Source organism: Zootoca vivipara, chromosome Z1 (genome assembly GCF_965207765.1).
Source record: "Zootoca vivipara chromosome Z1, rZooViv2.hap1.1, whole genome shotgun sequence".
Lineage (NCBI taxonomy): Eukaryota > Metazoa > Chordata > Lepidosauria > Squamata > Lacertidae > Zootoca > Zootoca vivipara.
This window is the reverse complement of record NC_142583.1, coordinates 347,272-491,450: the sequence shown is the minus strand read 5'-3', so window position 1 is coordinate 491,450 and position 144,179 is coordinate 347,272. Positions and strand designations below refer to the sequence as shown.

General features: G+C 47.7%; 1 protein-coding gene across 2 annotated transcripts; it reads left to right on the top strand.

Moving 5' to 3' along the window:
* The first annotated feature begins 32,831 nt into the window (after nucleotides 1-32,831).
* LINGO1 (leucine rich repeat and Ig domain containing 1) lies at nucleotides 32,832-108,453 on the top strand. 2 transcript variants are annotated; one of them, XM_035112587.3, is made up of 2 exons: nucleotides 32,832-33,982; nucleotides 106,163-108,453. In XM_035112587.3, the coding sequence occupies exons 1-2, from the start codon at nucleotides 33,977-33,979 to the stop codon at nucleotides 108,017-108,019; spliced, it is 1,863 nt and encodes a 620-aa protein (XP_034968478.1). In that variant the 5' UTR covers nucleotides 32,832-33,976; the 3' UTR covers nucleotides 108,020-108,453. The 2 variants fall into 2 exon arrangements, with proteins under 2 accessions (XP_034968478.1, XP_088513338.1); XM_088657212.1 differs by lacking the exon at nucleotides 32,832-33,982 and adding an exon at nucleotides 81,009-83,735.
* Nucleotides 108,454-144,179: the final 35,726 nt, after the last annotated feature.

Below are 144,179 nucleotides of genomic sequence, written 5' to 3'. Positions count from 1 at the left end.
ACTGTCCCCCAGACCTTGTAGGGGGCTGGATTATATTGGGGGGGGGGTGAACGAATTCCTATGCCCCACAAATAACCAAGAGATGCATTTTAAATAAAAGCACACATTCTACTCATGTAAAAACACACTGATTATTGTCTCCTTCTTTGGAGGTCTTTAAGCAGAGGCTTGACAGGCATATGTCAAGAATGCTTTGATGGTGTTTCCTGCTTGGCAGGGGCTTGGACTGGATGGCCCTTGTGGTCTCTTCCAACTCTATGATTCTATGATTCCTGGACAGTCTGCGGGCCGAATTTAGAAGGCGATTGGGCTGCATCTGGCCCCCGGGCCTTAGTTTGCCTACCCATGACTTAGTCTATGCAAGGCAGCAGCAGACTGTCTTGCTGTGAACACAGCCTCCCTCTCAGTGAGAAAGGATGCCCCACTAAGAAGCTAGAGCACCCGCCTCTGCTACCTCCCGCCTTCTTCTTCCCCAGTGCATAGTTAAACTATGGAACTCCCTGCCACAGGAGGTAGTGATGGCCACCAACCTAGACAGCTTTGAAAGAGCAGTAGACAGATTCATGGAAGAGGGGGCTCTCGATGGCTACTAGCCATGATGATTCTTGTCTGCATTCACAGTTGATGGGAGTGATGCTTCTGATTACCAGTTGCTGTGAGGGCTGCTCTTGTGCTTGAATCCTGCTTGCTGGTTTGCCACAGGCATCTGGTTGGCCATGGGGAGAACAGGAGGCTGGACCAGATGAGCCACTGGCCGGATCCAGAAAGGCTCTTCTTATGTTCTTAAAACTGACTTTTCAGCGGAAAGACTAGGATTCTTCTACCTGCCCTCTAGTGAGGTGATTTATAAGAAGGTACCGTACATTTATTGATAAGTCATACAATGTGCCATCTGAAGAACTCTGTTTAATCCACTAATAGTTTTAGGAGTAACCCAGCCAAACAAACCCAACCAGAGTGGTGCATGCTCTGGTTATCTCCCGCTTGGATTACTGCAATGCGCTCTACGTGGGGCTACTTTTGAAGGTGACCCGGAAATTGCAATGAATCCAAAATGCGGCAGCTAGACTGGTGACCGGGAGTGGCCACCGGGACCACATAACACCGGTCCTGAGAGACCTACTCCCTCAAATATTATGTGCTTTGCTAACATCTTTCCTTGCATTACCCCCACCCAAACTGGATTAGACAGAAGTCGTTGAGTCCTGCCTCTCTGCCCAAGCAAAGTTCACAGTCACCCCACTTCCCATCGGCCAAACCACTCCAAGGGAGGAATACTTGGTTGCAACAGGTCAGAAGTTCAATTAGAAAATAGCCGAGCTGAAATTGGCTGGTTGGTAAAGGACGCATCCCTACACCAGTTGCGTGGGCTCCTGGGTAGAACCCGGAGTCGGAGGGCCAGGTTGCCATGCCATGTTGCCACGTGCAGCTGCCCTTACCTTGCTCACAACCAACCTGCATCTTCTCCTTCCACTTTCTTGGGTGCTTCCTCCATTTCCTCCTCACAATGACCTTGCAAAGTAGGCCTGGCACAAAGGCACAAGGAATGCTGATGATGAGCTTCCTTTTCCCCAGACTTCCTTTGTGATAGGAGACTCAAGATGACATCGTGCTCAGAGTTTCCCTGTCCCCTTCCACTTGTGATGGGCAGAAAATGCCCAAATGTGATGACCTCACATCTTGGACTTGAAATTATCACAGAGGTTTGCTGTGGCATCATCATGCTGGCTACTTGATCCCTGCTTGGCTGGAACAGGAGTTGAGCAGAAGAAAAGAGGGTGAAAAGACCAGGAAAGAGACTTCCAGGAAACAGCTGTGAGTGCCAGAGCTCCTTCTGCAATACCAAAGGTGTTCGCCCATGAAATTTGCCCCAAGTCTCCCTTCCATAGCCAGCTAATTCATTTCATTCGCTTGGGAAAGGGGAACTTTTTATATTGCTAACAGCATCGAATGGGCTGTCAAGAAAATGCAGCCAGATTTGAGGGTTGTTGGGTTTTTTTTTTTTTTGTCAAAACCTCATTTGTTTATTTTATATGGATTTTTAAATTTCATTTCTGCTCAGCTGATGGAGCCAAGGTGTTTAGACTAGACCTGTGCCATTCCAGCTTTTAAGTAACCGACGGGGGCTTTGACGGATAGTGCAATTTCCTGGGGAAAATTCTCTGTCTTTTAAAGTGCTCTTTTCCTTTTTTTTAAAAAAAAAAAGACTGGATGTTGCAGCTGTCATACTTTTTCATCTTAATAGTCATAACATGGTGGGCTTTTCACCACCTCTCTTTCTCTGCTCTGATCAAGGCACCTGCACTCTGATTTAACTCTAAACATCCTTGGGGGGGGGGGGGAGTTGGGTGTTTTTTGAAAAAATTAAACTAGAAGGAGCAGCCAGCTGGTTAGATACTCACAAAGTCCTCTCAAGGCAGCCCTGTCTGAGTTGAGGGAGCCACAAGGTTGGTGTCCCACCTGAGCCAGGAAAGGTGATCAGAAGGTCTGCAAGTTGAATGAGGAAAACAATTCTCGACTGTAGCTTGAAGAGTTCTGATTCTGGCTCCTGACCCTCCTGATCCCATAACCCCCTCTGATTGGCTATGTTGTGCTATGGCTTCATCAGGCTGGCATGATCTGGGTGACTTGCCAGTGGTGATGACACAGCAGCGCATGACTTTCCTTCCCAGGAAAGCCAGGTGAGGAGAGAGAGACAATAAGAAGAGCCTGCTGGATCAGGCCAATGGCTCATCCAGTTCCCTCAGTGGCAAGCAAGATGCCCGTGGGAAACCGGCATGCAGGAATCAAGCCAAAAGAGGGCTCTCCCCATTGGCTATCAGCCTCCTAACAACCTTGTGAGGTAGACTAGGCTGAGAGCAGGTGGTTGGGCCAAGGTCACCCAGAGTACTTTGCAGCTAAGTGAGAATGCCTCACCACTCCTTGTCCAACCTCTTAACTGGGACTTTGCACCAATTGCTGATTGGCTACTGCAGAGCCCGCCTAAAAACCGGAGCACATGGTCTGGGCTGGTGTCCAGCCATCTGCTGATGATTCGTACCCCAAGAGCCTCTTTGCCACTGGACCAAACCCTCCTCTTCTTCATGGGAACTGTTATAGATGCAGAAGTGAACCTCCTTGCTTGCTCCCCAGACAAGAGTGATGATCAGAGACTTTTGGCCTCACCAGTGGGAGCCAGGAGGAGAAAGAGGAGTGGCCGGGGGAGCTGTGACTCATCATGGCAAAGAGGCAGGCCCTCTGACGGAGGGGGGGGCAAGGGCATCTTGCCAAAGGGCCGGGCGAAATCCAGAGCCATTGCTGCTCAAGAGCCCCATCTTTTTAAACAAAAGCACTGCCTTTGTGGTCTCCCCACAAAGAATTCTGGGGATTGCAGCTTCCAGGCGCAGGAATTAATCAGGAAATCTGCTCACAGGGCTACAATTCCCACAATGACTTAAGCACCAACCCGTCTCCCCCCCCCCAGTGTCCTCCAGGAGCTGTAGCTCTGTGAGAGGAAGAGGGGTCTCCTAGTAGCTCTTCATTTACAAACTACCATTCCCAGGATTCTTTGGGGGAAGCATGATGGTTTAAGTAGTATAATAGTTGGGGGGGGGGGTTTTCAGTGCATACTGGGAATGTAGCCACACTTTGGAAGCAGGTGCAGCTGGAGGGGGGGGGGCACTCAGGATTTGCAGCAGAAAGTGGTTCACGTGGCTTCTGATTGCCCTCCCAGCCTGTTTTCCAAAGATTTGCCCCCACCCGCTTGCCAGCCCTTGCAGCTGTTTCTCCTCTTCCTTCTCCGTATCTCAACAGGTTTGCTGCTCTCCTGTGTGATCAGCATGGGTTTTTTGGGGGGGGGGGTGTCTCTGGCTTCCAGATCCAAACGAGGCCTGCAATTCTGGCTCCCAGCCCAGCCCGCTTTTCTCTGCTCTGCCCAGGCTTTTTACTACGTAAATCCCTTCTGAATTAAATCTACCAAGGCACTGGAGACTTTTTAGAAGGAACACCGCTTCCCGGGGGCGATCCCAGCCAATCTTTGGTATCTTCATCTCTCTTCCTCCTTGGCAGAATTGTTGGGCTTCCTTCCCCCTTTCCCATTAGTTACCTCAACCACTGAAGCTTCACTGGTTCCACATAAAAGGGCCTCTTCCCTTGGGCAGCTTTTTGCCTTTCTAAAAGCAGCATTATCTGAAACACACACACACACACACACACACACCCTTCTATTTCCAATGTTCATGCTGTACGTGCCATCTACATTTGCACCCTCCATGTGTATGCACACTCTCCCCACCCCCAAAGGAACCCTCCAAAACAGTCTAATTCAACGTGAGCATGCTCAGCATCCCAAAAATCCTGACTGGCTGTTGGGAAAGGGGGAAACTGAAAAGCAGGTGGCAGGGGGAGTGGAACAGAGGAACTGCAAAAGGAGGACTAGGACACGGAGTTCTCAGAAAGCCAGAGAGAGAGAGCTGTCCCTTTGTCTGGACAGGCCTTTCCCTGCTCCATACTGTGAAGCAGCACTGAGCAGGCAGATCATGAGTGGGCCTCATGCCTAGTGGACTTCGGAGGCATTTAGACGGGGTCCTGGGGGGGGGAGGGCAAAGGAGATGCTGGTGGGCAAACGGCAAGCATCTCTTTGGTGACCTTGGCTCCACATCAGATGTAATTTTATACACCTGGCTCATGTCTTTGCTCACCTGCCTTTTATTTTAAAATTAAAAAAGTACTTTAACCTTTCTTCCTCGGGGATCAGTTGCCATGCATGGTGAAAACAAAACAAATCAGGAGAACTTAAAAAGATAAGAAGAGTCCTGCTGGATCAGGCCAATGGCTCATGTAGTCCAGCCTCCTGTTCTCACAATGACCAGCCAGCAGCCGGAGGGAAGCCTGCAAACTGGACATAGCTGCCAAGTTATCCCTTTTTTAAAGGGATTTTCCCTTATGCTGAATAGGCTTCCTCGCGAGAAAAGGGAAAACTTGGCAGCTATGAAACTGGACCTGAGCAAAAGAGCAGCCCTCTGCCCACTTGTCATTCCCAGGAACTTATATCCAAACACACCACCTCTGACAGTGGAGACACAGCAGAACCATCCTGACTAGCAGCCACATACAGCTGAATTCGCCAGGAATTTGCCTGACCCCCTTTGGAAGTCTTCCAAGTTGGCAACCATCACAGTCTCCTTTGAAAGTTCCATAGTCCAGCCATACGCTGCATGACAACATTGTTGGGCATCTGAGCCAACTGAGTTTGCGCAGCGACTGGGGCGATGGAATAAAAACTTGCCTGCAATATCTTTGCTTACTCTTTATTTTTGAATATATAATAAATCAACAGCTGCAAAACACCCCTTCTCACTACCATTCCTCAACAGTTCACACTACACCACTTGATCAACTTACATACAGTTTTCAAATAATCAATTACCCTATCACATTGCTGCATTCGGTGCAGCAGGTAAACTCCCCCTGCTAATTAGTTAAATTGTAAAGATACCTCAGATGTGCTGAATTGTCAAGAGTTCACAGATGTGCAGCCATGCAGGTTATAATTACAAACACACACCTCTGAGTAGCACCATTGACCACATCAATATTAAGACAATCCAACAAAAATAACTCCTTGTTTTATCTGTCCTGAATCTTCCAACATTCAGTTTTGCCAGACATGGATTGTACTTTGCAAGGGATGGCTGGAGGGGGACACATCCAGCCCCCCACCCCACCCTGCTCCTTGCTGCTTTGCTTGGAGACAGCAAGGAGGTAAGCATGCTGCACTGAAAGGGGAGGAGAAAGCATTTCACTTTGGCACATGGTGTTTGCTTGGAGAAGAGTAATGAACAGGGTGGTCATTAAGCAATTCTAATTGGGCAATAACATTCTCATTTCTTCTAACCCTAACCCATAAAAGGCTGGGAAAGAATCAAGGAACAAAACCACCACCCAGAGGCGGCTGCCTTCGTTAAACCTATGTTCATTAGCACCAAATTTGTGCTACCTCATTAAGGTTGTGTGATGGAAGGAGTTGATTATCAATTGCTTCTGTCCGCACTTACTTCCCCCGAAGGCTCCGAGAGTCTCCATTCATCAGAGAGTACCAGGTTTTTTCCATGCAGAAGGTTCAACTGAAGGTACCATTGGGATAATGGATCATGACGGCCCTTAAAGTTCAAAATGACTTAAGTCCCTCAAGGATACTTGAGGGACTGCCTCCTCCCATTCCTGCAACCTAAGATCTGGTGGATCTTCTCTCGATATCCCCAATTATGGTGGTGGCTCAGTTGATGTTGGCCACAGCCAAGCCATACACTGAAAGCACTAGGATGCTACTTTAAACAATCATGGCTTCCCCCAAACAATTATGGGAGATGTCGTTTGTTAAGGGGGCTGAAAGGTGTTAGGTGACCCCTACTCCCCCAACCAGCCACAATTCCCAGATTATTAAATCAATCCATCTTCACAGGTAACTTTGGCCTAAGGTTCCCCATTCCTGAATGACTGGGTCACTTTCTCTCTAGCCCTAGCAGAAGGGCAGATTTCAACAGACTCTTGCTTCTTCATCTTGCTGTGTTTCTTATGCTGGGAGAATCTGCCTCTTTTGAAATTCTCCCTCCTGTGTCAGTATGCCAGACATGGCAATCCTAGACATATCTATCCCGCCTTTCTCTTTATTTATGTACCCTTTGGGTGATTTTTCTTAAGGTGTTTGTTGGTGCTAATATTCTCCAGTGATTCTTTAATGGGCTGTGAAATTTGAGATGCTTCATTAATCACAATTTAATCAAGGATTCTTTAGCATTTGTATGGACCTGCCCACCCATTTACAGATATGAGAGAGCAGCTTTAAAAAGTCACCAGAGATTGAATCAGGCATGTTTGCATAGAGTCCTCTAGATACGAGCAAATCCCTCCCTGTAGCACGGGATTTAAGGGCATGGGGAAATAGTTAGACAGTCGTGTCTAAACTAAAGGTGAGGAACCTCCACCCTGTGGACCAGTTTGGCTCATGAGGTCATTTCCTGCAAATATCACAATGCCATTCTACAGATCTGGGGGGCAGCTTCATTTGGGGTACTGTGGGCAGCTCTGATCCCCTTATCTGGAAAAGTGTATTCTAGAGGTAGAAAGGTTTCAGAAAAGGGCAACCAAAATGACCCAGTGGCAGTTGCTGGGAGCCACGGGAGCGGAGAGGGCTGCTCTTGTGCTCGGGTCCTGCTTGTGGGTTTCCCATTGGGGCATCTGGTTGGCCCCTGTGAGAAGAGGATGCTGAAATAGATGGACCATTGGCCTCACCCAGCAGGCTCTTCTGAGGTTCCTCTGCTTCCCCACAAACCACACCTGATCTCATAGATGCACCTGTCAAGGAACTATCTGAAGCCTTAAAGCAGGTGTGAGGGTTGTTGAACTAGAACTCCTACAAGCCCTAGCAGGCATGGAAGGTGAGAGTTGTAGTTTATATACCTTTAGAGAGCTACCTGAAAGTGTTCCTGACTGTTCCTTGGCAAGAGAGGCTTTCGATCAGACAGCCTGCCATGGCTGGCCACATTATGGAGTCCCCCCTCCATAGCAGGACTTTACCCCTGTCTCTCCCCTCATGATGGGGGAAATTCCTGCAGCCTTGCTCAGATTTGGGGCTTGGAATTGCATTTTAAAAACTGTCTAGAAAGGATTGTTTTCCCCAAGCCCATTTTGGACCATGTCACACCCCCAGTTATGTGAGGATATGATTTGACTCCTCCCCCAAGACCTCTCAGCCTGCCTACCTGGGAGGGGGTGGGGTAGCAAGAAGCCGGGAAGGAGACATTTAGATTCTTCCCCCTTCTAGGGATGTGAAGCCTCGGGCCTGCGGGAAGGGCGGGTGCAGACACACCCACCCCAGCCCACCCTGTCTGGCCCTCAGAGTGCTCCCTAGACCACCTCCCTCACCAGCCCAGCATCCCACTCTCCTTGAGTATCTCTGCCTGGCTGGACGGTGTCCTGGAGCTCTGAAATTGCCTGTATGTCAAAATGACCCCACAGACACGTCCCCACCCCCAACAGAAGTTGCCCTGAAGGGGGTGAGGCCTTCAGTCGGGAGAAGGCTCTTCACCCCTCTTCTGCATCTTGGATTAAAAATCTGTACAGGAGAAGAGATTTTCCTCTTTGAGGGGAGCTTTGCAAACTGTCTAGATTTTGCATCCTCAGCCAATTCAGATTTTGACAATGTCACTGTTCCCACTTGTTGGCCGCCTAAGCTGTAACTGCTGTGGTAGAAGGGATGCAACTCCTCTGCACACCAGCATGTGGGATGAGGCGCCCAACTTGGTATGTGCAAAGAGCCTTGCATGGACGGCTCAGTGAGGGATATTTACATTGCTGCTGAATTATTTCAGCAAACACAAGAGGACAAATGATTGCGGTCTGTCCACGGAGGGTTCAGCAGAACGGGCCAAAATGCTAGTGATTCAGTTTGTCCTCTTTGGTTTACTCAAATAATTCAAAGGAAGTACAAACACTGCTGTGGTGACAGCTTTATTTCCAGCAGCTTGGCATCAGGGGGCTTGTGCAGAGACACATTTGCACTTACAGACAAAACGACACGGCATCCTTCAGCATTGCCTGCACAGACTCCTCCCTTCCTGCCCTATCCTACCATAGGACTCTCCATAGCCAACAGAGGCTAGAAAGAGAGCAGCGGCAATTACATGGTGGTTTTAAAGCACAGAGCCAAAGACAGGTCGCTAGTCCTCATGGTATGTTTTCAAATAGAAATCTAAAAAGCGCTGCCAGTTTCTCCTGAATGGAAAAGTGAGGATCAGCATTGCTTCTGTCCCCACTTCATTGGTGTCCAGGGGTTGGGGTTGGGGTTGGGGGAGGCAGGAAGACTCCAGCAAGTCCTACCTAGACACTGATGTGGAGTTTACCAAATGCTGGCTATGCTGTTCAAGGTGCAACTGAATAGCAGGGAGGGTGTGGAGCAAAGTGGTTGAATGATGTTTGCTGTTTTGCATGATGTGATTTTAGCACTGACATTTTGTTTGCTTTCTTTTCTGGTTTATTCGGGTGTGTAGGTTGAAAAGATAAACATAAATTGCAGAAATAAATCTTATGTTTCAGCACATACAGCAACATTGGTTTACACACCTCCAAAAAAGAAATGGAGGGGAAGAAGTGGCCCTGAGGAGCCTTGCCTTTCTGTCTTATCCTGATGTGCATACAGATGTATAGGAGACACACACCATAGAACAGGGGTGGCCAACTTCCAAGAGACAGTGATCTACTCACAGAGTTAAAAATTGGCAGTGATCTACCCCCTTTTGCGGGGTTCAGGTCAAAGTTGAGCTTTTTTAGGAAGGAAAGACCTGTTTTGGGGGTTCACGTAAAAGTTGTTGAGCTTCTTTAGGAAGGAGGAAAGCGACATTGAGCTTTTTTTTTTAGGAAGGAAAGCCCTGTTTTTGGTGGTTCAGGTCATTTAAAGGGTACAGGGCAAAGGTGTTGAGTTTTTTTAGGGGAGCCAAAGTTTTTTAGCTTCTTTGGGGGGGGGAGCCACTGATCTACCAGTGATCTACCACAGACGTCCAGTGATCTACCGGTAGATCACGATCTACCTGTTGGACATGCCTGCCATAGAAGATAGAAGGGCTCTGGATATGTATGTCTTGGTGTGTGTGTGTGTGTGTGTGTGTGTGTGTGAGAGAGAGAGAGAGAGAGAGAGAGAGAGAGAGAGAGAGAGGGAGAGGGAGAGGGAGAGGGAGAGAGAGAGAGGAGCTTTTCCTGATAACTCTAAAGCAGTGGTTCCCACCCCACCCTCTGCGCTGGACCTTCAGGTATACCGGACCGAGGTTACACTAAAATAACACAGAGATGTATTTCTTTTCTCCCTTTATGAAGGGGCTTCTCCCCCCTTTTCTTTTCTTTTCTTTCTTTTCTTTTCTTTTCTTTTCTTTCTTTTCTTTTCTTTTTCTTTTTTTGCACATAATTACACTAGCTCTTTGTGTTTCCCTCTCTTCCTGCTTCTAATCCTTTTTTGGAAATGTGCCAGTCACTTGCCACAGTGGCAAGCATTCTGGCTAGTTGCAAGGGAGTGAACGGTGGCAGGCTTTAGAGGTGAGGGCAGCGGTGGAGGGCAAACTGGGGTGTCCTCAGGGAAGGTGTGCTGTGCAGGGTCCAGCAGCAGTGCCCAGGTGGAAATTGACTCGCCCCCCCCAAAAAAAAATGTCTTGGGAAATCTGGATGTATGGCAGCCCATGGCAGCAGTGCCAATTTTCCAGGAAAAGTAGCTCAAAAATGGCAATTTTGGCCAAAAACAAACAAACCAAGAACAACAACTCAACACCTTTGCCTCCTTGAAAGCTGAACAACTTTTCTGTCTCAATTTTCACAAGGCAAGGGAGCTGGTCACTTTCTTCTGCAGCTCCTGGTAGTGGGAAGTGTCCATTGCATCTCCAGTGCCCTGGGGGAATTCCTTGAAAGTGGACCAGAACAAGTTTCTCTCCATGTCCAGGAATGCAGAACGATGGGTCTGGTTGACAGGCATCGGATGCACATCTTTTAAAATGTCATCAGATGTCATCAGAGGAACAGAAGAGCCCTTCTGGATCAGACCAAGGGAGAGACCAGGGAGACGGAGCCTTTCAGGAAGAAAACACCCAGACATCTTAGTTGACCCATGGGAAGTGTACAAGCAGGACCTGAGTCCACCTGTCCAGCTAAGGATGCCTTTCTCAATTTGTTTTTTCCTAAACTACACCATTTTGCAATCATCTTGTGAGTGCAGAGTTTTGAGAAGTGTGAAATCTGAAGGAAAACACACGTTCCAATCCAGGCCCTTGTCTCAAAGGTGCAGATCAGGTTCGTTTGTATCAGTACATGCAAAGATCAAATTGCTCCAGAATTCCTCATAGCCATGAGTGGATGTTGACATTTTCTCTCCTGCTGCACTTGCCGGGAGTGGGCAGTAGATCTATGTGTTAGGAATTTTATCTGCATAGAATTTTTTCCCTTGGCCATGATCCAGTGGAAAGGTGGGTGGGTTTGCCTTTAATTCCATAAGCTGGTGTCTGAAAATAATGACTCACACCCAGTAGAAGCCTCTCTCCATATTGGAGATGTCGCTGGAATAATTAGTTGAAGAGGGAGTAACGGAGGTGTGAGATGAGCAATATTTGGGGGAGCAAGGAATTAGTTAGGCATTCTTTGAACGAGGCACAGAAAATGTTGGTGGGAAGCAGAATGAGGCTGTTTGTGTTGCAAATGCCACATTGAGGAGAGATGGCAAGTTCATTCCAGCCAAGCAGCCTTCGGAGATAGTCACACAACGACCCAAAACAAAATGTTATCTGCTTACTTACATGTAAGCACCAAAGGTAAAACAGAGGTGACATTTTGATTCATGCAATGGCCTTAATTTACCTCTTGCTTCCAAGATATTCCACTTCTCTGGCAGGTGAAAGATGGAGCTAGCCTGGGACTAAGGTAGGGATGGGGGAGATCAGTTCACATTTAGAGGCAAAGTGACCTAATTGACACTTCCCTAAACTATGAGAACAGAATCACAGCCGTCCTTCGAAATTTGCACCTGTCTGAATTCTGCAACGCAGTTCTTCCGCAGTTCTTCGGCCACTCAATGTATACAAAAATGCATTGACTGAGGCAAAGTGTTCATAATGATGCATATATATTGAGGAATGCAACATCCAATAATGCATTAAATTTGGGGGAATTGCTTTGCAGAAATGGGTGTATTAGGGCAACATTGCCTACAAAAATGTGTATATTAGGGGAAATTCACACTAAATTTTATTTAATTCTATTTTTTTATTAATCAAATTGTGGAGAAGTGAACTGAAGACTAGAGAAATGAAAAACAGAAAGTATCCAAAGGTTTTCGTATTTTAAATGTTTTTTTCGTGGGAATTTCTCCCAATTTACACATTTTTGTAAATTGTAAAGTAAAATGTCCCCAAATGGAATGTATTGCTGGATGTTATTTTCACATCCCCTGCCCTCCCCAGCACTACCTATGTTAAGTTGTGTTGAGACTTTTTCCTTTTAGAATAACAGAATTGCAGATTGGAAGGGACCCACAAGGGTCATCTAGTCCAACCCCCTGCAATGCAGGAGCCACAGCTAAGGGATCCCTGGCAGATTAAGGAAAGTCCACCACCTTGTGTGAAGCAACTGACAAACACCACCACCACCACAACAACAACAACAGCGTACTCTTAAAGTCCTGAGAGTTGCAGTCAGCAGCACCTCCAGGTGTAGCATGGTTTCCCTGGTATTTCCAGTGGTGTTTGTGTCCCTCTTTCTCCTGTCTGTCTCTCTCTGCCTGTTAAAAGGGAATGTGTGAAGATGTGAAAGAAGAAAGAATAACGGGAATAATTAAAAGCCTCTCTGTTTCCTGTCAGCTTAGCCCCTTTCAAAGCACAGCAGGACTTGGGTGTGATGGAGAAGCTCTTTAAACCCAGGAAAGCAAAGCCAGAGCTCTCCAAATGAGAGCCTAAATCAGCCCCCACAGGGGTAAAAATATTTGAAACCTTTATACCAATGCATTTACGAAGTTGGGTGTCCATATGGATGCAGAAAGCTGCCACAAACCAAGTCGGCCCATTCCACAGGTTTGCTCACACCGATTATTTGCAGTGACGTTCCAGGGTTTCATAGCAAAGTTGTTCCCAGCTCTGCTTGGAGAAGTCAGGGGTTGAACCCGGGCTCTTTCTGCCTGCCATGCAAGCGCTCTTCTACCCACTGAGCTGTGGCCCCCTCCCACTGTTCCAAAAGGGAGAGAGACAGGGCCAGGGAGAAGCCACAACGGAAGAATTGGTGGTTGTCTATATGGACTAACCTGCTAGCTGCCTCCGGAACTAATGTGTGGATTGGAATTCAATTACCTACCAGCTTTCACACTTTTCCAAATGCAAAATGTTCTGACAAACAGTTCTTGGCTCAAAAAAGAAAATTTATTTTTTAAAAAATTAAAAAGGGAAATCAAAGGGAAAGCATGTGTATCTTGAGAGAAATTGCATTTATAAATGTTGTTTTGATTTTTAAAATGTATTCAAATACATATGGACATGTGCATTTTTCTGCGCATATATTTAAATACAACAGCCACAAATCAACCTGCAGAAAGGATGGAATTGGTTCTCGAGAAATAGGGGGTTGCTTCCAGGGTTAGTCCTTCTCAGAGGAGACCCATTAATATTAATTGACAAGACTGCTTGCAGCATCCCTCAGAAAAGACAGGATGTTTGGTTTATTTGTTGCATTTTAGCCTCACGGCAACCCTGTGAGGTTGGGCTTGGACTAGAGGCTATGCCTGGCCAATGAACCTGAAGGGAGGATTTGAACTTGGTGCTCGGTGCTTCTTCTCCAGCACAGTCAGGCCCTACTGCTGCCCTCCCAGGGCAGATTCGACTGCTGCATAGTTACGTCTTCTCCCCAAAAATCCTGGAACTGCAGTTCCCAAATACAGAGCTGCAATCCCCAGCATCCCTAACAAATTGCAGCTGCCAGGATTCTTTGGGGAAAGCCATGTGCTTCAAATGTAAGGTATGAATACTCCCAAGGCTCATCTAGTCCAGCCCCCTGCAATGCAGGAATTGCAACTAAAGCATCCTTGACATATGGACGTCCAAGGAAGGAGAGTCCACCACCTCCCAAGAGAGACTGTCAAGCAGCTCTTACTGTGAGAAAGTTCTTCCTGAAGTTTCACCGGAATCTCCTTTCTTGTCATTTGAATCCTTGCCTAAGATGTCTAAGACCTTGCTGTTGTTTGGGACGTGAAGCCACGAGGGTAATTTCAGCCTCTAGCCCAGAAGTGTGTTTGACACATCAAAGACAGCAAGAGAATGGCAGGGATGCCATCCCAGGTGCCTGTTCTGAGGTTCACACAAAGGCGCAGAGCTTTCAAGAGCTACTGCTGCAGGACTGGTGACACAGTGAGATGGTTCTTCGTTAATCAAGGGAGATTAAAACTTGATTAGTGGAAAGAGCATCAGTGGCCAAACAGCCCCTCCTCATGTCTACCTGAAGTGGGCTGGAAGTGGAAGGAGGGAAATAAGAAATCCCAGGCTTGTAGGCTGACATTTAAGACGAATAAATTATTTCAGGCTCCAGTTTTATGAAGCTGGGGGGATCTTCTTCTTCTTCTCTATTTGTAAACAATAGAAGAAAAAAGAAATTGGCTGCACAACTTCACATCCATTGAACTGCCTGTTATAGTTACTGGAATGTAATTATTCTCCTTCATGGATCACTGCCCTTGTCATGGCGAAGGGGCTTGAATAACTCAGAGAAGCTATGAGCTATGCCGTGCAGGGCCACCCAAGATGGACAGGTCATAGTGGAGAGTTTTGACTAAACGTGATCCACCTGGAGAAGGAACTGGCAAGCCACTCCAGTATCCCTGCCAAGAAAACTCCATGGACAAAGACAACAGGCATATAAAAGTTATGATGCTGGAAGATGAGCCCCTCAGGTCAGAAGGCGTTCAACATGCTACCAGAGGCGTAGCAAGCCCAGGTGGTACCCGGTGCAAAAAAAAAGCCACACATCCCCCACACGGCTCTGGCTCTGGTGAAATACACAGTGGAAGTGAGGGACAGGTTTAAGGATTTAGATTTGGTGGACAGAGTGCCTGAAGAACTATGGGTGGAGGCTGATAACATTATACAGGAGGCAGCAACGAAAACCATCCCAAGGAAAAGGAAATCTAAGAAAGCAAAGTGGCTCTCCAACGAGGCCTTACAAATAGCGGGGGAGAGAAGGCAAGCAAAATGTGAGGGAGATAGTGAAAGATAAGGAAATTGAATGCAGACTTCCAAAAAATAGCAAGGAGAGACAAGAGGGTCTTCTTAAATGAGCAATGCAAAGGAATAGAGGAAAACAACAGAATGAGAAAAACCAGAGATCTGTTCAAGAAAATGGGAGATATGAAAGGAACATTTTGTACAAAGATTACCATAATAAAGGACAAAAGTGGTAAGGAACTAACAGAAGCAGAAGATATCAAGAAGAGGTGGCAAGAATACACAGAGGAATTATACCAGAAAGATATGGAGGTCTTGTACACCCCAGGTAGTGTGGTTGCTGACCTTGAGCCAGACATCCTGGAGAGTGAAGTCAAATGGGCCTTAGAAAGCATTACTAATAACAAGGCCAGTGGAAGTGATGATATTCCAGCTGAACTACTTAAAATTTTAAAAGATGATGCTGTTAAGGTGCAACACCCAATATGCCAGCAAGTTTGGAAAACTCAGCAGTGGCCAGAGGATTGGAGAAGATCAGTCTACAGGCACACCCCAATCCCCAAGAAGGGCAGTGCCAAAGAATGCTCCAACTACTGCACAACTGCACTCATTTCACACGCTAGCAAGGTTATGCTTAAAATTCTACAAGGCAGGCTTAAGTAGTATGTGGACCGAGAACTCCCAGAAGTGCAAGCTGGATTTCAAAGGGGCAGAGGAACGAGAGACCAAATTGCAAACATGTGCTGGATTATAGAGAAAGCTAGAGAGTTCCAGAGAAACATCTACTTCTGCTTCATTGACTACGCAAAAGCATTTGACTGCGTCAACCACAGCAAACTATGGCAAGTTCTTAAAGAAATGGGAGTGCCTGATCACCTCATCTGTCTCCTGAGAAATCTCTATGTGGGACAAGAAGCTACAGTTAGAACTGGATACGGAAAAACTGATTGGTTCAAAATTGGGAAAGGAGAATGCAGAATTCAGCATGTGAAAGGCTGGACTGGATGAATCCCAAGCCAGAATTAAGATTGCTGGAAGAAATATCAACAACCTGAGATATGCTGATGACACAACCTTGATGGCAGAAAGTGAGGAGGAATTAAAGAACCTTTTAATGAGGGTGAAAGAGGAGAGCGCAAAATTTGGTCTGAAGCTCAACATAAAAAAAAAACTAAGATCATGGCCACTGGTCCCATCACCTCCTGGCAAATCGAAGGGGAAGAAATGGAGGCAGTGAGATATTTTATTTTCTTGGGTTCCATGATCACTGCAGATGGTGACAGCAGTCATGAAATTAAAAGACGCCTGCTTCTTGGGAGAAAAGCAATGACAAACCTAGACAGCATCTTAAAAAGCAGAGACATCACCTTGCCAACAAAGGTCCATATAGTTAAAGCTATGGTTTTCCCAGAAGTGATGTCTGGAAGTGAGAGCTGGACCATAAAGAAGGCTGATCACCAAAGAATTGATGCTTTTGAATTATGGTGTTGGAGGAGACCCTTGAGCAGGCATCCCCAAACTTTGGCCCTCCAGATGTTTTGGACTACAATTCCCATCATCCCTGACCACTGGTCCTCTTAGCTAGGGATCATGGGAGTTGTAGGCCTAAACATCTGGAGGGCCACAGTTTGGGGATGGCTGCTCTTGAGAGTCCCATGGACTGCAAGAAGATCAAACCTATCCATTCTGAAGGAAATCAGCCCTAAGTGCTCACCGGAATGACAGATCCTGAAGCTGAGGCTCCAAGACTTTGGCCACCTCATGAGAAGAGAAGACTCCCTGGAAAAGACCCTGATGCATGGGCGTACCCAGGATCAAAACTAGGGGGGGGCAGGCAAGCCACGCCCCCCACCCCAGCCACCCGATTGGCTGGCTGGCGATGACATGGCCAGGATCCTCCCAGGAGGCGTGGTCAATGTCCACGCCCCCCGGAGGGGAGGGGGCGGTCACGCGGTTCTCCGCAACTCCTCCCCGCCGGCCTCTGCTCTTTTTACCCTGGAAAAAAACACCAGCGCTGATGGTAGGCTGGTGTGTGCGCTGTCTCTCTCTCTTTCCCTCATGCCCTCTTCCTCTTCTTCCCCTCACTTGCTTCTGCAGCTTTACAGGTCTTGCCGCAGACGCAGCTTTCCAGCCTTTTCCAGGCACCCGGGGGCAACTCCCACCGCTGCCTTCTACTGGGGTCTGTCTGCCTTCCACTGGGGTCTTACGCTGTGCTCGCTGTGGCAAGATTGTGTACCCGACCGAGAAGGACAAAAGCGCATGCCACGAGCTTTTTTTCCCTTCCTTTTTAGCTTCTGGGGGGGGGCAGCTGCCCCCCTGCCCCCTGGGTACGCCCATGCCCTGATGCTGGGAAAGATTGAGGGCACAAGGAGAAGGGGACGACAAAGGATGAGATGGTTGGACAGTGTTCTCGAAGCTACCCCCTCATTGCTTGGGCTGCACAGGAAATTCTGGCTCACAAATATTCTGCCCAGTCCTGCTGCTAAATGCACAGTTCAGCCACCTGGCTGAGAGCTGCTCACACTCACCAGGTTTCCTGCTGCACTGCCTTGGCTCACTTTTTGAACAGAAGCAGCTTCTGTTGATGCTCAGGAGAGACACAGGTGCCCTCAATGTGCACCTCTCCAGTTCAGCTCCTTCCAGGGCCTTTCCCCCCAGTCCATCTGAGCTCCACATCACCCCTGTGACATCTCACACCAGCAGCTCAGCAACCAGAGCCCCTGCTGCACCAGCAACCTCAGCATAATCCAAATGAGGCACCCTCGATGGGAGCAATACTACAAAGGAGGCTGCGGAGGCGCAGATCATATTTCCTTCCATTTAGGCAAAGCTCCCTGCCCTGCTGGCATCTCATGGGAAGGGCTGACTGCTGTTAGGACAGCCATGTCTAACAGAGCTGGAACCTAGCAACAATATCGATTTAGGGCTCTTTATCTTCTCCAATTGCACACCTGTGGAACTTCAGGACTCGGTGCAGAGTTCTGAGCACCTGAGCTTTCAGCTTAAGAATGGGTCCTCCTGGTGCTGGTGATTGGTATTTCCTTGTGTCCCTGGTGTGGGCAACGGCGTCTATGCTAATGTCCATGGTGGGATTAATGTGAGGCAAACAGAGAATGTGTACAACCCTCGCCTAGTGGTGCAATGTTTCCAAAGCCAAGCAAGGTCTAGTCTGGTTTCAAACTGGATGGGGGACCACATGTTGAGCTGCCTGCATTGTAGGGGGTTGGACGAGACGACCTTCAGGATCCCTTCCAACTCTATAATTCTAGGGTGAGATAATTTGGCTATTTATTTCATATCCTGCCCATCAATGCAGTTGAGTAATGTTGGAGAATACAGACTCAATGGAGGGATTTAATATAATTACAGTAGAAGGAAGGCTGCAGCTCAGCAGTATGCAGGTTCAATCCCCAGCATCTCCTGGTTCATCTGGGAAAGAAGAAAGACTCCCTGTCTGAAACCCTGGAGAGCAGCTGACCATCAAGGTGGAGAAGGAGCTGGAGCAGGGGTCCCCAAACTACGACCCGGGGGCCGGATGTGAACCAATCACCTTCTAAATCCGGCCCACGGACGGTCCAGGAATCAGCATGTTTTCACATGAGTAGAATGTGTCCTTTTATTTAAAATGCATCCCCGGGTTATTTGTGGGGCATAGGAATTCACTCATATTTTTTTCCAAAATATAGTCCGGCCCCCCACAAGGTCTGAGGGACAGTGGACCGGCCCCCTGCTGAAAAGGTTTCCTGACCCCTGAGCTGGACCAATGGGCTTTACTTGCTATAAGGCAGCTTCCTACGGTATGTTCCTATATTACCAGTCTCAATGTGTGTGGATGAAGCACCTCGTTTACACTGTCAATTTGTGCACATTACAGAACACCATTTGGGATTGTGCCAGTTGGTTGGGCAATGTATAAAGTGACCAGTGTGCTCTGTTGGCTTGCATATGCTTGGCGCTGTTTCAGATTTGTGAAGGGAGAGGGGAAATAACTTCCAATCCCCAATGTTTCATTCCCCTGCATGGAGAGTTGCAATAATCAGAGTTCTTGCCCCTGAGTTAAAGAGCCCTTTTCTGCTGTTGCTCATCTCTCTTTCTGAGGCTGCTGGAATGAGTCACAACCAGCTGGGACCTAGGACTACTATTATGAGATTTCAGATGTCTAGCTGGCTGGTGTGAAAATATCTTGTGTGTTGAAGTCACTCTTGTCAGATTTCTCTACTCATCAGGGGTGTCCTGAGCTATATGCCTAACCAATTCCAGTTTTCATGTGGAAGTGCCCTGACAGCAATTCTTTTGGACTACAGCTCCCATTATCCAGGCACCAGAGGTGGATTCAGGGCAGGACCATCAGTTCCACCATAGTGGGCGCAGAGTCTTGGGGTGCTGCAGGGCATCACCTCTATGACGTAGTGAACTGATCAGAATGAAAGGCAAGAGACAGGGGCACTGAATTTTGGCCTCCCACAGGGTGCTGCTGAAATTTGAAAGACCAATGTCCACCCCTGTTGGTACCCGGGTACCAGGTTGGGGAAAGCCACTCCGTTTGCCTGAAAACATGCCAGCACATCTGCAGAAGGCAGCCAAGTCTGGTCATTCTCAACTGGCTTCAGTGGTCTCTTTGGATCAGGAGTGGCTAACCTAGGATTAAGGTTAACCAGAGGAGGAGGAGGAGGAGAGGGCTCTCGATGGCTGCTGGTCTTAATGGATATGCTCTGCCCTCCACAGCTGGAGGCAATAATGGTTCCAAATGCCACTTTCTGGAAAGCACAGGATAGAAGAGGACTCTTGTTAACAACATATGCCTTGCTTGCTGGTTTCCACAGGCCTCTGGGAGAGCAGGATGCTGGACTTGGTGGGCTATTGGCCTGATCCAGCAGGATCTTCCCATGCTGTTATGTTCTCCCAAGTCCCAGTTGCAACACTCTAACCACTACACATTTCCATAGTGCACTCACATCAGATACATTACCATGTAACATTTATTGCTCTGTTTCCTTCAACATCTGGCATGCCAGCATTGCTACTCTTGGGGGGGGGGACTCTCTCTCTCATTTGGCTGAGAGGTCCCAGGATGCTTGCTCCAGAGCCCTGCCCTAACTGTCCCCCAGGACTGCCTCGTTCCCTCCACCCTTATCCTACAGATTCTTCTGGCCTTATGCCTGTCTCTCACTTCATCTTCCACCCACCATCACCACCATTAAGGTTCGTCCATCCTTTCTTGGCCTAATCCTCCTTCCTGCCTTCAACCCTCACACTGCTTTCTTGAGCAGGAAAAGGGTTAAAGATTCTGCAGAGTCCATTTAGGCAAGCTGACACATGATTTGCATTAGGTTCTTTGCATAAGATCAAGGGCAGAAGTTCCTCCATAGGATAAGTGGACTTTTGGTCTGAGTTCCAAACATGAACTGCCTTCCATTTTGGGCTTGGTGGGGCCAGCAGACAAAGGTCCTTTGTGACAACCACCACAAAGTCTAATGAGATTCTGCTTTACAGCCTATAATGATCTCTGGCAGGCAAGTAGCCTGATAAGCAGCTACAACTCTCAATCAGTTTTATGTAAGTTTATTTACAAGAAAAAACACACCCAGGGCACGACCCTCTCACCTGCTCTCATTAACAGTAGTTGCTCAGTCTGACTCATTGTCCCTCCCCCAACAGGAAGAACGCCCCAATCCTGCCTGCCTTCTCCTTCCCTTCTGTTGTTCTCTGAGCTTCTCCAGTCTCCTCATACGGGGACTGAACAGCTGGCCTGCCTCCTCCCCACTCCCCGAAGACGCAGCCTCAGACTCTGGCTTATCTGAAGGTTGCCTGGCAATGCTTGGGCCAACTTCCAACTCTTCCTCTCCTTAGGAGCTAACAGCTTCTTCCCTGGGAAGGAGGGGGGCCAGGCTGTCCTCTCTAAACTCTGACAAACAGGTCTCAGCTACAGAATTCAATTTCTTGCTCGCTTAGTTCAATTTCTGAGGCCAACTCTGGGGGGCCAAGTTCCTAGAATCATAGAATCATAAAGTTGGAAGAGACCACAAGGGCCATCCAGTCCAACCCCCTGCCAAGCAGGAAGCACCATCAAAGCATTCTTGACATATGCCTGTCAAGCCTCTGCTTAAAGACCTCCAAAGAAGGAGACTCCACCACACTCCTTGGTAGCAAATTCCACTGCCGAACAGCTCTTACTGTCAGGAAGTTCTTCCTAATGTTTAGGTGGAATCTTCTTTCTTGAAGTTTGAATCCATTGCTCTGTGTCCGCTTCTCTGGAGCAGCAGAAAACAACCTTTCTCCCTCCTCTATATGACATCCTTTTATATATTTGAACATGGCTATCATATCACCCCTTAACCTTCTCTTCTCCAGGCTAAACATACCCAGCTCCCTAAGCCGTTCCTCATAAGGCATCGTTTCCAGGCCTTTGACCATTTTGGTTGCCCTCTTCTGGACACGTTCCAGCTTGTCTGTATCCTTCTTGAACTGTGGTGCCCAGAACTGGACACAGTACTCCAGGTGAGGTCTGACCAGAGCAGAATACAGTGGTACTATTACTTCCCTAGACTATTACTCCCTAGATCTAGATGCTATACTCCTATTGATGCAGCCCATAGGACAAAGCCCAATTTGATACCTGTTCAAACTGAAGCCCTGTTGGATTCAATGTGGCTCAGGTTAAGTATGCATAAGAATGCAGCCCTAGACACTTTGCAGAAGAACACAGGGGAGCTGTCTTCAACTGGTTCGCATCACTGTTGCATCCTTAGTCAATATTGTCCAGCCTACACTGGCAGCAGCAGCTCTCCAGAATTTCAGAGCAGCTGCCCCAGACCTACCTGGAGAAGTTGAGGATTGAACCTGGGTCCTTCTGCATGCCAAGCATGTGCTTGACCACTGAACTATGCTCCTTCCCTGCAGCTGAGCACCCAAATCTGCCACACCTATGTACAACCAAGCAGCTAGAGTGCTTCTCCTTCTGAAACAGTGCCCTATACAATTGCCAAGGGTTGTCTGTTGGTGAGATTTGCTTTAGGCTTAAAAAAAAAACCAAAGAAGAAAGAAAGAAAACTTTCCATTGGTTTTGGAGACAGCAGGACTGCGCAGGTGCATCAATCTGGCATCTTGTCTTTGATCTTTTTTATCACCGGGTGCAAAAATCTGTTCAGCTGAAGTGATAGTAAATGTCACTTAAAGGAAAGGAATCAACCCTGTGATCTTGGAAACGTCCTAGAATAGCAATTTTCTTCCCCTGTTTTGGAATTCTATTTTTTCTCTTTCATGTGGTCCTCCATCAGTACTGTATAAAAGGAAATTTTACCTAACCATGTCCCCCTCCCCATCTGCAACACTTCCCTGCCCACCTCATTTCCCTGGCCCCCTTCACGCAAGCCCCTTTTCTCCCTCCCACTCTCTCCAATATGTTTCCAAATGACAAATACACACAGATGCTTTGGCATCTTGCTGTCCTTTCCCCCCTCTCCCCCCCCCGCAAAACGCCCACTTCCCTTCATTATACTTACCGAGACACCGTCACCTCCCCCCCCCCCGCCTCCTCTGAAGTGTTGCTGTTACTATTAATGATTTTAAAGTGCCAAGGATATGTCTGGAGAAACAGCGAGAGAACATGGATGGTGGCCTGGCCCACTGAGGAGCTGAGGACACCAGAGGCCCAGGAAGCAGAGCTTCCTGCTTCCGGTAAGTGAGCTGCTGAGCCGAGCTCCATTGCATTTCATGGGCAGAAGCAAGCAATGACTTGAGGGTTTTTAAAAAGCAACAACCAAAAATGGTATAAATACCCCACAAGCAAATAATTGCTGTTCTCAGGTTGCCTAAGGTCATAGAGCGGGTTACGACATTAAAATACAACATTAAAACACAATATCAAAAACAGTTGAAAACAACTTTCAGTTACGGAAGTAAGGTGCATCTTAAAAATACACATTTCAAGTGTCAAATGGGTTTATTTATTAAAATATTGAGATGCTGCCTGTTCTGTAAGCATCTCAAAACAATGCACTTTAAATATCAGGCCCTAAAGCACTCCTGCATGGGCAAAGGGTGCATTTGCATGCATGGGGGTTTTTCTCCCCCCAACAACACCCCAAACAGGAGAGGAGTGGGGGGAGGGCAAGCCCACTAAGCTCTTATTGCTTTGCTTTTCCTATCTGCAAAAGGCGCCCTGGAGCGGCTGGAGGATCAGACTAGGGCTTGTGAGATCTGGGTTCTAATCCCTCCTCAGCTATAAAGCCTCTTAGGAACCAGAGCCCTATTGGGGTTTCACCGTCATGAATGGTAAATGCGAGTCCAAAGGGGGTGCAGAGAAGGAGCAGCTGGGGCAGAAGACAGCGAGGGAGGGCCACCCATCTCATTCTCACCTCCTCTTCCTTCCTGCTGAATTGTACAACGTTGGTTTTAATGAATGTATGAGGCAGTCTTGGTGGTTCCCCCACCACCACCACATTTTTTTTTGTAAAGTCTCTTTGAGTTCCCTGCAGCAAAATAGTGTCTAATAAATTTAACAAATAATAATGGTAGAATTGTACAGTTGGAAGGGAACCCAAGGGTCATTTGGTCCAACCCCTTGCAATGCACAAATTTCAGCTAGATTCATGATACGCGGCAATCAAACCTCTGCTTAAAAATCTCCAGTGAATGAGAAAATGCCATCTTCCAAGGGAGTCCATTGTACTGTCAAACAGCTCTTTCCATCAGAAAGTTATTCCTGATGTTGAGTCGGAATCTCCTTTCTTGTAACTTGAAGCCATGGGTTCGAGTCCTGCCCTCCAGTGTAGGAGAAAACAAGCTTGTTCCCTCTACCATGTGACATCCCTTGAGATATTTGAAGATGGCTCTCATATCTCCTCCCAGTCTTCTGTTACAGGCTAGACATACCCATCTTCTTCAACCGTTCCTCACAAGACTCAGTTTCCTTGGTCACCTTCCTCTGCATGCCTTCCAACTTGTCCATATCCTTCTTAAACTGTGGTGCCTATATAAATAAAATATTGGGGGAGGGCCCAGGTAAGTCCTGCCCTGCATAATAGATCACATGATATGGCATGTACACCATTTGAATGGCAATGTCCATCAACTTGGGGGGGGTCCAGCCCCCTCAAATATTTTATTGGTAGGGTCGAAGGGACTTCAGCCCCTAGGAGTTGGCTCCTGTGTCCCTAACCATTGGTCATCCTGGGTGGGCCTGATGGTAGTTAAGAGTCCAGGAGGAGGAGGAGGAAGACGACAGACCCTGCCCCCGACTGCCCTGTAAGCTGCCAAACACGTATTTGGAATCATGAAGGTTAGATACTTGATCTTTGAGAGATCAATAAATAAATGGAAAACCACTTCATAGATTGCATTGCGAAAAGCAAGACAAAAGACTGGGAGTGCATGAGCGCCGGCTGTGTGTTCGTAAACAGGGTTCACAGAGAGACTAGCAGGGAAATCAGTGAGTCTGCAGCTCTCAAGGTAGGTGCCACTGGCTCAGCTATGGAAATGGGGATGTGTCCCCTCCCAATTTAAGGAGTCCCATGGAGATGTTGTTTAGAGGAGGTAGTCCAATGGGAGGAGAAAGGGGAGCTGGGTGGGTGACCTCTTTGTAACTGCAGTGCTACATTGGGACACTGAAGCAATTTCATTAGTAAGGCTTTTGAAACTTCAGAGTCCGAGAAGGAGTGCTAGGGCACCCACTGAGATTAAGGCAAACTGCAGAGGAGTTAGAAAAGAAGGCAAACTGGTTAGGAGAATGGATCTGTGCAAAGTTATTATTAATGATACAGCTATATGGAACCTCCAGATTTAGAGGCAGTCTGCTTCTGAACTAAAATAAAAAAAATTCCTTCAGTAGCACCTTAAAGACCAACTAAGTTTTTATTTTGGTATAAGCTTATTTTGGTATAAGCTTATTTTGGTATAAGTGTGCAGGCACACGAAAGCTTATACCAAAATAAAAACTTAGTTGGTCTTTAAGGTGCTACTGAAGGAATTTTTTTATTTTACTTCGACCCAGACCAACACGGCTACCTACCTGTAACCTGCTTCTGAACTGTAGCTGCTGGGAGCCAACAAGAGGGGGGGCTGGTGCAATCATGTCCTGGTTGTGGTCTTCCTGGAAGTGTCCAGTTGGCCACTGTGAGGAACAGGACAGACTCTTGGCGGGATCCAGCAGCATGCTTCTTATGTGCTGGGCCTGATATGAGAGATGGATCTCCAAAATCTGGTTCGTGTTTATGTGTGTGATTTTACTGCTGTACCAAAAATGCCCAGAAGGCTCTACACACAGGACAAGAAAAAGGTGAGGCGGAGACTTTGCCATGGGCACCCATTTCAATCTCTCCTGTCCATTGAGCAACAGCCACGCGCCCCTTGCCTTCCACTTTTCTCAGGCACATCTACCCAACATAGCTGTTTCTGCAAGGTGCTGCCAATGCTCTTCTCCTCCAACCTGTCCTCAGGACGGGACAGGTGGGCATGCAGCTCCAAGGTGAAACAATGCTATTGGGAGTCTTCAAGGAAGGCCCATTCCTGCTTTCTCATCCCTGGATGATTCTCCTGTGATGTCAGCCCAGACATCAAGGGCTCTGATGCATGGGAAGCTGGAAGCCGGATGTCAACCATGTGCATGGAGAAGGAGGAGCTGAAATTCCCTGCTTCCCCTTCACAACATGCCCGCGCGCACACGGATAAATTCGTGCCTAAATGAAGTGCCTGGAAGGCACTTCAGCATTCTGGTTCCCCGCCCCCAAGGCCCTGGGATAGTTTTCCCTTGTCTCTCCATCGGGTACGCAGGCTGAGAACCTACCTGTCTACAGACTGTCTCACCAGAGTGGTATATGCTCTGGTTATCTCCCGCTTGGACTACTGCCATGCGTTCTACGTAGGGCTACCTTTGAAGGTGACATGGAAACTACAACTAATTCAGAATGCAGCAACTAGACTGGTGGCTGGGTGTCAGGAATGTGGCCCCCCAGGGAGCAGCAAAAGGGTCAGCCTCGGACATTGAGCAAGGAGCTGACTCTTCAGCTAAGAGCTGTCTGTCTGAGTTTAGACAGCTGTCTGTCCCTCCTTCCCAAGCAAGACACTGTTAGCTTTCAGGGAGAAGGAGAGTTGGAAGGCAGCCACAGTGAAGCCGGCCTGCCAGCAGATAAGCGAGAGACAGGGACAGTGTCCACTGAGAGGGGGAAGGCCCGCTTTTCAGTCCCCGTACCAGGAGATTGGAGAGGCTCAGAGAATTGCAGAAGGGGAGGAGGAGAAAGGCACAGTTCTGGTGTCCTTCCTGTTGGGGGAGGGATTCTGAGTCAGACTGAGCAACTCCTTTGCCAAGAGAGGGTGGGAAGTTTTGCTGTGGATGTTTCTTTGTTAATAAACATACGTGAAGCTGACGGAGACTCATTACTGCTTATCGGACTGGAAACCCAGCTAGATGGGCAGGGTAAAAAGGTAAAGGACCCCTGACCGTTAGGTCCAGTCGTGACCGACTCTGAGGTTGTGGCGCTCATCTCGCATTATTGGCTGAGGGAGCTGGCGTACAGCTTCTGGGTCATGTGGCCAGCATGACAAAGCTGCTTCTGGCGAACCAGAGCAGCGCACAGAAACGCTGTTTACCTTCCCACCGGAGCAGTACCTATTTATCTACTTGCACTTTAAAATAAAAAAATTCCTTCAGTAGCACCTTAAAGACCAACTAAGTTTTTATTTTGGTATGAGCTTTCGTGTCCATGCACACTTCTTCAGATACAGTGAAGTTGGTCTTTAAGGTGCTACTGAAGGAATTTTTTTATTTTACTTCGATCCAGACCAACACGGCTACCTACCTGTAACCAGTACTTGCACTTTGACGTGCTTTCAAACTGCTAGGTTGGCAGGAGAGATGGGCAGGGTATAAATAAAATTGTTATTGTTATTGTTATTGTTATTATAACACGGGTCACTACAATTTATGTTTATAAGTCACTTTTGTGAGTAAAGCAACAGAATTGATGGTGATGATGCTAAATAAGCCTGGTGCTGTCCAGATGAAGTAGGTCTCCCCCAGCCAGCAGGGGCAGCAGTCAGGGATGATGCAGGTTGTGACCCTACATCACCTGAAGGTGCCATGCTGACTTTCCTCCCACTATGGGATCCAGGAACAAGAACTAGAAAGAAGACTCTCTGAACTCGGCTTTTGAGCCTATTTCAGTGTATCTGACGAAGTGTGCATGCACACGAAAGCTCATACCAAAATAAAAACTTAGTTGGTCTTTAAGGTGCTACTGAAGGAATTTTTTCATTTTACTTCGGCTTTTGAGCAGGGATGGAAGCTTTGTTCCATTTACTCAGACCATGGGTCAGGTAAAGGAGGGCAGGGGGATTTGTGATCCTCCAGATCTGTCATCCTCCTGCTGGCTGGAATGGAGTGGCACTGGTGTCTAAGAACACCTGGAGGACCACAATTTCCTCACCCCTGAACTAAAACTTCAGGTTGTAGAGGAGGATTTGTAGAGGTATTGTAGTATATTAAGATTCAGATATATGGGTAAAATAAGAATTGAATGTTGTTATAAAATTAAATAAAATAAGAATTGAATGTTGTTATAGGGACCCAGGTGGCGCTGTGGTTAAACCACTGAGCCTAGGGCTTGCTGATCAGAAGGTCGGCGGTTCGAATCCCTGTGACGGGGTGAGCTCCTGTTGCTCGGTCCCAGCTCCTGCCAACCTAGCAGTTCGAAAGCATGTCAAAATGCAAGTAGATAAATAGGAACCGCTATAGCGGGAAGGTAAACGGCGTTTCCGTGTGCTGCTCTGGTTTGCCAGAAGCGGCTTAGTCATGCTGGCCCCATGACCCGGAAGCTATACGCTGGCTCCCTCGGCCAATAATGCGAGATGAGCGCGCAACCCCAGAGTCGGTCACGACTGGACCTAATGGTCAGGGGTCCCCTTTACCCTTTACCTTTTTATAGAATTAATATGAGGTGAATTTTTGTTAGGGTAAAAACAAGATGATTGAAATATGATATAGGAATTGTTTAGTTAAGGTAATAATAAGATGATTGAAGTATGATATAGAAATTACTAAGGATGATTTACAATTAAAAGCAGAAAGGAGGGACTCGAGGAAGTCAACAATGTTAGGATACATGAGTGATAAATATGGTAAAACACATAAATACAAAATACAAAAAGAAATAATAACAATTATTTCTTTTTGTATTTTGTATTTATGTGGTTTATGTGGTTTTTCTTGTATTTTTGTATTTCTGTGTTTTCTATGTTTTTTCTCAGTTTTATGAAATCAATAAATATATTTGGGGGGGAAATAAAAATAAATAAAACTTCAAGGGCCAGTCCTAATCAAGGAGAGCAAAAATGAAGTAATAGGACAGCAATTTGAGGACCTGTCTATCCTCAAAATCATTTTGGTTTCAGTACTTTAATATCAGTGGAACCACCTCCTCCATCGGGGCCCAGCAGAGGCCACGTGATATCCTGCAATCTGTTACCTCCGAGGATGGGGACAGGCTGCTTGGACGAGTGAAACCAACCACCTGTCTCCTTGATCCTTGCCCATCCTGGCTCATAAAAGCTAGCCAGGAAGGGCTGGGCGATGGGCTCTGCGGGGTGGTAAATGCTTCTCTCTGTGAGGGAGCCTTCCCACACCAGCTGAAAGAGGAGGTTATTAAACCGCTTCTTTAAAAAACCATCTTTAGATGCGGCCAATATGGCAAACAATCGCCCAGTCTCAAATCTTCCATTCTTGGGCAACATGATTGAGCGAGTGGTTGCTGAACAACTCCAAGTACGCCTGGAAGAAGCGGAACATTTGGATCCCTTCCAGTTGGGATTCAGGCCTCATCGTGGGACTGAAACTGCCTTGGTCACACTGGTCAATGATCTTCGGTGGGCTAGGGACAAGGGTGAGAGCTGTTTCCTAGTTCTGCTGGATCTCTCAGCAGCTTTTGACACCATCGACCATAACATCCTTCTGGACTGTCTAGAGGGGTTGGGAGCTGGGGGCACTGTTATACAGTGGTTCCACTCCTTCCTCTTGGGTCATGTTCAGAAAGTGGTGGGGGAGATGAGTGCTCAGACCCCTGGGCTCTCACTTGTGGGGTGCCTCGGGGTTCTGTCATGTCCCCCATGCTTCTTAACATCTATATGCAGCCGCTGGGAGAGATCATCAGGGGTTTGGGCCGGGTGTTCATCAGTATGCGGATGATACCCAGCTCTACCTCTCTTTCAAATCAGAACCAGTGAAAGCGGTGAAGGTCCTGTGTGAGTGCCTGGAGGCGGTTGGAGGTTGGATGGCGGCTAACAGATTGAGGTTGAATCCTGACAAGACAGAAGTACTGTTCTTGGGGGACAGGAGGCGGGCAGGTGTGTGGGACTCCCTGGTCCTGAATGGGGTAACTGTGCCCCTGAAGGACCAGGTGTGCAGCCTGGGAGTCATTTTGGACTCACAACTGTCCATGGAGGCGCAGGTCAATTCTGTATCCAGGGCAGCTGTCTTATCAGCTCCATCTGGTACGCAGGCTGAGACCCTACCTGCCTGCGGACTGTCACGCCAGAGTGGTGCATGCTCTGGTTATCTCCCGCTTGGATTACTGCAATGCGCTCTATGTGGGCTACCTTTGAAGGTGACCCGGAAACTACAACTAATCCAGAATGCGGCAGCTAGAGTGGTGACTGGGAGCGGACACCGAGACCATACAACACCAGTCTTGAAAGACCTATATTGGCTCCCAGTACATTTCCGAGCACAATTCAAAGTGTTGGTGCTGACCTTTAAAGCTCTAAACAGCCTCAGTCCAGTATACCTGAAGGAGCATCTCCACACCCATCGTTCTGCCCGGACACTGAGGCACAGTGCCGAGGGTCTTCTGGCAGTTCCCTCATTGCGAGAAGCCAAGTTACAGGGAACCAGACAGAGGGCCTTCTCGGTAGTGGCATCCGCCCGTCAGATGTCAAAGAGAAAAACAACTCCCAGACTTTTAGAGGACATCTGAAGGCAGCCCTGTTTAGGGAAGCTTTTAATGTTTAATAGGTTATTGGATTTTAATATTCTGTTGGAAGCCGCCCAGGGTGGCTGGGGAAACCCAGCCAGATGGGCGGGGTATAAATATTATTATTATTATTATTATTATTATTATTATTATTATTATTATTATCATCATCATCATTATCATCATCATCACAGAATGAAAAGAAAGCACATTCCTTCTGAACAATTAGTCCATGTTCTTTCTTGAACTGTTAGAGAGCTTTCATTTGGCAAATCACTTCTGTTGAATGAAATAATCAGTTAAGATAAAGTAGGGACAACTAAGGGAGAGTTTCATTAGTCAACAGCCTTCTTTTTCAGTTGGGCCGCCTTCAGAGAGGAAAAGACCCAGCACTGCATGCAACAAAGAGAGAGGTCAACGCATTTGCTCTACCTCTGAGTTCTGTGGCACATCCCAATGGCAGGGACCATGTTTTGTCTACAGAGAGCCCCGAGTTCAATATGTTCCCAAACAGCAGGTCTAATGGAGGTCCTGGGGAGCTGCTGCCAGTCAAGCCAGGCACATGGGGTCTGACTCTGGGCAAAATGAGGCAGAATATTTTTTGCATCATTATCCCTTGCAGAATGAGACCCTAAGCAGAGTTCTGATGGATGGGGAACACCCAGCACTATGACTCCAGCATCCTGTTCTCATAGTGCTGGGTGTTCTCATAGTGGCCAACCTGTAGGAAGCCTGAGAGCAAGACCTGAGCAATATATACAGTGGAACCTCGGTTTACGAACACCTCGGTTTACAAATTTTCGGTTTACGAATGCCGCGGACCCATCTGGAATGGATTAATTCACTTTCCATTACTTTCAATGGGAAAGTTCGCTTCAGTTTATGAACAGACTTCCAGAACCAATTGTGTTCATAAACCGAGGTACCACTGTATTTCCAATAGCAGGCCCTGGGGGATGTCTGAGCCAAATTGGGACTGCAGGAGGGGCAAATGGTTGCAGAGGATTCATAAGAAAAGTCTGCTGGATCAGCAGTGGTCCACCCCATTCAGCATCCTGTTCTCCCACTGGCCAACCATTTGCCAATGGGAAACCCTCAAGCACAAGAGCCCCCTCCCCTCCTGTGGTTTTCCAGCAGCTGGTCTTCAGAAGCATCGCTGCCTCTGACCAAGGAGGCAGAGCAGAGCAGAGCCATCCCAGCTCGTGGCCAGAGATTCCAGTCTTGACTGAGTCTATCCCCATCTAGCCAACCCACATCCCAAGCTTGCTATTGATTTAAACACACACACACACACACACACACACACACACACACACACACATCAACATCAACATCAACATCAACATCAACATCCCTCCACCAGTTTGGTCCTCGGGGTAAGGCAGCTTCATCTCTTAAGATGAACCCCACACCGGCTGCAGATCCAGACTGCATGGAGAGAGCTTCATTTGTCTAGAGCCACCTGCTCTGCAGACAACCGGGGGGGGCGGGGGGGGTTGTTGGCTGTGGCAGAGTGAAATGCATGGCAAGCAGACAAGGAGCCCACAGCCCTGCCTTGTATTCTAAGCATTCAGCACATGGCCATAAAATGGTGCAGAAAATGTCATGTTCCTTTTTTCAATGAATGCAGAGTAAAACGCTTCTTGTCCCCTCGTCCCAACCATACGGGATTAACATGAGAGAGAGAAAGAGGGGGTGGTGGGGAGACACTTTGCAGAACACCCCAGGGGTAACCCTTGGCATTTCCAGTTAAACTGGTCAGGCGATGGGAAGGACTTGCCTGTCAGAGACTGAAGAGCTGCTGCCAGTCAGAGCAGATGATCCTGGGCTGGGTGAACAGGCAGCTTAAAGGAAGGGCCATAGCTGAGTGGTAGTGCAGCTGCTTGGCATGCAGAAGGTCCCAGGTTCAATCCCTGCCATTTCTATTTAGGCTTAGGTAGACAGGGGTCAGCAAATGTTTTCAGCAGGGGGACGGTCCACTGTCCCTCAGACCTTGTGGGGGGCCGGGCTATTTTTTTTGGGGGGGGAAATATGAATGAATTCCTATGCCCCACAAATAACCCAGAGATGCATTTTAAATAAAAGCATACATTCTACTCATGTAAAAACATGCTGATTCCCAGACCATCTGTGGGCCGGATTTAGAAGGTGATTGGGCCGCATCCGGCCCCTGGGCCTTAGTTTGGGGACCCTGAAGTAGCAGGTGATGAAAAATGCATTCTCTGCAGGAGACCCCAGAGAAAGTAGTCAAAGTCGACATCTCTAGGTGGACAAATAGCTTAAGGTGATTGTAGGCAGCTCCCTATGTTCCTATTTTTTGCTTCCACCTGCATGACAGCCTTCCCCAACCTGGTGCCCTCCAGCTGTTTTTGGACTACAATTCCTTTCAACCCCAGGCAGCACATTTACACAACATGGAGCGTGATGGGAGTTGTAGTCAAAAGCATCTGGAGAGTTCCAGATTGGGATGGCTGTTGTCAAAATTAGGCATTTCCCATGTCTCTGCTGATAATAGCTCATCCAGGCACTTCCATTGGACCAGGGGATCAGCTGCAGTTCTCGTAACAAACGTTGAACTCCATGTGCCCCTTCCAAGAATTTCACCTTATCCCATTTACAAAGCAAATATTTAGTTTGGATTTCTTATTAGGTGGATGGAAAACACTGGCCATGTAGTTAGAACTTGATTCCCGCCCCCATTTCCCAATTATCCCAATTGCTGTTTCTCATAACTGAGCAATTGCACCCAAATCACCTTTGATCATTAAGCACCACTTTGCAGGAGACACCGAGGCCCCTTCAATCCCAGTAGAATCTCCAACATTTGTCTAGCTGATTTCAGTTCCCCACTGCCCAGTCAGGGCTGTGTTCTTAATGCCCTGCAAACTGTGTTGTTTTGTGCGTGCACACGCATGTAACTTTGTAACTTGGGGAGTTGCAAAGAGCTGCTGCAGGGGAAGATCTAGAATTTCAGGGGTATCAAAACTCTGAATAAGGTTGCGCACACCTTTTTGTGGGAGACAACCCAACATGAGGGTCTTGGACCCCTCCAACATCGCTGAAGAACATGGGTGTGCAGCCAGACTGGGTGCTTCTGTGACTCTCCCTCCTTCTCACAACAGAGAAGACCTGATGACTGTTTAGAGAATTAACACAGCACACGGTTAAACTATGGAGGCAGTGATGGCCACCAACCTGGATGGCTTTCACAGAGGACTGGACTAATTCATGGAGAAGAAGGATTTCCGTGGCTACCAACCACAATGGCTCTGCTCTGCCTCCCTGGTCAGAGAAAGCAACGCTTCTGAGGGCCAGTTGCTGGAAACTTCAGGAGGGGAGAGGGCGCTTGTGCTCAGGTCCTGCTTGTGGGTTTCCACGGGGGCATCTGATTGGCTACTGTGAGAGCAGGATGCTGGCCTGATCCAGCAGGCTCGTCTTCGCTCCCATCTCTCTTCACCGTTTCCTTAGGCAGATCTCTGCCAAGAAGACCTCCCTCTCTTTCTAAGATCCCCACACCCAGAATCAACCTGCCCCTCCCGCCGCTCTCTTGGCTTTCTTCCTTCCGCCTCGCTTGCTCCGGGCTTAGTAGAGGGCAGGGAGGGCGGCGGAAAAAGAGGGCGAGCGAGCGAGCGGAGAATGGATCCCGCGCTTGGCTCCCTCCTGCCTTGCCTTTGAGGTCCCCCCTCCATCGCATCCAGGGACCCCCCTCCCCTTCCGCGCGCACCTGGATTGTTCCGGCGGCGATTAGCAGAACTCGCCCCCTCCCTGCAGCCAGGAAGGAGGCGGCCCCATTGATCGGTGGCTCCCCTCCCTCCCTCCCCTCCCCGCGCGTCCCTCCCTCCCGTTTCCAAGCGGCGACGGTCCCAGCGCAGCGCGCCGCCCGCCCGCTTGCGCGTCGACGGGGCGACGCGCGCCGCTTCCCGTCGGCTGCCTGCTGCTCGGCGCCCGCGCCCCGTGTACAGCCGCTCTTGCCGGGCCGCGCGCCGTCGCACCTGCCCTTCGCCAGGCGCCCTCAGGAGCCGCCGTTGCTGTTGCAGTGCCGCCGCCGCCGCCCAGGCAGGAGCGCCGCGCGCGCCCGGGAATTGCCAGTAGCGCCTCCAGACCGACGAGAGACGAGCGAGCCCCGCCGCTGGCCTGCGGGAGGGGCCGGGCGGTGGCCCCGTCGTGCCGGAAAGAGGGCGAGGCGCCGCGGAGTCCCGAGTGGAGCCGGGCGCGGAGGAGCTAGGACGGCCGGGGAGCCAGCGCTGCTGGGCGAAGCGGGCGGTGCCATTTCTGGGCGAGGGAGACGGGCGGCCAGCATGAAAGATGCAGGTGAGGGGCGACCGGGGGGGGGGTGAAACGGGAGGTGGGGTCCGGGCGGGGTTGGGGCGAAGGTGAGGGATGAGTTGGTCCGGATTTTGATCCTGGGGGGGGGGGGTGTCAAGGCATAATTCGCGGCTCGGGGGATTGTGCTGCTCCGCTGTAATAGGTGGTGGGGCGGGCGGGGGTCGCCTGGTTTGGTGCCGGAGATACCCGAGCCAGGCTTAATAGGAGGGAGGGGTTTGGGGTGGGGTGGGGGTTCAGTTTGCTGCCTTTTTCCACAGTGCTCCAGATTCGATGCTGTGGCGATGGAGAGCTTGCTAGAGGTGCGGGGGTGGGGGGCGGAGAGCTCCTCCTTTCCCGCTCGAGATGTGTGTGTATTTATCCTTTTCAGAATTAGGGCGGGGGGCTGTGGAGGTTTCGGGTTCCTGGCTCTTTTGAGATGCTCGGGGTAATGGTTGCCTGCCTTTCCCGTGATTTAGGGTTTTGTTTTGTCCCCCCCCCCCCAGATTGATTGAACCGGATGGGCTGCTCCTGCCTCGATTGGGAAGGGGGTGCACCGGATTGTGAGGGGTTTGGGGTTCGGCTGTGAGCTGGAGGGGGTCTGCTCTGGGAGCTGGTGTTGGAGGGCCAGTCTGCACCAGCCCGTCCACAGCCTGCCTTCTAGCATGCAGTCTCGGTACTCCTAGCTGTTAAAAAGGCAGTAATAGCCTACTATCACCCCCCCTTTCCCTGAGTCTTCGGGGTTTACCCTATGGAGCCTGCTGGCTTTGGGTGAATTTGCTCTGAGGTTAGTAAGCATTGGCTGATTTTATATATGCACCAGGAGAATAGTTGGGTTTTTTTGGGGGGGGGTACATACGGGATAAGCTGCGTTCTTTGGGAGTGACATCTGGGTGTGTTTATTGTCTAGCGATGCCTTTCCCCCCCTTTACCTTTGCCAGGTGTGTGTTCGTGTTAACAGATGTGGGGCTGTGTATGTGTTGCTTGAATTGATGTTTGGGTGTACAATGGTCCTATGTGGCATTATTTTTGGACTAAGGAAGGAGGAGGGTTTTAAATGGTAAAAAATGAGAGATCTCTCTGGGTGGATCCTGCAATGGACGGGGTGGGGGTCGAGGTGTTGCCTTTCCCTTCTGCATCATCTCTGGGTCTTTTGTCCCAGGTGAGCGTTTCTGGGTCGCCTTTTCTCATGCAATGCATGTCCCTTTCTCTTTTGTCCCGATCTTCTATGGTTGTGCGTGTGACTGCCTTGTAGAAAGGGATAGGGACTGGGTGCTTCGGGGCAGATCTGTTAGCAGAGGAGACCTGTCCGTTCTCTTTCTGTCTTTCTAGATGTGTTTGCGCACCAGGCAGGGGGTCTAGAAGAAAAGGGTGTCGTTGGGGGTCAGTCCTTTTCGAGTGCAGGAATGTGTTGCGTTGGATGAGTCGAGAAAGCCTCCCCACCCCCCAGCAGCCAAGGCACAATGTTTTCTTGAATGATGATGCCTCAGAGCTGGAGGCTTTTGGGTGTGTGGTTTTTTTTAACAATGTCTCCCTCCCTCCCTTCCTTCTGTTCTTTCTCTCCACCCCTCCACAAAATCACCCACTGGCTTTCCCTGTGGCCCAGGCTTAGGTCTCCGTGTGAGGAGAGCTGCATCTCTTGCACAGCCATTGGCCCCACATCTTTAGCCATAACCCCCTGAACCCCCTTATCGCCTTTGGGAGGAAGTGTGTGAAGCAGGGGGAGGGGGAGGTACTTAGATGGGGTTGAGAAACAGGCTGCACAGGGTCCCCCTGGCATCAGGGTGAATGGCTGGGCCTCTTCAGGTTTGCCCTGATGGGCCCCTTGGCCCCCTGGGCTGAGAGCTGGGAACTGAACATTGGTCACCTTCTGCTGGATGTAACTGGGAGGGTCGGCGGAAGCAAAGTTCCCCTGGGTGTCCAGGCCAGCACCCAGCTGGGTTTAAGGTTATTGTTTACCTGGGTGTCTTAAGCTATAAGGAGGCAGTTAAAGGCCATGTTGCTATCAAAGCAGGTCCCTAGTCCCCCCTCCCCTTTCCTTCTTATTGATTTAGTTAAGTACAAATATAACAAACATGGTAGAAACCAAAGAATAAAAATGTAAACCATAACAGTTGCAGCCTGGGAGAGCAAGAGCACAGTGCAGTGCAGAGATTTTAAGCTGCATTGGAATCACATTTAGGAAGCTGCCATATGGCAGATTAGACTGTTCACCCACCTAGCCCAGTGCTATGGGCTCTGATTGGCTGGGGTCTCCAGAATCTCAGACTTAAGAAATCTTTCATCACTTGGTCCCCTGGACTATAGATGTTGAGGGATCGAACCTGGGACCTTCTAGGAGCAGAGAAGGTGTTGTGCCCCTTGGCTATCTGACCCCAACACTCTGTTGTCTGTGGGCTGGTTGCAGGGGTTTGGGACTTTGCACATGCCCAGTGGCACTACCTTGATTGTATTTCTGGCATTCCAGGCCATGTCCTGGTACTAAGAATGGGGCACCTAGAAACAGAAGATGCCCACCAGGACATGAGCCTTAAAAGCTGACGAGTTCGCTCATGGTACATCATTGTGCATTGTTGGCTGTTTGGACTGGCAGTGGCTTCTGGAGGCTTCAACCGAGGCCCTTCTCAGCCTGGGGACCTGAGATCCTTTTCTGAATCTGGGACTTTTTCTGCTTGCAAAGTTTGTGCTCTGCCTCTGAGCTTCCAAGTAATAATTTTAATCATAATTTTGTTATTTATATGGCGCCCATCTGACTGGGTTGCTACAGCCACTCTGGATCTACATACATCAGAAATTTAAAGCAGGCAATGGTTTGTATATAGAGCCCCCTTCCAGAGAAGAAGGGCTCTGTGTGTTTTGAAAGCTTGCCAACTCCCCATCACCAGAGTATTCATCTGTTTGAGATTGCTTGTCCTCTGGACAAAGAAACTGACAGACAAATGAAAATGTAGCACATTGACACACAAGGTGTGTGTGTGTGTGTGTGTGTGTGTGTGTATACATCAGCAACTGGTGCACATCTGTGCAAAAGACTCAGGCAAGTCCTCATATGAGTGGGCCAGTTTGGCACGTTGGCCTGAGGATAAGAGGTTTCTCTGGGAGTGAAAAAGCTCAAACTTTTTTTAAGAGGTCAACCTCACCCAGTTGGGGAAGACTGGATTAGGACATGCAGGAGAGTAACCCGGAGACTCCAGGACATGAAGAAGTGGTGAAAACAGCTGGAAATGCACAGAAATTGCTATTGCTATGATGCCTACACCAACCTAGGATCATAGCTGCCAAGTTATCCCTTTTTTAAAGGGATTTTCCCTTATGCTGAATAGGCTTCCTCGCGAGAAAAGGGAAAACTTGGCAGCTATGCCTAGGATGCAATCCAGCAACTACCAAATGGTGAATTAAATGGGCGAGAGAGCATGTATTTAAATTGAAATAAATAACATTTAAAAGTGCTTAACCGTTGTTAGCTCAGTGCCCATGTTTATTATATATTACTTTTTAGTGTCCAGAGCACTTCACCTACAACAGTTGTATAAGGCAGGAGGTATTATTGTTCCCATACTGCAGATGGGGCGACTGAGGCAAAGAGAAAGTGGATTGCCTAGGGCCACCTACTGAGTATTTTGAGCTTATGAAAGAGGCAGAATATGAACCAAGGACCTCTTGGTAGAGCAAAAATGAATACCCACCTTTCCCCCCAGAACTCACCAGGCTCCTTTTGAAAGAAAAATGCTGAAGGCGCCCTTGAATTTGCGCTTTGAATGTGAAACCTTGAAACTTGGGGCACTATTTAGACTTTTGATTTTGGCAGGCTTCAAATATGACAACTCATAAGCAGTTGCCTGTCAAAAATACTAGCTGTTATTGCAGGTTATGCTGTATTCTGAATGGCATTGCATTATGTGGCCACAATATAACACTGCATTTCAGCAATTTAAATTCTACTACATGGCATACCAGGGCTTTTCAGACTGCCTTTGGGATAGCCTCCCACAACTTGGTGCTTTCCAGATTTTTTTTTGCCTACAGCTTCCACCATCCCTAACCAGGGGTGACAACTTGAATAAAATATGGGGGGGGGAGCTCTGCCCCACGTAATCGATCCCATGATGCAGTGCATGCACACCATTTGAATGGCAATGTCCATCAACTTTTGGGGGGGCGTCAAATATTTTGAGGTGAAGACCCCCTCGGCTCCTAGCAGTTTCCTCTTATGTCCCTATTGGCCATGCGAGCCAGAGCTGATAGGGGTTATAGTGCACAGCATCTGGAGGGCACCAGGTTGGGGAAAGGCTGCTCTGGGGAATCCTGCAGTGATGTTTGGATGCTTAGCAAGGGTTGCTCAATTAGAAGGATGAGAGACAGACACAATGCCTGCTATTGCTGATCTTGGGCTGAAGGAAGAGCAAGATCTACTGGCAGATTCTTGGATAATTTGCAAATAGTTGGTGAGGACTTCTGACTCCCAACAGCAGAACCAGAGTAACCATGAAAAGTGAAGCTTGGAGTAGTAGACATACACAGCTAGCGTTAGGAATGATATTTCATACTTAGGTTGCACTTCTGTGCCTGCTTTATGAGCCTCAATGTTTCCCATCTGAAAAATGGGACTTTAGGCTTCATTGTGCTGCTGCCAATTACTGTTCCATAAGAATACAGTAAATCAGGGGTCAGCAAACTTTTTTTAGCAGGGGGCCGGTCCACTGTCCCTCAGACCTTGTGGGGGGCTGGACTATATTTTGGAAAGAAAAAATAATGAACAAAATCCTATGCCCCACAAATAACCCAGAGATGCATTTTAAATAAAAGGACACATTTTACTCAAGTAAAAACATGCTGATTCCCAGACCATCCGCGGGCCGGATTTAGAAGGCAATTGGGCCGCATCCGGTCCCCGGGCCTTAGTTTGGGGATCCCTGCAGTAAATGATTCTAATAGTTCTCAGCCGTGGTTGGCCTAAAGCTAATTGATTCAGCATCAACAGATGTATTACTTGGCTTTCTTTGGCTTGGTACAGTTCAGCAGTTATTGCTGGCTGTGATGGCTGCATGCTACCCCCATGAACTGAATAGCAGTTGCTGGAGAGCACAGGGTGGAAGAGGGCTATTGCACTCCTGCGCTACCTGTGGACTTCCCATAGGTGCATATCTGGTGGGCCATTGTAGGAACAGAATGCTGGGCATGCGAGGCTGTCAGGGTGCCTGGAGAAGGCTACTTCAGAGTAACGACTCTACACAGCTCTGCATTTTATGGTTTTATTGGTGCTGAGTATTTACAGTGCTAATGGCAGTGCTATTTACAAAGACCCATCTGTTTAGCTTGAATCAGAACCTCCCAGTGGCTTTTGGCGCGTTTTGCGCCAGCATAATAACCTGGGGAGACCCATCCTCTTCCCCCGACGCCTTTTGCGAAGTTCCGGAGTTGGGGGGACTGGCCTGCCCCCCTTCCTTCCCCCTTCCTGTCCCACCTGGGACGATGGCTCTCTTTCCCTGCCAGAGCCTTGGATCCCACTTCCTGTTTCCCCGCTTGAGCTGGAGCTTTCCCTCTTTTCAGCCTCGCTCGGGGCTGGGCTGGAACTCAGGAGGGGAGGGGCTTCGCGATCTCCCTTGCCCCTCACAGAGGCCTTTGGTCTGATCCAGCCAGGCTCTTCTTAGGTTTTCCTGCATCTGGTTGACCAGATGCAGAATGGCAGAGCCAGCTGCCTCTTGCAGCCCACAAGGCAGGCACTGGAACAATCTGCATATGTAAGTCAGGGCTGGCTCTGCTCTGAGGCAGGGTGAGATCAGCATCCCAGGCATCACGTTCTGAAGAAAGTGAAGGCAGCCCCCTGGCTGTGCCTCCTAAGCCCTCTGGCTCCATCCTTCTCCCTAGAGGACCAAGCAGGGAGATTCATGTCCTGTCTCTCGATCCAATAGCTGCCCACAGGAGCGATGGAGGTCTTTGAAGGTTTCAGTCCCGTTACCAATATTAAAATGAGATTCACTTGCCAGTCAGTCAGTTTCTAGATGTGGGAAGGTCATGGTGCCACCTTGCACTTCTTCTCAGGCAGCAAAACATCTTGGGCAGCCCTAACCCAAGTAAAAATCTGCTTTTGAGTTTCTCTCAGAGCTCCAGGGCTGCTTCTCAGTCAGTTCAGGTTGTATGTGGCAGGAATTTGCTGTGTGCCATGTTTTTAGGGAAGTGCCCAGTGCTGATCAGGCATCCCACCTGCTATCCAAATCTTGCTGAAATCTACCCAATCTACCCAATTAAAGAAAACATGGGGGGGGCATTTTGATGCAAATGTTTTTCCATGGAGCAAAACTCCATCTATATATATATATATATAAATGTAAAAGGTCCCCATTCGTACACATCCAGCTCCCTCTGAAACTGCTTGACCGATTGCGTTGAAATTTTCACACAATGTTCCACTCCACTACGTAGATGTTTGTATAAACTTAGATTGGACAGATGTCATACCTGTGAGAAGTTAGAACTTGTTTTCTAGAAAACCATGTCAAAGCAGCACAACTGAGGATGTCACTACCTGTGACACCACAGTAGCATGGCATTGCCCAGCATAGCACAGCCAGGGGAGCAGGCCAGGCCTAAGATGCACATGGGGTGTGCGGGTGGAAGAGAGAGAGGGGTCGGGTTGACGGGTGCCATCACACGGGTGGAAGATGACCAGAGATGAGCAGAGAGAGCTGGAGGGAAGATGACCAGAGACGTCCAAAGAGATGGGAGGGATCACAGAGAAAGAGGTGTCATGACATCTGGGTTGTGGTACAGGGCTGGGGTGAGGAACAGGGGTGCTGAGTGGAGTTGGGCCATGCCTTTGGGGAGGAGGAATGTGGCAGGGTGCCCTCACATGGAAGGAAGATGACATCATGCGGCTGGAGGACCAGAGACAGGGGTGTGCGGCTGGGGTGGGGAACGGGGATGCTGAGTGGAGGAGGCCCATGCCTTACGGGAGGATAAATGGGTGGGGACGGGGTGGGGGGATTTGCCAGAGAGAGCGCTCGGGGTGCCGTCTGCTGTCACACAGGAGGAAGATGATGTTACACGGCGGGGGGACCAGAGACAGGGATGTCTCGACATCATGTGGCTAGGGTGGGGACGCTGAGTGGAGGGGGCCCATGACTGAGCCACAGCAATGTGTGGCCAGGTACAGCTAGTAATCAATAAATGTAGATCCTACCACTTTCCTGATCAGAAGGTCGATGGTTTGAATCCCTGCGACAGGGTGAGCTCCCGTTGGTCGGTCCCAGCTCCTGCCAACCTAGCAGTTCAAAAGCACCTCAAAGTGCAAGTAGATAGATAGGAACCGCTACAGCGGGAAGGTAAACGGTGTTTCCGTATGCTGCTCTGGTTCACCAGAAGCGGCTTTGTCATGCTGGCCACATGACCTGGAAGCTGTATGCTGGCTCCCTCGGCCAATAACGCAAGATGAGCAGGCAACCCCAGAGTCGGTCACGACTGAACCTAATAGTCAGGGGTCCCTTTACCTTTACCACTTTCCCTACACACAGTCCATCACTTGGATGCTTTTAGCACAGCCAGGGAGAACCTCCTGTCTGAAGGCCCTTCCCAGCTCAGCCTGCCAAAAGTGTGCCATCAAACTGTGGTCCTTCCTCTTCCTTCCCTAGATGGAGGGTGGAAAACGAATATACAATCCATTAGATTACTGTATAGAGCATCACACACACACACTCACTCACACCCACACCCACACCCATGCAAGCTAATACAGCTGCTTCCGAGACCTCTCCTGTGATGCCTTTTTGGAAGTAGTCTTGAAGTGGTTTGGAAGTGGTAGCCCTGATCCCAGATAACAACCCGCTCTTCTTTCTCTAAGCAGTTGTGGGTTTTATTACCAGAAGGAGCAATTCTGCCTCTAGCCCTGGGCTTTAAAATAGCAAACAGAAGGAGGAGGAGGAGGAGGAGGAGGAGGAGGAGGAGGAGGAGGAGGAGGAGGAGGAGGAGGAGCCAGAGCAGATGTTTCCATTCTCTTTTCGTCTTCTGTTGCTCTGGGCTTTGCGTGCAGAAGGATCCAAGTTCAGTCTTGGGCATTTTCAGTTACTAGGCTTTCAGCTAGCCTGGAGAGTCGTGATTTTGGGGCTTTGGTGGACTGCTCTTGGCCTACTCTGGTGTCAAAGTAGTTCAAGAATGGTGGGGGGACCTTTTCAGGCTAAAGGCTCCCAATCCTTGTGGGGAACTTTCCAGGGGCTGCATGCCAGCAGTGGGTGGGGCCAAGGTAAAAGGGGGAGGAGCAACACATGTAAAAATTGCCTCCACATGAGTTCCTACACATTGTCTCACACCCTCTCTTTCCTCTGTCTGGGTGAGCCAAAAGAATTCCCAGAGCTGAAATACATATTCCAGCCAGCAAAACGGAGGTGGCCATTGGCATGGCCAGGGCAAGAGTCCCCAAAGCAAGATGGAGAGGATTTCATAGAATCATTGGATGTTGGAGTTGGAAGGGACCAGGAGGGCCACCTAGTCCTGCTTCCTGCAATGCTGGAATCTTTTGTCCAATGTGGGAATCGAACCCACGCCCCCAAGATTGAGTCTGCCGTCTGAGCGCTCTATTGAGTGGGGGCTGCATTGGGCGGATGGGCCTGAGGTCCCCCCCCAAAGCATATAGTCCTGTATCCTTCTTCAGTCCAGTGCCCTCAAGGTGTCTTGGGCTATATCACCCATGCCCCTGGGCTGCACTTACTGGAGCTGATGGGAAATTGTGCTCCAAAACATTTTGAGGGCATTTTAGGGAAACATGCAGAGCTGTGTAGGATCCTGGTGTTAAACAGATTTAGGCCACATTCCCTTCAGTGAAGGCGCAGTCTTGCTTTCCTTCAGATCACGCCCCGGGGGCAAAATGGTGAGGGTCAAAAGCCTCTTCTCAATCCAATTTGTCACCTCCAACCCACATTTATAAAACCTTTGAGAAGGAGTAAGAATTTTATGAACACACGCTTTGGGAAGATAGGAATTTTGTCGTGAATGTCATGTAGGAAGAAGGAGTTTTGGCTCATGACAGCTTTTGCCACCCCAGCACTGTGGGGGGGATGAGATATCCCAGCCAAAATTCTCCCTCCTGCACAACTGTTCTAGGCTCAGGAACCCTGTGTGCCTTTTCACTCTGAACCACTCTGGTGTCACTGAAATGCCTTGTAGTAATAATAAAAGATCATCTAATTGACTGTATAATCCCAAAACACAGCATACAGAATGCATCAATTACAAATCCTTTTCCCAAGTTGGGAGAGGGGCAAAAAATGGAGCAGACAAGGTTTGCAGCTTCAGGACAATCCTGGGTTTAGATCAGTGGTTCCTACAGGCTGTGTAATTACTTAGGGCTAAGAGGCAAGGGGGCAGCAGGGGGGGCACTGGCAGTGTAAATGGCTATCTGACTTTGAAAAGCTGGTATCCCTGGATCAAGCTCATCAGTTTAGTTTAACAAATTAAACTAGTTTCAGCTAGATAAATGTGCAATTAATTGTTTGTGTTTTGAATTTCACTGTGCTGTTTTCTTCCTTTGTAGATTGTGCAAACTTCTATTCTCAATAGTGCTTTTTGTAGAGTAGGGCAGGGGGCTCTGGGGATGAGTTTATGGAACCAAGGGATGGTGGCCCCAAATGATTTGGGACCATTGTCTCAGATAGTAACGATGGTGGTAGGAAGCATTTCTTTTTCTCCCAGAAATCTTGGGGTGTATATCCTGCCCCCCCCCACTCTCCACCTCCACTTCTTCTGTACAGCCAAACATCTCCACATGCCAATTTCCAGTTGGGAGTATGGCCATCAGCTCCACAGAAACAGCCTATAAATGGGGAAATAACTCAGGAATAGTTTGCAGAGAGAGAACGAGAGATGAGACCTCTCATCGCTACAGAGTGGGGCTAGGATAGCTTAGGCCCTCCTGTTTTGCAACTTCCAAAGAAATAATTTTTTATTTTATTCTTTAGCTTCCCTTTCCTTCTTCTCCAGAATGTTCAGGGACCCACATGTGAAATCCCAGAGACTCGAGGATCGGCAGAACATCACCCAAGCCACTGGGTAATGCAGCTGCCTTGGAGGTGGCCCTGCCCTAATAGTCAGGGTCACGATGGACTGGATCTACTATTCTGACCCTATGAAAAAGAGTGTGGCTTGTATGTGAAGGGCTGGCTATTTCCTGGCTAAGGTTGCCAACTATTTTCCTGGCCCTTGCTCCCATGCCTTTAACAGCATTTGATCATCAGTTGTTCTTTTATCCAGTCTTTTGCCCTTTCCAGGGTTCAGCCCTCTTTACATACAGCAGATCTCACATCAGAAATGTCCAAGGCTTCTTGTAATGTTGGAATAGAAGTATGCCAGCTTTGGAATCATACATAAAATTCCATCAGGAAAAAAGAGTATTGAGCAGCTCAAAATAGCCCACATATTCTGCAGTATATATATTTTTTTTAAAAAAAAAACTGGCTAGAGAAGAGGGTGTCTTGCTTTCGAAATCGCTCTTTATCTTGGTGGGAAGTGCCAAAGCAGTTAGCTCCAGAGAAAGGCTTACAGATCTGATGGTCCACAAGTCACCCCTTTTTGGCCTTTGTGCACAAGCCCACACCCTGGACTGCCTCCTTTCCGGAATAAGTGATGCCAGCAGATTCACTCCATCTTTATGTAACAGTGAGGAATGAATCTGACTTGGACGTCTTTCTGCTTCATCCTTCCCTGACCTGTCTTTGCAGAGGATGCAAAGCACAGCCACCTGCTAGTCTCTTCTCCCTTGGGCATCACTAGGTATGGCACAGATTTGCATGCTATTTGCATATGCTAATCAATACTGATTGCTGTAGGGCTGTAGCTCAGAGGTAGAGCACCTGCGTAGCATCCAGAATAGTTCCAGGTTCCCTTCCCAGGGGCATCTCCAGGTAGGGCTAGGGAAGAACCTTGCCTCGAACCCTGGAGGGCGACTTTCAGGCTGTGCAGGCAATATGGAGTTAGATGCACCAAAGGCCTGACTCGGTATAAGACAGCCAGGGCTGGCTCTAGGTAGACTCCCAGGGGTGCGGTGCGCCAAGGCGCCGAGCCGGTAGGCAGGACGCTGCGCAGCAAAGCCGCACGGAAACCATGCTGCGCCCTGTGAGGGCGGGGGCGCTGGAGCGATTTCCGCCCCTCAGCACCAGGGCACCCGACCTGCTTGAGACTGCCCTGAAGACAGCTTCCCAGGTTCCTATAGCCTCACTTTGGGGGGGGCAGAAACATTTGTGGGGAGGGGGCTTACTCTGAGTTTCTGGGAAGAGTATAGCACACTATGTCAGGGCTGGTGAGCCTGATGCCTGAGGATCAAATGTGACACACACACCCCAATCTTTCTATTTGGCCTTTGAAACTCCTCCTAGGCCACATCCGCCCCCCTCCCCATCCCAGCCAAGCACCTCACCAGCACACACCTTTACCTGGCATTTTTTATTAGTCAAGACATCCAAACCAGACCAGGGTGTAAAAAAAAAGTGTTTGTGTCATAAGGACGTTCTTTCTTACTTCATCCCTCCCCCCATTTCTATCCTGCTTTATCTCCGAGGAGCTCAAACCTTTCCCTGTTTGATGCTCTCAACAACCCTGTGAGGTAGGTCAGGCTGAGCGGCTGTCATTGGCCCATGTTCACCCCAGGGAGCTTCATGGCCAAGTAGGGATTTGAACCCAGGTCTCCCAGGTCGTAGTCCAACACTCTAACCACTACGCCACACTGGTTTTCACCCACCCGGATGCCCATGGGAAGCCCCACAGTGGTGCTCTCCCCACTTATTGAGTCCCAGCACCTGGTCTTCAGGGGCCTGAATGCCTGACAGTGAAGGGGGAGCAGAGCCAGCCTGGCTGGGAGCCATTGAGTGTCCTAATTCAGTTTGTATCCCTTTCTTCCCTGCAAGAGAATTTGCACCCAAGGCAGCTTCAGAATAGTACAGTAACTAGGTAATAAGCAGTAACACATAGCAAAAGAAATATCACTGGCATATCAAACAACCCATTTCAATAACTCTTTCAAGAATATTCCATTCAGTAACAGGTTAAACATGAAACAATAAACTAAACACTGTAAAGATCCGCAGAAAAAGTGCAGAGGTTTAACAAAGTAAATTAAAATCATACGAGCCTCTAAAAAATGGCAGCAGTGATGTCAAATCTGCAGCTATGACAATGCTGGTATGCATAAATACAACTCCATTAACCTCAAGCAACAAGAAAGCCGTATAAGTTGTCCTCACATCTTCTCAGATGTCCTGGCCATTGATGAGAACATCTGTATCTATAATGTAATTTATTTGGTGGCACTTCCAGTTACTACTGCATGACATGATCTGCAAGGTCAATGGTATACACACTTCAGTTTTGACCATGTTAGTTCATGGCTTTGGGAAGTTTTATCCGCTATCCCCTGCATATTAACCTCAGAGCCGCACCTCTTTGCTTGTCGCCCTCATTCGACAACATGGAAATTGGTGTATCATTACGCTTTCATTTCATGTACTCCCACCTGACAGGGATTTGCTGCTGCTACTGCCAGGAGTCTGGAGAGCCAGCAAAGAGCGAGGTGGCACCTTAAAGATTTAGAAAACTATGTCAGCTTCATAAAACCGTAAGAGCCCAGGTGACTCGGGTCAAAGGCCCCTCTCTAGTCCTGCATCCTGATTTCAGAGTGGCCAGTCAGATGCCCATGATGGGAAGCCCACAGCCAGGTCCATGAGGCAATAATAATAATAATAATAATAATAATAATAATAATAATAATAATAATAATAATAAAAAATTTATTTTTATACCCTGCCGATCTGGCTGGGTTTCCCCAGCCACTCTGGGCGGCTTCAAACAGAATATTAAAATCCAATAACCTATTAAACATTAAAAGCTTCCCTAAACAGGGCTGCCTTCAGATGTCCTCTAAAAGTCTGGGAGTTGTTTTTCTCTTTGACATCTGGTGGGAGGGCGTTCCACAGGGCGGGTGCCACTACCGAGAAGGCCCTCTGCCTGGTTCCCTGTAACTTGGCTTCTCGCAACAAGGGAACCGCCAGAAGGCCCTCGGTGCTGGACCTCAGTGTCTGGGCAGAACGATGGAGGTGGAGATGCTCCTTTAGGTATACTGGACTGAGGCCGTTTAGGGCTTTAAAGGTCAGCACCAACACTTTGAATTGTGCTCGGAAACGTACTGGGAGCCAATGTAGGTTTTTCAAGACCAGTGTTGTGTGGTCTCGGCGGATGCTCCCAGTCACCACTCTAGCTGCCGCATTCTGGATTAGTTGTAGTTTCCGGGTCACCTTCAAAGGTAGCCCCACATAGAGCGCATTGCAGTAGTCCAAGCGAGAATTAACTAGAGCATGCACCACTCTGGCGTGACAGTCCGCGGGCAGGTAGGGTCTCAGCCTGCATACCAGATGGAGCTGATAAGACAGCTGTCCTGGATACAGAATTGACCTGCGCCTCCATGGACAGCTGAGTCAAAAATGACTCCCAGGCTGCGCACCTGGTCCTTCAGGGGCACAGTTACCCCATTCAGGACCAGTGAGTCCTCCACACCAGCCCGCCCCCTGTCCCCCAAGAACAGTAGTTCTGTCTTGTCAGGATTCAACCTCAATCTGTTAGTCGCTATCCATCCTCCAACCGCCTCCAGGCACTCACACAGGACCTTCACCACCTTCACTGGTTCTGATTTGAAAGAGAGGTAGAGCTGAGTATCATCCGCATACTGATGAACACCCAGCCCAAACCCCCTGATGATCTCTCCCAGCGGCTGCATGTAGATGTTAAAAAGCAAGGGGGCAGAGGACAGAACCCTGAGGCACCCCACAAGTGAGAGCCCAGGGGTCTGAACACTCATCCCCCACCACCACTTTCTGAACACGGCCCAGGAGGAAGGAGCGGAACCACTGTATGACAGTGCCCCCAGCTCCCAACCCCTCTAGACAGTCCAGAAGGATGTTATGGTCGATGGTGTCAAAAGCTGCTGAGAGATCCAGCAGAACTAGGAAACAGCTCTCACCCTTGTCCCTAGCCCACCGAAGATCATTGACCAGTGTGACCAAGGCAGTTTCAGTCCCACGATGAGGCCTGAATCCCGACTGGAAGGGATCCAAATGTTCTGCTTCTTCCAGGCGTACTTGGAGTTGTTCAGCAACCACTCGATCAATCATGTTGCCCAAGAATGGAAGATTTGAGACTGGGCAATAGTTGGCTATATTGGCCGCATCTAAAGATGGTTTTTTAAAGAAGCGGTTTAATAACCTTCTCTTTCAGCGGGTCTGGGAAGGCTCGCTCACAGAGAGAAGCATTCACCAACCTGTGAAACCCATTGCCCAGCCCTTCCCGGCTAGCTTTTTATAAGCCAGGATGGGCAAGGATCAAGGAGGCAGCTGCCTCTAGGGGTGCCCGGGGTGGATCTGGGTCAGCAGCAGCAATGGCAGCAAGACCTCCTCCTCCATGGGGCACTTTCTTCATTCTCACATCCCTTCATCCAGGCAAGCACTCCTCTCACACACCCCACCGACTGACCTCTCTCTCGCCTTTGCTCCATGGCTTACTGGCAAGGGACTGAAGCCGCTGTCCTGCCCAGCGGGGAGGGAGGGAGCCTGCCTGTCCGGAGGTGCCTGCACTTGCCGCCTGGCTCTTGCGTGGGGTGCCGTGGGTTAGTGATTTGATAGAGGAAGGGAAAGGAAGACACCGTGAAATGGAGATGAGAAATGTTGCGCTGAAGAAATGGAGAAAGAAAAGGGAGAGGGAAGGAGAGGGAAAGCGGAATGGAAAGAGGAGGCCTAAAATTGCAATGTGTAGGGGGGGGGGAATAGAAATAATGCAGGCATATGAACAAAAGCTAAATACCTTGGAGAAAGGGTCAGAGCAAGCCAGTGTGGATATCTGAATTGGTGCACCAGAGGTGGGTGGACCAATGACTGTGGAATACAAGAAGTGCGGTCTACTCTAGGATGTTGAAATGCCAAAATGAAGAGAGCTACAGTTGCTGCATCTTAAAATGTTAGGTCAGGGGTGCACTATCTCATTCATTGCCCACGCAGGTGCCTTTGCATACTGTCAAGCAGGGGTGGGGGAAATGTGCAGCCTGAGGGCCACACTCCCTTCTGGATAGGCTTCCAAGGACAACACGCCAGTGGTAGTGGAGGTAAAAGCAGGTGCCACAACAAATGTTAATTTATCATTGTAGACAAAAATACTTGGGGTGTGAAGCAAGACCAGCGAAGAATGTGACCTAGGGGGAGAGGATGTGTAGCCTGGGAAGAACCCTGAGGGTTAGAGAAGGGGGCCTGGAGGGCTGCCTTGGGCCCTGGGCCTGAGTTTCCTCACCACCAATGGTGCAGGATCCTGTGGCCACCAGTGCCAAGCCCGGGAGCAAGAGACCAAGAGCAAAGGGGCCCCATCCTATTTTGGCACACCCTGCAAAGGATGTCAATGCACCCCCTTGTCTTATGTTCCACTGCTTCAGCTGAAGACAAATGATCTTAAGTAAGACTGGAGGTCCTAGATGAAGCTCTCGGTGGTCTGGTAAAAAGTGATAGGATTTTAGAAGCTTTGTGCCACATTTGCAAGAAACATAGATTGTGGAAATCCATGTGGCATTGGAGATACAGCAACATGACATGATTCCACACACAAACCTCCTCCCCGCGCCTCGGATAGGAGATGCATTAGTATCTTTCCACAATAAGTCTGTGGTCTGTGACATCCCAAGGTCATGATTCCTTCCTGTCTGAAAGTCTGGATTGGCTTATAAGAACCAGGATGTTGTTCTTTTTCTTTTCTTTTCTTCATTGCTAAGTGTCACTTGGCTTTGCTGGAAGGCAGACCCAGAGAGAACTCTTCCTTTCCACCCGCTGCCTGGGAGATGCCTTTGGGAACAGATTGGCAAGTGCCGCTTAGGAGACGGCTCTGTGTGGGCAAGTGGTCTGGTTCCATGATAGCTAAGTGTTGACTCAGCCCATACCCTCCAAATGCCCCAATTTTCAAGAGACAGTCCCAAAATCACAAAAGCCACCCAGGCTTCCGATTTGATCCTGAAATGTCCCTCTTTCTGCCACCAGTGTCACTGCCAAACGTAGGGAGGAGGAAGAGCTGCCGCTTGTCCCAAATGGTGGTAGTAGCAGCAGCTGTGAGGGAGCTCCCCTTGCCTCTCCATGGCCACTGCTGCTTCCGCTGGCCTCCTCCCTTGGGCAGCTGCTGGGGAGCAGGCAAGGAAGCCGTAGCCCAGCCCCACACGACACGCTAGCTCTGATGGGCAGGCAGAGGGCAGGGGTGCATGGGTGGGTGGGAAGGAAGGAAGGAAGGGGAAGGGGAGCGGAGCACAAGGAGTTTCCATTTAAAAAAAATGCTTTGTGTGTTCTCGTCTAATCTCGCCCCTTTCTAGAATTAATTTATTGGTGTGTGTTTTTCTTTCCATAAATCTACCCAAGCCAGGGTTAAGGGGTTTTCTCAGGATGCTGGAGGACGTGTGTCCCTTTGGTGAAGTGGTTCTTGCCCTTTGTTTGATAAGAAATGCTCCGTGGAGGGAGGGGGAGACACACAAGTATGGTCAGTTGTGGGGGAGTGAGATATGTTCCTATTTTCATTTAGGGACATTGGAGGGTACATGAGAGTGCAACCCAAATTTCCCCCTTCCTGCAGCTCATGGTGGAAGGTGGGGAGGGGTGTTGGGGGGGGCAGGCCCAAATGGTTGGTGACCTTGTCTGTAACAATTACCTTTCAGAGACCCCAGAGATCCTGGAGAAGGGCAATGCTAAATGACTCATGCTGACCACTTTTTAAGACTGCGTCTCCTCAAAAGGCTTTTTTAAAAAGGGGGCGGGGCACAACTGTGAGTCAATGATTGCTCGGACAGGACAGGACAGGACTAGGATGCTTTTAAAAGGGCCTGTTGGAGCCTACCTTCCAATTCTCCTCCAGTCATGGGATGCTGCCTCTTGGGTGATTTCCCTGGTTGGATACCCATGAACAGCCACACTGTCTGGACAAGTATGCGGAGAGCTATCGGAAAGCAGATCTTGTGTATTGCATGGTCATGCCTTGTTAGTTATGGGTACAGCCAAGCACAGGGAAATGATCACATCTTCCCCTGGATTATAGATAGGGGGGGCAGGGGGGACTAGGACAAAGAAACACCTGAAAGTGGAGGGCAAAAAAAAGCGCCATCAACCATGAGAATGGAAGATAAACTATATGGAGAGTGGGGAGCTTTTTCTATTTGATAAGTGGGATTTGTGGAAGGCCAGGAGCATCTGTCCACTGGGTCATGGAGGCAGAAAATCACTTGTCAGGGAATCTGCCAGGATCATGGAATGTCCTGTGACTAAGAAAGAGTGGTGATCTGAAAGAAGGTACATTGTCCCAAGCATGGTCTCGATCAGCACAATACGCAGCAGCAAAGTACAAGAAGCAGTGATGGCCACCAACTCAGATGGCTTTAAAAGTGGAATGTCAGAAGAACCTGCAGGATCAGGCCAATGGCCCACCTAGTTCAGCATCCTGATCGCGCCATGGCCAATCCGATGCCACAACACAGAGATGACACGAGCACTAGAGCTCGCCAGAGGCATGACTGTCTCCATCGGTAGAGGCAGAGGAAAGCCTTCCTGCCTAACAGCCTTTTCAGGCAACCAAAATGGTCAAAGGCCTGGAAACGATGCCTTATGAGGAACAATTTAGGGAGCTGGGTATGTTTAGCCTGGAGAAGAGAAGGTTAAGGGGGGATATGATAGCCATGTTCAAATATATAAAAGGATGTCATATAGATGAGGGAGAAGGGTTGTTTTCTGCTGCTCCAGAGAAGTGGACACAGAGCAATGGATTCAAGCTACAAGCAAGAAGATTCCACCTAAACATTAGGAAGAGCTTCCTGACAGTAAGAGCTGTTCGGCAGTGGAATTTGCTGCCAAGGAGTGTGGTGGAGTCTCCTTCTTTGGAGGTCTTTAAGCAGAGGCTTTGATGGTGTTTCCTGCTTGGCAGGGGGTTGGACTGGATGGCCCTCGTGGTCTCTTCCAACTCTATGATTCTATGATGGCCCTCTGCTCACTACAAGTAATTTTACCATAGGATGACATACCTGATTTTTCTTATCTCTACAGTTTAAAAAGAACCTTTAAAAAAATATAACACAAGGTTACTTCTTTTCATAGGCTCAGAAGAAGACGCTGTTTCTTGATCAACCGCTTCACACACAATTGCATAAGAAAATGAAAGTAGCCACAAGAGCAGGCTAAAGTCTTAAGTTCAGCCCATAATAACCAGGCCCAGTACAATCTAGCAATGCAATCTTACTGGGTGACCATGGACCAGTCGCTCCTTCCTAGCTTAGCCTACTTTGCAGGCCTGTTGTGAGGATAAAGGGGCCTGGACCATCCTTTCTCCTTGGAGGGAGGGCAGGATAAACTCCTTATGGATTGGTTTTGATGTGCAGCCTGCTCTTTTCCAGCAACTCAGAGTGGCCAATAGCAGCAGGTGTTGTTGTTTTAATGTGAGTAGTTCTGTCTGTAAGGGGCTCTCCAGGGATTTGGGCAGGGGGACATTCCCAGCCCTCCCCAGAGATAGCAGGGACTAACTCTGGACCCTTCTGCATGCTAAGCAGACACTCTGTTGCTGACCTATGGGCTTCCCAAAGTACTGGCAAAGTGGAGGATGGCCTTGCGTTCAGTTTCCAGCTGTTGGGAAGTCCATGGACAAAAAATGCTCTCAACTCTGAATGCAAATGCCACAAGAAAGCAGAGCTAGGAGGTTGCAGCCAAAGAGCTGATAGCTTAGCTTGGATCCATATGTCCATTACAGCCATGGTCACTTCCTGGCTCTCACCATGTCCATGGGGCGGCCAGCTTGCAACGGCTGCAAGAGCAGCAGAAGCCACAGCCAAGGGCTGATCCACCCAGACCCCTTGTGCTCCTCCCTGTGCTCTGCAGACTGTAATTGCTGCTGGCTGCCTCTTGATCCACAGGCTACTACGTACGCTTTCTTCAGCTCCCCTTTCTGCAAATCCACATCTCCTTCTGTCTTCTGCTCCCTGCTTCAAAGGACACTGCCAGCTTTATTTATATATTTTTATAAAGGCATTTACAAGCAAGTTAATAGTAAAAAATAAAATAAAATCTCTTAAGCAGTGTACAGTCTGAAAAACACGGCAGCGCAGTATATCATTGGAGCAAAAATGCAACGTAAAAACCAATAAAACAGCAATATGAAAACATGTAAAAGCAGAAAAGCAACCAAAACAGAAAATTTCCTAATGCCTATACGTACTTGCTTTGAAGGGGGAATTTTCCTCAGGACCCAAGCAGAGTAGTAAAGAGTTAAATGTTCCTTCCACACCTGCTAAGATCCTGATAATTATCAGTCCCCTTCCTCTCTAGCTGATGCAACTTGCATTCTGAAAAACCTGTTTGTTGAATGCAAAAATGCCTTTAACAATGAAGTCCTGTTTGGCCCACAGTCCATTTCCCTTTTTTCAGCCTTTAACAGCTGCCAGAGCCACCTCCAAAGCCTTACTATCCCCTTTCTTAATCCAAAGAGTCAATCATCCAAAGATATAATTATTCCATAGCTGACCAGGGATCCTGAATGAGTGGAAGCCAACACATGTCAGATGGTTTGTTTGTTTGTTTTTCTACTGCAAAACCTCACTTCATCCTACTGAATCAAAGGTGGTACACAAACAAAACACAATCCACGATAGCATAACAATGAGAAACAGGAACAATTATTGTAATACTGTTTTTAAAAGGAAACTAAGCAGAGTGATTTGCTGAGTTGTCAAACAACTATACACTTAAGGGCAGGTCCATATGATACATTTAAAGCACCTCCAATTCACGTTTAGAAGATGTGAGTTCCTTTAAAGAATCATGGGAACTGTAGTTTTCCAGCACAGAGCTACAATTCCCAGCATCCTTAACCAACTACAGTTCCCAGGATTCTTTGAGCAAAATTGTGTGCTTTAAATGTTTGGCTCCTTTCCAAACACACCCCTCTCTCTTCTCCTCTGTTCAGACAAGCAGGAGTCATTGTCAGAGTTCAAGAACGCATTCCAGCCAGGCAGAAACACTCAAGGGGGGTGCAACCGAGGAGGGATTGTGGCCTGAGAAGAGTCCTGAGGGCCGGTTAAATATATCTGGAGGGCCAGATGATGCTATTGGGGTTTCCCATCCTTGATGGTGACAATCCTGGCCACGATGGACCAAGGATGTCTTTCTTTTTTCTCTTCTACATCCTCAAGTGGCTCTTATTCTTCCACCATTTTTGTCCTGTCTCCATCAACCCATCCTTCATTTCCTCTTTCCATTTCTTTTTTGACAGCTGCAATTATTGCCTGCCCCTCTGCCTTCTGTCCCTAAAGTGCTGGTTTTGACCTATAAAGCCTTAAACAGCTCAGGACCACAAGACCTCAAGGACTGCATCTTTCCATATGAACCTACACAAACACTGAGATCATCTTCTTCGTGTGCCGCCTCCTCGAGAGACAGGGAACAGGGCCTTCTCTGCAGTGGCTCCCCATCTGTGGAATGCTCTCCCCAGGGAAGTTTGCCTGGTTCCATCATTATACACTTTTAGGTGCCAGGCAAAAACATTCCTTTTTAACCAGGTCTTTGGTTGATCTGATTTACATCCTATGCCCTTTGGGGAGAGTGGGGGCTATTGGGTTGTTTTTGTTTTTATTATGTTTTTGTGGTTTTATATTTTGATTTTATTCTATGAATTGCCCTGAGATCCTTGGATATAGGGCGGTATATTAATGATGATGATGATGTCCCTCCCCCATCCCACCCCTTTATCTTGACTGAGTCAATGGGCTCATTTTGCATTCTACTCCATCTCGGGTCTTGGGGTGAAAAAGAGCAGTTAAATTGGTCTGTGTCCTTTCAAGGGCTCACATTAAAAATAGATCCCATAAATTGGCCCAGGAGGAAAGGGAGAGACAAATAGAGGGGAGGAGGAATTAAATCCTGAATTCAACACCAAAAGCATCCCACACACAGGGAATGAATTGCCCATCTCAGTATGGCTTCATCCCCAACCTTCCAGTATTAAGTAGGAAGGTCTAAACTGGGAGGTTCTCAATGTATATATTCTGCTGAATGTGCAGGAATCCCAATTTCGCAAGTGTTCCCAATCATGGCAGGGAGACAAAGTGAATTCAGCTGAGTTGCCTTTCAGTCCTTCCCATGAAGGATCCAGATATGGCCTTGGGGGGCAGGGCTGGTGTTCGTGGCCCTGCTCCCTCTCTCTGCAAGTTGAATTTCAGAACACCAGAAGAGGGCTTGCAACCAAGCATGAGACCCCCAGGGAGGACTGCCTGTACCTGAACAACAGGTGTGTGTAGAGAATTCTGAGAATTCAGATGGGCACATGAGCAGAAATTGCACATTCGTGCCATGCCTTAGATGGAAATCAATCCAGGGAATAGAGGATTATGCCACTTCTTTATCCCCATTTCTTACATTTTATTGGGCTTTCATTGGTTCCCTTTCTGCTCTGCTGTTCTGCTTTCATCCATCCATCCATTCCCAGGCCCGGCCCTATCCTTTGTCAGAGTGAGGCAGCATTCTCCTTCCATCCCCCTAAGCACCCTCTGCTCAGCAGAGAATATCATCTCTCATGGGCGTTGATGTGGGATTCCTCTCCCAATTGTATGGGATTCTCAGGGACTGCCAACTTTTGCAGACAGCTCCATGGGCACATCTGCAAATCAGAGAAACTAAACAAGCCTCAGCCAAACACACACCGCAGTCTGTTCCATGGGCTGTGGCAAACACACTTGGCTCAAGTCTAGTTTCAGCTGGGGGAGGGAAGCATGTGGAGGCCAGAGAAGGGGGCTGCTAGGCATGCCTGATGCCAGGGAGGAGGGGCACCACCTTGTCCTTCACCTAAAGCAGCAAAATACCTTGGGCTCCCGCTCTGTCTTGTATTTTCAATTGATGGGTTGTTGTTTGTTCCAGTTTAAAGCTAAAGAAGGGGCTTTCCCTGGAAAGGAGCGAAGCAAGGGGGAAACAGGTCAAACCTAGAAAGTGCTGACCAACCGGAAAGCTGCTTGGACCCCCCCCCCCATGCTTCCTAGTGGAAGTGTAAATGAGCCTTAAAGCTGCTAACCTAACCAACATCTACGCACTCAGAAGTAAACTGCATGGAATTTAATGGGACTTATTCCAAGTTTAAAGTAGGTTAGGACTGCAGTCTTAGTAGGTAAGGATATAGGAAGCTGCCTTATATTGAATCAGACCATTGTGTCCATCTAGCTCCATACTGTCCACACTGACTGGCAGCAGCTCTGCATGGTTTCAGGCAGGGAGTCTCTCCCAGTCATACCCGGAGATGCTGGGGATTGAACCTGGGACCTTCTGCACCCAAAGCAGGTGTTCTGCCACCCCATACTCCGTGACCCACAATGTAAGCACAACCAAGTTAAGACAGGGCTCCTATTTTTTTCATACCCACATTCCTCTGCATTTTATTCCGTGTAAAAACTAGCGGGTTCCATAGTGCCAAGCTTAAAGGCTGAAAAGTACACATCTAGCTTTCTTTTGCTTTTGTAAATTATAATCCCTCTAAAGAGGCCTTGTAATATCTGCTCGCAACGGCTCAGGATGATCTGGTTAGCAGCTTGCGTTTGGCACAATTGGTAAACCCTCTACTTTGAAAGAGCAGAGCTATTCTATTAAATGTTATATTTACAAGAGAGAGTTGGAGTAGCAGAGGGCGTGGGTGTAGCCAAGAGGGAGCCAGAGGGCAGCTGCCCCCCCCCCAAAAAACAGGAAAATAAATAAAAATGTTTAACCAGCTGACCAATTGTGTTGCAGGTAGCTCAGTTCTGCCCACCCCCTCAATCCTGGCTATGCCCATGGCAGAGTGGCTAAGAGACTGAACTCCAAAGCAAAAAGGATCTCGTTCAAACTTCACCTCTGCCATAAACTCACCCAGTCAGCAGACTTTGGAGGCCTGTGGTCTCATTTGCCATGTGGATAGAGTGTGATGGTTGTTCGTCTCCCCCAGGGTCACTCCTCACCCCACTCCTGGACAGATAGAAAGTATATGCGGGCACACACACACACGCACACACACACACTTTTCTTTTCCCTGCACTTTGCGTGAAAGGACAGCTGCAGTAGAATTAAAGCAGATCCTCTTGACTTGTAATTCAGAGCCAAACTGTTTCTCTCCGTGGAAGAGGTGCAATGCAGCTGGTGTGGGACAGCACCAATATCACAAAAAAACCAAGAGAGAAACCACAAGGAATGGAGGAGGCTCCCTGGGCAGGAAAGGTTGCAGCGTCTGGGGCTTTTATGTGTGGTGAAAGTGTGCAGAGAAGAGCCCCCCCCCCAACAACAACATGGGGACACCCAATGAAGGTGACTGCTGGAAGGGTTTTCAAACAGAGCATAGTTAGTCTATGGAACTCACTGCCACAAGAGGCAGTGATGGCCACCAATGTAGATGGCTTTAAAAGAGGATTAGACCAATTCACAAGGGAGGAGGAGAGGGCTATCGATGGGTAGGAGCCAGGATGGCTCTGCTCTTCCTTCACAGTTGGAGGAAGCAAAGCTTCTGGATAGCAGTTTCAGGAAACCACAGGAGGAGGTGAAGAGCACTTGCTGGTCTCCCACAAGCATCTGGTCAGCCACTGTGAGAACAGGATGGCCTGATCCAGCAGGCTCTTCTGATGTTCCTTAACCACATGGCCTCCTCCCCAGGCTGGCTTGCACCTGCTGGCATGAGCCAGACCAGGCGCCTCTTCTGCAGCCTGAGCTGGCAACACAGAAGGACAAGGACACTGGTCTCCAGTTTCAGCCTGAACTGAAGGAGGCGGGCGGAGGGATGGCCAATGTGTACTTTCCTGCATGTTTGAAGGGATCCAAATCTGTCGATTCAGCAGCTTCCATCATTTATCTGATGAGCCCAGGGATGCAACAGGGACCAAGCAAGAGATATTTGTTTTGCAGCACAGCCAATGCCAGAGAGAGAAAGAGAATGCTATTGCTGGTGGAAAATTGCCAGGAAAGCCAACTGGGACTTGAAAGGAATTGTGAGGAGGGAGGGGGACAGATGGGGGGGGTTAGGTGGGGTTAGGTGTTTAACCCACCCAGTGAGAGGGAGGGGGAAGAGATAGATAGATAGATGATAGATAGATAGATAGATAGATAGATAGATAGATAGATAGATAGATAGATAGATATAGATGTGACAAAAGGCTGTGACCTCAATTTTATTTTGTGCTGATTTTTCTCCCTCCGTTCTGAAGGGAAGGAGGGAGGGAGGGGGATTGGAGCAGGGAAGGAGAGCGATCTCTCCACTGCAGGGAAAGGAGAGCGATCTCTCCACTGCAGCCTGCTCCTTTTGCTCGCAGAGAACCCATGGCCAGCAAGAGCTCGTGCATGCAAGCATGTGGCCATCAGAATGAACAACCTCCCAAGCAAGTTTCTGATTTGCACTTTTGTCATTTCCCTTCTTCCCTCTTGGCTTTCTCCCCCGCCCCCCCTTAAAAATAAATCCTTTCTCCCATAGGAATGCAGGAAGGAAGCTGCCTTAGACTGAGCCAAGCTGGTGGTGCACCTAGGCCTGGCGACCTCCGTGGAGATGCTGGGGGGTTGGACCCTGGACCTCCTGCATTCACCCCACAAGGCTGTGTTTCTTCCATGGGTGATTCATCCCACTTTGAAAGCTTTCCTCATGGATTTGTACTTACTCTGGTCAGTTTGGCCTTCTTATGCATGTGAATCCTGCTTGGGGATTCCCCTGGAGGCATCTGGGTGGCTACAGGGGGAAAAGAGTGCTGGTCTAGCTTGGCCATTGGCCTGATCCAGCAGGCTCTTTTCACATTCTTTGCTTGCTGGGGTCCTGCTTGGGGGCTTCTCTTGAGGTGTGTGTGGGGGGCACTGCAAGAAGAGGCTTCTGGAGTCCCTGTGTGCCTGGATAAGCCTGAGCGTTGGCCTCTGCTGGCCAGCTCTCTAAAGATGGATGGCAGAGCAGTGGACATGTCCGAGGCAGGTGAGCATTAATTGTCTTCTTGACCCGGGGAATTGAATAAATGCTAATAAAGGCCACAAAGGCCGCCATCCTCTCTTTAGCACTAGCAGGAAGTCTGGCGTGCCATCCCTCACTGACAGGGCGGGGGGGGGGCATAAATTGTATCTTTCGCCAACTGGCTGACACAGGAAGGATGGGGAGAAAACAAGAGCACAACGTTCACTTCTTTTGCCCAGGCAACAAATTAATTCTCCTTGGGTGCACTCAGGGGCAGCCCTCTGGGAAGGGGCTCTTTGCATCCTCTGCTCAGCTGACACTTCAAGAAGCTTCTCTTCCTCCCTCCAGCATCCCAGGCAGCGGGCCTCTCCATGCAAGTTGCGCATTTGGGACATCACAATAGGCATCTTCTGGGTGCTTTTCCATTAACATGGGCAATGGTGAGAACCGGGTGCTGGGCTAGATGGGCCTTTGGGCTGATCCTGCAGCCAGGCTCTGCTTTTGTTCTTTCCCATCTGCACCCTGAACCTCATGGAGGCAGCTCTTCAAAGGCGCCCAGTCTGTTCACTTACATTTTGTTCATTTCACTTTAAATACTAAAAAAATTTATTCAGTAGCACCTTAAAGACCAACTAAGTTTTTATTTTGGTATGAGCTTTCGTGTGCATGCACACTTCGTCAGATACACTGAAATAGAATCCACCAAACCCTTATGTATATTCAGAGGGTGGGGGTGGGTGGGAATGGGTGATGGGCTGATGGGAGTGGTAAACCTGTAGATGGCTGTTAACGAGTGCTGATGACTACAATTGGTCCTGGGGGGGGGGAAGCAAGGGCTGAGGCGCTAAAGAAAGCTTGATCATGCATAATGAGATAAGAATCCAATGTTTTTATTCATCCCAGGTGTCTCCATGGTTTTAAGCTTGGTAATGAGTTCCAATTCAGCAACTTCTCTTTCCAGTCTGTTCCTGAAATTTCTCTGTAATAAAACAGCTGCTTTGAGATCTTGTATAGAATGTCCTGGGAGATTGAAGTGTTCTCCTACTGGTTTTTCAGTCTTATGGTTCCTGATGTCAGATTTATGTCCATTTATCCTTTGGCGTAGGGTTTGGCCTGTTTGTCCAATATAGAGATTTGAAGGGCACCGTTGGCATTTGATGGCATACACAATGTTAGAAGATGAGCAATGAAATAGTCCTGAGATGGTATGTTGGATGTTGTTGGGGCCAGTAATGATGTTGTCCAGGTGTATGTGGCAGCAAAGTTGGCATCTGGGTTTATTGCAGGCTCTGGTACCAGTGGTACCAGACCTATGAAAGGCACCACATTGAGCCGCATGAAATGGAAGTCCATCAGCTACCTACCTGTAACTTTAAATACTGTTTTTATAGCCTGCTTCCTTAAAACTAAATAAATAAACCAAGCACAACCATTGAAGCAATGTCTGGTGAAAATAGTGGCAAAAATAAAAGCAACAAATGGGTAGCTGCAAATGAGCAGTTAAAATGACAATATTAATACATTAACTATGTAACAGTATTAATGAGCAGCAGTTCAAAATGAAAAAGAAAACCACAGCAAAAGTATTGTAAGTTTAAAACTGCAGATCATATTTCAAAACTGACAGGATAGATTTCTATAATCTATATCAGGGGTGGCCAACTCCCAAGAAACTGCGATCTACTCACAGAGTTAAAGACTGGCAGTGATCTACCCCCTTTTTGGGTGTTCAGGTCAAAATCGTTGAGCTTTTTTTATTAGGAAGGAAAGCCCTGTTATGTGGGGTTCAGGTCAAACTTGTTGTGCTTCTTTTAGGGAAGAGGGAAGGCCCATGGGGGGGGGGTGAAGGGTCAAAATGTTGAGTTTTTTTAGGGGAGCCCAAGTTGTTCAGCTTCTTTGGGGGGAGCCACTGATCTACCAGTGATCTACCACAGACGTCCAGTGATCAACCAGTAGATCGTGATGTTGGACGTGCCTGATATATATTAATTGGCTGATCTGGAAGAGAATGCTACATCCTTTGAACCCATCGCCTTTAGGATCAAACCAGCTCTTCTGCCAGACAGTTGTCTATTGACTCTTTCCTGGCTTCTTCCCCCGTGTTTTCTGCCTCTTTCCCTCTTGTCCTGATGGTGCTGGTTTTCTCTGAGAATGCCTCTTCTCCCTCTCATCTCTCAATCACAGTAATGTCTGGGTCAGGTTCCTTCCCACCCTTTAGAAACAGGCAAATTTCTGCTCTCATGCTGAGGCCACCCAGCTCAAGTTTTCCCAGTAACAAAACACAGCAGTGCCATCTAATGCATGACTACTCAAAAGTAAGCTGCATTGAGCTTAATAGGACTTCTTCCCTGGCAAGTGAGTATAGAAGATCAGCCTGAATGGTTAAGATCCCCCTGCTGCAATAACCCAGGGCTATGTGGAAGTATCTGGCCAGAAGTTATAAATATTCCTTTGCACTCCTGGGCATTGTAAATTTGCGTTTTCAAGACATGTGGCCACATTTGCAAGAGAGATTTCCAAAAGGTCTCTCTTTTCTTTCCTCCCTGATCCTCTCTGTATTTTTCACTACCAATCACCCTGCCTAATTTTCCTCCTCAGTTTCCCTGGTTGCTTCAGATAAAAGGCCAGATCTAGGATTGTGTATGGCAGAATCCTCGGGCAAGAGAGAGGACAGGACTACTTCAGACAGCAAGTGATGGGCCACATAAAAAATAAAAATCATACAATCATCAGCTGGTAAATTATTCTTATTATTACTATTATTAAATTTTGTATAGGGCAGTTCACAGCATAAAACTACAATATAAAAACACAAAATACATAATAAAAATGTATTTAAGATAAAAACAAGAACAAAAAAACCAATAATGGGGAAAAAGAAAGCCCAGTACAGTCCTTATCCTGCTGTGCTACTTTTCTGCTTGTGGGGCTCTTTTTCATTCAGAAGAAAGGTTAGGTGGCCATCTGTCAGGGATTCTTTAGCTGTGATTCCTGTATTGCAGGGGTTGGACTAGATGACCCTTGAGTTCCAACCCTACAATTCTATTAATATAGATATAAGCTTCCTAGGTCCATTCTCCAGCTGAAGAGCATGGATGGCAGATGGGCTGCCATATCTTGAAGAGGACAGTCCGAGTCACTGCCAGCCCAAGAGGTGCATGGGGGTGGGGGAGCTGAGCTGCCTGAGCCCAAGACCCCCCCCCCAAATCCGGACATTACCTTTAAAATGTAAAAATCTGCCCAAATGGGCATGTTGGCCCTGCAAAAGATCCCATGTCTGGGTTTTCCTAGCAACCCTAACAGATGGGAAACCTGTGGACCCCTAGCATGAATGGTGCCCCCCCCCTGATCTGTTCACTGTCTTACATTGTTTGTTTTTCAATTTCTATCTCACCTTTTGTCCAAGGAGCCCAAGGTGGTGCCCTTGGCTCTCCCCCTCCCCATTTTATTCTTGCAGCAGCCCTGTGAGGTAGGCTGGGCTCTGATTGTCTCAAGGTCACTCAGGGAGTTTTATTGGCTCCAGCCCTGTAACCCTTGCACCACACTGTCAGGGCTCCTCATCATTCCGGATCAGCTGGAGCTGATGAGAGCTGCAGCAGAAAGCATTTGGGAGGCACCAGGTTGAAGAACATTGAATTATAAGGTGGCACCTTCCCATTTTAGCAATTTGTTTGTTTAGTCGTTTAGTCGTGTCCGACTCTTTGTGACCCCATGGACCAGAGTACGCCAGGCACTCCTGTCTTCCATTGCCTCCTGCAGTTTGGTCAAACTCAAGTTCGTAGCCTCGAGACACTGTCCAACCATCTTGTCCTCTGTCGTCCCCTTCTCCTTGTGCCTTCAATTTTCCCAACATCAGGGTCTTTTCCAGGGATTCTTCTCTTCTCATGAGGTGGCCAAAGTATTGGAGCCTCAGCTTCACGATCTGTCCTTCCAGGGAGCACTCGGGGCAGATTTAGCAAAGGCAGTATTAATTGCTTGATTTTGACCATTTACACTATACAGTACAGTGGAACCTTGGGTTACGTACCATCCTCCTTACGAATGCTTCAGGTAACGAGCTCTGCTAACCCGGAAGTAGATGTTCCTGGTAGCGAACTTTGCCTCAGGATGCGAGCCGAAGTCGTGTGCCAGCGGCAGCGGGAGGCCCCATTAAGGAAAGTGCACCTCAAGTTAAGAACGGTTTCCGGTTATGAATGGACCTCCGGAACAAATTAAGTTTGTAACCGGAGGTACCACTGTACATTTCAAACAGATATGGTTCCTCACCCTAAACCCCCTGGGGGCTGAGAGTCCTTAGGAGCCCCCTGTTGCCTCCACAGAGCATCAGTTCCCAGAGTTCCCTGGTTATTAACCCCCTCTGAGCACTGCAGCCCAGCAGAAATCTACGGGGTGTGTGTGTGAAGTAGTGTCATCTTTAGTGCAGGTGAGGCTTTTGCTTGTGTGTGGCTTGAATTTCAAGGGAAAGACGGTCATTGAGAAGGTCCTGTGTTTAATCTTCCATGGAAGGATGTTGATCTCTAACTGAGACTGGACTAAACCAGACCCTCCAGGTGTCCCTATTTCCCAGGGACAGCCCCAGATTTACAGAACCTGTCCTGGTTTCTTATTTGATCCTGGAATGTCCTGCTTTTCCTTAGGATGTCCCTATTTTCATCACAGAAATCTTGGAGGGTATGGAGATATCTGACCCCAGAGCCATCTGAAAGCAGCCCTGTAGAGGGAAGGGTGTGGTTTTTTGTTTTTGTTTTAGAATGTTCAGTCTTTTATTATGTTTTTAAATATATGTTAGGGCAACACAGTCAGATGAGCGGGGTATAAATAGTAAAATGATGATGATGGAATAGGATGTCCCTATTTTTCTTGGAGAAATGTTGGAGGGTATGCTAAACTGAAAATGAGAACAGAGCATTGAAAAGTGCCAACCTTTGCCCTCAGCTCAAGGCACCATGAACATGCCAGGGATTAAACCTGTTGCATGGCCACAGAAGAAACAAAAGGATCTGTTTCGATTGTGGATAAGAAATGAGAGGACAACCAACAGGCTTCACAAAACACATGGCATTTAGTGGGGGGGAGAGCGGTGGGCCTGGCATCATGAGCTTGTGGGACGCTCCCCCCAGGGAAGCTCACCTGGTGCCTTGGTTACATATCTTTAGGCTCTAGGAAGAAATCTTCCTCTTCTCCCTTTGGCTAATTAAATAATCCGTGGCCTTTTAAACTGGGGGTGGGGTCAAAATGCAAGTACTGTAGATAAATAGGAACCGCTACAGCGGGAAGGTAAATGGCATTTCCGTGTGCTGCTCTGGTTCGCCAGAAGCGGCTTTGTCATGCTGGCCACATGACCTGGAAGCTATACGCCGGCTCCCTCGGCCAATAATGCGAGATGAGCACGCAACCCCAGAGTCGGTCACGACTGGACCTAATGGTCAGGGGTCCCTTTACCTTTACCTAGCTGTACTCGGCCACGTGTGGCTGTGGCTCTGTCAGGGAACCCCGTTTCCCAGGACAGACATATGTTGTAACAACACCCCTCCCTCTGTTGCTCCCGGCGCGTGACATCATATTCTCCCCGCGTGACGTCACCCTCCATCCCGTGTGTTTCGTTTGTACATAAGACATATATAGGAGGGTTGTGGTGAAAGTAGAGAAGGCCCCCCTGGCCCCCGTTTCACAGTCCCCCCAGGGCGTTCTTGTTAATCCCCCCACCCCATCCCGACCCATTGAGGGTCCCCGAAAGCCATGGGTCTCCTGTACTCTCCGTCGGCATTCCCTCCCCCTCCTTCACATACCTCAAACTCCCGGTGGGGCAAGCAGGCGAAGGGGCAGGATCCAGGCATCAGCCTCAAAACAGGATTCCTCCACTATCCACCGGCATTCCCCCCCTTGTATAGCTCATGTTCCCAGCGTGCCCAGAAGTCGAAGGGGTAGGATCTGGGCGTCAGCCTTGGAGCAGGAGCCACCCACTCTCCGTCGGTGGTCCCTCTCCCCCCCCCTCGCATACCTTATGGTCCCAGTGGGACCCAGCCATCGCCCTTGGAGCAGGAGTCGCCGTGGTGGCAGTCACAGCATGCTATGTTCGCTGACATCAGGATCCGTTTGCTGACATCAGGATCCGACATCTGAAGGCAGCCCTGTTTAGGGAAGCTTTTTAATGTTTAATAGATTATTGCATTTTAATGTTTTGTTCTGTTGGAAGCCGCCCAGAGTGGCTGGGGAAACTCAGCCAGGTGGGCGGGGTATAAATATTATTATTATTATTATTATTATTATTATTATTATTATTATTATTATTATTCCCCACCCTCGGAGAAGGCGCTGCCGAGTAGTTGCTCCCAGCAGCCTCTGCTGTCTGATACATGTAGTATAGCATCTATTACATCAACGCCCAATAGATGGCACTGTGTTGAGTTGTGTTTCCAAAAAACAGAGTTTTACCTGCCACAGGTGTGACATCTGTCTACGCAAAGTATATGCAAACACTCTCGTATTCGCGTGTGAGGTTTTGTCCAAATTTCAATGCACTCGGTCAAGCAGTTTCGGAGAAAAGTGGAGACACACAAACATGGAGACACACAAACATATATATATTACGGTATGTCTTTTTGTGGTTTTATATTACAAACCTCCCTGTGATCTTGGGATGGACAGTATAAAGGTAAATGTACCCCTGACCGTTTGGCCCAGTTGCGGACGACTCTGGGGTTGTGTGGGGTTGTGCACACATCTCGCTCAATTATAATAATAATAATTTATTTATACCCCGCCCATCTGGCCGGATCCCCCAAGCCACTCTGGCCGGCTTCCAACAAAACATTAAAATACAGAAATCCATCAAACATTAAAAGCTTCCCTAAACAGGGCTGCCTTGAGATGCCTTCTAAAGGTCTGGTAATTGTTGTTCTCTTTGACCTCTGATGGGAGGGCATTCCACAGGGTGGGTGCCACTACCAAGAAGGCCCTCTGCCTGGTTCCCTGTAACTTGGCTTCTTGTAGTGAGGGAACCGCCAGAAGGCCCTCGCCGCTGGACCTCAGTGTCCGGGCAGAATGATGGGGGTGGAGACGCTCCTTCAGGTATACTGGACTATAGGCCAAGGGAACTGGTGTTTGTCCGCAGACAGCTTCCAGGTCACATGGCCAGCATGACTAAGCCACTTATGGCGAACCAGAGCAGCGCACAGAAATGCCTTTTACCTTCCCGCTGGAGCGGTACCTATTTATCTACTTGCACTTTGACGTGCTTTTGAACTGGGACCAAACAATGGGAGCTCACCCCATCGCGGGGATTCGAACCACCGACCTTCTGATTGGAGAGCCCTAGGCTTTGTGGTTTAGACCACAGTGCCACCTGCATCCCGAAGGACAGTATAGAAATGTAATAAATAAAATAAACAATACAAATAAATCATCTCTGCTAACCTTTGCCCTTCTAGAGAATGCTGAATTGCCACCCTCCCTGGCCATGTTGGCTTGGACTAGTGGGAGTCTGGCAACTTCCAGGGGGCCCTCAGTTCCAGCCCCCACCTCCGGAGCTGAAGTTACTGGCTCTGCTCTAGAGCAATGGCCTTTCTCCGTTGGAAGGCTGCTGGATGTGTCCTTTGCTAAGTGGCATGTGAGCTGCAGTAGTAACAGCTCCCCTGGGGAGATGCTTCAAAAACAGAACACCTGCAGCTCAATTCCCTTCTCTGCCAATGGCAGGAGGAAGCGAACGCTGGGCAGCCCAGGCGGGCTCTTGAGGCCGGCATCTGCCTCCTCCCATCTCTCGGTTCCCGGGCTGCCTGCTGTCACTTGGGAGACGTAAGTCATGGCATCCTCCAGGGAAGCAGTCAGGTTTAGCTGCCGTGACTTGCTCCGGTTTAAATTAAATGTCGGCACTTTCTCTGTGATTACTTTTTATTGTCATGCAGCCCAATGTGAATTCTGCCTTCATCATTATCATTGTTGACATTATATTTTTTTTTATTTATTTCTGTTGTCATCCCACAGAGACTAGTTCTTCAGGAAAAGCAACCGAAACAGAGCAGAGCTTGTGGGATTTAGCCAAGTAGCGTGTCCACTGATGCTTTGACGGAAAAGAGGGCAGAGGAGGATGCTGTTTTGCATACAATTTGCATGTGCTAATGTTTATGTCTGGATGCAAATTTAGAAATTATCACTGTGATTTAAGCAAGGAAAACTGTGACCCGTGTGTCAGTTGAGTCTGTTGCAGGGGCTCACTCTTGATGGCCCCCTGGCTCCCCCTTCTTTATCTTTAAACCATAGGTCTATCTTTAACTGGATTTGGACCCAGCTGCCCTTCAAGTAGAGAATGGACTCCCCCCACTCATTGGCCCCATTTAAATACAGTGGACCCATCCTATTAAACAAATTTCTACCATTTACCACAGGCTACCTTGTAGGGGTCTTGTGCAAGGGAAACTTTGATTCAGGGAGTCTTAGGCAAGAGTAGACCAGACGTGTCATTCTTCTCCAGAGCACTGGCAGCAATGCACCCAGCTGCACATTGGAAATCTTTGGTGTCTAACTAGCTCATGGAGTATGCAGGCACTGGATTCAGTAATGAGCAATCACTACAATTTTCCACACCACACTTAAAAAAAGAAAGACAGCAAAGATCTGGAAGAAGGGTGACCCAAATTCTGAATGAAGAGCAAAAGGGTTGTACATTCAGTGCAAACCAAGCACTCTTTGCTCACATACAGCAATTCACTACTACCGGTATGTAGAAATTATTCTAGGAGTGTTTCCTCCCCATTCACTACAGTGTGGAAGCGAAAAATGGCTATAACTTCCTCCTTCCTTTTAACATAACCGGATGAAACCTGCTGGCATATCAGACCCTTCCAAGTGGATTCCCTGAAAATGTCTGTTGGCCCAGGGAATGCTGCTCCGACCGATACTGGTTTGCAGGCCCAGGCAGAACTTGTCAGAGACCTGGGGCAGGAGTCTTGTTGGAATAAAGTTATAAACTCAAGCAAAACAGCAGCTGGTCCCTGGCAGGGGGCCCATACCAATTTAGCCCTCTGAGGCCTGGGGCAAGTGGACCCACCTGCCCTCCCCCCTGCACAGGCCTGCTGGCTTCACATTGGTGGTGGAGAACCTATGGGCCAGAAAATGGCTCCATTTGTAGCCCAGCTGAGCATAATGAGCTGAGCAAATTCCTGTACAAACCAGGTCATCATGAATTTTGAATACTTGAGCCCCTAACATTCCACTGAGAGGGAGATATGGGTGTGACCAGATCTATATTCCTGTCTTTTGCTTCCATCCAGATGCTTCCCCAGCAGCTATTTTTCTATAATGAGACCGGCTTCTCACTAGAAAGGTGAGAGGAGAAGGAACCAGGCTGGAGAAGAATGGTCTGAAGGGGAGAAAATGACTGGTTCCTTTGGGTTAGCAAAGGCAGCACATGCACCCCCAAAACAGCACCTTCAAGACCCAGACTAGAGTGTGAGGTAGCCCATGTTGTGATGTTCAGATATTGTTGGACTACAATGCCCATCATCCCTGACCGTTGCCCTTGCTGGCTGGGAAGGAAGGAAGCTGTAGTTCAACAGCAACTGGGCGGCCCCATGCGGGAGCCCACAGGACCACCTCTTGGCTGAAGCTGATCATGTCTGAGTTGGGACACTGCCTGGATGGGAGACCTCCAGGGAACTGCAAGCCAGACACCTTGGCTTCTGTGCTGGGGGGAAGTTGTCTCTCTCTGTGTGTGAAGGCTCACAGCTCGATTCCCTCTCTCCCTCTTTATTCATTTTGTCTTGGGCATTCTATATGCCACCCAATTAGCCATGTCCTCTGGGTGGTTCACTGCTGTGAAAACAATGGGATGCTGCTCCTCTCCAAATCGAGGCAACGTCAGCGTCACAACACAGTGCTTAGGACAAACAAAGGCAGAGAACAGTTGGCATTTTTATCTAATCCATTTTATTGTTGAATGAAACAATAATGGCAAATATGGACAAAGCCATAAATAATGTAAACTTAAACAAGCAAGAGACACAGGAGAAGAGGAGAAAATATTTGTATGGAAGCAAAACCAGCCTGGAGGCAGGGAGGCTGCAAGAATGATCATAGCCAGAGCTTCTCTCTCCCCTCCCCACCCCCAAATCTCTCTCTCTCTCTCTCTCCCTTCCACCCTCCCTCTCATTTCATCCTTTCTCTCTGCATTTCCCTGGGGCCATACTTTTTTTGTTATTAGGTGCATCTTGACAATAACCCAGGGAGTGACAGGAATCTGGTTTTTCAGGGAGAAATCTCTGCAAGAAGAGACAGGTGGGGAAAAGAAGAGTCTGCTGCTCCTTTCTGTATTGTCAGCTGCAGCAGTTTCACCTTCAGAAGCCGGGTTCCATATCACAGCCTTTCCCCCACTGCCCCAAAGCAAAGTGATGGTGCAGCCAGTTGGGGCCTTGAATGGCTGCAGAGGGAGGGTGTGAGCATGCTCTAGCAACCAACCAGGTCTCCTTTGGCTCCAACGAAAGAAAATGCAGGTATTGCAGAGCAGAAAGACACCCGGCTGCTGTTATTGGCAGAATGGCACACTGTCGCCATGCTCCAGCTGTTCTGGTTTTATCTGTTTTCCAATGCCTGTCCCTGGTGAGTAGCAATCCCTCATTTTTGGCAGCAGAATGAGTAGGCAAGGATATAAGAAAGGCTTTGTTCGATTGATCCAAAGGTCCATCTTGTTCCCCCTATGGACGATCACGTGCTGAAATGGGCATAACTGCAGTAGCCCTCACATGTCCATGGTCCTCAGAAACTGGTATTCAGAGACATACTGCACCAGATACTGGAGAAAATGCCTAGCCAATATGACTAGTAGTAATTGATAACTTATCCTCAATGAGCTGGCCTGAAGGTTCTGATGAGGGAGAAGGACTGGTTTCCAAAACTTCACACTCCTACAGTAGCTCAGATGAAGAGACAGGGTTGGAAGATGCCAAGGAGAGGCCAGGCTGCCAACAGATAAGAGAGAGATGTCTATCCACTGCGAGTGGAGAAGAGCCAGTTCAGACTCTCAGTCCTCAGACTCAGCTTGGGAACGCCTTAAAGAGGAGCGAAAGGGGAGGATCAGACATATGAGGTTCTGGCATAGATCCTGTGGAAACGGAACTCAGAATCAGATTAGAGCATCTATTGTTGCTGAGAGGAGTGTGAAGCCCCGCTCAGGATGTTGGTTTCTGTAATAAAAACTCTCTTGAACTGACAGGAGTCTGCTTACTGCCAGGAGGCTGGCTAGTTACCAGGGATTGTTACAGTATAGAATCATAGAGTTGGAAGAGACCACAAGGGCCATCCAGTCCAACCCCCTGCCATAGTCCAACTCACTATCACACAGATAGACAAGCCAGCTGAACTGCCTTGAGCTGAGCACAAAACACACCTTTGCATAGGCAAGAGTTCAGGAAAGGAAGCCTCACCTTGAACCTTATTCCTAGGTCTGTACTCAATTCAAAATGGGGCCCATTATTGGAGCAAGGGGAATCTCAAAGCAGTTTGCAACAAATCCAGAATAAAACATTACTGAAGGAAGTAAAATACAAAATATATCTTCAAAACAACCTAATGAACAGAAAGCAGAAAGTCAAATACTTTATATTTAAAACAGCACAATTAACAAGGGACCATAGAACCAATCTGCTGCTATTGCTTCCAATTGCAGTTCATGGCAGGAGACGGCTGTGGAAGCTCAGTGACCTGGGTCTGCACTAAGAGGCAGCCAATATGGCCTCTGGCGTCTTCAGAAGCCTCTGCTTGCAACCCAGTAATACTTTTGACCCATAATCTGTGGTTTGGTGGTAGGCCAGGCCTTTGATAGAGTGCAGCTTGTCTCACTCTATGTGCATCTGCTAGGCATTGCTGGGATATCCACATGGATGGAACAGGGATTGTTTTGATTGAGCATCACCCGTCTGAAATGTTCACCTCATTCATGTGACACATAGAGCATTCTGAATGAAGAACTGACAGGTTATCTCTGTATTGCTAAACTGTGCCCATACCTTAGCATCCAACTACCCTTAGCTTGGAAGTAAAGACACTTGCGTACATCTGCAACTTCCCTGTTGTCACACAAAGATCATGACCTGCATGTGTTTGCGTGAGTGCACACACACATTGTTGAGCAGAGGAAGTTACAGAAAAACTAGTTTGAAGTAGCGAAGACCAATACTCCTGCATCGAGCAGGGAGTTGGAACCGATAGCATAGAAATTTGAATCTATGATTCTGACTGTTAAGGATGCAATCTGTATCAGACTTTAATAAGCTGTCAATCAGGGATGGAGGAGAAAACCGGTTGGTTCATTTTTTGCAGCAGACCAATCTCATTCACTAGTCTTGAACTTGCAGATGGATCAGAAGACATTATCAATCCAAAATAAAAAATTCCTTCCAGTAGCACCTTAGAGACCAACCAAGTTTGTCATTGGTATGAGCTTTCCTGTGCATGCAGATACAGTTAGAGTTACAGATTAGAATACAGTTACTAATCTGATCAATGACCTATTGAAACTCTTTTGGTATGCAGAGTGAGCAGCTTTTCAGCTAGCAGAGTTGACTTGTTGGAAGCTCACACAAAGAGATGCTTGTAGGTAAGAAATGCATAAGGTGGTTTCTTGCAGGAGATGCATAGCTTGGGCAGAATCAAGAGCCACAGAATTGTAGAGTTGGGAGGGACCCCAAAGGTCAGAGAAGAAGACGGCAGCCATGCTTGCAGCTTTATTCTCTCTGAGGATAGTTAAATATGACTTGCCACCTTGAGGCTTGAAAAGGAAGTGGGAGGAGGAGCAAAAACACGATGCAACCTGAGAGTATCAGTCTAAACAATGTGGAGATAAAGAGGTCAGCTTGAGAGGTTAAAGATACAGGGATAGTATGGGAATCTGGAGGTGCCGAATCTTTGGGTTAACCCCATGCAAACCCCTCTTCTTCAAACGGAGTTGCACCCACACATGCAACAGTTACATACTTCTCCTGGTTTTGTGATGCAGTGTTGGCCCTCTGAAAGTGTGCACAAAATATGTATTTTATATAAAGGAAATGGAGTTATAAAGATGTACAAACTGCATACATTAGGGTGAAATGCATTGAAAAGCATACCCCCACAGATGCATGTTTTAGGTTATGTTTGCATATAAAATATATACAACTTTTTAAAAAAATCTTTTTATTCTTGAAAAACAGAATAAAGTGGACATAGCATTCAGCAAAAAAGGGGGGGAAGGGTGGAAATGAGCAACACGCTCCCTCTGTAACTGCAAATTGGAAAGTTGGGCAGTTAAAGGGGGAAACAGATATTTTGGGCTATCCCCTTTGGGACCTATCACTGTTGCTGAAGGTTCTTCTCTGTTGGCCTTGATCAGTGGACATTCATTTGCCAATAGCCTCTCCTGAAGCAGCTTTGTGAAGGGCAGAAGTGGCTGGTGTCCATGGGGTGGGAGGGGGGAAAGTAGGGAGAGCAGCAGGAGGTGGGAGGGGCTGACTCTGTCCAGACTGAGGTGGGGGGCTGCTGCCCCATTTGCCACAATGGACCAGCACCATTGGGTAGGGTAACCTTCACTGTTTCCTCTTTAAGGAACACAGGGTGTTTCTTGCATGGTTTAATCTCACAGTGGGCCTTTCTCTGCTTCTTCTGGAATGGCTGCAATGTATGGGGCAGGAACCCTTACCTGGAGAGGTAGGTGGGGGTTGATGGTGGCAATACTGAGCTGTGGGCAGCAGGAGCCTGGGGGCTGCAGCTGCGGGACCCTTCTGGGAGTCGATATCAAACTACTTAGATACACCAGTGATTTTTCAGTTCTGCTTCTACAAAGAGAGGTGGGCAGAAAAGGCTCAATGGAGCCTCTCAGTGGCAGGAAATGTATGACTATGGCTCTGGGGCACCCAAGACTGCTGGGTTATAGCTTTGGATCTGGCTCTGCCCAACCCTGCCCTAGTGACCAACCTCCCCTGGATGGTTGTAAATAGGGGCCTGTCACGGTCTCCTTTGTCACCACTATGCAGTGGCAATGATTTCCCTGGTTCCAAATTGCTGCCTAACCATCTTCGTTTCTATGTATTGTGTTGTGTTTAAGTCCCCCAGAACCCTGGATTTGGACTAGGAATGCAACCTAACAGGCTCAGAATCAAAGAGACTATTCTTAAGGAGCTTACAGTCTTAGGTTTATTGGAAACAGGTGGCTAGTTATGTCCAGATTGTTGTGAGTATGTTGGAGGGGGGCAAGAAGAGAAAATTGCACTGTGTAATGTGACGATCAGGAGGGCTGGCACAAACCACAAAGCAGAATTATAGAGTTGGAAAGGACCTCAAAGGTCTCCTAGTCCAACCCCCTTACTTAGTGCAGGATCTGCAAGGCAGGATGTTCCTGCAGCATTCCTAAGGGATGGCGAACCAGTGAAGGAAAGCCAGCCACCTCCCAAGGCAGCCTGGCTCACTGCCAAACAGATTTGTCTCTCCATGCAGTGCTGCATTTTAAGAAGGACACGGAAAGCCAGAGGGTAGGGGACTCAGGAGAAGGGGACAACAGAGGATGAGATGGCTGGACAGTGTTATAGAAGTGACCAACATGAGTTTGACCAAACTGCGGAAGGCAGTGGAAGACAGGAGTCCCTGGCGTGCTCTGGTCCATGGAGTCATGAAGAGTCGGACACGAATAAACAACAACAACAGGATTGCAAGATGCCTGAAAACTAAGTCCAACAATGTATTTTAATGTGTGTTGGAAGCCGCCCAAAGTGGCGGGGGGGGGACCCGGCCAGATGGACAGGGTATAAATATATTATTATTATTATTATTATTATTATTATTATTATTATTATTACTACTACTACTACTACTACAACTACTACTACAAGGGAGAATTGAAAGCACTGGGGATATTTGGCCTGGAGAAGAGAAGATGAAAGGGAGTCATGGTTAGGGCTGGGGGAGAAATTTGATCCAGTTTACATTTAAAGCTGAACTAAATTATTTATTTATTGCATTTATACCGTATCCCACCATTTTTTCTCTAAGGAGCTCAAAGTGACATGCATGGCTTTCCCCCTCCATATTTTATTTCCCACAACAACTGGCCCTCCTTCATGGCCAAGTAAGGATTGGAACCTTAGTCTCTTCCTGGTCCTAGCAAACCAAAGCACAACTGTGCTTCAAAATTCGCACTACTCTGAATTTTGCAATGCAGTTCTGCAGTCAAGTAATGTGTACAGAACTGCATATACTCTGAGGATTTGTGCCAATAAATGTATAAATTACTGAAAATAACATGCAAACATGCATTCTGTTATGGGAAATTACTTTGCCCCCAAAAAGTCATATTGAGCGAAATTGCATACAAAAATTTGTATTGGGAGAAATTCACACTAAAATGCTGATGAATTTTCCATGAGGAGTTCTTTTAAAAAAGGAAAAGGCACAAACTGGCATGGAAATGTGGAGAATCAAACCTAGGATTGAGAAAAATGAAAAACCAGGAGAAAGCAAAATTGACAGGTCCTCCCATCCCAAATCGGGCAGGACAGCAGTCTCTCCACATTAGAAGGGCTTCTCACACAGAAGGTGAAGCAATACACTCTCGTGCTCAGCATGACTGGGGTGACATGTCCCAGCCCCAAGTTAGGAAGTGATCCTTGGAATTTGGGTAGTCCTTGCCCAGAAAACAGTCTGGAAAAGTTTGGGAAGTTTCTAGCTCAGGGAAACAGAAGAAGGAATCTCCAAGGTATCATGTGGAACCTTGGAAAAGGTTAGAAAAACAGCAAGTTTCCAAAGCCAGTGCAAGATCTGTGGGATACCTTCCCTTTTCCTGGACCAAATGTTGGCCTGGACCAAAGGACCAGTTAGGTTAGTGCATTTTGTAATTTTATAAGCTATGTGACCTTGCTGCTCAGCTGAACCCTTGTAAATGGCCTATTGGGACTTTGCTGCTATTTTTTTTATTCTAGTCTAGTACAGGTAGTGACCATTTTACATGTCTCTGATTGATGAGCACACACTTGTCACTGCTGACCTGGAAGTGGCCAGGAAATGGGGAGGGCTTATGCACACTTTTACATTTCACATAATTTTTTAGTTTGCCATGCTAAAAACACACCTACTCTGGTCAAATGCCAAAGGCTATCTGGTGGGAGGCGCTGGCGCAACTGTTTTACTCACACATTTATAGACACATTTTAGTGATGTCGCAACACGAATAACATTTCTTGATATTGAAATATTGTACGTGTATCAATGTGCCCCGTGCATCAATAGGTCCCACTTCCCCCTATTGAATACTACTTTACTTGATATAAGTTGCTTATTTTAAAGTCATATTTTTTATTATGACTTACCGTATTTGCATTGGATCAGATTTTTATAGAGCAGGGGTCCCCAAACTTACCTCGCCGAGGGCCGGTGCCGCCAGTGCCAATTGTGCTGCAGGCTGGAGCGTGTGGGAGCGCGCGCCCATACACGTGCGCACATGCGATTTCCGGCACACTTCTGGGTTGCCAGAACACTGGAAATAGCTTGTGCGCATGCACATGGGCCTCCTCCGGCCTGGAAGCGCGCCAGAAATGACGCATGCACATGCGCACAAGCTATTTCGAACGCTCCGGGGACCCAGAAGTGGGGAGCCGTGCCGTTAAGAGCGGGCGGTGGCAGCAGACAGCGTGGGTCGCTGGGGGCCGCATAAAAGAGCCTTGCGAGCCGCATACGGACCCCGGGCCTTAGTTTGGGGAAGCCTGTTATAGGGCATGTGACCTTTGTTGTATATGTTGTTGCTTCTACAGCTTGTAAATGGCCTTGTGTATAGCAAAATAAAAAGGCAATGTACAAATTAAAGGCAAAAATGAAATATGGTCAGGGATGGAAAATGCACTTGTTTGTGTTGAGTGGACGACTGCTTTCCTGGGCCTCTCTTTTAATGTCAACTTGGCTGTTTCTCGGTCCCATCCGCTCCTCCCTGTGGCTCATTCCTGGCACTCCCAAGAGCCTCTCTCGCCTTGGTATCTCAGCACCAGGGCTCTGTAGCTCTCCACCAGGTGACAGATGCAACGGTGTTATCAAGATGACTTTAAGACTTCTTCACACTGCCGGTAATCTGGCTGTGCTTACAATGTCAAGTTAATCAAGCTGTATCAGTGCTCACCTGTCATTGGAAGTGTTGCCGTGTTGGCCAAGAACACCTTTTCGTGCCCGTGAGTTATTGGAAGTTATCGGAACATCAGTTCTGCGATGTTCTGAGTGCCTGAAGTGTGCTAGGGTGTGCTGGGGGATAACTGTGGCTTAGCAATGCTGTCCGCAGATAAACCGATAGGAGGTAGTGATTTGTGCCCGTATTATGGCTCATGTGATCCCACTCCAGAGCTGCAGCGCAGCTGATATGACACCAGCCCTTTGCATAATTAAACAGCATCACATTAATTGGGAGGTTATTTTAGGGGATGTGCCATGAGAATGCAAATCTTTCTAGCAGAATCATCCCCTCTCTAAATTAATCATAACTAGCGTAAAGCTGTTCTCAACAAAAGAAACAGCTTTTTCCTTGTGCTTCTGGTGGCCTTGCCTCTCTGTCTTGTCTTGTTGCTGGGTAGATACAATGTTGGTGGCAGGGCTTCTTTTCTGCATGCCTTAGACGAGGGAGAGCTGGCATGGTGCCCTCCAGCTGTGTTGGACTACACCTCTCATCCTCCCTCACTGCTGGCCTTCTTGCATGCGGATGGTCGGAGCTATAGATCAAAACATCTGGAGCATGAAGGCTATCCCTGCCTTGCCCTCCAGATGTTTTGATCTACAGCTCCGACCAGCTTCCTTCTGGCTGCAAATGATGGTTTGGGTTGCGTTACTTTCCTGAGTGTAGCATTTATGCAACCTGCTCTATATTCCAAAACTTGTCTCACATCACTGTTCCACTTCAAGGTTTCTTCACAGGCAGGGGAGGATTTGATCAGAGGGACTGTTTCATTTAACCGGGTCTTCTCACCCTTGTTCCTGGGCCATCACTCAGTTCATTGGGGTTGGAGATAGATAGATAGATAGATAGATAGATAGATAGATAGATAGATAGATAGATAGATAGATGATAGATAGATAGATATGATATAAGCTCAGATTTCATCTTGCATATTATTTCCTTCACAAAAGTTATACCCAAATGTTCAATTCAAATACCATTTTTAAATGAAGCAAAAATAAAAAAATCAAGGAAGCAAACATTTTAAAAGGAAGGAAGGAGCTTGCAGCAGTTGTACTAAATGAGGAAGAGCATACTTTGCATAATGCCCCGAGATCTCCGGATGAAGGGTGGTATACAAATGTTACCACTCAATAAATAAAATAATTTGTAACCAACCAAATGTCTTGCAAATGGAATAGTTAGATGTCAGCAAATGCTCATAGTGAACATCCCTGGGGAACACATTCCATAAAATAGGACCTATGACCAAAAAAAAAAAGCCCTGTTCTTGGTAGAAGCCGACCTTCTCTTCCAAAGCAGGGGCTTCCCTATAAGATGGAAATCGGCAGGTTCAAGTGGGAGAAAGGGCTCCAAGTGCTCTCCATCTCCAAGTGCATAGGCAACACTCTGGTGGTCTGCCAGGCTAGTTGAAAGCACCCAGTTGGCTGTTGCCTAAAAGTCACCACAAGTACTCTCTGGAACTCACCTGGCACCAGCTTGGCATCTTCTCATCAGTCATGTCTTCTAGGGTCAACAGGCGTTATGGGGTACGCAGGAACTCTGTGAAATGTCTGTGAGTACAGCTTGTGTCTGCTCCACTTCCTTCAGTCTCTCTCAAAGCCATTGGCGTACACATTCTTCCAATTCCCACTCTTCCAAATAATTATGGAGGCGTGAGAACACTTGCCAACAAATCCACTCTCTTCTGAGGCTGCAAAATGCATTTAATGCCCGTACATTGCCATTAATACTCTCAAATGCTGCCTGTTGGAGGCGAGGCCTAATGAACTTTTAATGCCTTGGGATTATTTGCCACCTTGTTGCCTTGGAATGATGATCATGAGCATGAGCATGAGCATGTGCACAGTACTTTGGAGTGCTCTCCATGTATCCATCATATCAACAGCTACTAGCTCAGGTTCTGCCAGTGGGCTTCCTGCAGGCACCTGGCTGCCACTGTGAGGATGCTGAACTCGGGGGTCTTCCCCCTGATGATCCAGCAGGGAACTTCTTATGTTCTTTGCTTTGGAAAAACAAAACAAAACTGCAAAAGGAAGGAAATTAATCGACTATAGGCATTTTTGTGTTTGGCAGGGAACTGCTTTACGAAATTAGGAGATGTAGGGATTTCAAAGGATAGCTGTGTTCATGTATTGTTTCTGAAAGTATGGATTTTGTAGCTTTGCATTTAAACCTAAATTGCCCCTGGCACTTCCCAATGGTACCAACACTGAAGTGCCAACTTCAGGAAGGCATAGGTGGAGGTAGACCTTGGGGTCTCAAATTACAGCAGTGTCCTGGGTAACGTCAAAATTTGCCCCCTTCCTCTTGCCTTCTCTTCTGCATCCTAGTTGTGGCGCTCCCCCGAGGCTCCATGCTCAGTGCGACTGAATGGATTGCGCTCCTCTCAATCCACCTCTGGAATGGGCCATGGAGGTCTTAGAGGTTTTCCCCTCCTGCTTTGAGGAGATCTAGATCAGCCTCCAGCGCAGTGGGGTGGGCACATTTTCAGCCCAAGGCTTTCTTTGGGGCAACCCCCTAAAGAGTTACATGCCCATGTTGGGTGGCCCAGAGGCAAAAGTGGCCCAGGCCAAGGAATGTAAAAAAAAAAAACCTTTGCATACAACATTTGGCTAGTTTCTAAGTGTGCTCCCTCCAAGAAAGCAAAGGTCCTTATTGGAGTTTGAGGGCACATGCCAGCCAGGCAAAAGAGAAGCACACAGAGAGAATGTAGAGCAAGGCAGGTGAGCAGCATGGCCTGCAGACCTTCCAACATTACTCTGATGGAAATCGGGACATGTGTCTTTTCGTGTGGTGCTTCTGCCTGAGTTAGGTGGCTCACATGGGAGCCAGCTGATTCGCGCAAGAGCACAGCACCACTGCAAGCGCTGGCTGCAAGGAGTGGCTCACCAGCCTCCCCAATGGAATTCCAGGATGCCCCAGGGAAATCGGGACACTTGAAGGGTATGGGCCTGAGGAGAGAGAGTGAGGTGACTGGGAAGGGGGGTGTCCTGGAGAGAGTCCCAAGGGGGGGCAGATAGACAAGACTAGAGGGCCATATTGCCCCCCTGGATCTGTGGTTCCCCCACTCTGTCCCTGCCTCTGAGATGCCTTCCCAGGGGACACTAGAATGTCAGCCCAAGTAACATTAGAATGGCAGCATGTGTTATTCTGCCAGTTTTCTGTGCTCGGGGAAGTGGCTGTGTTTAGCTTATTTATTTATTTTTAAATGCTGGTGTGCCCCTCGCTCTGCAGCCCCCTGCCTGCAGGATGGAAATGGCATGGTGCCAGACACCCCTTGCTGCTTGAGTCTGCCAAAGCTACACATTAGAAGAGGGGATTTTATCCACCAAGCACCAGCAGCTTAGGAACCTCATCCTTGCTTCAGGGCCTGGTGGATGTTGCAGTGTAAGAACTAGAGAGAGAGCGTTTTATTCTTTGGCTGCCTCTATGCTAGATGGTTGTCCAGCTTTTCTTGGCAACTAGCGGAAAAGGGACACTGGACTGAACTCTTCCACCATTTTGGTTGTGTGATCAGAGAAAGGCTGTAGCCACGGGCTACTGCAGGGGATGGGTTCCCACAACCCCAGGGGCCAAATGCAGCCCCCCGAACTGGCCCTTGGGTCTCTCCTCAGGCTACACCTTTCACCAGCTTTGCTTGCACTTTCCTTGAGAATATGTCCTTGAGATCTGATCATGAATTTGGCTTGCCTGGAGAGAGGATAGAGAGGTGTGAGTATGTTCCCCGCAAGTGTCCCCGGGGGAAAATGGGGCATCCCATTTTCTCACATGAGAGCACAGACTATAAATACATATAATTTAAAAAAATCTCATTCTTCAGATCACTTGCTTGAGATACGAAATGGAAATCTTGGGTCTTATATGGACAAGAAAGATGTTAGAGCCTGAGAGACGACAGCTAAAGCCCCCCTCCTTTCCCTGTTGTAAGATTAATCCCCCCCCCATTCCACACTGCAGCCTGTTCTCTTGGGCTTTGCTCCTCAGCTCTGCTCAGCCGCCTTCGCAATTACTTATTGATCATTTCGCAGAATGTATTCTTTGTTGGTGGGTCACTGAGGCATGTGCAAGATGAGCGTGAGAAAATCTTATTTGAGATGGAAGGGCAATGGTCATCTGAGATATGAAGGGGGAGTGGGGAGACATTTGCATGGAGGTGATAATTTGCAGTCCAGCTGAATCCAATGCGGAGCTTCTTCTTCTTTTAAGCACTCTTAAGAGAAGCATTTCCATTGTGCTGCATTGCAAAAACTGGGTTGCCATTTGGGGGGCAAAACGAGATGAATTGTGGAATGCCTGTGTGCATTTCTCATATGTGTTTAAAAATAAGAACTAAATAGCAACCATGGTGATTAGAATTGTGCTGCTTGGAGAGAGGTGTTTATTAATTTTTTCAACAGCAACAAAATGGGGAGAAAGACAATGGCATACTACTGAATGACATATGAAGTTTGCTATACATTGAAAAGCCCAAACTATATCAGTATATTTTCAGATAACTGTCGCAGGTTGAACAGCATCAGGGAGATGAGGCTCCCTCCTCCTTCACCCTTCATTAGTGTGCCATAGAACCAATCCTGACTCTCCATATCCACCCACCCATATGTACTGTATGTAAATAAAACCTGTTTCTGAGACATATTCCTGCATTTCACATATTCTCTTATTGGGCCTTGAAATAGCAGCTTTGCAGAGCCAGTCCTGCCATTGGGCAGAAGGAGGCAGCTGCCTCAGGTGCCAGAGGCTTGAAGGGGATGGAGCTGCATGTGCCCTGCACCGCGGAAGCTGGCCTCCAGCAACCAGGTCTTATGGGGAATGCTGCCCCATCACTAGCTTTGCAAATCCAGTTGGCTTCTATATGTGGAATTCGAGCGGAGGGGGGGGAGTCACTCCGTCTTGTCCTTGGCTTCAGACAGAAACATGTCTTTGGCCAGTCCTGCAATCCTGTTTAGTTTAGCCTTTGGAATTTTTTCCCAAAGCAAATTATCTGTCTTGAGGTTTTCAGCAGAAAGAGAATGTTAACAAACAGGAACAACAAGATGCACACACAAATTGGAAACTGGAACCCAGTAGCTTAGTAGACAGGCTGCATTGTTGGGTGGAATTGATTCATGCAAGATTCAGCTCAGTAGAGATTACATTTGACAGGTGCACAGAGCGAGGAAAGAAGAAATATTACGTGAATTTCCAGTCAAAGGGCCTAATGAGGATGGCTGCTCTCATCTTCCCCATACCTATGTACAAGGAAATATATGGGTGTTCCTGGAGAACCTCTGCTTTCCCAGATACAAGCACTGGTACATGCAAAAGATGAGAACCACATTTCTGGGAAAGAAATGATTCCCCCAAAGCCTGGCAAGTCAGCTCATTTGTGGTGATAACATCCCACACTTTCAAATAGAAAGTGGGGGGGGGGGTTAATGAAATTTAAGGCATTTCTTCTTTTTGTATACAGTATATATCTCAAAATATCTATAGCAGAGGCAGGAAACCTATGGCCCCAACTGCCCTCATCCTCGGCCTCTCTTGGTCTAGAGCTGGTGGCAGGCAGAATCCAACAACATCGGGGTGGGGGGCAAAGAGTCCCCCAACCTGGAGCTGCAAGAATGTCCTCAACACAAATGAAACAGTCATTCTTCAGGCAAAGAGAGAGAGCCATGGATATTAATACTTGGGACCATATCCTATGTTCTGTGTGTTTATGGGTGGCAGAGCTCAAAGGTCCTTCAACAATGGGATTTTGGTGATAGCTGGTTGCACAACACAAATCACCTTTTGCACAACAAGTTTGGCAAAGTACTTGTGTTTTCCATTGCACAACAACATTCCACTAACACAATCCGTATACCCCTAAGTGACTAAGAATTGATTATGATAGTCATTTAGTGCCAAAATACATGTGTCTTCCACGTAGGTGCCATGTATTCCTTCTAAGATAGCCAAAATATGGGCTGCTAGCTGGATCAGGTCGCTGCTGTTCTTCAGATCCAAAATGCCCCCCCCTCATGCCTGCGCAGGGGAGAGCACCCATTCACTCCACCCATGGCTCTAAAGGTGACAGAGAATTAAAAGTGGGCATAGCAGCAGTTGGGGATCTCCATATGTAGGCAGCCATTTCCCAGTGAAGTGAAGGGTTATTGGGTTCCTAACTGACCCCTGATGGATCCAAATCAAGACCTTTATAGTCCAGCATCCTCTTTCCCACAGTTTCCAGCCTGGTCCCTCTGGAAGCCTCCAGGCAGGTAATGGTCCTCTCCCCAAGGAAGTACTATTCAGAGGAATGCTTCCTCTCACCCTGAAGGCATATAGCAAGGGGCCCCCAAGGGGATGCCCTCCAGGTGTTCTTGTGCTGCAACTCCCAGGAGCTCTGGCCAGCATGGTCAATAGTCAGGGGGAAAGGGTGTCATTCTCCAACAACATCAGTGGAGCATCCTCTTGGCTACCTCTGGCATATAGCCACCACAGCCCATAACTTTCTCCTCCATGAACTGGTCTCATCCTCTCTTAAAGCCATCATGAATTGCTATCCAACGTCAGATCTTGTGCCAATGAAGTTCAAAGAAAGGAGGTGATTTGAGGGTTTGTGCCACTGCAGTTTTGTGTGTTTGTGTGTAAGCGAGAGAGAAATGTGAGGCAGGAAAGGGAGTTGTTCAGCGGTTGTCAATGTTGTGAGGAATAGAAATTGTGTGTTATGAAACCGATACTGTTTGAGTATGCCATCATGGCAATGCTGACGAAAGGAGGCTGGCCAAAGAGTCATGCATTTATGCAGAACTGGGAAGCCATGATTAATGTTAAGGAAACCAAATCAATTTTTAAAATTAATAATACTAAAAAGGGACTTGGTCACATTGAATCCCCTACCACAGTCAAAAGTGCTTGCTCTTAATGTCAAATGGGTTTGCTGAGTGTAACCAAGTTGGCCTCTGCAACAGGAAATGAAAGTCAGAGCTGGAAGTTGGGAAGAGAAACCGGTGTATAGAGATTTGGGGGAAATGCTGGAAGGAATAGCTTTGCAATTATTGTGAGACTTAATTCAAAAGCAGATACATTAGAACTCGAGGTATGACTACTGTACTGTCATCCTTCAGAGGGGACCTGAATGTCCCATTTGCTCACATTCTCTTTGACCTGTCTCCATACCAAGCTATCCAGCCTTTTCACTTTCTCTACCTAAGCACTCCTTTCCCCTTGAATATTTCTGCTGCCCTCTTCCATTCCCCCACCCAACAGGCCCTTTTATAGAGATGTAACATGAGTTTAGTGCAGTTATTCGAGTAAAGGTCAGAGCATCAATACTTAAGAGGTGTTTTGAGTGTCGTTTTCTATTTCCCTCCTGAGGTGCTCCATCATCCAAGAAGGGGCTTGTCACTAGTCGTGGGCAAGCACCCTCTGGCCCTCTCCAGAATTGGCCCACGTTTCCCAGAGAAAGCAGATAGGAAGCCACCTAGTGCTGAGTCAGACCATTGGTCCATTCAGCTCCTTATTCTTTCATCTCAGGGGCAGCAGCTCTCCAGAATATCAGGCAAGGAATCTCTCCCAGCCCTACCTGAACATGCCATTGCAGATTGAACCTGGGAATTTCTGCATGCAAAGCTGATGGTCTGTCACTGAGCTACTGTAAGACTCTAGTTACAGGTAGGTAGCCGTGTTGGTCTGACGTAGTCGAAACAAAATAAAAAAATTCCTTCCAGCAGCACCGTAGAGACCAACTAAGTTTTTATTTTGGTATGAACTTTCGTGTGCATGCATTCTGAAGAAGTGTGCATGCACACGAAAGCTCATACCAAATTAAAAACCTAGTTGGTCTTTAAGGTGCTGCTGGAAGGAATTTTTTTATTTTGTAAGACTCTAGTCCTCATGTCTTTGGATAAAGGGTTGAATTAAATAGGTCCTAAATTCAATCGCTGGCATCTCCAGGTAGGGTTAGGAGAGACTCCAGACTCCCTGCCCCTATAAAGCTGGGTGACTGTTAAGAAGGAGGAAGGGGGAGAAGAAGAGGGGCAAAGGATGTTGGGAGTAGAAGGAGACAGTAACACAGAGAACATTCTCCACTTGAGCCAGTGTGGTGTAGTGGTTAAGAGCGGTAGGCTCATAATCTGGGGAACCGGGTTTGCGTCTCTACTCCTCCACATGCAGCTGCTGGGTGACCTTGGGCTGGTCAAACTTCTTTGAAGTCTCTCAGCCCCACTCACCTCACAGGGTGTTTGTTGTGGGGGAAGAAGGGAAAGGAGATTGTTAGCCGCTTTGAGACTCCTTCGGGTAGTGATAAAGCAGGATATCAAATCCAAACTCCTCTTCTTCTTCTTGTAGGGTTATTTTTACATCTCTCCTTATGGGACACACAAACATCCAGGCAGACACACCATCCAGCTGCTTTGCAATTTTCTTGCATTTCTCAAGCCCTCTGTGTAGAAACTATGGAACTGTTAGTAACTGAAGCTGGGGAAGATTTTTGTTTGGGGGATTTTAAGAAGATAAACAGTCATGCAAAAGTGTTTCCCATTTTTTTTGCTGCTGTTTTTATTTCAGGTGTCTTTTGTGACCTTTTGAAAAATGGAAGCAATTAACCATTCAAAAAAAGAAAGCATCAAAAATAAAATGAGCACCCCAAAGCATACCTTTGTATTTTGGGCAAATTAATCTGGAGTAACTACCATTTCCTGGTTCTGTACCAAACAACAACAATTAACACATATAACAGGCCTACGCAACTGAAGTCCAATGCATTTATTTATTTCAGGCATTTTTGTTGTTTAGTCATTTAGTCATGTCTGACTCTTCGTAACCCCATGGAACAGAGCACACCAGGCACTCCCGTCTTCCACTGCCTCCCACAGTTTGGTCAGACTCATGTTGGTGGCTTCGAGAACACTGTCCAACCATCTCGTCCTCTGTCGTCCCTTTCTCCTTATGCCCTCAGTCTTTCCCAGCATCAGGGTCTTCTCATGAGGTGGCCAGTGTGGTGTAGTGGTTAAGAGCGGTAGACTTGTAATCTGGGGAACCGGGTTCGCGTCTCCGTTCCTCCACATGCAGCTGCTGGGTGACCTTGGGCTGGTCACACTTCTCTGAAGTCTCTCAGCCCCACTCACCTCACAGGGTGTTTGTTGTGGGTGAGGAAGGGAAAGGAGAATGTTGGCCGCTTTGAGACTCCTTCGGGTAGTGATAAAGCGGGATATCAAATCCAAACTCTTCTTCTTCCTCCTCCTCCTTCCAGTGAGCACTCAGGGCTGATTTCCTTAAGAATGGGTAGATTTGATCTTCTTGCAGTCCATGGGAGTCTCAAGAGTCTCCTCCAGCACCATAATTCAAAAACATCAATTCTTCAGCAATCAGCCTTTATATTTATATTTAGCCTTTTAATCCAATGGATTTTAGTTTACAATTGAGATGGATCAATCAGAAGTGAACGGAAACATCAGCAAAATTACTAAATAAACCAATTATCAACAAGCTCAATATGGAAGCAGGTTCTTCTGCAGAATGTTAGATGGAAATGGCAAGGAAGTCAGGATGCGTCCCATGACTTCCTCCACTAAAGAAAGGCTGTGCAGATTTTCACCCACAAAGCTGGCCAGGTTTAGGGTGCAGAAAATGAAAGGATGGTGCCTGGGTCTCCCTTATGGGTAAAACTAGATGAAATTGAGTTCCACAACTGGCTTTCAATTTTGTTTTTAAGTTAGAATAGGTTTGGGGATTTGGGGTTTAAAAAAGGAAAAAACAAAATGAAGCTCGTGAAGCTCCTGTCAGAAGTCCCTACCGGCATTAATAAGCGACTCTCAACCCTTCGAATAAAGCTCTCCAAAAACCAACAGGCTACTATTATAAGTGCTTGTGCACCAACACTGGATGCCGATGAAGACATTAGAGAAAAATATTACTCTCAGCTGGATACCGTCCTATCAGAGACACCTAAGGAAGATAAAATTATCCTCCTGGGTGACTTTAATGCAAGAGTTGGGCGAGATTTCGATCTGTGGCCTTGGACTATTGGGTAAGAAGGAGTTGGCAACAGCAACCAGAACGGAATCTTACTTTTGACAATATGTGCAGCACACAACCTTGTTATTACTAACACACTCTTTCGACAGAAAAATAAATTTAAAACTTCATAGAGGCATCCTCGGTGAAACCACTGGCACCTCTTAGACTATGTTATTGTCCGTGCTAAAGATCGCTGTGATGTGCTCCTTACCAGAGCTATGACAAGCGCTGACGACTGCTGGACAGATCACCGACTAATAAGCTCCACGATGGCTATCAAGATTATACCTCAATGCAGGCTTCAAGGAAGGAAACCAAGGCGCAAAATGAACACTCAAGCCCTTCAAGACTCCATTAAGTGGGATTGCTTCCAAACGACTCTTAAGGACCATCTGCTTTCAGAATTCCCTGATAACATCGAGGAACACTGGACCAAGCTAAAAACATCCATTATTGCAGCCTGTGAACAAACTATTGGATACCAAACCAAGAAACACCAGGACTGGTTTGATGAAAATGACAGTGAGATTGAACACATGATTGACAAGAAAAGGAAGACCTTTCAGATCTGGCAAAGAGATAGAATCATAGAGTTGGAAGAGACCACAAGGGCCACTAAGAAAAAAAAAACTATGCCAACGCTAAGGCTGAGGTTCAAAGAAGAACCAGAGAGGGCTTGAGAAATGCAAGAAAATTGCAAAGCAGCTGGACACTGTGGTTTTTCTCAATAAAATGGGAAGTTAGTGGCGCCTCCATAATCTTGTTTAGAATTCGATTTTTATGCTCTAAAATTATTGCCTTTACCGTTCTAGTACCGTGTTTCTCATATTATAAGACATGTCTTATATTTATTTTTTCCTCAAAAAAATCCACTATGACTTATTTTCAAGGGATGTCTTATTTTTTTCCTCCTCCTCCTGCCGCGGCCGGCATTGCTGCTGCGCCTATCACTATGTCTTATTTTCGGGGTATGGCTTATATTCCTTGAATGCTTAAAATCTTGCTATGGCTTATTTTATGGGTATGTCTTAAAATATGAGAAACAGGGTAGTACCCCATATGTACCATAAATTACAACTACATTGTATGGCATAAATGACTCCCCGAGAGTTGCAATTAGTAAAGGATTCCAATCGGATAGGTTTGCAAGATCCCGGTGTTGTAAATTCCTTGATTTCTTTAGTTAACTCACAGGCGGCACATTTTCCACATTTAAGGTGACCACGTATATTGCTCTGAGTATGACACACCTCCGAAATGGTCGTATGTACAGTGGTACCTCGGTTTATGAACACAATTGGTTCTGGAAGTCTGTTCATAAACTGAAGCGTTCATAAACTGAAGCGAACTTTCCCATTGAAAGTAATGGAAAGTGAATTAATCTGTTCCAGATGGGTCCGCGGCGTTCGTAAACCGAAAATTCATAAACCAAGGTGTTCATAAACCGAGGTTCCACTGTAATAACATATCTTTAAGATTCCTTGTCCTACGATATCCTATTTGTGGAATCCTGGAACAACCCGGTAGATCTTTTATCAGATGCCAATGTTTTTTTAATGATTCTACTGAATAAGCAAGTGGAGTAAAAACTCCCCACTGGAGTAAAAATCAAATATCGAACAGATGGAAAGCTCTTCAATCTGAGCAGGCTGAAAGCAAAAAGTAAGGTTACTGTAACTGCCATCATAGAGCTTCAGTATGCTGATGACAATGTAGTGTGTGCACGCTCAGAGGATGACCTCCAAACCATCCTAAATATATTTGCAGAAGCTTAGAAAAAGCTTGGCCTATCACTCAACATCCAAAAAACCAAAGTGCTGCACCAACAAGTACAACATAACCCCTCTGCAGCACCACAAATACAACTTGGTGGTGTAACGTTGGAAAATGTTGATCACTTCTACCTAGGCAATTACCTTTCCACAAGGGCCAACATTGATGCCGAAATCCAGCAACGCCTGAGCTCTGCGAGTGCAGCTTTCTCCCGATTGAAGTGCAGAGTGTTTGGAGACCGGGATATTTGCAGGGAAACCAAAGTGCTTGTTTACAAAGCTATTGTACTACCAACCTTACTATATGCTTGTGAAACATGGACCACTTATAAACGCAATATCCAACTCCTCAAAAGATTCCATCAATGGTGTCTCCGAAAAAAAATTCACATCACTTGGGAAGACAGGCAAACTAATATCAGTGTACTGGAAGAAGCAAAGATCACCAGTGTTGAAGCAATGATTCTTCAACATCAACTTCGTAGGACTGGTCATGTGCGGATGCCTGATGATCGTCTTCCAAAACAACTACTCTATTCCAAACTTAAAAATGGAAAGCTTAATGCTGGTGGTCAACAAAAGAGGTTTAAAGACTGTCTCAAGGCAAATCTTTAAAAATGTAGTCTAAACACTGACAACAGGGAAACACTGGCCTGCAAGTGCTCCAGTTGGAGAACAGCCTTTACCAAAGGTGTCATGGGCTTTGAAGAACCTTGATCTCAGGACACAAGGGAGAAACGTGCTAAGAGGAAGGCACACTTGGCAAATCCACACTATGATCAACTCCCACCTGGAAACCAATGTCCCCACTGTGGAAGGATGTGTGGATCCAGAATTGGCCTCCACAATCACTTACGGACCCATTGTTAAAATCGTGTTTATGGAAGACAATCTTACTCGGATACGAGTGATCGCCAAAGAAGAAGAAGAAGACTCTTTGGGTGGTTTCCTCAAATCTTGGGTTTGAGGGAAACTAATATGAGGCAAAGACTGCAATTCACTCAGACAGTAGCAGTCATAGCCCCTGCCTTTCCATTTAACCCAGAACCAGCTGCAGTGGGGATTCTGTTGCGGGGCTGCTTTGAGTGACCTTCCTCTCTCTGTCACTCATGCTGTGTGAGTAGGGGTCTCATTTTCCTGACCTCATCCAGTTGCCAGTCAACTCCTTCATTAAAAATGGAGGTGGAGGATGGGGGATCAAAATGAGTGAATAGCAACGAGAAGATAAAGGCATAAACGTGTCTGGAAATTAAAGCATTCCCGCTGCCCTTTCATTTCACTGCTTTGCAGATAGCTGCAGGAATACTTAGCACAGAGCCTGAGGTCTGCAGAAGCCAGTCTCTTAGCAGCAGGGGAAAAAGTTGCTACATATTTATTTGTAAACCCAGAGTCTTTATCTCTAAACCTGTGTTGAGTTCAATAAAATTTGATTTAGCAGTTTACAGTGGGAGGACTGTACTAGAAAGCCCTGACTCGGGGGGGGGGGGCTTTTAAAAAGAAATCCAAAATGGAAATGCAAGGATTAGTTCTAGGCTACTTTTGTGACATCCCTGGGAGTCAAGATCCACTCTCCTCGTACCTGCATTGAGCTTTGTCCATTCATGCTAAAATCCATTGAGATCTATCCAAATGTACCAGAGGAATAAATATTCCTAGTACAGAGCAGCCTTACCTGGCCTGTGGTCCTCTAGATGTTCTTGAACTCCAGCTCCCATCATCCCTGACCATTGCCAGGCTGGTGGGGGCTTGTGGGAATGGAAGTCCACCTACATCCAGCAGGACCAGGCGGAGGAAGGCAGGTAGAGTCCCTCCAAGGCTCACCTGCTAGACTCTGGAGTGCAATGACACCCCCTGACTAGTCTTAGCCTTCATAGTTCTGCTCTCTGGGAATGTCAGGATCTGCTGAAATACAGTAACTGCTCTCCAAAACAAGCATTAGTGTTTTTAGAGGGGGAAATGTGCTTCATCATAATTTTTGAACAATCATCCACACATTCCAAAAACCCTGTGCCTTTGCCAGGTATGCCTCCTCCCTAGGCTCACTTTCTACTTTATCACAAAAAGTCACTCAGGATGCAGAATGAGCAAATGTTTTGCAAAGAACTCATCTCATCTGTCCCTAAATCTGTCCCTAAACCTCCCCTTTTGGAGGCCTCTGAATAGTAAAAAAAGATAAAGACCCCTATCCAGTCAAAGGTGACTATGGGGTGCGGCACTCATCTTGCTTCAGGCTGAAGGAGCCAGCATTTGTCCACAGACAACTTTCCAGGTCATGTGGCAGCAGGACAAAACCGCTTCTGGCACAACAGGACACCGTGACGGAAGCCAGGGTGCATGGAAACGCCATTTACCTTCCTGCCGCAAGGGTACCTATTTATGTCCTTGCACTGGCATGCTTTCAAACTGCTAGCTTGGCAGGAGCTGGGACAAAGTAATGGGAGCTCACCCCGTCATGGGGATTTGAACTGCCAACCTTCCAATCAGCAAGCCCAAGCAGCTCAGTGCTTTAGACCACAGCGCCACCCACATCCAGTTGCTGGGGATCACAAGTGGTGAGAATACTGTTTTGCCAGGTCCCTACAGCATCTGCTTCCCCACTGCGAGGTCAGAGGGGTGGACTAGAAGAGCCTCTTGCAAACATAGCTGTCAAGTTCTCCCTTTTTTAAAGGGAAATTCCCTTATGCTGAATAGCCTTCCTCGCGAGAAAAGGGAAAACTTGACAGCTATGCTTGCAGAGTCAGAGAATGGGAGAGTTGGGGGGGTGCACAGGGTCATCCAGGAACCAGGCATATTCAACCATTTCAGACCTAGGACCCACTTTTAACTCAAACATGAATTTGGGGACCCATTTCTTTACCCTTTGCCATCTATTTGCATGGAGATAGTGCTCCTGTGACCCACTTGGTGCAAGCCATGGCCCACTTGTGGGTCCCAGCCCACCAGTGGAAGATCAGTGATCTAGCTCAACCCGCTGCAATGCAGGAATTCACAAAATTACTTTTGTTTAAATTGATTTTCATAGAAATTTGCTCAGACAAATGAGAAAGACATAATAACAAACACAACATACATGACAAATACTGACTTTGAGCTTAGGATTCCTCCACACTTCCTTTTGCCCCCTGCCTAGAGAGCACAGCTCTGCGAGATTTCCTGCTTGCCCCACACTTCCTGGGCATGTGGCTGAGCAGTTTCTCATTTGTCCCGCTGCTTCTCCCAGGAAAACCTGCTGTTCACTGCTGAATCAGAACAAACGTCAATCCACAGAAAAACTTATTGCCATTTGTTCTGATTCAGCAGTGAACAGTGGGCTTGCATGGGGGAAAGTGGAGCAAGCAGACATAAAAGAGGTAAGATGTAGAACCAGATGTCTAGAAGAGCAAAGGACGTCATTCATGAATGTGTAAGCTAAAGGCCAAAAGTGTTCAGGTATAATACTCGTCCGTAATGGATGGTGGAGATCTTGGGGGAAGAACTGCTTTCTTTTGTTGCAAAACAAATCCAACAAGTGGAAATCAAGAACCTGTGATGGATGTTTTGGATTTGACCCCTCCAAGTTGTCTGTTACATTCTTCTGCTACCAACTGCCACTCCTTATTCCAGCACCCCTTCTGATCGGCAAGCCCTAGGCTCTGTGGTTTAACCCACAGTGCCACCCACATCCCTGTAGAAGAGAAGATATTACTTCTTATTTTTTAAAAATAATTTTACACACACACACACACACACACACACACACACACACACACACTGCAAAGGAAAGAGGCCCTTCCTTTATGCCGTTTCTCTCTTTTCCTCTGTCCCTGCTCACAAGGGGTACCTGGCCTTTCAAAGGTTGCCCATGAGAGAATGTGGCCCTTCCTTTATGCCGTTTTAATGTACCCTGCTTTGCATTGCATCTTAACTTGCTGTTTGCTGCTTTAGAAGCTTTTTCATTTAAAAGTGATATCATAATTATTGACAGGTCATTTGACCATTGTGCCAACGAAGTTCAGGGAGAAGAATTTGAACCTAGCTTTGTTTCTGACCTGCTAGCTTTCTGTGGGCGGGGCCTTTTCCTGTTTTGGTCTCGTAGCCTGCTTGGGACAGCCCAGATGTCATCCTTGACTGTCAGTTGAATGATATGATATGATGATATTTATTATTACGGCCATTGGCCCATCACATAAAACACATTTCCCAGAACTACATACAAATAATTGTGACTTCCGTCAGGGGTTTACACAAAAATTAAGATAAAAAGTAAAATAACATACAGTAAAATTTTACAACATAAAACGTCACCCTCTGTTCGTTTGCTGGGTAGGTTGATCAGAATGTCATTAATTCTAGTATCATATTGTGATTCATGGTTTAAAAGGGTTGTCCGAACCATACAGAAGTCCGTTTTTCTTCTTTAGAGAAAGGACGCTAATCAGATATCTAGCAACAGTGAGTGATCTAGGAGGGTCTTCATCGTTCAATAGGTGTCTCAGTTTGGCTTCGTTAGAATCATCAGCAATTCCCATAAGATATGGGGCAAGATCCTAGCTCCTAGATCCTATGCTTGGTCCTAGCTCCTGCCAACCTTGCAGTTCGAAAGCACGTCAAAATGCAAGTAGATAAATAGGTGCCACTCCAGCGGGAAGGTAAACGGCGTTTCCGTGTGCTGCTCTCATTCGCCAGAAGCAGCTTTGTCATGCTGGCCACATGACCTGGAAGCTGTACGCCGGCTCCCTCGGCCAATAATGCGAGATGAACGTGCAACCCCAGAGTCGGTCACGACTGGACGTAATGGTCAGGGGTCCCTTTACCTTTTATGGAGCAAGAAACTTACTCTTGGATGATGAGTGAAGGGCGCAACTAAAAAATATGTGGTGCAACAATTCAGGTGATCCGCAGTTACAGTCACATAAGAGTGATATCTGTCCGTTAGAAAGTCTATTTCCCAACACATTGGATGGGAAGGTGTTGAATCTTGCCTTTATCAAGGCATATCTATGTGCTGAAGTAGTTAAAGAATTCAAGTAATGAGGGAGTTTTACAGGGGGTAATAGACCAAGATTTAGAGGTGAACAAATACCATTAGCCAGTACCATTTTCTGCTGCAAGTCCATCTCCTCTAGTTTATGGGTTACTGTTCTTTTGGCTGAAACTATATCCTGCTCCAATAATTTAGATGGGGAGATTCCCATAGCCATAATTTTCAGTTGTAGTGTTTTTGCCCATGGGCTATGAAAATCGTCCCTCCACATACACTCAGGGCTGGTGCTAGGGCTTTTTGCGCCCTAGGCAAAATCACCTCCTGGTGCCCCTGTGTCCCCTCCATAGGCTGGAGGAGCGCAAGCCAAAAGGAGAGCTCAGCGCCCTCCCGACTATGGAGGGCATGCTGTGAGCTCTTCAGCGACGGCGGTGGCAGCAGCGCCCATAGCTGAAGGTTTCAGTTACAGGCGCTGCCGCCCCCACCGCCACCGCTCGCTCGCTCGTTGCAGCCGCTGAGGAGCTCACAGTGTCCCCTCCATAGGCGGGAGGGCGCTGAGCTCTCCTTTTGGCTTGTGCTCCTCCCGCCTATGGAGGGCATGCTGTGAGCTCCTCAGTGGCGGCTGCCACGAGCGAGCAGCGGCGGCAACAACAGCGCCCATAGCTGAAGGCTTCAGCTATGGGCGGCGGCGCCGCTCACTCGTTGCAGCCACTGAGGAGGTCACATAGCGTCCCCTCCATAGGCGGGAGAGCGCTGAGCTCTCCTTTTGGCTCGCGCTCCATAAAACCTCCATAGGCGGGAGGAGCGCAAGCACACGCCGTGAGAGGGCGGCGGTGGCGCAGGGGTTTTGCGCCCCCTCCATTTACGCACTCTAGGCAACTGCCTAGTTCGCCTAAATGGACCCACCGGCCCTGCATACACTGTTTCAAATACAGGTTTGGGAGATTGTGCCAGAGTGATAACCAGGGGCAGAGTATGTGCTTCCAAAGGGCGTTTCTAGGGATACAGTGTTGAGTTCCATGTGTATTGCTGTATTACTTACACAGTTGGGTAATTTCAATAACCTTCTTAAAAATTGATTTTGAATAACCTCCAAATAAGATAAATTAACAAAAGTCCCCCAAATTGAGATAGCATAAGCAATTGTTGCAATCACCTTGGCCTTAAACACTTTCAACGCTGATGGAATGCGGAGGGCCCCATCAGAGAAAAAGAATCACAAAATCACAAATGAGATAGCTTTGGCTCTGTTTGTAACGTAAACTAAATGGGCCTTCCACCCAAGGTTGTATTGCAACAAAACTCCCAAGTATTGAAATCTGTAAACTTGTTCAATGGCCCTCCCATCAATTCTCCAGTTATAGGATTTCCGGCTCTTTGAAAAAAATTAGAATCTTAGATTTTGCATAATTAATTGTGAGAAGATTTGACTTGCACTATGAACCAAAAAAATTTAAAGCCCTCCTGAGACCTACTCTGGAAAAGGATAAGATCACAGCGTCATCTGCATATAATAATAGGGGGCAGCGGTATAGTGCCGGGTGGGGTGCGTGAATCCTTTCTTGAGCTTCTATTAAAGGTGTCCTCATATTGCATATAAACAAACAAATTAAACAGAGATGGAGCAAGTATGCATCCCTGACGGACTCCTCTACTAATGGGAATTGAGTTGGTAAGATCTCCCTCCGGGGTGATTCTCACCCTGGCCGCTGAGCCCTCATGTAGTTTGATTATTAACCACAGGAGCCTTCTATCGATGCCCCAAGGGCAAGTTTTCCCCAGAGGATTCTCCTGGGGGTGCTATCAAATGCCGCCTTTAGATCAATAAAAGCCACACAGAGTTGGCCACCTTTTGGGGTGGAGTATTTCCGGGCAAGATAATGTAAAATTAAAATATGGTTAGTTGCTGAGAGTTTTGGGCGGAATCCAGCTTGTTCGGGCCCAATCAGATTTTTCCCATCGGCCCATTGGGTGAGTTTATTTTACAGAAAGCGGGCATATAGTTTCCCAACTATTGAAAGCAGGCTGATGTTCCTGTAGTTCCCAGGGTCATCTGGTGTGCCCTTTTTATAGATTGGGATGATAATTGCGTCCTTCCATATTTTCGGGATCATCCCTGATTTATTGACGGCATCAAATATGGTCGCCAGAACTTTTGCCCACCCCACCAATCCGCATGATATTTTATAGCTTCTGCCGGAATCAGGTCGGGCCTGGGGGCTTTTCCCGTTTTAAGTTTGACAATCAGATCATAGTTGTCTTCTGGGTCAACTGCCAGTTGACAAGCATGCCAACCCAAATCAGAGAGAAGAGTTCTAGCCTAGGCTTCTTCCTGACCTGCTACCTTTTTAAGAGCAGGGTTGTTGTTGTTTGTGTGTGTGTGTGTGTGTGTGTGTGTGTGTGTGTTGGTCATGTGGGAACATTGAACACTGCCCACATTCAGTGCTCCTTATGAAATATCCACCACTATTAGTTTAGCTCTTGCAAACGCAGTCCTTTGTAAATAGTGCTCCTGTTTATCCAAACATCTCATTATCCAAATGGTGTTGAGTGTTGTTGTTGTTGTTTTTATATGTTGCTTCTGAGCATCTCCAGATAAATGAAGCATACTGTAATAAAAGAAAATGGGGATAATGGCACTTCCCTCCCTTCTGCATACTTTATGAGGATAAATATATTCAAATATATTAATGACACTGAACTTACCAGGGAAGAGCAACACAGACAATAAAGCATTTGGAAGGGATGGTGACAAGTCAGGAGAAGCAGGAAGAAATGTGTACCCTGTTTCTCATATTTTAAGACATACCCATAAAATAAGCCATAGCAGGGTTTTTAAGCATTCAAGGAATATAAGCCATACCCCGAAAATAAGACATAGTGATAGGCGCAGCAGCAATGCCGGCCGCGGCAGGAGGAGGAGGAAAAAAATAAGACATCCCTTGAAAATAAGCCATAGTGTGTTTTTTTGAGGAAAAAATAAATATAAGACATGTCTTATAATATGAGAAACACGGTATGTTGAGCTTTGGAAATGAAGATTAAGAAGGGAGAAGAGGAAGGTAATGGCTTTTGCACATCAAAGGGAAAGATGGAACAAAGATGGTTTGCTATTGTCAGGGGGAGGGAGAGACAAAAGTCATTCGATTTATAAAATCAGGGTCAGAAAGGATCAAAAGGCCACTTAATTTAATCCCCTGATGTGAGTCAGGATCATCTAACCACGCTGCACACAAACAGAGTAGCTGCAGAAATTTTGTCTAAAGAGAAACTCGGAGTAATTATTGGGAGTGTTTGTCCTTTGCACGCATAGGAAACAACTGGACATTGAGTAAGACCATTGTTCTGTCTAGCCCAAGGGAGGGGGAAATCGGTTCTGGCACCCAATCCCAATGGGCCATTTGGGCAATTGGGTGAGGTTGCCCACCTCTCAGTCACCTGACATCACAATGACATCAGGCGATATGTTTTTCTTTGCCCAGGCAGTTTTAAATCAAACCGTGTGGGCTAAGACACAGGGGATTCTTTACAACTAAGTTCTCCTCAAAGTTATTGCCGTCCATCTGTCTCGAGAGACAATGGAGTGAACCTCTGGGGATGAAGCCAAACCGTGACATTGGCAGCGCCAAAGGGACCTCCCGGGAGGGCAAGTGTGGGCAGGGTGGATTGCGATCCTGGGCTGCCCAGATGAAAAGAGACCATTCTCAGACTCACTGAGGGGGCCCAAAAGAGAGCAGATCAAGATGTTGAGCCTCAGCTTGGCTGCAGGTATTGCCAGAAGGAGGTGTAGAAGGTGCCATCCAACCACCTTAGGGACTCCAGTCTGGATTTGTGGAGGGTTTACTTCTTAGCCTTTTCTTTCCCCCAAGATGTCCTGCAAGGCAGTGGGGGGTTTAGGATCAGAGTTTACCTTCTCCCAGGTTGGCATTGCCACTTCTGCCCCACCCTAGAACATACAGAAACTGCCTTCTTGACTGTTGGATCCTCTCTTGGTCTTGTAGCTTGAAGCCATTGGTTCGAGTCCTTTACCCTCCAGAGCAGGAGAAAAAAGCTTCTTCCCTCTTCCATGTGACAGACTTTATATATTTGAAGGTGGCTATCATATCTTTTCCCAGCCGCCTCTTTTCCAGGCTAAACAGGCCCAGCTCCCTCAACCATTCCTCATAAGGCTGTGTGATTTTTGTGAGAATCTGGCATTCCTCAGATGAATCATCTGAAAGCACAAGCCTTGTAATATCAAGAGGCAGAGACTGGAGTCTAGTGGCTTCTCTGCTTCCTTTGTCTAATATCCATTTGATGCTCAGCTCTTTACCACAAGGATGTACATGGGATTGTCAGCTCCCAAACTCATCTAAATAAGGCAGGATGTTCATGGATATAATGAGGTGTAGCCTCTCCAGTCTCGGCCTAATTAGACCCCTTAGACTGTGCTTTCTTTTGCCAGAGATGCTTCCGCTCCTCTCTCCTCCTTTCTCAATGCTTTCTCAGCAAGATCACAAGTACAGTGAATGGGATGCCAAAGGAGAATAACAATGAAGACAGAGAGAACAATAGCAGAGGTTTTGCAAGTGTCCCAGTGCCGCTAAGCATGTCAACATTGTACATCTGCTGTGGCTAGGAAGGGGCAGATATGTCAAGGTCACCTTTTTCTTTTTACAGTTTTACGTTCAGGCCTCTCCATTTCAGCATCAGTTTGCCCATTTTTATTTTTATTTTTTTAGTCCTTATGGAAATCCTTCCTTTTATTGCGGATTTCTCCATATATATTTTTGCATGCAATTTCCCTTGACACACTTTGGAACTCCCTGCCTATTGACATCAGGCAGGCTCCTTTGCTATACTCTTTCTGAAGCCTGCTAAAAACATTTTTTCTTAGACAAGCCCACCCAGACATGTAGAATGTGTCAGTTTATTGCTGATTTTATTTAAATTTTTGAATGTTTAAAACAGTTGTTTTAAACAGTTCTTTTTATTGATAATTTTATTGTTTTATTCTTTGTGTAAACTACTTTGAGGGTGTAAAAAACTCAAGTGATGTATAAATTTTATGAAATAAATTTGCAAAACCATTTCCCCTGACGTAATGCATTTGTGCATGATACTTGCACTAATATATGCTTGTATAGGCACACTTCACCCTTGTAGACAAGCCATTTGGAACACACAACTTGGCTGGAAAACTGCAATGAAAATTTGGAGAAGTGCAAATTTTGAACAATTGCCAAGTTTCCGTTCTAAGATTGTTTCAGAAAGTGTGAATTAGGTAACTTTGCCTTTAAATGCAAACTGGATTGACTTTCTCCCCCCCCCTTCCCTAGCCATGGCAAAACAAGGCTTTAAAGATGCTAGAGGCCTACCTGCTGTAGAGATTGTAGTCACAATTACAGGCACATTTATTAATTGTCTGGGATGATCTTTTTCTTTGTCTTGGCTAATTCCAAGAAGGTGTCTGTTTGTTCTTTTCCCTTTTCGAAAGCAAAAGAAGTTTAATCAGGTTTGTGCAAAGCAACACCCACTTATCTGGAAAATAAATGTCCCCAGTGAATATCACAAGAACAGAAGGTGCTAAACTGAAACAGATATTCCTCTTGCTCCTTTGGGATGAGAAGTAGGTGAGAGGTTGCTGCTTGCTGCACCCCATCTGTTGCTCCAGAGGATTAAACCAAGTGAGATGTTGATTCAGCTGCTTGCAGAAAGCGGTGATGCCTTTGGAGGGTTTTCTGGCTCTCCCAGCTGCATCTCATGGGCGATCAGTTGGGTCCCCCCAACTCAGAAGCGTGTTGGCTTGGGAATGGCTCTTAAACGGAGATGCCTCCTTAGAAAGGCAGGAGACCTGTAGCATAGGAGGAAGAAGCTTCTCACAGATGGCTCCCAATTTAAACCTTGGTTGGAGTGGGAAATACAAGTGTCAGCCAACCAGTATATGAGTGAGTTATAATCCCAGTTTCTTCAGTATATAACTTTCATGCAGGGACCGAGAACCTGTGGCCTTCCAGGAATTGTGGGACTCCTTCAACTCCCCTCACCCCCAGTCAGCATCCCCAGTGACCAATCATCTTCCATCCGATGAAGGCTCATGCCAGGGGGCATTGGGGTCAGTCTGCTTCCAGGAGGTGCATTTCTTGTATTACCAAGTGGGGGGAAGGGGGTGAGATGTAAAAACGCCTGGGGCCCTGAGACCCTCAAAATAAAATCTGAGCAAAATTGGTGAAGCAACAAAAACAAAGTTTTATTGATTACATATATGTTTCTTGCAAGAATCGGGTGTCCCAAAAGCAGGAACACCCAATTTCAGAAAAACACAAGTTTATATCACCTTCCCCCGAGCAAAAAGGTCCCTCCCCTGTCCCCCATTGGCTGGGGGTGCACAAGGGTTACAGCCTATCACGACCGCCTAATTAAAAAATTAAACTCTCATCCCCTGTTGACATCTCCCATTCCTCTAAATCAGGGGTAGGCAACCTAAGGCCTGGGGGCCAGATGCGGCCCAATCACCTTCTCAATCCAGCCCACGGACGGTCCGGGAGTCAGCGTGTTTTTACATGAGTAGAATGTGTACTTTTATTTAAAATGCATCTCTGAGTTATTTGTGGGGCAAATAAGGTTTCAGGCAAGGAATTCTTCCAGCGCTGCCTGAAGATGCTGGGGGTGGAACCTGGGACCTTTTGCACACAAAGCAGATGCCTTAACACTGAGCTATGACCCTTCTTGTTCTTTATTTCTTTTGCACCCAGCTTGGGTTGGGGAGATGCTGGCATTCTATTTTTAAAACCCCCCATCAAAGTCTGTCCCCACCCTGATCTCTAGAATGATCTAGAATCTAGATCTTTGACCACTAGATGTGCTGAGTGCTGAGTGCACATGCTCAGAATCTGGTGGAATATTCTGAGCCAGAGTCTTTCTGGGGAAATGGGGCTTGACTCTTAGCAGAGCCCAGCTTTTAAGCCTGGACAAATTAATATAGCAAGCCAGAGAGCTCTATGAATTGCAGCAACATCACTAACGCAAAGATATAATTCCCACACGCCTGCCACTGAACATAAGGAGAGCCCTGCTGGACCAGGCCAAAGGTGGTCCACCGAATCCAGCCCTCTGCACTCATAGGGATCCACCAGGCAGGTGTGGATGGGAAGCCCACAGGCAAAGCCCAAGACCAACAGAAACTCAGCCACTTGGGCATCCCACCAGCTGGTATTCAGAGGCATGCTGACTCTCACAGTGGAGGGAGGACATACCCACTGGGTTACTAGCCATGGTCACAGCCTTACCCTTATCTCTCATTTGAGAGAGGGTTTGGGTAACTTAGCCTTAACTGACCTTCTAGATGCTCCATGCAAAATTAGAACAATGGCTTTTTCTTAGCCCTGCTCAACCTCACCATCCTCTGATTCTGGTTTGGCATTTGGACATTTACGGAAAGCACCCAGCTGGCTCTCAAATTTACTCACCAGAATTTTCTGACATTCACCTCAGGATTTGTTAAAAGTTTAAGACAGTCCAGTAAATTGTCAGCATTGACCAAATTTCTTGCTGTAAGACTGGCATGCAACACAAACTGTGTGTGGTTTCTGCATGTCCCTTGGAAGAGCAACTTGACCACAAAGAGCACTGCCAAGGGAGTTATGGAGAAGCAAGATCCAGTTTGGGACTGACCCCGTGAGGAAGGAATTCCATAATTCCATAAAACCATAATTACCTCTTTAGTCTGCATTGGCCAGGACAGCCCTGGTTCACGAGACCTTGGGTTTGGCAGGGGGTTGGAAAACGGACAGATTTGTGGTTTACCCATCACTTCCCAACCTTGCAACTTACAAAAATGTTTGAATAATTTTCAAGGAAGGGAAGGGAAGTTAAGTGCAGGTCATACATTTCTGCAAAATGACACATATAAGCAGACGCTATGAAAGCAATGGTTAGGGTGTATCCAAGAGCCATAAATAGTACTGGGGGAGGGGAGGAGAGTAATGCACAGGAGTAATGCAAAGATGTATCTCCTTACCACTGAAAGTAATGGGTGGCATGCAGTGGTACCTCTGGTTAAGGACTTAATTCATTCCGAAGGTCCATTCTTAACCTGAAACTGTTCTTAAACTGAAGCACCACTTTAGCTAATGGGGCCTCCCGCTGCCGCCAATCTGCTGGCACGCAATTTCTGTTCTCATCCTGAAGCAAAGTTCTTAACCTGAGGTACTATTTCTGGGTTGACAGAGTTTGTAACCTGAAGCGTTTGTAACCTGAGGTACCACTGTATATTCAGAAGCAGCTGTAAATAGTATTAGCCAAAGCAAACACTGAGCACCTGAGTGGAAGTGTCATAGCGTGTGATATTAAGGGATGCAAACCTTTGTAACAGCTGGGGCAACATTTAAAAAAGAAAAGACAATGGAGGCAAGGGCGCTGCTAGCCGCTTTGGCACCCGGGGCGTCAAAGCGGAGGCACCGCTCCGCAGCGTCGTGACATCACGACGCACAGGCGTGACGCCCCTCGCTGGCACGCCCCTCGCCTCCATCCAGGGAGAGCTCGTGCTGCAGCAGGAAGGGAGAGCGCGCGTTGGCTGAGCAAGCCCTGCAGCGCCTAGCGAGGTTTTCGCCAGGCAGCTGCCGGGACCAGCTTGCTCCCTCTGCTGATGCGTGCTCTCCCTTCCTGCTGCCGCGCTCTCTCCCTGGGCCAGCGGGGCAACGCTTGTGACACCCCTTGCTGGCCCGCCCCTCGACTCCGTCCAGGGAGAGAGCACGGCAGCAGGAAGGGAGAGAGCACGGCAGCAGGGGGAGCAAGCCGGTCCCTGCAGCCGCCCGACGAAAACCTCGCTAGGTGCTGCAGGGGTTTGCTCAGCCAACACGAGCTCTCCCTGCTGTGATGCACACTCTCCCTGGACAGAGGCAGGCCAGCGAGGGGCGTCACCCCACCCACAAGCGTGATGCCACCTCGCATGCGTTTTGAGGTGGGGCGCGTGTTTTGGGGGTGGGCAGCCGTGATGGCGCCCCTGGGATCGCGCCACTCGGGGCGGCCCGCCCCCACCGCCCCTATCTTCCTATGCCCCTGGATGGAGGCACCAGAAGCAATGTGACAGGAGGTTTCAGCAACCCTCTAGCAAGGCGATGGGCTTGTTTATGGCAGGGAAGGAAAGGCTGCTTTGACAGAGCCATAACTTCTCCCAAATAACTTTATGTATCAGATGCAGTGCCTTCGCTTGGCCGGGATTCTTGGTGGCTCAGCTCTCTCCTTTCTCATTTGCCTTTCAAATGGACTTGCCTCTCTCTGGGAGCAGCGCATGAGTAGCATGTGAGAAATCAGTGACTCCGGGAAGCTGAGTTTAGCATGTGTTAAACTGCTTGGAGGAAAGGACTCTTGATGGCTAGTAGCCAGGGTGGCTCTGCTCTGAATGTACCACATGCTGGAAAGCACAGGAGAGGAGAGGAGAGGGCTCTTGTGCTCGAGTCCTGCTTGCAGGTTTCCCACAGAAATCTGTGAAAAGAGGATGCAGGACTAAATGTACCACTGCCCTGACCCAGCAGGTTATTCGTGTGTTTGTACTCTAGCCTAGTAACAGCAAAGAAGCCAGAAGAGCAATCCACAGTACAACAACATTTCATAATTTAAAATTAGGGTATCCTTGAACCTTAGCTTTGGAAACATAATGCAGAACACTTCTAGCAAAAATCCCTCAAGTCATTGCATTTGTCAAATTGCTTACTTCTTAGAATTGAGAATGTCTTCTCTCTCTTTCTCGGAAGGAAAAGATCTACATCCTATTTTAAGCTGATAAAGCTGCTCATTTCCCGTGAGATTGAGCTTGAATCTGTAAAATACCATTTGAATACAGAACTCCATTCAAACAGGAGCAGAATGAGAAAGCCCACGCAAGCCACCTTGGCTGCAAAGAAGTGGGCCCCATAAATGCAATAGCCACAGCCTTACTGACCTCAGGGGCCTGTCTCTTAATTTGCATTCCTGCTGCTTCACTTCTGCCAATAAATTCCTGGTGCAGCACACAATTCTAACTTGCTTCCTGCAGAGTTTATGAGCAGCATTCTGCGCCTCTGATAATTTCAGGGCTGTTAACAAATAAAAGGGATGTTTGGAAGAGCCCCACCAGCCATTCAGTCTGAAACTGCACAGTCCAGAATATGGGACAATTGATCAATATATTCCAAGATATAGGTGGAACTTGCTTTCTTTAGCCGATGCAGGAAACCACAGAACGGGTAAGAAACAGAGCTGATAGGATTTCCATGAGTGCAACACACACACACCCCATGACTGTGAGTGGGGAGAATGATTTCACCCAATATTCCCCTCCTCTGAAGGAGGAGCAAAGACCTGTGCGATGTGTCCCCGAGTACAGGACATGCTCTGTGCATCCATGGAGGGGAAGGGCGGAATGCCCCTCCTAGACCTCTCTAGCTCCAACACTGCCACCCTCCCACCTTACTTTGCAGTATGGAGGGCATGAGGATGCCAAGGCCTCCAGGGGTAGCTGGACTCGAACTACCACCATCCCTGGCTAATGCCTGGGGCAAATGATCCCCGTGTGCTTCTGGACAGGCACTTAATTTGCCAATGGATTGTTGCTAACACAAACGGATCATTGGGCATAGTTTTTTTGTTTTGTTTTGTTTTGTAACTTACTGGATTTTCCTCCAAAAGGGCAAATCCAGATTGAATTGGGGGGGGGGGAGAGAGAGAGACAACACAGGGTTGGCATTTTGATGTTAATAACATTGTGGAGCATTCAGAGCAATGCCCACAGCTCATGGAGTACAGCATGGCACCATCTGGAAAACTTAGCACAGGCTTCCTCAACCTCGACCCTCCAGATGTTTTTGGCCTACAACTCCCATGATCCATAGCTAGCAGGACCAGTGGTCAGGGATGATGGGAATTGTAGTCTCAAAACATCTGGAGGACCAAGGTTGATGAAGCCTGTCTTAGCAGATCAGATTGTTATTATTAATGTTTGATGTTTCATTATGTTTTCATATGTGTTGGAAGCCGCCCAGGGTGGCTGGAGCTGGAGTCCAGATGCTGTTTGGTCACCAACTCCCAACAACCCAAACCAGCATGGCCAGTGGTCATGGAGGAGGGGAGGAACATCTGGTGGATGCTTGGTCTACCACCTTGTTCGCTTAAAGGGGTCCATTGGCTCTTAACTTCTCCAAGGCAGTTGAAGATGGCTTCCGGGGGGGGGGGGGGAGAGAAGGTTGTGTGTGTCATCCATTTGCCTGCTAAGCTAGGAGCTGTCATCATTCATATGCATCTCAGCTCTGTAGTGGGGATTTCATTAGTGGAGCCTGTTATCCTAATATATGAGTAGGCTGCAAAGCAATCCCTCAGCACTTGCTGGCAGGGCTGGGCAATAACTGGTTTTCAACATTGCGATAAGGAAGGAATTACCAGTATGCAGAGGCAAACAGGACAATGTTGTGGCAACTGCTACAGAAGCCTGTGGTGACTCGCGGCAGTGACAAGAGGTGATGGCAGTAGCGGCATCCTGAGAGGCCTTCCGGTGGCGACAGCAGATGGTGGGAATAGTAGTGGAAGCCTGCAAGGCCTCGTGGTGATACAAGCAGTGGGGCTTGTGAGGCCTCGCTGTGGTGGCAAAATGTGGCAGTGGCCTGCAAGTCCTCCTGGTGGTAGTGGGAGGCAGTGGCAGAAGCTGTGGCAGCCTGCCTCACCGAGGCCTTGCAGCCCGCCTCTGCTTCTGCCAGCATGTCCTGCTGCCACTGCAAGGCCTCGCAGGCTGCTACAATTGTCACCGCTATGAAAAGATCTTTCAGCTGTCATTGCCTTTGCCACCATACCTGCCAAGTCTCCCGCTGAAAAATGCGGGAGCAGCAGCGGCACAGCTCCGGAAGTTGCGTAGAAGCAACTTCTGGGGCCGCTCTTCCCATGTGTGGGCACTGGCCGCCGGGCATGCGTAGAAGCGACTTCCGGTGGCACTCTGCCTGATTTTCGGTGCCCACACATGGGAAGAGCGGCACCCAAAATGGAGGCTCCCTGGCAGGTAGGAAATCCAGGGGATTTCTGGGATTTTTCTTCATTTGGAAGAACAGCGGGAAACAGATTAAAATCTGGGGGTTTCCCGCAAAAAACAGGATACTTGGCAGCTAAGCATTGCCAGTGCCACAAGGCCTTGCAAGCCGCCACTACTGCTGCCACCACAACAAGGCCTCGCAAGCTGCTGCTGCTTCTCCCCCCCCCCAGTTTGTTGATTCTGCCACCACCAGGCTTCTACTGCTTCTGCCTCCTAACAGGCCTGCTGGCAGCCTGGCAGTCCCAGATTATTTGTATTCTCTATGACTCCTGACCGATTGTCCTGAATACCACCATTGGTAGCCAAGCCCTGAACCGAAAGTCTCATTTGGGTGCATTTTGGCTTCCCTGCTGATGAAACTGAGTGTGTGATGATTGATAATATTGTCATTTATCCGTTTTAGACCCCCTAAGTAGTAACCGTTGCCTGGACATCATCCTGTTTGCCTCTGTATAGTCCCATCATTATTGTGGTAGATTGCAATGTTTAGTAGGTGATATTGTGATGTTTAGCTGGCGATAGCATTGAAGTGTTTAGGTTATATTATGAAACAATTATCACAATGTGAACTTCAAACCGGTTTTGGAGGATATATCCATATATTACCCAGTCCTACTTGCCAGGTTTGTAGGCTGCAGCTTTGGGGGAGTTTTGGAAAGGAGAGAGCGAACGACCTCCTTGTTGCCATTGGGTTTGCGTTCCAATGAGTTTCACAGGATCCCCTTGATCTGGCAAAGGATATTAACAGCCGCTTTCCCCTCATGGCCATGCAGCTAAACCTGAACTGCCCTGGCAGAGTCCCTGCCTCCCTCCTAGTTCCACAGCCTAAAAGATGCTGGTGCTTCACAAATAAGGTTTGGGATTGGGTGGTTTGATCCTTGCCAGTGAACCTCAGGAGGACATTGGTCAAGTCTCCCCCTGCTTCTGGTGTAGTTTGGAGTAGGGGGAAGTCAAGCCCACCTAAGGCTTACTGATCTCAGGCCCCAAACCCCACTTCCCCCAAAATGTGCTAAGATCTTTTTCCACACCACAAATGGCCTATTGCCCCCAAATAATTCCAAGAGCATGCCTAAGAATCAATTGCAGGGGGCAAGCACTACAGCATGCAGAGGTGTTTTTGTGTAGCCTGTTTGAATGTGCCATCAAGTTCAGTGGGTAGCTAGCTCCTCTGCTAGCAGTCTGCAAGGAGTTGTGGGTTTTAAAAACATTGCCTCCCCATCAACTCTCTCAGGTTTTTTTGTGGATATCAACAGGATCATGTCTTCTTCACGTCCATTCTGTTTCTAACACCTCCTCTTGTTTCTCTTGCCTGCAGGTGAAAGATAGGATGGTGGTGGGCAAGGTGAGCATGTATAGCCCAATCCTGGCCTGCTGGCAGCCCATTCTCATCTTGATGTTGGGATCCATCCTCTCAGGCTCTGCCACTGGTTGCCCACCCCGCTGTGACTGTTCTGCCCAGGAGCGCTCGGTGCTGTGCCACCGGAAGCGGTTCCTGGCTGTCCCTGAGGGCATCCCCACAGAGACAAAGCTCTTGGACCTGGGGAAAAACCGCATCAAGACTCTCAACCAGGATGAATTTGCCAATTTTCCTCACTTGGAGGAGCTGGAGTTAAACGAGAACATTATCAGTGCCATTGAGCCGGGGGCTTTCAATAACCTTTTCAACCTCAGGACTCTGGGTCTCAGGAGCAACAGGCTCAAACTCATCCCACTCGGGGTGTTCACTGGACTCAGCAATCTCACCAAGTTGGACATTAGCGAGAACAAAATTGTGATCCTCCTGGATTATATGTTCCAGGACTTGTACAATCTGAAGTCTTTGGAGGTTGGGGACAATGACCTGGTCTACATCTCCCACCGGGCCTTCAGCGGCCTCAACAGCTTAGAGCAGCTGACTTTGGAAAAATGCAACCTGACGTCCATCCCCACAGAAGCTCTCTCTCACTTACACGGTTTGATTGTGCTGCAGTTGCGCCACCTGAACATCAACGCCATCAGGGATTACTCGTTTAAGAGGCTCTACAGACTCAAGGTCCTGGAGATTTCACACTGGCCCTACTTAGATACCATGACCTCCAACTGCCTCTACGGGCTGAACTTGACATCCTTGTCCATCACCCACTGCAACCTGACTTCCATCCCTTACGTCTCCTTGAGGCACTTGGTTTATCTCAGGTTCCTGAACCTGTCCTACAACCCCATCACCACTATCGAAGGCTCCATGCTTCACGATCTACTCAGGCTTCAGGAGATACAGCTGGTTGGTGGCCAGCTCACCATGGTGGAACCGTACGCTTTCCGGGGCCTGAACTACTTGCGCATTTTGAACGTTTCAGGGAACCTCCTGAGCACCTTGGAAGAGTCAGCCTTCCACTCCGTGGGGAACCTGGAGACTCTCATCATAGACAACAACCCTCTGGCCTGCGACTGCCGGCTTCTCTGGATTTTCCGCCGCCGCTGGAGGCTCAATTTCAACAAGCGCCAGCCCACCTGTGCAACCCCTGAATTTGTCCAAGGCAAAGAGTTCAAGGATTTCTCTGAGGCACTCCTGCCCAACTACTTCATCTGCCGCCGGTCCCGGATAAGGGACCGCAAGCCCCAGCAGATCTTTGTGGACGAGGGCCACACGGTCCAGTTCATCTGCCGGGCGGATGGAGACCCACCTCCGACCATCATGTGGCTCTCGCCGAGGAAGCACCTCATCTCTACCAAAACCAATGGGCGGCTCACTGTCTTCCCTGATGGCACTCTTGAGGTGCGCTATGCCCAGATCCAAGACAACGGCACCTACCTATGCATCGCCAGCAATGCAGGCGGCAATGACACCATGCTGGCCCACCTGCACGTCCGCAGCTACTCCCCCGACTGGCCCCACCAGCCCAACAAGACCTTCGCTTTCATCTCCAACCAGCCCAACGAGAGTGATGCCAACAGCACGCGACCCACGGTGCCTTTCCCCTTTGACATCAAGACCCTCATCATTGCCACCACGATGGGCTTCATCTCCTTCCTGGGGGTCGTCCTCTTCTGCCTGGTGCTCCTCTTCCTTTGGAGCCGGGGCAAAGGCAATACCAAGCACAACATTGAAATTGAGTACGTCCCGCGCAAATCCGATGCCGGCATCAGCTCTGCCCCGGATGCGCCACGCAAGTTCAACATGAAAATGATCTGAGGAAGGGAGAGGGAGAGGGAGCAATGGCTGGAACTCAGTAATGAGAGGCGTGTGTGTGTTTTTTAATAAAAAAGATTTAATAATAAAGAGATCCAGTTCAAGAAACATGCAAACCTCTCTTCTCTCCACCCAGCTGCCCACCCTCCTTCTGTGGCCCACAATCCTGAATCACTTCCCTCTTGACCTCTTTGGGGGGGTGGAGGTGTTCTGCCGACGTCTCCAGAACTTCCCATGTTTGTAGGACCTACTCTGACAGACTCCGGTGTCAATCCTAACAATGACAGGAAATGCAACAAGAATTCAAAACAACAATTGATTTAAAAAAGAAAGTTACGAACTTCCTCTGTAACTTTGATTTCAATAATTATGGATTTTTATGAAAACTTGAAATAATAATAAAAAAACTATTTCCTATAGATAGTTGGAATGCAAAATCTTGACTTCTTGATCTGTCCACTTTCATTTCTGGCTTTTGCTTGCTTTACTGTTATTTTTAATGCTTCTCTAGGATTGGCTCTGATTGACCTGGGGTTGCAAGCAGATGCAAAAAGGAGGCCTTGCTCCTGCACCTTCAATAGCAAAGGGCATCGCTTCCAGTGCTGCTCTTATACCTTTCTGTCTATGCACTATGCAAGGTGAGGTGGTTAATCAAAGCGATAACATTTCAGGCCCTGCTACCTCTGACTGCAGATGGGGACATCCTGTTTTTAAATGCTCACCCAAGTTTGTTGGATTTTTTTAAAAAAATCCCTACTCAGGGTTTGAGAACCTGTAGCCCTCCAGCTATTCTTGGAGTCTAGCCAGCATGCCCAATGGTGAGGGATGATGGGAGACTGAGGGTCACAGATTACTCTCCCCATGCTGGATGGGCACACAAGGAAAAGAGACACATTGAGCGTTAGTCCCTGGTGTGCTTGTCTCTTGTATATAGAAAACTTTCTCTGAGGTGTCGAGAGCATTCAGGTCTATGGCACACCCCATTGGCAGCTGGCCTAGAGTGTACATTGCCATTCAAATGGTGTGTGTGTGCCACATCCTGTGATCAATTATGTGGGTGGGGCTTACCTGCCCCCCCCCCAATATTTTATTCAAGTTGGCACCCCTAGCATGCAGAAGTTCCCAGGTCCAGTCCTCCAGCATTTCTGGTTGTTGTTATTATTAGTTAACTAAATTTGCATACTGCCCTATACCCGCAGGTCTCAGGTAGGATCAGGTAGCAGTAAAAGGAGCAACTTCTCTCTTCCTGCCCCTAGGGAACTGCTGCCAGTCAGAGTAGACAGTCATGGCTAGAAGGAACCCCCAAGTTGACCTTGTATTAGGCCAGGCATAGGCAAACTCAGCCCTCCAGATGTTTTGGGACTACAACTCCCATCATCCCTAGCTAACAGGACCAGTGGTCAGGGATGATGGGAGTTGTAGTCTCAAAACATCTGGAGGGTTAAGTTTGCCTATGCCTGTATTAGGCAGCTTCTTAAGCTCCCTTCAGATAAGCATAGTAAGAGGCTTTATATCGCATTAGACCATCTAACCCAATAGTCTATACTGACTGGCAGTGACCCTCCAGGATTTCAGACAAGGGGCCTTCCTTTCTCTGCTGGAGACACTGGGGATTCAACCCAGGATCTTCTGCATGCAAAGCAGACGCTCAACCACTGAGCTAAGGTTCCCTTGCAATCCTCGGTATGCCTGTTCAGAAGTCAGCCTTACCAAGTTAAATGGACCTACAGTACAGCTAAGTGTGCTTAAGACTGCAGCTCTACAGATGAAGCCTTTTCAATATATGTGTTGATGTGGAGGAACAATTGTGTGGGTGAATATGAGCAGGGGCTACATGTGCATTGCTTCCCCCCCCCCCCGCTTCCTCTGCTGGCATGTGACAGCCCCAAGCCCAAAGTTGGCCAAAAGGAATGTGGCCTTTGGGCAGAAAAAGTTTCCCTATCCCTGTTATATGTCTACTCAAATGCAAGCCAGTTTGGATTTCAGTGGACTTACTTCCAGGTAAGTGAGTATAGGATTACAGCATCATTACGTTGCATCTTGGATGCTCAAGAAAGTGAGCAATGCCACTCTGTTGCTGCTGCAGGGGCGGGTGCAAAAGTCTCTCTCTCACACAGGTCATCCTTAATGTTGAATCTGAAGCTGCTGCGCCTTGTGATAAATGGAACTCCTGCATTCTCAGCCGTACATCCAGCAGCCTCTCTTTATCAGCTCCGCTCTGTTTGTCAATGCCAGGTAGTCCTGCTCACTGAGTTAATTGAACCAGGTGCCCTTTTCCTATGGAGAGCAGAGTTCTTTTTCAAGAAAATGAAAACAACCAAGGGCCTTTCTGTCCATTCTTCTCCATTAGAGCATTGCCTGTTTGGCATCTATTTACATTTCAGACCTGCAGTATCTGGATGCCAGTGAGCACCCTGCTAGCTATGAATGACTAAGCTGGCTCCAAGAGGATGCTAAGGAAAACAAGGCTGTTACTCTTGCTCTGTCCCCATTGATAAACACAGCAGCAGAGATGGAAGTGAAACAGTAGCTCATGTTTTTTTAACGGGGGGGGGGAGAGAGAGAGCTAGATAATTCACAGAGACCACTGTCAAGGATGTCCTTGACATCAGGTGAAACAAATCTCATGGTTGAGATCTATCTTGTGTTTGCACTGGTGGCGAAGGCAAGATTCATATATTTTTGCAGGAAGCCCAGTGATGGCTTTATACTCCTATTCCCTGGGCTGTTAGTTAATATTAAAAAGCAGAAGCCGAAGATAGCTATACATCAGGAAGTGTGCTGAGGTACATGAAGTGAGTGTGGCCTTCCAGACTCTCCCCAGGCCACGCCCCTCCCTGCTCCTCAAGCTTCTTCCCTGGAGGGAATGTGTCCTTGAGCTGCGACAATGGCTCTCACCTGTCAGGTGTAGAAACCGCAGCCTCAGATTATAGCCTGTACAAAGGTAAGTCACATCTTCCAGTGGCCCCTACACAATGGCTGCATGTGGACCCTGGAAAGTTGTCCATGAGCAAATGCCGACCTCAGGCTGAAACTAATAGTCCCCGCATGTGGCCTCAAACTTCCTACGCCAGTCCATCCTCCCGAGCACGTTCCCATCTTGCAACGGAAGTCGACATGGAGCTTTGCAGGTTCCAGATTCAGAGCCACCTCCAATGCCTGTCTGATGGGATAACTTTCTCTTTTGTTATTCATTGTTGGTTTATATGTTATAGAACACAAGGAAAAAAGACAATCCTTCAGGCAGTATGAAGTTAAATTTTGGCACTCTCTCCCACAGGAGGCAGGGATGGCCACCAACTTGGGTAGCTTCAAAAGAGGATTAGACAAATTCATGGAGAAGCAGAGGGCTAGGGGTGACTTCTAGTCATGGTGGCTCTGCTCTGCCTCCACAGTTGGAGGCAGCAATGCTTCTGAATCCCAGTTGCTGAAGACCACAGGAGGAGAGAGAGCTCTTGGGGTCAAATCCTGCTTGCTGATTTCATACAGGCATGTGTTTGGCCATGGTGAGAACAGGAGGCTGGACTAGATGGGCCCTTGACCTGATCCAGCAGGCTCTTACTACGATATAGTCCATGTATCTGGCTGCAACACAGGAGTAAATCAAATGGCAGGCGATCAAGTGATGGATGTGACTATCTAAGCCAGCCCTAGCATTCCAAATGATCAATTCCAACAGGTGCCACCTGCAAATCCAGCTCCATTTCTGGTTTTGGAGCTGGAAAAAGTCAGGGCCGTGTGGGGCGGAGTTATGCCTGTGTTGACCTTATAGAAACAACAGGTGTCCGGAGTGGCTGCAGTTCTTCAAGGGGGCAGCCGAGTGGCATCCGCTTGCTACTGTCTGCCCTCCGAGTCTGGTTGCTCCCAAAATAGACCTCTGCCTTTTTTGTGTCTTCATTTGCCATGGCCGTCCGCCTACACCTTCCACAGGGAGTTCCTTCCTGGCAAAACCTTCCTCTGGTTCCCCTTCAACTGTCTAATAATAACTCCCACCGGCTTGCTTCATCCTTGGCAGCTGAGAGCTAGACTCCGATAGCCCCCCTCAGGCCTTTCCTCGGGACTTCAGCTGTCAATGCTGTGGGAGTGCTGGGAATCTGGTGACAGCCGAGCAGGCTTGTAAGAAAAGAAAGAGGCTCACTTGGGTGCAGAAGGGACAAGGTGAGTCCCAAGGGCAGCAGGGCTCGAGACCAAGGGACATCTCACCTACATTAACAGGGTTGGGGCCACCATAGGTGGAAATGTTGCACAAATTCTATAATGGACCCACACCCTGTTGCCTCTTGGCCTCAGAGGGCAACCCCACCCACTTTGGGAACCACTGCTGTAGTACCGGTACTTGACAATTTAGAGCAGGGACTTGGAGCCCTCAGGTGTTGGAACGCAACATCCCTCAGCCCTCAAATGATATATACATATAAAAGGGCATTTGATGTTCTTGACTCCCAGCTGTGCAGCGCCTCCTTTTTCTACTGTTTAGTTTCCTGCATTTGCTTAAAATCAGGAGTTGAGAACCTGTGGCCCTTGAGATGTTGTCGGACTCCAACTCCCATCAGCCAGCAGGGCCAAAGGAGGGAGCAACCTCCAGAGAGCCACAGGTTCATCACTCACTCCAGCTCTAAGTTTGTATAGTCTGCCCACCCTCTCACCTTAAAATAAAACCTCAAAGTTGAGGTTTTGGTGCTAAGTAGATTTTTTTATGCACATCTGTACACATGTCATCCCATTGGTGTGACTTGCACATTGTATCCTACTCTGACTGCCAGAGGCTCTCCAAGGACTCAGAGAGGAATCTGATTCCCTTTGCCTGCAAAGCAGGTGCTCTACTACCCTTTTGATCACGTGAGCACAATTGTTTTCTAGAAGAATTTACTAGGAAAGCTCTACCCCACTCAGCGTACACAGTTCCTAAGTGAGTGTATCCTTTGTCTGAAATGCAGGCCCATAGGTGCTCAACCCGACCATCAGGTTCCATATTGCAGGTTGTGACTGTAATCCCTCCAAATGTTGTCAATCAAGCGACACCTGGTGGGCCAAAGTTTCCTCATCCCTGATCTACATAGAGATCAATAGTGACTAGAGCAGGCATCCCCAAACTGTGGCCCTCCAGATGTTTTGGCCTACAACTCCCATGATCCCTAGCTAACAGGACCAATGGTTGGGGGAGATGGGAATTGTAGTCCAAAACATCTGGAGGGCTGAAGTTTGGGGATGCCTGAGCTAGAGGGTCTGGTGGTCTGACAGCTTAACCCAGGGGTCCCCAAACTAAGGCCCGGGGGCCGGATGCGGCCCAATCGCCTTCTAAATCCAGCCCACTTACGGTCCAGGAATCAGCATGTTTTTACATGAGTAGAATGTGTCCTTTTATTTAAAATGGATCTCTGGGCTATTTATGGGGCCCGCCTGGTGTTTTTACATGAGTAGAATGTGTCCTTTTATTTAAAATGCATCTCTGGGTTATTTGTGGGGCATAGAAATTCATTCATATTTTTTTCAAAATACAGTCCGGCCCCCCCACAAGGTCTGAGGGACAGTGGACTGGCCCCCTGCTGAAAAAGTTTGCTGACCACTGGCTTAACCCCACCCCCACCCCGAGGAAAGAGATTTGGGGGCACAATCCAACTTCTGCTTAGTCAGAGCCATGACACAAGTGCCTTTCCACCAATGTAAAATTATCACCCAGAGAAGTTAGAGGAAGTGGCACTGAAGCAATCAGAAAGTGCTAGGTGCCCCAAATAACCAGCTAGCCATGCATATCAGCCCACAAGGGATTTTGCCAAGTGCAAAAATGGTGGTGGGTTTTGCGGGGGCCGGAGGGCAGTCAAGCATAGGAGCTTGGCTAGGATGCAGCCTTTACGCAGCACAGGTGTAAATGCCTTCAAGAGCTACTTCCTCTTCCCCCAGGGGACTCTGGGAAGTTTAGTTATGTGTGGAGGAGACAGGAGTCTCTCTCACAGAAAGCCAAGCACCCTCAAACTACTTCTACTCAGAAATCTTTGGGGAAATGTGCAAGCACTAAGGGCCTGTACACACGTCCATTTGTCCAAAGCTATTTTAGAATTTGCATTGGATCAATAGCAACAGTCCAAAAGCTTATCAGGTATATCACGACTCAGAAATGCGAAGCAACACTTTTTTTTAATTAATATTTTATTAATTTTCCAACAAATGATTAACAAAATTTTGAGACAATAAGAAAAAAGACAAATACAAAAATAGAAAATAGAAAAATACAAAAAGGAAACAAAGAACAAAAACATATAAAACAGTACATCTTATCTTCATCACAGTGTAAATTAGGACCTCCTCGGGTTCCCGTCTCATCCCTGTGGTTCTTATACACATTTCTAAATAGCAAATTCTACCTTCAAATAATCACCTTTTATAATACATCTCTTATTTTCCTGTTCTAAATAACCTCTTCAACTATTCCACAGTTTTATTTACCACTTAATTTCTAATCTAAAATATTACTTTAGCATACTTTTAAAAATACAATTTAAAATCTTTCCACTCCTCTTCAATCGCTTGTTCTCCCTGGTTGCGGATTCGTCCGGTCATCTCAGCCAGTTCCATAAATTCCATCATCTTCATCTGCCATTCGTCAATCGTTGGTAATGTTTGCTGCTTCCAATATTTAGCAATCAAAAGTCTTGCTGCTGTAGTGGCATACATAAAAAAAGATACCTTCTTCTTAGGGATCTCCTTTCCTACAATGCCCACTAGGAATGCCTCTGGTTTCTTAACAAATGTGCTTTTTTCAGCACTTTCTTAAGTTCATTATAAATCTTATTCCAGAAGTCATTCACTTGTGGACATGTCCACCACATGTGGTAAAATGAACCTATTTCTTTCTTACATTTCCAACATTTGTTATCATGGTTGTGGTATATCTTTGCTAACTTTACTGGTGTAAGATACCATCTATACATCATCTTCATTATATTCTCCTTTAATAAACTACACGCCGTAAACTTAATATTCTCCTTCCACAACTTTTCCCAATCCTCCATCATAATGTTATGTCCCACATCCTTTGCCCACAAAATCATAGCATTTTTAGTTTGTTCATCTTTTGTATGCCATTCTAGCAACAATTTGTACATTCTAGAAAGTATTTTCGTCTTAGGTTCTAATACCCTGTTTCTCATATTTTAAGACATACCCATAAAATAAGCCATAGCAGGATTTTTAAGCATTCAAGGAATATAAGCCATACCCCGAAAATAAGACATAGTGATAGGCGCAGCAGGAATGCCGGCCACGGCAGGAGGAGGAGGAAAAAAATAAGACATCCCTTGAAAATAAGCCATAGTGTGTTTTTTAGAGGAAAAAATAAATATAAGACATGTCTTATAATATGAGAAACACGGTAATTCTGTTTCCACCTTTGACTTCTCTGTTTGAAAACCAATTACTCTATCCATTTTATACACTTCATTTATCTGATGATATTGGAGCCAATCGTCTAGTTTACCTTTCAACTCCACATATTTTAAATTGGTCTCCATCTTCAATCAATAAATCTCTATATTTCGGCCAACCGGTCTCCGTGTTTAACCTTTTGCGAGCCTTGGCCTCCAAAGGTGAAATCCATTTAGGTGTTTTCCTTTCTAATAAATCTTTATATCTGAACCAAACCTTATACAATGAATTTCTAATTATATGCCTTTTAAAGCCTCCGTGGGCTTTTACCTTGTCATACCACACATATGCATGCCAACCGTAAACATTATCATAACCTTCTAAATCCAGAATATCTGCGTTTTCCAATGTAAACCACTCTTTCAACCAGCAAAAGGCAGCTGCTTCATAGTAAATTTTAAAATCAGGCAGGGAGAAGCCTCCTCTTTGCTTATCATCTGTCAATATCTTATTGACATGGGGTTGGCGACATGGGGTTGGGGGGCCAACTCCCATCTTTTGCAGGGGCTCAATTGGTACCAGCGCCTTCTGTCAAGAGTTTGGGTGTAACCTTTGACGCCTCCCTTTCCATGGAGGCGCAGGTTGCATCCACAGCAAAGGTGGCATTTTTCCATCTCCGCCGCATCAAGCAGTTGGTCCCTTACCTCTCTCGCCCCGATCTGGCCACAGTGATCCATGCAACGATCACCTCCAGGCTTGACTATTGTAACTCGCTCTACGCAGGGTTGCCCTTAAAGCTGACCCAGAAACTCCAGCGGGTGCAGAATGCCGCGGCGAGGCTCCTTACAGGGTCCCGGCCGCAGGATCACATTCATCCAGTGCTTTACCAGCTGCACTGGCTCCCGGTGCAGTACAGGATCAGGTTTAAGGTGCTGGTTTTGACCTTTAAAGCCCTATGCGACTTGGGACCCTCGTCCTACGGGACCGCCTCTCCTGGTATGCCCCGCGGAGGACCTTAAGGTCCACAAATAATAATATTCTGGAGATCCCGAGTCATAAGATGGCTAGATTGGCCTCTACTAGAGCCAGGGCCTTTTCAGTACTGGCCCCAACCTGGTGGAACGCTCTTTCCCAGGAGACCAGGGCCCTGCGGGATTTGTCATCTTTCCGCAGGGCCTGCAAGACAGAGCTGTTCCGCCTGGCCTTTGGGTTAGACTCAGCCTGACCCCTGTGTTTTTCTCCCTCATGGCTTGGATTTATGGCCTACTTGAAATGAGGCTGCACTTTAAATTTTAATACTGTATTTTAATCTGTATTTTAATTAATTGTATTTATGATTTATTGTGGTTCTGTTGGTGTCAGCCACTTATGGCCTACTTGAAACGGGGCTGCACTTTAAATTTTGATACTGTGTTTTAATCTGTATTTTAATTAATTGTTTTTATGTTTTATTGTGGTTCTGTTGGTGTCAGCCGCCCTGAGCCCGGTTTTTGACTGGGGAGGGCGGGGTATAAATAAAAATTTATTATTATTATTATTATTATTATTATTATTATTATTATTATTATTTGATTCTTGGCTTCTTCCCTTGCCATATGAATTTTGATAGCACCTTTTGCCATTCCTTAAAACAATTCAACTTTTCAATTATTGGCAATGATTGAAACATAAACAGCATTTTTGGCAATACATTCATCTTAACCGTTGCTATACGGCCCAACAGAGACAATTTCAATTTGGTCCACATTTCTAAATCTTTCTTAACTTCATGCCATAATTTCACATAATTATCTTTAAACAGATTTAAATTTTTAGAAGTCATATTAACACCAAGGTATTTCACTTTCTTGACAAAAGATAGACCAGTTGCTTCTTGCAATTTTTCTCTCTCCTCCTTACTCAAATTTTTATCTAATACTTTAGTTTTTGATTTGTTCAATTTAAAACCTGCTATCCTTCCAAACTCTTGAATTACTTCCAGTGCCCTCTGTGCACTGGACTCTGGGTCCTGTAAAGTTAATACCAAATCATCAGCAAAGGCTTTAAGTTTATATTGTTTCTTCCCTACAGTCAAACCTCTTATTTCATCGTCTTTTCTAATCCTATCGAGCAAGACTTCCAGGACCGATATAAAAAGTAAAGAGGACACCCCTGTCTTGTACCTTTCTCAATTCTGATTTCTTCTGACACCATATTATTCACAATTATCTTAGCTTTTTGCTCTGAATACATTGCTTTTACTCCATTCAAAAAATTATTGCCCATCCCCATTTTTTCTAAATTCCTTTTTAAAAACTGCCAAGAAATATTGTCAAAAGCCTTCTCTGCATCTATAAACATCAAAATGGCATTTTTGTTTATTTTCTGCTCCAGCATTTCCAAGATGTCCACTACATTCCTAATGTTATCCTTCATATGCCTCCCCGGAAGGAAGCCAGCTTGATCTTGATGAATAAAGTCTTTCAAAACCCTTTTCAATCTGGAGGCTAAAATGTTAGCAAATATTTTATAATCCACATTAAGTAAGGAGATTGGGCGATAATTCTTAACTTGCGTTCTATCCGTGTCCGGTTTCGGTATCAGGGTGATGTAGGCCTCTTTCCAAGATTCAGGGGCCTCTCCTCCGTTCAAAATTTCATTACACAGATCTTTCAAAGGTTGGACTAACCAGTCCTTCATTGTCTTATAATAAGCAGCTGTTAAACCATCCGGTCCTGGGGTCTTGCCCGACTGCATTTGTTGTATCGCATTTTCCACTTCTTGCGTTGATATCTGTTGGGAAAGTAGGGATTTCTTTTCCTCTGGGATTTTATGCAATCCGAATTTATCCAGGAACTGCTCCACCTCCTCCTTATTTTGATTTTCTTGCTTGTACAATTGTTTAAAAAACTTTTGAAAACATTTTTGTATCTCTGTCGGGTGCTCCAGATGTTTTCCGTCTTGGACAAGATTTGTAATAGTATTCAATTTCTGCCTCTTTTTCAATTGCCATGCCAGTAATTTTCCACATTTATTTGCTGAATCAAACGATTTCTGCTTCATCCATTTAATTTTTGATTCAATTTCTTGATTCATCAATTGAGAAAATTGAATTTGCAATGCCTTAATTTCTTTTTGAACCTGTTGATTCTTAGGATTTCCTCTCAATTTCCTTTCTTTTTCTTTCATCTGGTTTAAAAATTTTTCTTTATTCGCATTACTTTCTTTCTTCTTTATTGCATTCTGTTGAATTAGAAATCCTCTCATCACTGCTTTACTGGCGTCCCAGACAATTTTTTTCTCAGTTATGGTCCTCAGGTTTATGTCAAAATAGTCTTTCAATGTCTTTTGAGCTTTCTCCACTATTTTCTCGTTTCTTACTAAAGCATCATTCATTCTCCATCTGAAAGTTCCCTGAAGAGATATCTTTAAGTCCAATAGTACTGCGTTGTGGTCGGAGCAAGTTCTTGGACAAATTTCAACGTCATTTATTCTTGGTCCTAACTCGCTTGTAATCCATATATAATCGAGACGACTCCACTATTGTTGAGAATTTGAGAAAAAAGTTTGGTCTTTTTCCAATGGGTTTTTCAATCTCCAAGTGTCAATCAGATCAAAGTTTTCAATCAATTCGAAGAAAGACTTCGGTAGTCATTAGTACAGTCATTAGTACAAGTCTGTCTTTGTGATCTGTCCATTAATGTAGAGACCACTCCATTCAAGTCTCCCATCAAGCATAATTTATAATCCAAATAGTCCAAGAGTTTATCATGTAGCTTCTTAAAAAACTCCGATTTTCCTTTGTTTGGTGCATAAATTCCCAGAATTAAGATTTTTTCACCTTGTGATGATATTTCCACTGCAACATATCTTCCTTCTTCATCTTTGAATATTAATTTTGGCTTTAATTTCTCTTTCACATAAAGCACCACACCCCGCTTCTTAATATCATCTGAAGAGATGAATTCTTCACCCAACTTCTTGTTTTGCAAAAGTCTTTGATGAGCTCTTGTGATATGTGTTTCCTGAAGGCATATTATATCTAGTCTTTGTTTTGCTAGGATGTGATATACCTGATTCCTTTTCCGTTTCGAGTTCAATCCATTCGAATTCCATGACAAAATCCTCAATGACATCTTTAAATTGCTGCTGCAGCTCCTGCTCCCAAGAAGGAATCTGAGTCTAACTCAATCGTTTGTCCTGGTTGGCCTGGAGTGGAGGTTGACAAGCCAGGTCTTTAAAACTCTCTCTCGTGGTTCTGGAGAAACTCCTTCTTCTGTTGTACTGACTTGATCTTAATCTTCTTCTGTTGAAATTGGAAATTTAAGCCCTCCGGTAATTCCCACTTATAATTGATTCTGTGTCTCTTCAGGATGGCTACCAAATCAGAATATTGGGATCTCAGGTCCAAAAAGAATTTTGGTAGATCTTTGAAAATTATAATCTGCGTTCCTTGAACCTTTAAGGTCTTCTCGTAGTGTAGGCCCAGGATTCTATCTCTTTGTTCTTTTGTATGAAATGATACCAAGCAATCACTAACAAAACTCTTATCTCCCTTTGGTTTTGCTCCAAATCTGAATGCTTTTATCATCTGTCCTTCCAGTTCTTCCTTCGATAGATTCCAGGCCTTCACAAATTCTCCAATTATCGCCTCTTTCAAATCGCCCTTCTCAATATTTGGGAATGCTCTAATCCTGAGATTTCCTTCTCTTTGCCGTAATTGTACAAAAGCTAGAGCCACCTGCGTCTGGTAGGCTTGCTTCTCCAAGTCTGGTACATTTTCCTCCTCGAGATGATCCAGTCTCTTCTCCACGCCAGTCACCTGAGCTTTAACCTGCGCGATATCCTTAGATATAGCTCCTACTTCCTCTCTGTGTTGCCTCAGTTCCTGCGTGGTCCGTTGTTGTTCCCTCGTATTGCGGTCCAAAGCACTTAGAATTTGTTCCTCCAAAGTAGCGGAAATTGATGCTTTTTTCTTTCCTTTGCCAGTCTCTTTGCCAGTCTCTGTTCCTGCCATAATTCAACTCAGTCTAAAGGCAGAACAAGCAGTTCAGTGGGAAATTCCACTCAGTAATAGACTCAGTTCAATCAGTAAATTCTCTGTCTCAGCCAGTAGCCCAGATGTCTTTTTATCAGAGAAAAAGTATAAACAAGCAGCCTTTCTATTGTTGAGTCAATGCTTCAAGGTCAGAGCTTACTTGGAATTTTCCAGACAGCCAGCTTGAAACACAGTCACAATGTGCTTGCCTGGATATTGAAACTGAAACAGTTTAAACATCTTAAAGCAAGGGAACAATGTTGCATAAAATCACTTTGTAATTTAAAGGTCGAAAAGTTGCAGATTCTACTGAAAAAAGGTCCTTAAATCCTCAAAGGAAGGTTGCAGGCAGATCAAAGCCTGTCAAGGGGTAAACAGAAGTTCATATGGAAATTTCCTCTGTGACATCACAATGGAGATCGGCTAGAGTGAACGGAGCGAAGTCCCGCTTCCAGTTTAAACAAGCAGTTTCCCACTTAGAAATTACTGTCCACTTGCAGGGTTATTTCAGAGCCCTGCTCTCTTTTAGATATTGCAAAGTCCAAGAAATAAAGATACAAAGCTTCTATATTTAAAACACTGCAGAGACTGTCTTTGCTTTCGGTCTTCCGCAGGGGGGGGGGAGCCCAACCTCCGTGTTTACAGGCTCCCCTTTGGCCAATTCAGTCCAAATTGTAGATTTTATAGGCTTTTTTTTAAAATAAATTTTATTCCATTTTCCAATTTATCAAATTAAAATATAAAAACAATCTTTTATACAAAACATCTAAAATTTTCATCTTACATCTGCTCTGCCGAGCTGTGACTTCCCCCCCTCCCTTCATGCGGGTTTCTTGTTGACTCCATTTTTGCAGTTCCTTTTTGACTTTTTTTGTCAATTCGAAGGATTTATTTCAATCCTGCAAGTGTTTTTAAAGATCTACAGTTTTTCTCCATATAGCCCACATATTTACTCCAGTCTTTTTGAAACCTCGTCTCGCCTTGGTCGCGGATCTTGCAAGTCAACCTAGCAAGTTCAGCATTGTCACAGTGGCCGGAGTGGGCTACTTCAGAGTAACGACGCTACGCAGCTCTGCATTTTATTCTTTTATTGGTGCTGCGTATTTACAGTGCTGAAGTCATTGCTATTTACACGGAGTGATGTGGTCAGTCGGTTCCAGAACCTCCGAATGGCTTTTGGCGCGTCTTTCTCCAACACAAAAGCTTTGGCAGACCCATCCTCTTTCCCCTCCTCTTTCTGCGTAATTCCGGAGTTGGGGGGATGGGTCTCCCCCCCTTATTCGCCCCTTCCTGTCCCACCTGGGACCCTGGCTCCTCTACCTTGCCTGAGCCTCGGACACGACTTCCTGCTTCCCCATTGGAGTCGGAACTCTCTCTGCTTTCCCCTGTGCTCGGGGATGGGCTTGAACTCAGGAGGGGAGGGACTTCGCGATATCCCCTGTCCCTCACATCCACCCCCCTCCCAAGCTCTCCTTCACCCCTCCCCAGGTCCCCCCCAGGTGTCGGTGACGACTGGAAGCCTAAGAACTCAGTGCTTTCTGAGCCCGTTGGTGTGAACACCTCCCCCCAGTCCTGCGAGCCCCCCCTTCCGCCTGGGAGGACGGGAATCCCAAAAAGTCCGTGGCGTCAGAGCTGGTAGGGGTAAAAATGTTCTGCCAATCTGCTCCTTCCTCTGACTGGGTGGATCTCGGTGACACCCATACCTCATCCTCTGGTTCCTCAAACTCCGCTTCCCAGCGCCATGGTGAACTGCTCTCCCGTGCTTCCTCCCCCTCCCCCTCCCTTTCCATGTGCCAGGGCTTGGGTCTATGGGGAAAGAGGGCATGAAATTCTTCTACCAGGAATTCCTCCTGTATCTGAGTGGCTGGGACCCATTCATTCTGGGACGGTGGAGCATCCTCCCATGCCATGAGGTACTCCAGGCCCCCCACCCCCCTCCTTGAGTCCAGGATGGCCGTGGCCTCATTGAGTTGCTCCCTGCCTTCTCTCTCCCCCCCTCCCTCAGGGGTTTGTTCGCTGCCTCGGAGCCTGCTGCTTTCCCTGTACGGCGACAGCAGCGATCTATGAAACACTGGGTGCACCCTCATGTCCTCTGGCAGTGCCAGCCTGTATGCCACCGGGTTGACCTGTTGCGTGACCGTGAAGGGGCCCAACCTTCTGGGCGCCAGCTTTTTGCACCTCCCTCTGATGGGAAGGCCCTCCGAGGACAACCAAACTTTGTCCCCCACCCTAATGACCTCCCCCGGTCGCCTGTGGCGATCTGCCCCCTTCTTGTACGCTTCCTTGGCTCTCTCCAAGTGTTCTCTGAGCTGCTGGTGCACCGTCTCCAGTTCCTCTGCCCAATCCTCAGCCTGTGGGCCCTCCTCCTCCTCCTCCCCCTCCCTCTCTGGGAAAGATCTGAGGTCGCGCCCGTAATTGGCCTTAAAGGGCGACACCCCTGTGGAGACGTGCACCGCATTGTTGTAGGCAAATTCTGCCAGTGGCAGGCGATCCACCCAGTCCGTTTGCCGCTGGCTGACGTAGCATCTCAGGTACTGCTGCAGAATGGCGTTGACCCTCTCCGCCTGTCCATTGGTCTGCGGGTGTCTAGCCGTCGACAAGCTGACCTCCACCTGCAGGAGGTTCATGAGCCGCCGCCAGAACCTGGAAACAAATTGGCGGCCACGATCCGAAATAACCCTTAAAGGTAATCCATGCAGTCTGAATACGTGATCCACAAACAGTTTGGCTGTCTCTTCTGCAGAGACCGCCCTGGCACACGGTATAAAGTGGCACATTTTGGACATGAGGTCCACCACCACCAACACTGCGGTCTTGCCCCTGGAAGAAGGCAGATCTGTGATGAAGTCCATGGACACCACTTCCCACGGCCTGTGTGGCGTGGCTAAGGGCTCCAGCAATCCCGGTGGCGCTGCTCTGACCACCTTTGCCCGCTGGCAGGTGTCACAGCCCTGTACATAGTCTCGAACATCTTCCCGCACCCCTGGCCACCAGAAGTGTCTCATGACTAGGTGAGCGGTTTTGTCCCTCCCAAAATGACCCGCCGTTGGGTTGTCGTGCATCTGCTTGAGGACCGTACGTCTAAGCTGGGTGGTGGGCAGGTACAGTGCCCCCTTGTAGAAAAGCAGCCCCCTGCGTTCTACAAAGTCTTTTGCCTGCTCCCCCCCCTCTCAGTTCTCTGAAGATGCGGTTGGCAAATTCATCCGCTGCCGTCAGTGCTGTGAGTTCTGCCTCGCTCACCACTGCTGCTCCACAGGACCATGCTGACGGGGGGGAAATGTGCCTGGGTGCCGGTGGCGCCTCCTCCTCCATGTACTCTGGCTTGCGGGAGAGGGCATCCGCCCTGACATTCTGCTCTCCCGGGATGTAGTGTATGGAGAAGTTGAAGTTCGAGAAGAACTCTGCCCACCGTATCTGCCGCTGGTTGAGCACCCTGGCAGTTCTCCAGAACTCCAGGTTCTTGTGGTCTGTGCACACCTGGATGGGGTGCTTGGCGCCCACCAGGAAGTGTCTCCAGTGCTGGAACGCAGCGTGGATCGCAAGAAGTTCCCGATCAAACACCGTGTAGTTTCGCTCTGGCTGGGTCAACTTCCTGGAGAAGAAGGCACAGGGTCTCCACTCTCTGTTGGCGTCCAGTTGCAACAAAATGGCGCCCACAGCTTTATCAGAAGCATCTGTCTCCACGCGTAGGGGCGCGTCCTGAACCACGTGGAACAGGTTCTGGTCTGAGGCGAACACCCTCTTGAGGCTTTCGAACGCTGCTTGCGCCTCTGGTGTCCACCTGAACTTCTGCTTGCCTCTCAGGCAGTCAGTGATGGGAGCCGTAACGCGAGAGAAGTTCTTGATGAACTTCCTGTAGAAGTTGGCGAAGCCTAGTAGGCGTTGGGCATCTTTGCGCGTCCTGGGGCTGTGCCAGTCCAGGATGGCCTGCACCTTGTCCTTGTCCATCGCCAGCCCCTTGTCTGACAGCTTGTAGCCCAGGAAGTCCACCTCCTTGGTGTGAAACTTGCACTTCTCCAGCTTCACATACAGGTGGTTCTCCTTCAGGCGCTGCAACACCTCCCTGACATCTTTCACATGCTGCACTGGGTCATCGGAATAGATAAGGATGTCATCCAGGAAGACCAAGCATTTCCTGAAGAGGAGGGACCCCAGGACGTGGTGCATGAAGGCCTGGAAGCATGCTGAGCCCCCTTGCAACCCGAAGGGCATCACCAGATATTCAAAAGAGCCCAGAGGCGTGAACATCGTGGTTTTCCATTCATCGCCTTCCCGGATCCTGATCAAGTTGTACGCCCCCCTCAGGTCTAGCTTGGTGAAAATCTTGCCCCTGCGTGCCGCTGTCAGGAGATCATCCACTCTGGGCATGGGGAAAGCCACTGGCTCTGTCACTGAATTCAGCCGTCTAAAATCCACCACAAGACGGCGCTGTTGCGTGTCTTTCTTGTCCACCCAGAAGACCGGGCTGCCCCCTGCTGCCTTGCTTTCTCTGATGAACCCCCGCTTGAGGTTCTTGTCGATGAAAGCGCGCAGATCCTCCAGTTCCTGGTCTGACATGGCGTACAGCTTGGCTGGGGGTATAGTTGCCCCTGGCACCAGGTTGATCTGGCAGTCAAAAGGCCTGTGTGGGGGTAGGTGGTCGGACTCCGCTTCGCTGAAGACCTCCTGCAGGTCCCAGTACGGCTTGGGTATCGCCTCACCCCCTTTGACGTGCATGGTGGCCACCGTGGCTATCGGAGGCCCCTCCCCTGGTTGGTGCTGCATGCAATGTTCCAGGCAAAAGTCCGATCCAAAAGTGATGCATCTCTGGTGCCAACTGATGGAGGGGTCGTGGCGCGCCAGCCAACTCATGCCCAAGACGATGGGGGGGTCTGAGATGGTGGTGACGTTGAATGCCAGTGTCTCTGAGTGCCTTCCCACCGTCATTTTCATGGGGGGGGGGTTGATGAGTGATGGCCCCTCCCAGCAGCTCTCTGCCGTCAATGGTCGCCACGTGCAGAGGAAAATCCAGCTGCAGAAGATGGATCTGGTGCTCTTCTGCAAAGTTTCTCGAGAAGAAGTTCGCTGACGCCCCACTGTCAATTAGGGCGAGGACCGTCAGGGGATAGCCATTTGGGAGCGTGAGCGTCACTTCTAGAACCACTCCTGCTCTGGGAGGGGTGGGCTGGCTCTGCTCCTCTCTGTGCGGGTGGGTGGGCTGGGGCTGTTGTCTGCTGACTGTGCCTGGCTGCTGCCCCTTGTCTCCTGCAGCCAGGCTTTCCCGTTTCCCTGCTGTGGTGCTGCGTCAGTGGGGGAGGGCACAACCGTTCCCGCCTTTCCTTGCCACTCCCTGCGATGTGGGCAGTCTCTGACGAGATGCTGGGGGGAGTTGCAGAGAAAGCAATTCCCACCCCTTCCCTCCTTGCGTCTTGGCGCCGCTGGGGTTTGAAAAGCCCCCCCCGCGCGCGCTATCAATCTGCATGGGTTCCTGGTCCTGGCTGGCCCCAGGCGTGGCTTGAAAGGGTTGCTGGGGGAGTGGCTTCTCCTGCGACCGTGGGAACCAAGCCCGCTTTGCGCGCGTTGCTTGCTTGTCGCTCCACCGGGATTCCTGTCTCACCCCCACCGCCAGAGCCGCTTTGCTCAGCTGATCCATATTACTGGGCTTTGGACCTCTCGAGAGCTCATCCTTCACCTCCTCATGCAACCCCAAGTAGAACGCCGCTTGCATTGGGGGTGACTCTAGTTCCCACCCCAATCTGTGCACCAGCATGGTGAATTTCGCCCAATACGCGCAAACTGTCATATTTCCTTGGCGTAAATTATGAAGTTCCTCCTTCGTCTGGTCCATATGACTATCGGACGAATACATCGTTTTCAAACCTTCTAGAAATAGTTTGACATTCTTCATGCAAGGATTCTTTGTTGCGATTAACGGTCTTAGCCACTCCCTGGCTGCCCCGGTAAGGTGCTCCACAATAAACGCTACCCTGTGCTCATCATCAGGGAACTCATCGTGGTGCAGCTCAAGAGCATACACAATCTCAGTCTCAAAGCCCTGATATTCCCTCGGGTCTCCATTGAACTTGCTTACTAGGGTCCCGGCTCTCCTTCCTGGCAGCACTTGGACTTGGGGTGCCCCTCCCGCCTTGTTTTTCTCTGCATCCAGCTTGTTTTGGAGGTCTACCGCCACCGCCCTTAATTCCTGCTCTCTTTCCTGTAGCGCTCTCACCTGTTCCGCAAGTTGTAGCCGGTCGTCCTGGACCTTCTTAGTCTCTTCTTTAGCTGCCTTCAATTCCCCCTGCGCCTGCAGCGACAGCTGCTGCAGTTCTTGCTGGGCTTTCTCCGCGATCTGCCGCCATCTCTCCGCCTCTGACACGCTCATCCCGGCAACTCCAAAGTAGCCCAAAAAAGGATTCGGAGGTTGCTGTCACAGTGGCCGGAGTGGGCTACTTCAGAGTAACGACGCTACACAGCTCTGCATTTTATTCTTTTATTGGTGCTGCGTATTTACAGTGCTGAAGTCATTGCTATTTACACGGAGTGATGTGGTCAGTCGGTTCCAGAACCTCCGAATGGCTTTTGGCGCGTCTTTCTCCAACACAAAAGCTTTGGCAGACCCATCCTCTTTCCCCTCCTCTTTCTGCGTAATTCTGGAGTTGGGGGGATGGGTCTCCCCCCCTTATTCGCCCCTTCCTGTCCCACCTGGGACCCTGGCTCCTCTACCTTGCCTGAGCCTCGGACACGACTTCCTGCTTCCCCATTGGAGTCGGAACTCTCTCTGCTTTCCCCTGTGCTCGGGGATGGGCTTGAACTCAGGAGGGGAGGGACTTCGCGATATCCCCTGTCCCTCACAAGCATAATCCATCATTTTTGTCTGCCACTCCTCAATTGTTGGTAATTCCTGTAATTTCCATTTTTGGGCTAACAATGTCCTGGCCGCGGTTGTCGCGTACATAAACAATACTTGATCTTCTTTTCTAATCTCTCCTCCTATTATTCCTAACAAAAATGCTTCCGTTTTTTTTGGAAAAGTATATCTAAACATCTTTTTCAATTCATTATAAAGCATCTCCCAAAATCTTTTTACCTTATCGCATGTCCACCACATATGATAAAATTCACCATCTCTCTCTTTACATTTCCAGCAAGTTTTGTCACTCATTCTATACATTTTAGCTAATTTAACTGGTGTTAAATACCATCTATACATCATCTTATATACATTTTCTTTCAAAGCAGTACATGCTGTAAATCTTAAAGTTTGATTCCATAATTTCAACCACGCATCATATTCAATATTATGCCCAAAATCCTTTGCCCATTTAATCATCACTTCTTTTGTCAACTCATCTTTTGTGTACCACTCTAACAACAAATCATACATTTTTGACAGAAGCTTTGTTTTGCCTGATTTTATAGGCTTTTTTAAGGCTGTTACTCACTGTGGCCAGATGGTTCCAAATTTAAGTTGTTTTTTCGAAGGAAGCTGGTTGCTGTTCTGCCGCCAGAAAACGGAGCTTCTCCTTTGAGGGAAAGCGCTGTACCCGCCGTGTCGTGCCTTCCACCTTCCCCGCTCTCGCGCTCTTATTAGAGCTCTTCGGGGGGGGAAGGAGGCAAAAAAAGACAGCTGCCGGGTTCCCCAAGCCTTCGGGACTCTCTACCCAAAGTTTTGGGGGGCTGCGAGCTCTGCAAGCCCCCCAGAACCCCTCAAAGGACCAGGAGAAGTCACTCCCACTGCCGCCGGCACTCGCAACCAACCCGGAAGTCGCGAAGCAACACATTTTACCGCTGTATCAGAACAAATGAAAAACCCTTAAAACCCCAATAGAAATTTGTTCCCTTCCAACCCAGTCCTTTTGCTCCTTTTCCAACCCAGTCCCTTTCCCTTGTGGCACATTGTGTGGGTGACCCCGGCCCCTTGTGTCTCCACACATTGTCCCCAGAGCCTGTTGCTGTGCCCTTTTGATTCCCTGCCCCAAATGTGTCTCCCTTTTGCAATCCTACAGGCAGTGCTTTTTTCTTGGGGGACACAGGGGGACACATACCCCTAAACATATTGTGAATCTAAGTTTGGCTTCATTTCAATATGAGTAGGAAAATGAGAGTATCCCTAAACATTTTTTTTTATAGAAAAAAGCACTGCCTACAGGCATTGTGATCAACTACACACCGTATATGTTTATTTTCAACTTGTGCTTGTTGGACACCTCCTTGGGTGTTCTAGAGCAGTGTTTCCCAACCAGTGTGCCTCCAGATGTTTTGGGACTACAACTCCCATCATCCCTAGCTAGCAAGACCAGTGGTCAGGAATGATGGGAGTTGTAGTCCCAAAACATCTGGAGGCACACTGGTTGGGAAACACTGTTCTAGAGAAGCACCAATGTGATCTTGTGTGTTTGTGCACAGGAACACAATGGACCACAAGAACTCCCAAATAAGAGCAACTGAAGAGAAGGGCATGTGCAGCTACACTGTGGTGCCAGGAGCAGAGAATGGGGTGGGTAAGAAGGAACAAAAATGAAACAGCGGTGGATGTTTTCAGGGCTGCCTTCTTGAAGTAGTGCAGAACAGGTTTGGCATGAGGACCCAGAATCCTGGACAAAACTTGTGTTGGTATTAATCTGCAAGCACAACAGATGGAAGAAAACACAGGGCAAACAAAGTGTAGATAGGCCCTAACTGGTATAAAACCACATAAGTTTGTAGTGCTGGTACATATATGTTACTTTCAAAATAAAAAATTGCCCAACCTTTTGCTTCAAATAAAGAATGTGACAATAATATTCCTCTAATGTAGTGGGGCCTGGTGTGTTCTGCCTCCACTGCTGGATGCCTCTGTAATTACCGGATTCTGGGAACTGACAGCCTTCCCTACGTGAAATTTGTCTCATCCTCTTTTAAAACCGTCCAAGCTGGTGGCCACCACTGCCTCTTTAGGAATGGACTCCAGTTTAACTCTGAGCTGTGTGAAGAAGGACTTTCTCTGTGCTGAATCTTCCAGAATTCAGCTTCAACGGATGTGACTGAACCCTAGGATGAAGCAAATCTGGTTTCCATTCCGTTTCTTTCTATTTCAAGCATCCCATTTCATTTCAAAGCCCAGGGAGTTCTGAGCAGCCCTATTGCGGATTTCCCCTTCCTTCCTGGCAATTAAAGAATCAAACTCAGAGAGTCTTGGAAACAGCCACTGACTGGTGGGCAGGTGCTAAAAGATCCATGTTTTTCCTGGATGCCTATTAACACTGGCAATTTGCAAGGGCTCTCATAATTGACTTCCAGTTATCCTTTTTTAATACTGCAATTAAAGAGCCTAATTCAGTTGTGCATGGAATAGGGAAAAAATAAAGCCCCAAGAGGCATCTGCCACATGCCAGAGTGTCCCGGCTATCAAAGGATAGGATCAGGAAACATTTGCTGCTCTTACAAAGGAAATTAAATGCATTTGAATCAAAATATGGTTTGGGAGTGCAACAAGGGATGGCTGTTGCTCCAAGAATACCCTCCAGTTGTATTTAATTAAATAATAATTATTGTATTACTATTATTATTACCAGTATTATTGTTACTTGTTAGTCAACTGTTACTGCCAAAAGGTCTTCAGGTGACTAAGGCAGATGGGATGAATATGAGGTAGTAGAGGAATGCGGATTGTACCACATGAGTACTCAGGGGAGGGGGCAGCACCCCCAGGCAGGGGGCTTCCAGGTGCAAAAGAGCCCTTGAACAGATCCAAACCTCTTCTCTCAGAGATGGAAGAGCACAGCACAAGCTGCCTTGGGGTGCCAGGAAGCAGCAGGTTGAGATGACTCAGACCACAATATACAGAGGAAGCATTACCATAGATGCTGGTTTTCAGTGCTTTTTTCCTGTCGATATACAGTAGTACATGGTACCAGCACCTTTTTCTTTTCAGTGACCTGCTCTGAAGGGTGACTGTGAAGGGGACGAAGAGCCAGTAGGGTCGGTGTGTGAATTAAAAAGAGAGCAAGAGGCGCAGAGGGACCAAGCCATACGGGGTGGTGAGGGGGCAGCGTTTAGGAACACTTGGGGAGAGAAAGGGCTGGAGGGAATGGAGAAAGGAAGTGTTGGGGCTAGGGAACCAGAAGGAGGGTAAGAACTGGGAGGGAGAAAGAAAGAAAGAAAGAAAGAAAGAGGGTGTTTGCTTTTTAAGCCAACAGAGGGAAAGGGTAGGCAAGGCAGAGGAAGCGGCGGAAGAAATATTGGCATTTAAATTAGTGCTGAGAAAAGCAAGAGGAATACAATGGTTAGTACCGGCACTTTTTATATATATATAGAAAAAAAAGCACTGCTGGTTTTCAGTGATGAACGGTGCCGCTTGGCTGCCTGGGGCGGCACCCCCTGGGGTCAGGGCATCGCTCCGCAGCACGCATGAGTCCTGACGCATGCGTCGTGATGACATGGCACACGCTCCAGGGCATGTCCCCACATGTGCAGTCTGTCCGGGTTGGCGCTGCTGCTCTGCTCGGCTGGCGTGCTCTGAAACAGAAAGCGCTACGGAGCGGGTTGCCGGGTGGCGGCGGTGGCGGCAAAGTGCAAGCAAGCCGCAGAGAGGCTTGTTAGCGGTTTGCCACCGCCGCCGGCACCTGGCAACCCGCTCCATAGCACGCTCTGCTTCTTCCTGCTCGGGTGGAGGAGACGAGGGGCAGGCCAGGGGCCAGGGGTGCTGCCCCCGTGCACTGCCCCTGCTGCCCCCACCAGAGTGGAGCTAGGCGTGGCCCGCCCCCTCCGCCCCTCCCTTGCTACGCTCCTGCTGGTTTTCATAAGAGGTTCACTGTGATCCAGGGAATATCTGAAGCCTTTGGGGGAAGGGCCCTAGTTCTGTGGCAGAGCATTTGCTTTGCATGTAGAAGGCTCAACCCCCAGCATCTCCTGGCAGGGCTGGGGAAAAGTGTAGCCTGAAATCCTAGAGAGCTGCTGAAAGATAGGGCAGACCAATGCTGAGCTGGGAGGACACAATGGTCTGAAGCTGGACTCTTCCCCCCCCCCAGGACTTTTACCCATGGTTTCTAGTTGTAGGTCCAAGAGGTTGCTTCTTTTTTGTACTACCCCTTTACCCAGAAACCCCCGCTGTTTTCTGCAGAAAAGCTTCAAAGTCTTCATTAAACGACTTGGAAGAAGGAACTGAGGGGGTGCTCATCTAATTTGCAGATGACACCAAGCTGGGAGGGGTAGATAATGCCACAGAAGGCAGAATCCGGATTCAAAATGACCTTAACAGATTGGCAAACTGGGCACAAACCAACAAAATGAATTTCAATAGGGACAAATGTCAGGTTCTGCACTTAGGCAGGAAGAACCGGATGCACAAATATAGGATGGGCGACACTTGGCTTGCTAGCAGTAGATGTGGAAAAGATCTTGGGGTCCTGGTGGACCACAAGCTGAACATGAGTCAACAGTGTGATGCAGCGGCCAACCTCTTGCTATTCTAGGCTGCATCCACAGAGGTCTAGTGCCCAGATTAAGGTAACTAATAGTCCCACTCTCTTCTGCCTTGGTCAGAACATGCCTGGAATTCTGTGTCCAATTCTGGTAACCACAATTTAAGAAGGGTGTGAGAAGCTGGAAAGTGTGCAAAGGAGGGCAACCAAGATGATCAAGGGCAGGCATCCCCAAACTTCGGCCCTCCAGATGTTTTGAACTACAATTCCCATCATCCCTGACCACTGGTTCTGTTAGCTAGGGATCATGGGAGTTGTAGGCCAAAACATCTGGAGGGCCACAGTTTGGGGATGCCTGATCAAGGGTCTGGAAAACAAGCCTTGTTATGAACGCTTGAGGGAGCTGGGTATGCTTAGCCTGGAAAATAGGAGACTGGGCTAACATGGCCACCTTCAAATACCTGAAGGGTTGTCACATGGAAGATGGAGCAAGCTTGTTTTTTCCTGCTTTGGAGGGCAGGACCTGCACCAATGTCTTCAAGTTACAAGAAAGGAGATTCCAACAATACATCAGGAAGACCTTTCTGACAGCAAGAGCTGTTTGACAGTGGAACAGATTCCTTTGGGAAATGGTGAACTCTCCTTCCTTGGAGGTTTTTAAGCAGAGGTAGGATGGCCATCAGTCATGGATGCTTTAGCTGAGATTCCTGCATTGGAAGGGGTTGGACTAGATGACCCCTGGAGTCCTTTCCAACTCTGCAATTCTAGGATTCTGAGATTCATGACTAGACACCATGGGACAAACAGGGAAGTGTGGCAGCCTTCCATGTTCCTCTCGGTTGTTTAGTTCCAGTACTTCATCCCTATAGAACAGCAGGGCTCAGTGCTGACTGTAAGCCTGCTAGACTGGGCTTTGGGCTGCTGCAATACAGCTCAGGTACCCACCCCTGCCCTCCCCTCCCCTCCACAAGGACCAATCCCAGTGAAACAGGCCCTATAGCACTCCGACATCAGAGCTAGCTCCTCCATCCATGCATGGTCCATGTACTCTGAAGAGTCTGCCCTGATCACTTGCTGGGTCACTGTTCACAGCTGGTTCTTTTCTGACTTCCCCCTCTTTCTCCTCCTCCTCCTCCTCCCTCCCCTCCCCTGGTAAAACAAAAGAGTGTTCCTATGCTAATTCCCAAGCCGGAATAAAGATTGCCGGAAGAAATATCAACAACCTCAGATATGCAGATGACACAACCTTGATGGCAGAAAGTGAGGAGGAATTAAAGAACCTTTTAATGAGGGTGAAAGAGGAGAGAGCAAAATATGGTCTGAAGCTCAACATAAAAAAAAACCAAGATCATGGCCACTGGTCCCATCACCTCCTGGCAAATAGAAGGGGAAGAAATGGAGGCAGTGAGAGATTTTACTTTCTTGGGCTCCTTGATCACTGCAGATGGTGACAGCAGTCACGAAATTAAAAGACGCCTGCTTCTTGGAGAAAAGCAACGACAAACCTAGGCAGCATCTTAAAAAGCAGAGACATCACCTTGCCTACAACGGTCCGTATAGTTAAAGCTATGGTTTTCCCAGTAGTGATGTATGGAAGTGAGAGCTGGACCATAAAGAAGGCTGATCGCCGAAGAATTGATGCTTTTGAATTATGGTGCTGGAGGAGACTCTTGAGAGTCCCATGGACTGCTAGAAGATCAAACCTATCCATTCTTAAGGAAATCAGCCCTGAGTGCTCCCTGGAAGGACAGATCGTGGAGCTGAGGCTCCAATACTTTGGCCACCTCATGAGAAGAGAAGAATCCTTGGAAAAGACCTTGATGTTGGGAAAGATGGAGGGCACTAGGAGAAGGGGACGACAGAGGACGAGATGGTTGGACAGTGTTCTCGAAGCTACGAACATGAGTTTGACCAAACTGCGGGAGGCAGTGGAAGACAGGAGTGCCTGGCGTGCTATGGTCCATGGGGTCACGAAGAGTCGGACACAACTAAACGACTAAACAACAACAATGCTAACTCTATCCACTGGCACCTTCACTCTTGAGACTTGGGAGGCAAAGGGGGGGGGGCATCAAGGCAAAATCCAGGATGCAATCAGAGGGGCTTGTCAGGCTCGCAGGTAATGTGTTCATAAGGTGTTCAGCATGTGCTTCACTCTGCCTTTCCTGGTTCTGCCTGGGGCCCAGTTATGAAAGATATCCTGTGGGACTCCAAGCCTCTTCCTTCAAGAATGTCTCTCTGGGGTCCTGGCTGAACCTAATAGAGCCATGCCTGGCTTGAAAATCCCACCTCCTTGGAAACCAGGCCGTATGAGGAACAGTTGAGGAGGTTGGGTCTGTTTAGCCTGTGGGAGAGGAGATTGAGAGAAGATATGATAGCCATCTTCAGATATTTGGAGGGCTTGGAAGATGGAGCAAGCTGGTTTTCTGCTGCTTCAGAGGGCAGAACACAAACCAACAGATTCAAATGACAAGAAATGAGATTCTAACTATTAGGAAGAACTTTCTGAGGGCAAGACCAATTGACTGTGGAATTGGCTATCTTGGAAGGTGGTGGACTCTCCTTCCTCGGAGGTTTTTTAACAGAGACTGGGGGCCAGCTGTCAGGAATTCTTTAGTCATGATTCCTGCATTGCAGGGGGTTGGATTGCATGACCCTTGGGTTTCCCTTCCAACTTCTATTATACCTTCTGAGTCCTAGACCCTCTTTTCCAGGACTTGCCCCTCAACATGGATCACCTGCATGTTTCCCTTGGCTGTTTTGACTGGCAGAGACCAAGATTCTTTTAAAGTCTCTCCTCCTTTGCAAAGCAGGAAGAAAATTATCTTCCCCGGCTTCCAAACTGCACTTCCTTATCTCCCATCGGGCCTATAAATCAGAGCCTGATGAAACATACCATAGATTTTATTAAGATCTTGTAAACAAATTATTGGCTGCCAGAAGAGCTTCCTGCTGTTTTGTAAAGGGGGAGAAAGGGTCAAGATGCAGTTCTGTCATTCAGCCCCTGGAGAACAGGAGTCCTGGCTCCCAGGAAGAAGCTGGCTCCCTTCCTCAGATCAGCAAAGGCTCTCAGAAATATTTTAATCACGACCATCTAGCAGCCATCACTGGCTGCTTGCACAGGCAGGAGCCCTTCCCAACCAACTGGGCTAAGGGTGGCTGATGCTCAGTGGGACTGGCAGGGAGGCTGATGGGGGGGGGGAGCAAAGCCAATGGCAGGCAGAGTTTGGGGCCCTTCTTCCTCCACCCTGCAGAGTCTTACCAGGGGACTCAGGGAGCTGCCTTATCCTGAGTCAGACCACGGCCCCATTTCACTCTGTGCTGTCTACAATGGCCAGAAGCAGCTCTCCAGGGTTTCGGACATGGGATCATGCCAGGTCCAAGATTCTTCCATTAATTGCAGGTACCTCAGGGATCAGCTGAACCTTCGTACCTCACCTCGATCATGGAGATCATTTTCGGGAGCATCGCTAGTCATTCCCCAAGCTGGTGAGGATCATCTTCTGACAAGCATCATCAAACCAGTCCTGTGGAACACCACCCACCACCCACCCCTACCCCACCCCAGGAGAGATTCCGTGGGCATCTTCCAGGCCAACTATCAAATGCCTGCTGAAATAGTTTCTATCCCACAAGGTCTACGCAGGAAATTAACAATACATCCTTCCACAATGGTTGATTGATGTCTGTTGTAAACTGATTTGCTGTTTTATAGTATGGCTTTCTATTTTATTTTGTTTTATTTTTATTTGTATACCACTCTATACCTAAAGATCTCAGGGTGGTTCACAAAATAAAATCACAATATAAAATCACAAAGTACATAATCAAAACAAAAACAACCCAATTGTGTTTTTATTGCTGCAAATCATTGCAATATTCTTTATGATAAAGTGGCATACATATATATATATGTAGGCATTGCACGCGCGGAGGTCACAGCCTTTCTCCGTAACTGCTGAACCGTAATGTAACAAATTTGGCCACAATGTTCCATGCCCATCAGGGAGGGATCTGGCATTAAAAAATTTCCAAAAAAACACACCTTTCACACCTAAAATAATGATTAAACACAAAAAAGTGGCACCCAAATTAGACGACACCACCAGAAGCTCTGAAGACTCCAGCAGCATCCAATAGAAAGGCAGATTGCACACTGCTGCCTCCAAAGCTGCGCCGCCAGATGACATCACAAAATTCCACAGCAACCAACTGAAAACTCCTTTTGCAGCAATATGGCCCAGCTTTTTCAATAGGCTGCAGCATTGCCAAGCAGGGAAAACTGAGTAGGCCACACCATTCAGTAGGCCACAGGCAAAACCAAACAGAATAGGGCCTTTCACAACAGGGGGCACAGGGATGAGGCACAACAAAGGGAGGGGGGAAACACATAGTCATGGGGGGAGGTAGGACCCTGAGTCAGCCAAAGCAGTGGGGGGTGGGGACATTTTCAGGAACACGCGTTGGGGGGGTGTCTTATTTTTGAAACTTACAGTAGGGGAGTCAGGGCTGAGACAGGGCAGGTGAGGGGACTCTAAAGGGAGACTCTGAAGGTCCATTTAACATAAAAAGGTCCATTTAACACGAAAACCCACAGCAATGCGTGGCTGGGCCAGTTAGTATTTTAATAAATAAATAAACCCTACCTGGAGGTTCTGGGGACTGATCCTGGGACCTTCTGCATACAAAGCAGATGCTCTCAGTGAGCTACAGTCCCTGCAGGTAGCAGTGAGACTAAAGAGCAGCTGTAAGCAAGAAGGCTGAGGACCGCCTGGTGCTTCTGGTTCCGTGCCCGATTTGCCCCAATGAACCAGCCTCCAACATGGCAATTGCCCCCTATTGAAGCAAGAGCATCACCCCCACCCCCGCTTACATTTTACTGATGTTGTTGATTTATTTATATCCCATTGTTTCATGGAACTGCCCCAGGAATCTATCATCTCTCCCTCCCTCCCTCCCTCCCTCCCTCCCTTAAAAGTACTGCAAATTCACAAATTGCAAAATTACAATGAAAAACTGCCTCCACCCAAAAGTGCTCAGTGCTCAGTCTTTTTAGGAGGGGGTGGTATTCCACAGTGTGGACTCTGTGGAGAGTCTAACCTTTAGAACTCTTCATCTATTCTCAGGTGGGGATGCACACACATGCGCCCCCCTTTATTTACAATGGGTTTGCATTTTCCACCTCTTTTGTTCTAAAAATGCCTCTTTTTGACTTTAAGGCTGTGAAACAGGCAGTCATAAAACAGGTGCAGCTTCCCCTTCACAATGTGTCTCATGTGGAGAAACTTTCTTCCATGGAGTTTCTGGCTGCCAAGTAATTGGTGAAGGCAGAGGCAGAGCCTGGGCTATATCTCTCTATCAGAAAAAGCCCTGGTGGTATTTTATCTGTAATGCTTTCCCATTCCCATTCCCATTCCACCTTCCTTCAGCCATGGCATGATTAAAGCAGATGGACAGAACAGAAGAAAGAGTCGCTAGAACTTGCAGAGAGCAATTTCTGCTCCACAAAGAGAAGCGAGTCTCCCATTCTGATTAAATCTGCAATTTATTTTTATTGCTGTCTAATAGAGGCACCAACCTAGCATTTCGAAAGCACGTCAAAGTGCCAGTAGTTAAATAGGTACTGCTACAGCAGGAAGGTAAACAGCGTTTCCGTGTGCTGGTCTGGTTTGCCAAAAGCGGCTTTGTCATGCTGGCCACATGACCTGTACGCCGGCTACCTCGGCCAATAATGCGAGATGAGCGCTGCAACCCCAGAGACTGTCACGACTGGACTTAATGGTCAGGGGTCCCTTTACCTTTAAGTCATCTATACATTCTGCTACAATACAAGTGTATTTAAAATACTGCTAATGTTTTGACCTGTTTTCAATGATTTTGTATATACATTATAAACATTTCTCATTCTTTTTTAAATTTCTTGTCTTCTTGATTCCTGAGCGCCCCAGTTAATTTTGCTATTTCGGCATGGTCCATCAACTTGATTTGCCATTCTTCTCTGGTTGGGGCTGTCTCTTCCTTCCATCTTGGTCAAGATGCTCTCAATGAGCCCTTCTTTCTCTAGCAGAGCCATTTCCTCTATGCCACTGCAGATTTGTTTGCCTCCTTCTTCTGGGCACAGAATTCCATTGAGCTCCTCCCAGGAGGAGAGTGCCGGTTTCCAGAGACCAGTGCCAGTTTGGAAAGTGAGAGGTGAACAGGAACCATCCGAGAGAGGAAGGGGCCTAGAGGTTTGGGGGCTCAGCAGTGGGGGCTCTGCAGGGTTGTGGACCAGTCCTCCTCCCCCAGCAAGGGAAATGGGGTTGGGGCACTGAGCGGAGTATTAATGGAGAGCAACAGAGACAATATTTGATATTTTGAGAAGAGGGATACGCATACAAATAGGCAAATGTGTGCAAGAAGGATGAGTCAGAAAGGGTATAATCCACACAGAGAGAGAGCATTTGGAGCTTCTGAAAGAGAAACAGAATTGTCAGAGGCAATATCAGGAAACAGGTTTTATGTATGTGTTAAGGGGAATGTAATTTGAGCAGTCAATGTGCAAAACAACTGGCTGTTCTGCACATTCTCCAGGACTCAAGGAGAATCACGGTATTTTTAAAATAAAGTAAATAAATAATGATGGGAAGATAAAGTAATTTCTCTGATGTAATTTCTCAGACTATCCATGTGGCCAGTGCCATTTCTTGACACTGCAATCAAAATTCTAAGAAATGAAAAAATCAGCATAGTTTTCAAATCAGTGGTTAAAATCAGTGCAGTTTTGAATGGTTCAATCTGCCATCTTGAGTCAAAATGGTGTCCAATCATAGAGGAAAACCTGCTCCTTGATCTCAGGAGCCATCAAGGAGCGTTTGGAGAAGTGTCCAAATGTACCACAAACACTCTCCCTGTGTGGTGTGTGTGTCTCCCTCCCTCCCTCCCTCCCCTCCTATTAGACTTGCGTCCCTCAAAGCCTTAATCTGGGCCTAATCCTATCCCTCCACCAGGCCAAGAAATTCAAGTGAGGCGCCTGGCAGCTGCCAGGAGTTCTTGAAAGGGAGCTGAATGAACTAAACAAGCCGTGAAGAGCAAGCACAGATATCAAGGGGAGAGCTGGTGTTGTGGCTTCATCATGGCCGAGGCTGCTGTGCGTGTGTGCATTAAAAAAACCCTCCCCATAAGGATGAAAGGGGAATAGAACTCACCCTGGATAGAAACATTGTCTCAAGCATCTAATTATTCCCCTGGATTTGAAGACATTTATGTGCCTCATAAAAAAAGCAGGGGGGGGGGGCAGGAATAATAAATCTTAGGCCGTTAAAAGCAGCTTCCTGCTCCAGCTGCAATTTCATCCCTCTCAAGAAAAGCTGGCAGCCATTTTCGTGCAAGGTCAGGGAGGCCTCTGGCGCAAGACCAGAAACACGAGTGGACAGGCCTTCCCTGTGTTGTACGGTAGCCATGGGGAACCGTTGGCCCTGCCAATTGCGGTTGAACTCCAACTCCCATCAGCCCCAGCCAGAACCTTCAGGGGTCAGAGATGATGGGAGCTGGAGTCCAGTAGCACCTGGAGGGCCACAGGTCACCTGCCCACCCCACCCTGCTGTATTGCTTTGCCTCCCCAAACCCAACAGGGGCAGTCATTCCTTGCCATTGCCTCTCCAAGCCTCTATCCTGTATCTTTCCTTCTGAGCATGGGAAGCGGGAAAGGAACAGGTCCTGGTTACCTGCTAACTCAAATTATTTGTATATCTATTATAGCAGGAGGCTACCAGGGTGTCAGGGAACATGCTAGAAATTTTGAGAAAGTGCCACGGGCACCAAAGGGATGCCAGGGCAACTGCGGCATAACACAAAATGGCTGCCCCATCTAAAAGAAGAGGAAAAGAGGCAGGTCCACAGCAGAGGTGGCCTACCCCATTTCGGGGCTTGATGTGGGCAGGAAGTGCCACCCTGCCATGCTCTGCCACCTCCACCACCGGCTCCACGTGATCTTGTGAGATTTTGACAGAAATCTGCGGCAATGCCAGCAGCCGGCAGGCAGAGCAATCTCAGAGGCTCCGCTGGAGGGTCTTCTTCCACAGCTTCCCCCTGCCTCATGGTGGGCCAGGCTTGGTCCACAATACTGTGCAGGCCTGACCTCCGCCAACCTCCCTCTAAATGGCTGGGAAGGCTCCTGCATCCTTTCCTGCTCCACTCGCTCACTTTGTGCCGATCATCTGTTCAGAACAGATGGGAAGGTTGGCGTTCAGTCCTAGCATCCAATTAGATGTGGGCCTGTTTAAGAGGGTGCAGGAACTGAGGAATTGAGCGGGAACATCAAGCCGCTTCTTACATGTTGTGAATTTTAAAAACGATATTTAATGAGACCTTTTGTGGGTGCCCCGGGAGATGCCAATAGGTGTACAGGTGCCTGTGGGTGCTGCCTTAGCAAACCCTGCTTAGATGATATAGGAATTGTGAAAAAATAGAGCTAGTGTGGTATAACAACTGAGCTGTGGACTACAAGGTCCCTAGTTACCTTTGACATTACAGTAATTCACTAAGTCCGGTGATGGGGGAACTGCAGTTGTTCACCAGACTCAGGAAGCACATTGGATGTTTAGGGATGATGGATGTTGAAGTCTAACATACGGAAAGGCAAAGGTTCCCCATCACTGATACGCTAGTACCTAATGGTAGCACCAGCCTGACTATGCCCTGAAAGGTGGGTTGGACGTATCTATTGAAGAGGCTTATTTCAAAGAGGCTCTGCCCTGAGACCGACCCTAAGCTGCTGGGACCTACTCTGAGCTCCATGCCTGGGCCTTCTCTGGATTGCACCTCTGGTTGCTTTTCTTTTTTAAGGATTTCAAGAGGTTCTGCAGACCTTGAAGGAAATGTCTGCCCAGCAGACCACAATATCCAGTAATTTGGGGGTTGCCAACATGGCGCCTGCAGATGTCAATGTGCCCACCAGGTTGCCCAGAGGGGACTACAGTTTCAAAAAGGTTCCCCACTGAGCTGATAGATGGAGCCAGGATGGAGCCCAATGTCTTAGGGGGACAGCCTAGCCTGATGTGTGATGGGCAAAGCTTAGTCTGGCAGTTTTTTTGTTGACTGGCTATTCAAAACACAATCTTTCTAGCTCCACCTCTCTGAATTTTGCAATACAGTTCTCCACCCAAGTAATGTGCATCAAACACATATACTGTAAGGTAAAAAGTGTGCATTAAAATGCAGATATTAATGAAAATATGCAAAAAAATGTTAAGGAAAAACTGTTGTGCAAAAATGTGTGCTTTAGGCAAAACTGCATACAAAAACGTGCATATTTAAATAAATTTCCACAAAATGTCGATGAATTCTCAGGAGGGCAACTAATGATAATACTTGCAAACTGACCTGGAAATGTGGAGAGCTGAACTTAAGACTAGGTCAACAAGAAACCCAGAGAAACTGAAAGGGGCAGGTTCACCCAACCTCCAAGTCCTGGGGCTGAATGTGGTGCTTGGTCTCATTTCAAAAGCCCTCTGTGGATCTCAGGGGCCTTCTGCTCTTCTCCCCACAACCTGCTGCACAGCGAAGAAGAGGGAGGGGAACAAAGGGGGCTCCAGGGGGAGAGAGTGTGTATCTCCATGTTACGGAGCAGGAGGAAACGAGAATGAAAGGAGTGGCAGAAAGAGAGAGAAATTTGTCAAAAAGACAGATTGAAAAGTAAGGGAGGGTGAATGAGTGAGTGAGGGGAAGGCATGGGCTCCTGGCCCCACCCACCACTGGCTCTAGCCCCACCCACAGATTAACCCCTTCCCCACCCCAGAATGCAACTCTTCACAGAAAAACAGTTGTTCATCCCTGAGCTATTTTATTGGCATTCCACCCCCTGGTGTCTTTAGCTCCCCCCCCCAGATGCTCACCATTTTCAGCTTTCCTCTTTTTTAGGAGGAAAGACAGAGAATCAGAGGCCTCCTCCTTCTGCTGACATGAGAGGGGGACCAAGAATTACGAGCACCGAGCGGGAGCGATGTTTATGATGGAGGGCTCCTTGACTTGCCTGTAAATCTGGCCGGCTAATGCAGTATCTTTTATTATGGCCACACATACAACCCCAGAGGACGGACCTTTTGCAGCCAATCAGCTCTGAGTACTCAGTGCCTCCTGCTAACCTCCAGCTGAACTCTGCTGGCTTCCAAGCAGGACCGCTAAGATGGTGATGGTTTCAGAAGAAGGAGGCCAGTTTCAAAGTTGACCAGCAGCCATGTCTCTCCAAAGGGAGGGAGCTGTTTCCCTTCCGTAGTATTATGCTTCCATCCCTCTCCATGCAGGAATTAAGTCCATGGCAGGAACAGCAGGAAATGCTCCCTCAGCAATATTTCTACAGGGCACGCCCCATTCACCTAATATTGGTCACAACCCAAATAGTCACATTCAACCTGAAAGAGGAGGGTGAAACTTTTGTGCATGTGAGTGTTTTATTCTAACTGGTCATTCAGGGCTTGTTTGTCCTCTTCCCTCCCCAAACCTTTTCCCTTTTGTGCTGTGCCTTTCAGATTGTAAGCCAAACTGCGGGAGGCAGTGGAAGACAGGAGTGCCTGGCGTGCTATGGTCCATGGGGTCATGAAGAGTCGGGCACGACTAAACGACTAAACAACAACAATACACACATACAATAAACAATAGCCATTCCTTCCCTGCCCCGCCCCCCGCCCCAAATCAATAGATGTTCCACACCCTTCTCCATTCTGGTTGGTGATATAATGGGCAAGGGAATAGTCCAGCTGCCCAGAGCAGGCTTAGAGCGGGTGTTTTTACCTGCTAGCTGGCAGGCCTGCCTACCTCTACTGAGGTAGCTTCCCAGCTGCACACACAAACACATTTTCTCCTCTAGTATAAATGGATCAGAGGAGTGCCCATGGGCAAAGTCATCCTCAGCCCTTTCTGTGCCAGGTGTGGGTCAGCTTCAAAATTTGGGGGAAAGAGGTTCCCCGTGGCCCATAAATCCCTTTGGCAGCCTTGACAATAAAATCTCTGCTTTAGTCTTTCCCATTCTCTGAACACTTCTGTATTTATGGCTAACACAGCTTTTAAAAGCCAACCCTTTCATTTTATGTTCATATTCCTGTGGTTGTGATAGATTTGCTATAATCCTACAGTTACATGATTAAAGCCCATAAATGTTACTAGGCACATCTCTCTCTCTCTCTCTCTCTCTCTCTCTCTCTCTCTCTCTCTCTCTCTCTCTCTCTCTCTCTCTCTCTCTCTCTCTCCATGATCCTGGAAATCTGAAGCAATCAAAATTTAACTGGGAAGTCTTGGGACGTGTAGCAAGATCTTCTTTCCCCCAATCTCATCATCATTACGTGGGACACTAAAAGAAATATTAGCCCAGGAAAGACAATATTCTAAATTCCCCTTTTAAAATATGCTATGATTTCATCCCCACTGAGGAGGTATTAACACAATATACACAGCTGGTTGCCATAAAACGGAGAGTCATTTAAAATGTTCCAAGGAGATAAAACAGGTCCGGTCAGCTTCAGGGCTGCTAGGGCCGTGATTCCTGGTGGATGTCCTGGCTCCAGCCTTCAGAGATGGAACTCAGACACTCAGCTAGAAGAAACCCGAAAGCTTTGTTCAAGAAATCAGAATGTTTGTTCATGAATCTATAAGCAGAGTTCTAGGATTCATGGCTAGACAGCAGCTAAGAAACTGGCCATATTCATATCACATTTGAAACACTATGGTGCCATATTCAAGTCATAATGGCTTGAAAGAATTCTGGGAGCTGTAGTTTGCTGAGGGCGCTGAGAGTTGTTAAGAAGACTCCTGTTCCCCCTCCCAGAAGTACAATTTTCACAGTTGTTTGCCCAGAGCAAGTCTTGAATGACTCCTGCATTGCAGATCCTTCCCCCCCTTTTTATAATAACTTTATTAGTTTTATATAAACAAAACAAAACATAAAAAACATATCCATCCACCTTCCCTCCCTCCCCCCACAAGTTCACTTCTGCCACCAGTAGATCCTGCGGGTGTTGAGACTGAAGGTAGTCCATTTTAAGGCTGAGTTTGTCCTCCCCCCCCCTCCATCCCCCGGCCCCCCCTGCCACCAAGAGGCCCGGAGATAGAAGGAGCATTGAGGTTTGGGTTCCCCCCAGCTGTTCCTCCAGCGTAAACAAACAGACAGACAAACAGTAAAAAAAATATCCATTTCTAACTTGCTTAACATTGTGATTGTGACTTCCTCAGATGATCTCTTCCTGGTTTCCATGGGTTTCTTAATATGTTTATAGCGGGTTTCTTATTCTTAGATCCAAATCTTTTCATTAAATATCAACATTGTCTCCCTCCTTCTTCGTGACGCCACCCCACAGGCCCCCTCCTGCCACAAAGGGAGCCCATGGGGTGCGACCTTCTAAAGAAGATCCATTTTTATGATTGGGTTTCC